This window comes from Capricornis sumatraensis, chromosome 20, assembly GCF_032405125.1.
Source record: "Capricornis sumatraensis isolate serow.1 chromosome 20, serow.2, whole genome shotgun sequence".
Lineage (NCBI taxonomy): Eukaryota > Metazoa > Chordata > Mammalia > Artiodactyla > Bovidae > Capricornis > Capricornis sumatraensis.
The window spans coordinates 68,137,452-68,278,200 of NC_091088.1; the positions used below are offsets into that span (position 1 = coordinate 68,137,452).

The window sequence follows — 140,749 nt, forward strand, 5'->3', positions numbered from 1 at the left end:
GTAAGTTCATTTTCTTAGATGTCACAAATAAGCAATATCATGTGAAATTTGTGTTTCTCTGACTCTTCTTCATCTGAAATTATTTCGTGACTGTGAGTGGAAACTTTGCACACACAACACTCTCTGTCTCTCTCTCTTCCTCCCTTTCCAATCCAAGGACCACACATGTACACAAAGATAACGTGTGTAAAGGTGACTGTGGTGTTTTTTGGGAGGGGGATTTGTTCTGCCTGAAAAAGTGGACCACACTGCTTCCTAGATACTCTGCTGCTGCTGCTGCTAAGTGGCTTCAGTTGTGTCCGACTCTGTGCGACCCCATAGACGGCAGCCCAGCAGGCTCTCCCATCCCTGGGATTCTCAGATGAACACAAAATATGTCAAGTAGAAACTTCCAATCTCCAGAATGCCTGAGTGAGGGGCATGTTCACAACAATCAACTCCAAACTGGGACAAAATGGCCCAGCTATTTCTGGACGCCAAGGGCAGGCATACACCCAGTTCAGCTGTTTTTCATAGACAGGAAAAAACCTCAGTAAGGGCAGTGATTCCACACCATTGTGCTGGGGGTGGGGGTCGTTAACACTAGTGATGCTCCCTAAGTAATAAATCTGGTCTTCTCTTGATCATTATGTATGTAATGGAGTAACAGTACAGTCACCCTTCTTAAACTTTCCTTTTATTTACTTAATATCATGTTTCAGAATTGATCTGTATTCTTTGTCATTTCAGTTTGTGCATTTTTACTGCCATATAATGTTTCATTGCAGATATTTAAACCACAAATTTTTAAAAATTAAAAAAAATTATTGAAGCATAGTTCATTTCTGCCATACAGCTAATTGATTCAGCTCGACATATTCTTTTCCATTATGATTTATGGCAAGATACTGAATAGGATTCCCTGTGCCATACTGTAGGACCTCATTCTTTATCCATTCTATGTGTAAATAGATTTCATCTGCTCATCCCAAGCTCCCAGTCCTTCCCTCCTTGGCAACCACAAGCTTGTTCTCTATGTTTGTGAGTCTGTTCCTTTTTCATTGATATGTTCCTTTTAGATTCCACGTACGGGTGATATCACAGGAAAATTGTCTTTCTCTTTCTGTCTGCTTCCATTAATATGCTAATCTCCTGGTCCATCCATGCTGCTGCTAATGGCATGATGTCATTCTTTAAATGTCTGAGTGATGTTCCATTCTCTGTGTGTAGAAGCATATACATCTTCTTTATCTATTCATCTATCATTGGACAATTAGGCTGTGCCCATGTCTTGGAGAAGGCAATGGCACCCCACTCCAGTACTCTTGCCTGGAAAATCCATGGATGGAGGAGCCTGGTAGGCTGCAGTCCATGGGGTTGCTGAGGGTTGGACATGACTGAGCGACTTCCCTTTCACTTTTCACTTTCATGCATTGGAGAAAGAAATGGCAACCCACTCCAGTGTTCTTGCCTGGAGAATCCCAGTGACAGGGGAGCCTGGTGGGCTGCCATCTATGGGGTCACACAGAGTCGGACACGACTGAAGTGACTTTGCAGCAGCAGCAGCAGCAGCGTGTCTTGGCTATTATAGGTTTTGCTACTATGAACATAGGGGTGCATGAATCTTCTCAAGGTATAGTTTTTTTCCAGATGTATGCTCAGGACTGGAATTGTTGGATTGTATGGAAACTCTGTTTTTACTTTTTTTGAGGAACTGTTGTACTGTTTTCCAAAGTGACTGCACCAGTTTACACTCCACCAACAGTGTAAGAGGGATTCCCTCTTCTCCACACCCTCTCCAGCATCTGTTATTCATCAAGTCTAATGACGGCCATTCTGATCAGTATGAGGTGGTACCTCCTTGCAGTGTTGACTTGCTTTCTCTTCTCGTTAGCAATGCTGAGCATCTTTTCATATGCCTGTTCACCATCTGCGTATCTTCTTTTAAGCCACAGATATCAATTGTGAGAGTGACATCTATGGATTTTGTCTAAAATGAATGACACCTTGGCAAATGTCTCATTAATGTGCTCTGAGTCCAACCATACACTGTTTGTCAAGGGACAGAGTGATGAAATCTTCACGAAAGGAATAGTGACTTTATCTGGAAAGCCAGCAGATGAATGAGACCATGAACTTGTGCCCCACAGAATCATCTTACCTGAGTTAGATTGGCTTTTGGGGGAGTGAGAGGATGGTCAAACAGTGTTTACTGAATGTATAATAACCCTAGCCCATGGGGAAGAAAATTCCAAGAAGAGAGAACAATACAGATTAAACACACACATGTGAACTAACACTTACACATACACACACACACTAAAAGAGGAGGAGGAGGTGTGGCTGGTTGTTGAGTGTTTTAATTAACTAGTTAATGTCTGTGCTGGCTCTTCGTCGCTGTGCACAGGCTTTCTCTAGGTGTGGGAAGGCGGCTGCTCTTTGCTGTCGAGCAGGGTCTCTCATCGCTGGGGATTCTCTTGTTGTGGAGCACCCACTCTAGGCACATGGGCTTGTGGCCCACTGGCTTAACTACCCTGAAGCATGTGGAATCTTCTCGGTCCCAGGATCAGGCCTGTGTCCCCCACATGGGGAAGCAGATTCCCAACCAGTGGACCACCAGGGAAGCCCTGTTGCAAGCTTTTTTCCCCCTTAATTTATTTACTTTTAATTTTAGAACAATTACAATACTGTGATGGCTTCTGCCATACATCAGCATGGATCAGCCATAGCTCTACTTATGTCCCCTCCACTGTGGAATCTTTTAATCCTGGAATCCTTTGTTCTTGAAGCTGTCCATACAGGTCTGGTCATAATGTCCCTTTAAGCCTGTGACAACACAAAATGTTCTGTTTGTTCTGCCACTTTTTATCTCTATACGAATGGGAAAGTACTAGACCTTTCAAGTTCACAGCCTTGAGAATAGTTTAGGCCCTCAGTCGTGTCTGACTCTTTGTGATCCCATGGGCTGTGACCCACTAGACTCCTCTGTCCATGGGGGTTCTCCAGGCAAGAATGCTGGAGTGGGTTGCCATTTCCTTCTCCAGGAGATCTTCCCAACTGAGGGATTGACTCAGGTCTCCTGCATTGCAGGCAGATTATCATCTGAGTCACCAGGAATGCCCACCAGTAACATAATGCGGTTCAATATTTCCTCCCACAATTAACATTCCCATTGTTTTCCATTTACTTTTAACTTGGACATGGTGGGATTTTGACATCATGCTTTCACTCTCAGTGTAGCATAACACTGATGTGGAATATATCTTAAATTTAAAAATATAAGTATGCCATCTTTCTAAATTCCATATATATGTGTTAGTATACTGTATTGGTGTTTTTCTTTCTGGCTTACTTTACTCTGTATAATCGGCTCCAGTTTCATCCATCTCATCAGAACTGATTCAAATGTATTCTTTTTAACGGCTGAGTAATACTCCATTCAAGACAGCAAAAAAGACACAGATGTGTATAACGGACTTTTGGACTTAGAGGGAGAGGGAGAGGGTGGGATGATTTGGGAGAATGGCACTGTAACATGTATACTATCATGTAAGAATCGAATCGCCAGTCTATGTCTGATGCAGGATACAGCATGCTTGGGGCTGGTGCATGGTGATGACCCAGAGAGACGTTATGGGGAGGGAGGTGGGAGGGGGGTTCATGTTTGGGAACACATGTACACCCGTGGTGGATTCATGTCAATGTATGGCAAAACCAATGCAGTATTGTAAAGTAAAATAAAGTAAAAAAATAAATAAATAAATAAAAATGTAAGTATGAATACAATGCTAGACTTCTCATTAAGAAAAAAAAGATATGCAACAAGCAACAAAGATTTAATGTTTAGCTTTGGGAATGACAGTCAATATCTTGTAATAACCTGAAATGAAGAATAATCTGAAAAATAATGTATGGATGTTTGTATTACTGAAAATCACCTTGCTGTCCATCTGAAACACTGTAAGTCAACTACACTTCAATAAAATATTTATATGATGAGATTAAAAACTGGAACCAGTAAAATAAATACATTTTAAAAGAAAATGAAGTCACTCAGTCATGTCTGACTCTTTGCAACCTTATGGACTGTAGGCTGGCGAGCTCCAATATCCGTGGGATTTTCCAGGCAAGAATACTGGACTGCATTGCCATTTCCTTCTCCAAATGGTGCAGGCCAGCTGCAGCATACTCCCTGATGGTCTGTGTACTCACTCTCACATTCCAACTCTGTATATGGTGTATTCACATGGGCACCCTGAGCTGCCCTAAAGAGTCTCAGCCCAGATGGTGAGTTTGTGGAAGGTTCCTGGAAGGAAGTCAGAGGCTGAGTCCCAGGACTTCCCCACCTCTCACTCCCCAGCTCAGCTCAGGAGCCCTTGCAGGATTCACCAGCATCACTCCAGAATCCCAGTGTCCCGACCTTGCCCCCCACCAAGTTCCTGCGACTCAAGTGAGATATGGGTCCTAGGAGACCCGGGAGAACACACCTGTAGTGTTCGGGGGCCTCTGGCCCAGACTCAGCCATGCAAGTGAGAGATTTGCCACTGAAAGCTTGGGCTGATTCTCTCCCCATCAGGATCCCTGGCCCCTCAAGCTGTCTGAGCCCTGTGGTTCCCATGAACTGGGGGCAGGTTGGGCGTCCCTTGCCCTCCTGCGATTCCCTCCCTGCCCTGCACATCTGGCCGAGGTGGAGAAGCTCAGAGAGGATGGAAGGCATGTCTTCAGCTCTGAGTGCACAGCAGCCCCCGCCCACACCCTGTGCAGATGAGGAGACCACAGGGTCCTAGAGGACAAACAGGATGTGGTCCCTGGGGGGCTGCGCTGCTCCTCGGGGTTCCCACAGCTGTGGACTTACAGCAGGGGGTGGCCCCTCCATGCACCAGGTGCCGATGTCTCCAGGCAGGGCTCAAGAGGCATCTCAGCCCAGACCTGAGGCCTCAGCTCTTTCTCTTTCTGTGCAGTCTGGTCGCAAACTCTAGAGGGTGGGACCCACGTTCTCATCCTGAATCAGCCCTGGACAGTCTGGCTCCAACTAAGACTCAGAACTTTATTTCCCCAGTCCCCTCCAGAAATGGAATTTACTTCTCATGTTTGGTCTGTACATAAATTATTGCAGAGCACCTACTGTGTACTAGGCATTGGTGCCACACAGCAGAAATACACCCATAACCCAGGTGAACTCATCTTCTGTAGTCGGTTGAAGAATTCAGATTCTGCAGAATGCGGGCATCAAATGCTAACTTTCAAATATGTTTTTAAAAGAAGATATATGATTTCCTTGGTGTGTAAGCCCAGCAGTGTGATTGCTGGGTCATCAGGCAGTTCAATTTCTAGTTTTTAAAGGAATCACCACACTGTTCTCCGTAGTATCTGTACTAGTTTGCATTCCACTTGACAGTGTAAGAGGGTTCCCTTTTCTCCACACCCTCTCCAGGATTTATTCCTTGTAGACTTTTGGATCACAGCCATTCTGACTGGTTTGAAATGGTATCTCATTGTGATATTGATTTGCATTTCTCTGATAATGAGTGATGTTGAGCATTTTTGCATGTATTTGTTAGCCATCTGTATGTCTTCTTTGGGGAAATGTCTATTTAGTTCTTTGGCCCATTTTTTGATTGGGTGGTTTATTTTTCTGGAATTGAGCTGCATAAGTTGCTTGTATATAGTATAGTCGGTTGATTAGGAATTATATTGGTGAAGGGTTTTTTCATTTATTGGGCCAGTGTTTGCTGCTAAATCCCCTGCCCTTACACATGTTAATGAATATATAACTAGCATACAGGAGAAATAAGTATTAACTTTTTGATTAATCATGTTAACCTTAGGCTAAGTAAATTCCTTTCTTAGTTGTAACCCACTACACCCTCACCCTATAGGAATGCAACTGTATCTGGTACCTTCGGAGGGTGGTGCCTGGTTTAAGAAAAATCACCCCTGGAAAATAAGTGTTTTGGTTATCAGAAAGAAAGGATCATAAAATGTCAGCAGGCCTCATGGCCAGAAGATGATGTAAAACCCCTAAGACCTTTTTGTATACATTTATATGAAGCACCTGATTTTGATAAAGGTCAAGACTGCTGACCCCCGCATGACCCTAAAATTTCCATTTGTCTCTACGTGTAAAAAAAGGTGTATAGGCAAACCTGAAAATAAAGAATTCGGATCAGTTTCTGGAAAGAATGATTCCCCTGTGTCTTTCTTTCTTTCCCCTTTTGGCTGAATTACCATCTGGAGCATGGATACTCGATTGGTATACCACGTACACCAAGTTATTCAGCCTCTTTTTCTCCACTAATTTTCTTACTACATTATTTCTTTCTAATCTCCCTCTATATCTTTAATTAAGCAATGAATTCCTAGGACGCTGACTCCGTCTCCGCTTCGAATTACCCTGGATCCACCAGGGCTGGACGCCAGCACCTATGCACTGTAGGCTGGCAGGCTTCAATGTCCATGGGATTTTCCAGGCAAGAATACTGGAATGCATCACCATTTCCTTCTCCAAACAGTGCAGGCCAACTGCAGCATACTCCCTGATGGTCTGTGTACTCACTCTCACATTCCAACTCTGCATACAGTGTATTCACATGGGCACCCTGAGCTGCCCAAAAGAGTCTCAGCCCAGATGGTGAGTTTGTGGAAGGTCCTGGGAAGGAAGTCAGAGGCTGAGTCCCAGGACTTCCCCACCCCTCACTCCCCAGCTCAGCTCAGGAGCCCTTCCAGGTTTCACCAGCATCATTCTAGAATCCCAGTCTCCCGACCTTGCCCCACACCAAGTTCCTGGGACTCAAGTGAGATATGGGTCCCCGGAGACCTGGGAGAACACACCTGCATGGTTCAGGGTCCCTTGGTCCAGACTCAGCCCTGGAAGTGAGAGATTTGCCACCAAAAGCTTGGGCTGATTCTCTTCCCATCAGGATCCCTGACTACTCCACGTGCCCGAGCCCTGTGGTTCGCATGAACTGGGGTCAGGGTGGGTGTCCTGTGTCCTCCTGTGATCCTCTCCCTGCCTGGCACATCTGGCCAAGGAGAAGCTCAGAGTGGATGGAAGGCATGTCTGCAGCTCTGAGAGCCCAGCCGCCCCTGCCCCCACCCTGTACAGATGAGGAGAGCACGGGGCCCTAAGGACAAGCAGCATGTGGTCCCTGGGGGGCTGCCACCAACCCTCGGGGTTCCCACGGCCGTGGACTCGCAGCAGGGGGTGGCCCCTCCGTGGACCCAGTGACGATGTCACCAGGCAGGTCTCAGGAGGCATCTCAGCCCAGACCTGAGGTCTCAGCTCTTTCTCTTTCTGCCCAGTCTGACCACCCACTCCAGAGGGTGGGACACAGGTTCTCATCCTGATCAGCCCTGGACAGTCTGGCTCCAACTAGGACTCATAAGTTTATTTTCCCAGTCCCTCCAGAAACGGAATTTACTTCTCATCTTTGGTCAGTTCATAAAGTATTGCAGAGCACCTACTCTGTACCAGGCATTGGTGCCACACAGCAGAAATACACCCATGGCCAGGATAAATCCATCTTCTGTAGTTGGTTGAAGAATTCAGATTCTGCAGAATGTGGGCATCAAATGCTAACATTCAAATACTTTTTTAAAAGAAGATATATGAGGATAACTGGGGTTCATGTTTACACTCTGAACATTCAGAAAAATAAAGATTATGACATTTGCTCCCTGCACCTAGAGGCCAAAAAAGAAAAAAGATAATTAGGGGAAAAATGGAAACAGTGACAGTAGTGACACAGGAGCCCCAGAATGTCTTCACTTTAAGCAATCCTGACATTTTTGGTAAAAGAGTTCTTGGGTGGCTTAGTTCTAAGCAAGGAGAGACATCACACACAGAGAGCTCAATGAGCAACTAAAGCTCTGTGGAGCTTGATTTTCACCCCACGTGCCAGCTCAGTTCACACCGGGGTCTTCACGGTGTTATCCTTTTCAGCCTTCCACTTGGTTGAGCCAAGCCACATTGTGCCAACAGTTGATAATTCAAAAGGCACAAGATTCTCAAATCCTTGGCTTTGGTGAAAAGAAGCAAAAAAGACAAAACATGCAAATATCGCTGGATTAACACAACACATGCAAAGCCTCCCTGGGGCACGTGTTCCCCTGCACCCCTCAGTGATCTGGAGCGGAATGTCCAGTAGAATTCTCTGTGATGACGGGACTTTTTAACATCTGCTCTGTCCAGCACCATGGCACGTGGCCACATGCTGCTACTGAGCACTTGAAATGTGGTGGGTGTGACTGAAGAACTGAATGCTTTACTCCATATACGTGTAGAGTCATTGTCTGTACCGTGTGGCTGGGTGAGTACTTTATCGGCCAGTGCGGATCCAGACTAGGGGGATCTTTTCCTGTTTCTAGCCCTGGAACCCCAGCACCCTCGGCACACGGTTGGGAATAGGCTGAGGGGCTTCCCCGATGGTTCAGTGGTAAAGAATCCGCCTGCCAATGCAAGAAACATGAGAGACGTAGGTTCAATCCCTGGATCAAGAAGACCCCCTCGGGAAGGGAATTGCAACCCACTCCAGAATTCTTGCCTTAGAATCCCATGCACAGAGGAGCCTAGCGAGCTACACACCATCCATGGGGTCACAGAGTCAAACATGACTAAATCGCTTTAGCACACAGACACTCAGCCTCATGTGGCAAGTGGCACAACACTGGATATCTCAAACAGACTATACTTCATCTTTCTTTGGCCAACTTGCATTGCTTTGATAACTGTTTCATGGAAAGCATTTTGTTTTAAATATAGCAGTGTGCACATGTCAATCTTAAACTTCCAATCTATGTCTCCCCTCCATCCTTCCCCTCTGTAAGTCTAAGTTTGTTTTCCAAGTCTACAAGTCTGTTTCTGTGTTGTAAACAAGTTCAGTTCTGTAAACTATTTTTTAATTGGCTTTATTTCATTTCAAACTGAATTATTTGAAGACTCAACTTGCAAATTTTTATGCTTTACTGGAATTTTCAAAAAAGTAGGATGACCATGTTAACATACCCTGTATGTGCAATTGATTAGAATAACTTCTCCCAAAAGGTTACACAGTTAAAATAGAGTATTATAATAGCCAGGGGATTACTAAGAGGTCATGGGATTTTTGAAGACGATCCTATAATTCTTGGACTCTACTCTTAACTTCAGAGCAGCTGAGCTGCTTTGGAGGAGGAGAAGGAGTGCCCATGGATGAACCCCTTTAAAAAGAGATGTAGCTCCTCAATTTATAACACTCTGTGTGCTCAAAGGATGGGGCCAGGTCAGGGTCAGCATGGACTTGGTTTACATAGAATTCCTCATAGAGACTGGGTTCGGTGGAGATTTGCACAGGGCTCAGGGGAGTGGGAGTGAAAAGTCTCTCAGAGAGGGTCCCATGGTTCAAGTGAGCGAATATGACGTCCTCTGCTGATGGGTCCTGAGAGAAAGGAGATGTGAATGATGGAATGAGATGTGATTTTCCAAGGCTGGGGCATTGGGCACTGGAGGGACTAGGTCTATGGCAAGGGTTTGGGCTGGGAGGACTCACCTCACCTTTCGCTGTTCTGTCTTCCTTGGGCTCTCCTTCCATGATGGCAGCATCTGTGAATTGAAGAGAGTCAAGGCTCTTGGGGTGGGGTCGATTCCTCTAGAACTCCATATTTTGGCCAGTACATCAAAGCCAAAAAAAGCACAGGTGTGTCCCAGGTTGCTCAGTCTGTCTACTACACTAAGTTAAAAAAGAAAAACCATCCATCCCATATGCACGCCCAGCCACTGACAGACTCTCTCAGGAGCCTGTGCAAATCCAGGGATCCCATCCTACGTCTTCTATTATGATTATCCTCTGATGCATATTGGCAGATTCCCAAGATCATAAAGAGGAGAAGAACAGATTTCTGTGGTTAAAGGGAAAAACGGGGCTTAGAATATCCCTGGTGGCCCAGGGATTAAGAGTCCACCTTCCAGTGCAGAGTGTGGGTTTTATCCCTCCTGGGAGAACTGAGATCCCACATACTTTGAAGCAACTAAGCCTTATGTGCTACAACTCCTGGGCCTGTGAGCTCTGGATCCTTGAATTGCACCCCAGCACTGCAATGAGGATCCCTCATGCTGCAGCTGAGACCTGATGCAGCTAAGAATAAAAAAACACATATTTTCATAAAAAGAACATGGTTCCATGGTTCTCTGGAAGATATTCCCTCAGGGATTACAATGGAAAACAGTTTTTAACCTACAGGAAGTGAAAACGCCATTCTCTGCTATGAGCCCACCTCCCCCTGGGTCAGATGACACTCTGCTTTCCTCCTTCAGAATTACGATTTGGGTAGCACACCAGTGAGAGTTTGGCTCTTCATACTTACTTTATGGGGAACCAGTGACAGACAAGAACACAAAGAAGATGTTGGTATAGACGAAGGTACGGAGAGCCTCAGGAGAAGGTGCAGCTGGCTGGAGTGGCCTTGAGGAAGCCATGCTTCTGCCAACAAGCCAACGGAAGGTCTGGTTATCCGTTGCATACAGCCTGCCCCTACACACAGGAGTTATTGTATCATTGTATCAAAGTGTGTCAGCAGTTCTCAACCTGATCAGTATGGTCTCCACTTCCCAAGAGGCACCAAAGCATCCAGGAGAGAGGCTAGCAGTGGATGGAGTAAAGAGGCCATGCAAGACCAGCAGCGGTCTGAAACCAGGTCCCCTGGGCTCCCATGCAGTTTTCCTCTGCTGCCCGAATGACAAGGCATGGTGCTTTTTCATGAATGGGGACTGCTTTAATCCTCCATATATTTCCCCCTCCATCCACATAGACCTGGAATGGAATCCTCAAGAATACATGACACTTCTATTTCTGAACTGTGGGATGTTTCATTCATAAAACACTAGCAGAGGAATAGTGCATACTGAAGGTGCTCCCTAAAATCCTCCCCTTGTCCCCTCATTGTTCCCCAAAGATGCTGCTATAAGGAGGGTAAGCAGCTCCTTTAGCATGGGGTCAAGTCACTCTGTCTCACTTTGTTCAATGTAGAAATTTCCAGTCGCAGAGAATGAGAAACTCTATGTCCCATCCAGTTTTAATACAAACCATGATCTCAAATGCTGACATGACAGGGACGTTGAGGAGCCCAAAGTCACAGAGCTGGGAGGTGGTAGAACCGAACCCTCTGTCTTCTCAAATTTGCTTAGATAGGAGACCGTCTTGCTTACCTTCTGTGGTGTGGGTATCCATGTTTGACGGCCAAGTACTTGTAGTGGATCCTAGGGGAGAAAAGCCAGAATGGGTGAACAGTAACCTTCCTCACCCCACCATAGGAGGACTCTTGTTTCTGGAAGGTTGACCTCCTGCCTGTCCTTGAGTCTGTCATCCCTCAGAGCACCGATGGGGCAGGGGCGGGCTTCTGGTCCCTCCTGGGGAATGCATTGAGTAGACCCTCCATCCTAGAGAAGAGATGGTGGAAGGAGGCAGGAAAGATATGTCTGGCGATGAAAGACAGCTGTAATCAAGAGACATTCTGTCTGCTCCAGGAATGAGTATCTATGCTCCTTAATTGGAAAATCACTTGTATGTCAGGGGTCCTTCTGGGAAAACATTAAGAGCAAGGGGCTGATGCAATCTCAGATCCTCCTGAATGGGCCCAGATTCTCCTCCTCCTGGGTCTACCCTGACCCTTTTCTTTATTTGCCTTGATTACACAACTCTGATGTGGAGCATCCATACAGGAGGTGGAGGAGGGTTGAGATGCCATCTACCATCTGTTTTCCTCTCTGGTTCTCATTGCCTCCGATTCTCTGGAAGCCCTAAAGTCCCCTGATGTCAGCACAGAGCCCATGAGAAGGAGCTCAGTGATACAGAAAGATATTATGGAAAAAGCCAAATGACCTTTTTGGCCTCTGCAATGTGATTTAGTGTATTGTAAAGCATGGGACTCTTCATGGGGTTCTGGAGGGAGGAATACTGCAGTGAGTTGCCATTTCCTACCCCAGGGGACCACATTTGGTCAGATCTCTTCACTATGACCCGTCAGGCTTGGGTGGCCCTGCATGACATGGCTCATAGTTTCATTGAGTTACACAAGCCCCTTCACCACGACAAAGTTGAAGTCCATGAAGGGGGGAATGTGAAGGACAGAGGAGTCTGTCGTGCTGCAGTCCATGAGATTGCAAAGAATTAGACACAGCTTAGCCACTGAAAAGGAACAATAAAGCATGGGCCAGGAAGAGGTTCCTCACCTGTGACAGACAGGAACAGTGGGTCACTGGAGTCTGACCACAAGTAGGGAGAGCGACTGAAGGAGCCATGGCACCTGCAGACCCCACTGTGGGCTGGGGTCCCAGGACCCAGAGGGAACTCTGCCTGGAGAGCTCCGTGGGGGCCCCTCCCTCCAGTGAGCGGGCCCCCAAATCCCCCCTCCCTCCCCCCGAGCAGATGGAACTGGTCAAAGGCGCTCTCAGAGCTGCAGACCAAGGTCACGTTCTCCCCTGACCTCACCACGGGCCCACCCTGGGCTGAGAGAGAGGGTTTCTTGGACACACCTGGAAGGAGAGGCAGTTTCGTGAGACAGGCTCTTCCCGAATCCCATGTCCTTCACCCCTGAACTGAGAATTCACACCCGCGATTCTTCTCAACTCTCTCTCTCTCTTTCTCGCTCTCACTCTCTTATTCTCCCCTGTCTCTCTCCTACTTTCTCTCTCTGGGTCTCTGAAACTGCCTCCCTCCTAACTCTTTTCCTTCTTGTATTTTTTTAAACTCTCGCTAGTTCTCCTTGGATTGGTTGATTTGATCTGTCTTCTTTCATTCGGAGCCTCTCATTCTCTACCTCGTCTCTATCTTTCAGCATTATTCATCTGTTCTATTATCTGTCTATATCTCCATCCACCGTTCCATCTACCCATCTTATCATCCATCTATATGTCCACTGTTGGGAGCCAGAGTGAGGAACTCAGCCCATGGCAAAGGTCATGAGGAAGGAAGCTTGGCATACGCAAAGGCGTGATCAAGCCTCAGGAAACCTGTTCCCGAGCATCTACCCCCAAATCAGAGTACTTTACGGGGAGCTCTCCCCCATAACCATTTCTCTCAGAGAAGGAGTTAACTTGCAGCTCCAGTTAATAAAAATTCCTGGGCGTGACAAGAGTGTTTCAACTTACGATCTCTGGAGGTTCTCTGGCCTGCCTGATCAGGCTCGTCCGGCCGCGTGTGATTGTTTACAGCCTCCCAACTGTGAGAGGCATGAGATGTTTTAAAACTTTCTAAATACAGACTCTTTTGAGAAGTTAGAAGATCATTAGTATAGTATTAGTGGGTCGATCAGGATTATATTGGTGAAGGGTTTTTTCATTTATCCTGCCAATAATTACTGCTGATTCCCTGCCCTGGGTGTGACAAGGATGTCTCAGGTCAAACCTCTCTGCTGACAGACTAGCTTGTGTGACAGCCTCTCAGCCATAAACAGCACAGAGAGTTTGGAGTATTAGCATAGGGCTTTTTTCATTGATGAGTCAATGATTGCCATCAGGCCTCCATATTCAGAGGCACCTGGGAATATATTAATCAATGTATTTGGAATATAGAAAAGGAAATATAGTAGTTTTTGATGTTAGCAATACTAGACTTTTTGAGTTAATGAATCTTCTCTTTTATTATAGACCGCTGTACTTTGTTATAAATCACTATAAATCACTGTGTCCTTGCTATGCAAAAATGTAACTTTATCACTATCTTAAAACAAAATAGATCTTAAGGGGAACATTGGTGAAGGGTTTACATTTGTTGAGCCAATATTTGCTGCTAAAAGTTCATATTCCTGCCCTTATAATGAATATAACTAGCATATAGGAAAAATAAGTATTAACCTTTAAGATTAATCATGTTAAACATCAGGTTAAGTAAATTCCTTTCTTGATTGTAACTCTATAGGAATGCAACTTTATTTGGAGGGTGGCGCCTGATTTAAGAAAAAATCACCCCTGGAAAAATAAGTTTTCTGGTTAACTGACCAGTATCAGAAAGGGCCATAAAATGTCAGCAGACCTTCTGGCTAAAAGATGATGAAACTCATAAGACCTTTGTATAATTTTATATGAAGCACCTGATTGTGACAAGGATCAGGTCTGCTGACCCCCGCATGACTCTGTATTCATCCCTATGTATAACAAAAAGGTATATAAACAAACCTGAAAAATAAAGAAATCGGATCAGTTTCTGGAAAGACTGATACCCCCATGTTGTTTCTTTCTCACTCCCCGCTTTCCTGGCTGAATTCCCATCTGAAATGTGGGTACTCACCAAGCCTGCTAATTCTGCCCCGGGCTTCTGAGATCGGACCGGGGAGGCCTCAGTGCCTCCTCTCCTTCGGGAGAATGGAAAGACGCCTGTGGCCTACGTACGTGGTGATTGGTATTCCATGTAAACCAGTTATTCAGTCTCTTTTCTCCACTAATTCTCCTGCTACACTATCTGTTTCTAATCTCGCTCTATATCTGCAATTACATAAGTTTTTTCCAGGACGCCGACTCCGTCCCCACCTTCGAATCACCCTGGATCCACTGGGGCTGGACCCCGGCAATCCACCCATCGTTCCACCATCTATCTACCTTTCTATGTACGTAGCTATCTATCTACCTATTTTATCATCCAGGTATATGTTCATCCATCACTTTATCTGCCTATCTCTCATCTATTTCCACTTCCACGACTTCCTCTCTTCTCGGTCTCCCTGGCTCTCTTCTGTAATCCCTATTATCTTCCCACACATCACCATCTTTCTCAATTTTTGCACCCATCCCCCTTCCCAGGTCTCTGATTTTTAGGGCTTCTCTGTCCACTCCCTTCTTTCTCATTAATTCTCTATCCCTTTTTCTTTCCATTTACCTTTATTTTTTAGATGTTTCTCCCCCCACCCCCGTCCCTCTGGCTTATTTTCTGTGTTCACACAGCAACAGTGTTTCTGCCTCTGCTTTCCGTTGACTCTGTTTTCTCTCTGATTCCATCTCTCTGTGGGCTCTGACCTCCATAATCTTACAACGTTTGGTGTGAACTTGCACGTGGGCCTGAGCATACAGCATGAGAACCCATGAAACGCACAACATACAGGAGCTGGGGTTTGGCTCCATTACCGGGGACCTTGGGTCCTGGGGCACAGTGTGGCTCACCCACCTGGAACGAAGCCACATCTGAGTGAACACAGTATCTGTGCATCACCCGGGCCATGAGGACTAGGGCTCCTGGGGAAACAGCTTGAGACAGACCAACCTGGTCATGAAGTCCTGGGCAGATACATGGTGTATCCTTGGGTTCTTTGAGTAGAGAAGAGAGTGTAGGGTTGAAATGGAAACCAGGCTCCTAAACTGCTTCTGGTCTCTGAACAAAGTCAGGGAGGAAGGGCACCCTCTCTGCTCCTTGCCCCTCTGTCTGTGTCTCTCACTTCACTCTTTATCTCCATCCCTGAGTTCCTCTGTCTCTGCCCCTGCCTCTGTCTCTTCTGTTATAACAGGTGGTCTGTGTTTGTTTCTCCTCTTTCTTTGTCTGTTGGATGCAACACTCACCAAGTCGATTTATCTCCATGAAAAGCACCTTTCTCTCGTCTCCCACACCACCACCTGGGGCTTCCACATCCTGGTACATCCAGTCTGTATGCCAGCTCTTGACATTCTCACCTGTGATCACCGTGTTCAGAAGGTCACTAAGGGGCTGACCACTCAGAGTGGGAGAGACCGAAAGCACAGAGACACCTGCAGGAAAACCTCCTCATCTCAAGGTCACCTGCTTACCAACCTTAGTTCCACATGCAGTTTCATTTCCCTTGGAATGGGACGGAGCAATCGTAGATTTGGGGTTTTAGGATGCGAGCCATCATGGGGTGACATCTCTGCCCACTGTGGGACCCAATTTCCTCCATTAAATAGCATTTTATCTAGAATGCCTGGAGCACTTCCTGTCGTTCTGACTGGATCCTGACTCACACTCCCACCGGAAATCTCTGGGGTCTGGGAGACTGGGACAATGAGTGGCCTCTGGACAAGACCACAGTCTCCAGGGGTCGCTGGGTGCTGACCATACAGAGGAGAGGTGACTGTAGTGACCATGACGCCTGGTGGTCCCTGCGTGTGCTTCAGTCATGGGCCCATGAGGAAGTCCTTCCAGAACATTACGGCCTGGAGCTCAGGGACATCGGCTCTGTCACCCTTGTGCAGCCTGAACCTGCCAAATCCGAGAGGGGAGTGACCGGAGAGTCACATGCTGTCCTTGAGGAATCCCAGGGCTTGGCCAGGATGACAGGGAGGGCTTGAATTGATCACCTGGGGAAAATGAATGCATGCTTTACAGTAGAAAATGGGGAACCCCTTCCCCTCGCGGGGCTCAGATGACCCACCCCTTTCCCACATCTCTAAGGCTCCTTTTCAAACCAGGGGAACCCATGCTGCATGGAGATTCCCACACCGCAGAGGCATAGCACACCCTACACGAAAAACATCTGCTGAGAATTTTGAGGGTGTGTCTGTGCTCAGCTGTGTCTGACTCTTGTGACCCCGTGGACTAGCCTGCCAGGCTCCTCTGCCCATGGGGATTGTCCAGGCAAGAATACTGAAGTGGGTTGCCATTTCCTTCTCCAGGGGATCTTCCAACCCCAGGATTGACCCGCATCTTCTGCAGCCCCTGCATTGCAGGCAGGTTCTTCACCACTGAGCTACCGGGGAGGCCTGAGAATTTTGAGCAAGTGTCAACTAACAGATTCTTCCTGGATGTTGATGATGTAAAATTTGTTTTATAAAACAAGATGGAGTAGACACCCAATGGAAGCACAACCTGTGTGAGTGAAATGATGTCAGCTCACATGAGAAACACAGGACATGATGGAGTCTGTGGTAGAAACTTAAGGAATCTCAGGGGGCAGGGCATAGGTTCTCCCCTTCTTCTGAATGGAGGCCAGCAGCAGCTGTTCTCTCCAATGCCTATCCATGGAGTTGCTGGAGAGCTGGAGCCATCACCTTGTCCTCCAAGGGTCTGTTGTCCCTGGCCCTGCTGTCTTCCCTCAGTCTACAGATAACACCAGTCCCTCCCAGTCACCCCAGCTCTGAGCATCACAGTCTCCTGTAGGTGCCCATAGGGCCTGGCTGAGCAGAGGGAAGAGTGTCTGGGGGAGGGTCTCTGGACCAGAATTGGGGGCTAGATTTCCCTGAAAGTGTTAGTCAACCAGTCGTGTCTGACTCTTTGTGAGCCCATGGGCTATAGCCCTCCAGACTCCTGTATCCATGGAATTGTCCAAGCAAGAATACTGGAGTGCCTTGCCACTTCCTTCTCCTTGAGGAAGATCCTTTGATCTTCCCAACCCAGGGATCAAACCCAGGCCTCCCTCACTGCAGGCAGACTCTCTACCATCAAAGCCCCCCTGGGCTCCCATTTTCTCCTTCCAAAAGACTCACCCTTATGTGGTTATGACTTCCCATGGTTGACCGTCACCCTACCTTCTGTGCCATCTCCCCTCTCATTACAGGACAGTCTTACTTGAGGTGGATGGCAACCACGGTTTGGGGGAAAGACTCACCCTCTTGTGCCCAGATGCTCTGGATGAAGAAGAACCCTGTAAAGAAAGACTCATGATGGACGATCCATCTCCCATCAGACCTGGCCTTCTACTCCCCTGGCCTGTTCTATGGGCCTCATTGGCAAGGACAGTGCTCAGCCTTGATGAACCCAACTATTAAGATCCACTTCACCCTAGTGGAGGCAGGGCTCTCTGTTAAGGTGGACCCAGCCCTCCAGGTCAATATTTGCACCAGGCTTTGTTCCGTTCCAGGACTCAAGACATGCCAGGCTGACGATGGTGGACAGCATGGTGCTGCTTCTGCTGAGCAGGAGGCAGCAGCTCAGCAGACCTGAAGAGTACACAGGATGTTGTGATGACGCCCAAACTAACATCGTGTGCAAGCTGACCACAGGACGGAAAGGTGACTCACACAGGCTCTTCTTACCTTAAAAAAAGGCAGAGTGTGGGGGCCCAGGCTGAGGGAGGAATTGCGCTTCATGGAAAATTTTAAGGCCAGTTCTGTCTCTTCAGAGTGTTTAACAAACTTCAACCACAACCTCTGATCCAACCTACCTTGGGCTACGTTTTCAAGTTTACCAAAAATATGCTGCAATATCTAATCTGCTATGACTTTGAGGCACTGAATTGTTTTCTGTTTTCATTCTTGATATAATTTTAATATAATTTATTTCATTCCTATATTAAAAGATTTTCAAGAATTATGTTTATCTTTAATGTTCAACCATCTCTGTGACATCCGAAGTAAAATTGTCTTTATGGAAAATGCTAATTTCATGATTTTTTTAATTTCTATGTATGCATGGCCAAGTTCCTTGAAAATGAAACAATTTTTAATAATTTATGTATAGTTGGCTTACAATATTATATTAGATACATGTGTATTACATAGTGATTCAGTATTTTCAGAGATTACACACAATACAAAATTTATAAAATATTGACTATATTCCCTGTGCTGGACATTATAACCCTGTGAGTTATTTATTATATAAATGGTTGTTGGTGTTTCTTAATCCACTCTGCATACTTTGCTGCCCCTCAACCCCAACCCTCTCCCCTCTCACCTCTCCCCTCTCCCCTCTCCCCTCTCCCCTCTGGTAACCATTAATTGTTCTTTGAATCTGTGAGTCTGATTCTCTTTTGTTATATTTGTTCATCTATTTTTATTTTCTTAATACTTATTATTGTTTATCTGGATGCATCAGATCTGAGATGTGGAACGTGGTATCTTTTTAGTTGAAGCTTGTGGGATCTAGTTCCCTGACCAGGGATTGAACCTGGAGCCCCTGCATTGTGAACCCAGAGTCTTAGTCACTGGACCATCAAGGAAATCACTATTTTGATTTTTAGATTCCACATATAAGTGAAAACTTACAGCATTTCTCTTTCCCTGTCCGACTTATTTCACTAAGCATAATGCCCTCCAAGTCAATCCATGTTCTCAAAAGTCAGGACTTTGTTCTTTTTAGAAAGCTGAGGGGGCTTCCCTGGTGGCTCAGTGGTGCAGAATCCGCCTGACATTGCAAGAGACATGAGAGACCTGGATTCAGTGGGCTGAGAAGATCCCCTGGAGAAGAGAATGGAAACGGATTCCAGGATTCTTGCCTGGAGAATCCCATGCACACAGGAGCCTGGGCGGCTACAGTCCATGGGTCGCAAGAGTCGGAGATGACTGAGTTGACTTAGCATGCATGTATTCAGCCTCATATGGTTAGTGGCACCACACTGGCTATCTCAGAGAATATTTCATCTTTTTATTTTGCCAACGAGCGTTATTATTTTTTCATGGAAAGCATTTTATTTTAAATATAGCACTGTTCACACGTCAATCCCAAACTCCCCTCTATCTGTCCCACCACTCTTCCCCTCTGGTAACTCTAAGTTTGTTCTCTAAGTCTACAAGTCTGTTTCGGCCTGTAAATAAGTTTACCCCTGTAAAATGTTAATGAAGAGGGGTTTTCTTTTATTGGTTTTGTTTTATTTTAAACTGAATAACTTGAAAAATCAACTGGCAAATTTCTTATTCTTTATTAGAATTGTAGAAAAAGTAGGGTGATCATGATAAGCTACCTAGTATGAGCGATTGATTATAGCATCTCCCCAAGCAGTGAAATAGTTACAATAGAGTTGGAATAGCCAGGAGATTATTAAGAGGGGGTGGGATTTTTGAAGAAGATACTATAATTCTTGGACTCCACTCCTCACCTCAGAGCTGATGGGCTGCTTTGGAGGAGAAGGAGTGTCCACGAGGAACCCCTTTAACAAGAGATCTAGGTCCTTGATTTGTAACACTCTGTGTGCTCAAAGGATGGGCACAGGTCAGGGCTGAGCATGGTCTTGATTTATGTTGAATTCCTCATAGATAATGGGCTCGGCAGAGGGATACATGGGCCTCAGGGGAGCGGGAGTGGACCTTCTCTTGGAGAGGGTCCCGAGGTCCAAGTGAGTGTATACCACGTCTTCTGCTGCAGAGTCCTGAGAGGATAGAGGTGAGAATGATGGACTGAGAAGTGATCTTCGAAGGCTGGGCCACTGGGCATTGGAGGGGCTCCGACTATGGCAAAGGTTTGGGCTGGGAGGACTCACCTCGCCGTTCACTGTTCTGTCTTCCATGGGCTCTCCATCCATGATGGCAACATCTGTGAATGGAAGAGAGTCAAGGCTCTTCAGGGTGGATGCAGCTATTGCAAACCTCCGTAACTTTGATAGTTACATCAAAGTTAGAAAAAGGTAGGGGTGTGCCCCAGGTTGCTGAGCCTGTCTTTACCCGTAAATGAAACAAAACAAAACATTCCATATACAAGCCCAGCCATTCATGGACTGTCTCAGGAACCTGTGCAAACCCACGGACCCATCCTACGTCTTCTGTTGTGGACCACGCTCTTCTACATATCAGCAGAGTCCCAAGAGCATGTAGGGGAGAAAAACGGATGGCTGTAGTTGAAGGGAAGAACAGGGCTTGGAATGTCCCTGGTGGCCCAGGGATGAGGAGTCAACCTTCCCATTCAGGGAGCGTGGGTTCTATCCCTGGTGGGAGAACTGAGATCCCACATGCCTTGAAGAAACTATCCTTAATGCTGCAACTGTTGAGCCCACGAGCTCTGCAGCCTTGAACTGCACCCCAGCTCCACAATGAAGATTTCCCATGCTCCAGCCAAGACTAGATGCAGCCAAGAATAAATCAATACATATTTTCATTAAAAGAATGGGGTTCATTGGGTCTGGCAGATGTTCCATCAGGGATTACAACAATGGAAATCAGTTTTTAACCCACAGGAAGTGAAAATGCCATTCTTTGCTATGAACCCACCTCTCCCTGGGTCACATGATGATGAGCTCGCCTCTTCAGACTTACGATTTGGGGTAGAACACCAGTGACAGACAAGAGCAGCGAGGAAGATGCTGGTAGAAGTGAAGGCTATCACAAGCCCAAGGACAACGTACCACGTGCTGGAGTGTTCTTGAGTAAGCCGGGTTTCTGCCAACAAGCAAATAGAAGGTCTGGGTATTCGTTGCACACGCTGTGCCCCTACGCACTGGATTTATTGTATTCTTGCGTCAAAATGTCAGTATCTATCAACCTGATCAGTTATGGTCTCCACAACCCAGGAGGTACCAAAGCATCCAGGAGAGATGCTAGCAGTGGATGAAGTAAAGAGGCTGTGCAAGACCAGCAGACGTCTGAACCAAGGTCCCCCGGGCACGGATGCAGTTTTTCTCTCCTGCCCCGTATGACAGGCATGGTGTTTCTGGTTGAATGTGACCCTTTAATGCACAGTACGTTTCCCCCTCCATCCACATAGACCTGGAATGGAATCCTCAAGAAGACATGACACTTATTTCTGACCTCTGGAATGCTTAGTTCACAAAACACTAACAGAGGAATACCATATATTGAAGGTGATCCCTAAAAATCTCCTCTTGCCCCGCCATGCTTCCCCAAAGATCTTGGTGCATGAAGGGTGAGCATCTCCCTTAAGCATGGGGTTAGGTCACTCTGACCCACTTTGCTCAATTTAGAAATTCCCAGTCACAGAGCATGAGAAGCTCAATGCCCACCCTGGTTCTAGGCAGTCGACGGTCTCAAATGCTGACATGACAGGGACATTGAGGAGCCCAGGGTCACAGAGCTGGGAGGTGGCAGAGCCAACACTCACACAGGAGCCCTCTGTCTTCTCAGAAATCTTCTGAGATAGGAGACCGTCTTGCTTACCTTCTGTGGTGTGGGGTTCCATGGTTGATGGGCAAGTACTCGTAGTGGATCCTAAGGGAAAAAAGTCAGAAGGGGTGAACAAGAACCTTCCTCATACTCACTGAATGAGGACTGTGTCATCCCTCAGAGCACTGATGGGGGGAGGGGAGGGCTTCTGGTCGCTCCCCGTGAAAGCACTGAGTAGACCCTCCATCCTGGAGAAGGGATGGTGGAAGGAGGCGAGAAGGATATGCCTGGTGGTGAAAGACAGCTGTAAGCTAGAGACATCCTCTCTGCTCTGGGAATGAGTGTCTGTGCTCCTTAATTGGGAATCCCCTGTATGTCAGAGCTGCTTCTGGGAGAACATGAAGAGCAAGGGGCCAAGGCAATCTCTGATCTTCTGAAATCAGCCCAGCCTCTCCTCCTCCTGGCTCTACTCTGACCCTATTCTTTATTTGCCTGGATAGACAGGACTCTGCTGTGGAGTATCCATACAGGAGGTGGAAGAGGGCTGAGATGCCATCTACCATCTCTCTTCTCTGGTTCTCTGGTTCTGGTCTCATTGCCTCCATTTCTCCAGGAACGCTATGGTTCCCCTGACACCAACACAGAGACCTTGAGTAGAGCTCATGATACAGTAAGATGTTATGCAAAAACCCAAATGGACTATCTGCCCAGTGCAATCTCATCTACTATAATGTGACATGGGACTCTTCATCAGTTCTCAATGCAAGAGTGCTGGAGTGGGTTGCCATTTCTTCCTCCAGGAGACCACCTTTAGTCAGGAATCTTCACTATGACCCGTCAGGCTTGGGTGGCCCTACACGACTGGCTCATAGCTTTACTGAGGTATGACGGTCCCTTCACCACTACAAGGCTGTGATCCATGAGGAGGAGATAGTGAAGGACAGAGGAGTCTGTTGCGCTGCAGTCCATGGGGTTGCAAAGAGCTGGAAACAGCATAGCAACTGAACAGGAACAACAAAGCACGGGCCAGGAAGAGGTTCCTCACCTGTGACAGACAGCAACAGTGGGTCGCTGGAGTCTGACCAAGAGTAGGGAGAGCGAGAGAAGGAGCCGTAGCACCTGTAGACCCCGCTGTGGGCTGGGGTCCCAGGACCCAGAGGGAACTCTGCCTGGAGTGCTCCGCTGGGGCCCCGCCCTCCAGCCTGTGAGCGCCCAAGGTTCCCGCGCTCGCTGAGCAGATGGAACTGGTCAAAGGCACTCTCGGAGCTGCAGACCAAGGTCATGTTCTCCCCTGACCTCACCACGGGGCCTCCCTGGGCTGAGAGAGAGGGTTTCCTGGACCGACCTGCAAGGAAGAGACCTTGATCTCAGAGCACAGGGTAACTCGAGTCCTAAATAGAGGACTAAAGCCGGAAGTGTGCAACAAGAGAGGCACTGCAGTGAGAAGGCCGCCCGCCGCCAGGAGAGAAAGACTCACAGCAAGGGATACGTGGCACAGGGAAAACTTCAGAAATAACTGTAAAACTGGAGTGTCACTTAAAATCCTTTGACACAAATTAATAATTTTTAAGATGGATTGTCATTTAATGTCCATTTTAAAAGAAAGAGTATATGTATATATATGAATAACTGAACCTCTCTGTTGTACAACAGGAATTAACAACATCTGAAATCAACTGGACTTCAACAAACATAAATAAAAAATAAATTTAAAAAATTAAACATGTGTGGTTCTCTTGGAATAAATGGAACTTACTAACTACTGCTGGGACTATCAGAAAACATGGCATTGACCCAGGAGAAGAGATTATGGAGTGGAAATTGCCAGAATCTCATTTGATCTTTGACCATCTCATTCTTGAGAGCATGTTCAGGGCTGCCATGCCCACCCCCAGGGCCTGGAAGGGACTCCTCAGTGTGAGGCTTGGAGGGACCACTCCCCCCTCTTTGTGCAGAAGGACTTGTTAAACCAAGGACCTGAGCAAATTCAGGGTGTCGACCTCCATCTTGATCAACCAGGGGCTGGACTGCAGGGCGTCTGGTACCACATGTGCTGCTGACAGAGGAAGGGAGCTCTGACATGAAGGCAGGAACCCAACCCCTTAAGCAACCATCATTGGTTTCCTGAGCGGGGAATTACCCATGTCCCTGCTATGGTACATTTTTCTCCGTGGGTCGTGCTTTCACGTTCTCGCTCCTTCTCTCTGTCACCGGCTGTGTTTTCCCCTTAGCACACAGCAGGGACTCTGTTCTCTTCTCCCTTCCACGTTCACAACTCCTCTCTCTGCTTTGTTCCCTCTCTTGAGTTTGTGAGTCTCTGCACACCTGTCATTCTCTCCCGGTATTGATGCTGGACTAGACACCAGACCTGTGACACAGAGAGCAGAAGGGACTGGTCTGGCCACACTCACCTGTGATGATGATGTCCACGGGGTCGCTGGGGGCTGACCACTCATAGGGGGAGTGTCTGAGAGAGCCATAGCATCTATAGGTGCCCACACTCGCCAAAGTCATGGGGCCAATGATGAAGTCAGCTGGGGCATCCCCACGGGTGAACGTCTCTCCACATCTCTGGAACTGCCCTGTGCTGCTTGTTTTGTGCAGGATAAATTTGTCAAGCAGCATCGATGAGTGACAGCGGAGGGTCACATTCTCTCCCTCACGCACGAGGGGCCCTGGGTGGGCTGAGATGCAAGGTTTTGGGAACACACCTAGGAGCAAAGAGCTTGTGAGCTTCAGTGAATCACCCTACGTCAGCAATTCCCCTGACATCTGAAGGTGTGAAAAACCTCCTCATGAAGCAGCAAAGCCAACTGCCCTTCGTGTCTGTCCTGTTGCATTTTTTAGGGCTTGTCCTCGGGCTCTGGCTCATGCTCTTTTGTTTCTCTTTGCTCAAGACCTCCAGCATCCTCTGTGTTTATTCTAAGCTCTTTAGCTGTTGGATCTGCTCTCAGCTTCATGCATGCATACTCAGTCCCTTCATTGTGTCTCACTCTGTGGGGCCCCATGGACTGTAGCCCACCATGCTCCTCTGTCCATGGGATTCTCCAGTTGAGAATACTGGAATGGGTTGCAGTGCTCTTAACTTCATCCCATCCCTACTATGCGTGGTGGGGTGCTGGGGTGGGTCTGCTTCTTGGTAGAATACATACCAGGCATAATACATACCCTGTCTCCCTTCACACTCATCTCCTAGAATGTGGGTAATGATTGGCAGGATATTGGGAAGCAGATGGAGAGAAAAGTGAATACTTCCCCATCTGTGATCCCCACTTCATGCCTCTGGAGACATTCCTGGGCTGATTTGGTCTTAACTGGGACCCCAGCTCCTATATACAGGATTACAGCTCCCTACTGGCTGGCAGGAGAGAAACACCCACAGTAATGGATACCCAGCACAGGGAAAAATTCAAAAATAACTTTAAATATGGGGTGTCATTTAAAATCCAATTAAAAATAATTTTTTAAATGCAGTGTCATTTAACATCATTTTTTTAAATCTGTCTCCACAAATGAGATTTTAAAGAAAAATTTTTAATATAAATTCATTTATTTTAATTGGAGGTTAATTACTTTACAATATTGTATTGGTTTTGCCATACATCAACATGAATCCACCATGGGTGTACACGTGTTCCCCATCCTGATCCCCCTTCCCACATTCCTCCCTATACCATCCCTCTGGACATCCCAGTGCACCAGCCCCGAGCATCCTGTATCATGCAGCAAACCTTGACTGGGGATTTGTTTCACATATGATATTATACATGTTTCAATGCCATTCTCTCAAATCATCTCACCCTCACCCTCTCCCACAGAGTTCAAAAGACTGTTCTATACATCTGGGTCTCTTTTGCTGTCTCACATACAGGGTTATCATTACCATCTTTCTAAATTCCTTATATATGCATTAGTATACTCTATTGGTGTTTTTCTTTCTGGCTTACTTCACTCTGTATAATAGGTTCCAGATTCATCCACCTCGTTAGAACTGATTCAACCGTATTCTTTTTAATGTCTGAGTAATACTCCATTGTGTATATGTACCACAGCTTTCTTATACATTCATCTGCTGATGGACATCTAGGTTGCTTCCATGTTCTGGCTATTATAAACAGTGCTACGATGAACATTGGGGTACACGTGTCTCTTTCAATTTTGGTTTCCTCGGTGTGTATGCCCAGCAGTGGGATTGCTGGGTTATAAGGCAGTTCTATTTCTAGTTTTTAAAGGAATCTCAACACTGTTCTCCCTAAAGTCAAGAGCAAGACAAGGGTGCCCACTTTTAGCACTACTATTCAACATAGTTTTGGAATTTTTGGCCACAGCAATCAGAACAGAAAGAGAAATAAAAGAATCCACATTGGGAAAGAAGGAAAAATCTCACTGTTTGCAGATGACACGATCCTCTACATAGAAAACCCTAAAAACTCCACCAGAAAATTACTAGAGCCAATCAAGGAATATAGTAAAGTTGCAGGATATAAAATCAACACACAGAAATCCCTTGCATTCCTACTAATAATGAGATAATAGAGAAATTAAGGAAACAATTCCATTCACCATTGCAATGAAAAGAATAAAATACGTAGGAATATATCTACCTAAAGAAACAAAAGACCTATGTATAGAAAACTATAAAACACTGGTGAAAAAAATCAAAGAGGACAGAAATAGATGGAGAAATATACCGTGCTCATGGATCTGAAGAATCAATATAGTGAAAATGAGTACACTACCCAAAGCAATCTATAGATTCAATGCAATTCCTATCAAGCTATCAAGGGTATTTTTCACAGAGCTAGAAGAAATAGTTTCACAATTTGTATGGAAATACAAAAAACCTCCAATAGCCAAAGCAATCTTGAGAAAGGAGAATGGAACTGGAGGAATCAACCTGCCTGACTTCAGGCTCTACTACAAAGCCACAGTCATCAAGACAGTATGGTACTGGCACAAAGACAGAAATATAGATCAATGGAACAAAATACAAAGCCTGGAGATAAATCCACACATTTATGCACACCTTATCTTTGACAAAGGAGGCAAGAATATACAATGGAGAAAAGACAATCTCTTTAACAAGTGGTGCTGGGAAAACTGGTCAACCACTTGTAAAAGAATGAAACTAGAACATTTTCTAACACCATTCACAAAAATAAACTCAAAATGGATTAAAGATCTAAAGGTAAGATCAGAAACTATAAAACTCTTAGAGGAGAACATAGGCACAACACTTTCTGACATAAATCACAGCAGGATTCCCTATGACCCACCTCCCAGAATATTGAAAATAAAAGCAAAAATAAACAAATGGGACCTAGTTAAAATTAAAAGTTTCTGCACAACAAAGGAAACTGTAAGCAAAGTGAAAAGACAGCCTTCAGAATGGGAGAAAATAATAGCAAATGAAGCAACTGACAAAGAACTAATCTCAAAAATAGACAAGCAACTCCTGCAGGTCAATTCCAGAAAAATAAACGACTTGATCAAAAAAATGGGCCAAAGAACTAAACAGGCTTTTCTCAGAGAAGACATACAGATGGCTCCAACCACATGAAAAGATGCTCAACATTGCTTATTCTCAGAGAAGTGCAAATCAAAACCCCAATGAGGAACCATTTCATGCAGTCAGAATGGCTGCTATCCAAAAGTCTACAGGCAATAAGTGCTGGAGAGGGTGAGGAGAAAAGGGAACCCTGTTACACTGTTGGTGGGAATGCACACTAGTAATAGCCTTTAAAAAAAAAAAAAACCCAATACAATAATCTAAAGTAATTAGCCAAAATAAATACATTCAAATTTTAAAAAGGAATATATCTATTTGAAAAGCTGAACCATTCTGTTGTACAACAGGAATCAACAGCATCTTAAGTCAACCAAACTTCAACAAAAATCAATGAGAAGAAATAGATTTAAAAAATCAACCAGATTGGGTTGCTCTTGAAAAACGTAACATACTAACTACTGCTGGGACCAAGAGAAAACATGGTATTGACCAAGAAGCAGGCATTATGGAGTGGAAATTGCCAGAATCTCACAGGATCTTTGACCACCTCATTCTTGAGGGAGTGTTCAGTGCTTCCCTGTCCGACCCCAGGGGCTGGACGTGACTCCTTAGTGGGAGGGTTGGAGGGACCACTCCCCCCTCTTTGTGCAGAAGGATGCGTTAAACCACAAGGCTGAGCAACTTCAGGGTGTCAACCTCCATCTCGATCACCCAGGGGCCAGACTGCAGGAGGGCTGGTACCACAGTGTGCTGCTGACAGAGGAAGGGAGCTCTGACATGAAAGCGGGAAACCAACCCCTTAACCAGCCATCAGTGGCTGCCTGAGCAGGGAACTGCCCGCGTCCCTGCTCTGGTACATTTTTCTCCATTGGTCGTTCTTTCACGTTCTCGCTCTTTCCCTCTGTCACCGGCTGTGTCTTCCCCTTAGCACATGGCAAGGACTCTGTTCTCTTTTCCCTTCTGCTTTCACACCTCCTCTCTCTCTGGTTTCTTCCCTCCCCGACTTTGTGAGTGTCTCTGCACACCTGTCATTCTCTCCCGGTACTGATGCTGGACTGGACACCAGACCTTCTGTGACAGAGAGCAGAAGGCACTTGTCTGGCCACACTCACCTGAGATGATGATGTCCACGGGGTCGCTGGGGGCTGACCACTGATAGGGGGAGTGGCTGAGAGAGCCGTAGCATCTGTAGGTGCCCGCACTCGCCAAAGTCATAGGGCCAATGGAGAAGTCAGCTGTGGCATGCCCACCAGGGAGCATCTGTCCCCGTCTCTGGAAATTCCCTGTGCTATTTTCTTGGTGCAGGATAAACTTGTCAAACCACCGCAGTGACTGACAGCAGAGGGTCACATTCTCTCCCACACGCATGAGGGGGCCTGGGTGGGCTGAGATGGAGGGTTTTGTGAACACACCTAGGAGCAAAGAGCTTGTGAGCTTCAGTGAGTCTCCCCACCTCGGCATTTCCCCTGACGTCTGAAGGTGGGAAAAATGTCCCCATGAACCATCAAAGCCAATTACCCTTCCTGTCTGTTCTGTTGCATTTTCTTTAGGCTTGTTATCGGGCTCTGGCTCATGCTCTTCTGTTTCTCTTTGGTCAAGACCTCCAGCCTCCTCTGTGTTTATTCTAGGCTCTCTAGCTGTTGGATCTGCTCTCAGCTTCATGCATGCATACTCAGACACTTCAGTTCTGTCCAACTCTGCAACCCCATGAACCATAGCCTGCCAGGCTCCTCTGCCCATAGGATTCTCCAGGCAAGAATACTGGAGTGGGTTGCCATGCTCTCAGCTTCATCCTGTCACTAATATGTGTGGTGGGGAGCTGGGTGGTTCTGACGATGCATTCCCTGGCTCCGTTCACTCTCATCTAGAATGTGGGTGATGACTGGCAGGAGATTGGAAAGGAGGTGGAGAAAAAAGGGAATATTTCCCCATCTATGACCCCCACCTCATGCCTCTGGAGACATTCTGGGGTCTTCTCCCTGGGGCCCCAGCTCCTTCATATGGGATTACAGCTCCCTACTGCGTGGCAGGTGCTGGATCACGGTCGTTCCCCATCCTCCCTGCTGACAGGCAGCGGCAGCATCCTGTCTAACTAATGCCTAGCGAGGCTCATCCTTCCTTTGCCAGAGCACCCCATCTATTCAACATCCTGAGTTTAAACTCTCAGAGTGGGTTCTCTTTCCTGGTTCATTCCTGGCTGGATATCCTGAGTAAATCTTTGACCACGTAAGGAACTTGGACCTAGGATGGGATTGCCTGCATAGACGGCTGTCCCGGGCTGGGCTGGACCCCTCCTACCTGTGACCACAATCTGCAGGGGGTCACTGTGTCTGGATAAACCTAGGAGAGACCTGGAGAATCCGGAACATGTGTAGGACCCGGCATGTTCTCTGGTCACTGGGCCAAGGCTGAAGGTGTTGAAATGATTTCCGTGGAGCTCGCGAAAACTGGTCCCATCTGTTTTGAACAGTCTGAATCTCTTACGTGGAGAATGGAAATGACACTGAAGAGTCACAGTCTGTCCTAAGGGAACCATGGGGCTTGGCCAGGCTGACAAAGAGGGCTTGCCATGTTCACCTAGGAGAGAAGGAGTCACAGGTTTTGAGAGGAAAATAGGAATGGTCCCCTCTCCCCACTGGTCTTGTTGGAGTGCTTCCCCTTCAATTCTTCCAAGGCACCAACCCTAAAGTGTATCACCCTGATACTCAAGGACACCTGGGGCTTGGGGACAGACAGACACAGTCAACCCAGGACAAACATGACGGAGATTCTAAGAATATGATTCTCAGCAGTGATTCTTATCAGGAGAAGAACAACTCCTTGGGTTGACAAAATGTTGAAAACTCTCTCAAAACACAAAACACTGGGGATTCCTGGGTGGTCAGGTGGTTAGGACTCAGCACCTTCTCTGCCAAGGGCCCGGGTTGAATCCCTAATCATGGAACTGGGATCCTGCATGCTGCACAATGCAGGCAAAAGAAACCCCACAAAAAAACTGATTCATAGAAAAGAAGTGAGAGGGCTTTCCTGTTGGCTTTGTTGTAGCTCCAATGGTAAAGAAACTTCCTGCAATGCAGAAGAGCAGGGTTCAGTCCCCAGGTAGGGAAGATCCCCTGGAGAAGGAAATGGCAACCCCATCCAGTACTCTTGCCTGGAGAATCCCATGGACAGAGGAGCCTGGTGAGCTACAGTTCGTGGGGTCACAAGGAGTCAGACATGAGTGAGTGACTAAAAGTAACAGAGATAACAAGTGAAAAAGCCACTTGACTGAAAAGAAGGAAATAAAGCTTGAAGCTGGCTCCTTTGTTAGCTAACCAACAACAAATGTGAGACAAGGTCCAGGTGGCCCTGCCTGAGGAGCAGACCCTTCCCTGGGCTCAGGTCCAGCGGGCTTCCTGCAGATCCTGTTGTTAAGGGCCAGCTGGAGATGCCATGAGCCAGCTTGTAGGGGAGGGTCTGTGGGCTGCAGCCCCCTCCTCCCCTCTCATGATAGAAATGGCACTCACTGGGCCTAGCTCCCAGCTCCCAGACTTCACACTGTGCCTTCAGGTCCAGAGTCCAGAGCTGGGCTAACCTCTGGGGAGAGTGAAGATGAGTATCAAGGCCAATAGGAGGACCTGGGATCCACAGGGCCTGCGGCTCTCACTGTACTGACACGGGTCTCACCCCAGCCCCCAATGTCATCTGCATCAGCCACAGCTGCTCTGCTCAACAGAGAAATAAGGGATAGGTAGGACTCACCCACAGCTGCCCAGGTCCTCAGACTCACACAGAATCCTAGAAGGAAAAACACGTCAGAGATGGCTTGTCCCGATGGACCCCACACTCGTTGCACCCTCATGCAGGGAACCTGATCAATGGTGTGAAGACCTCCTAATTTCCACCATAACTCTCTCCAACGGTGTCTTTCTGGACTCACCAAGACTCAGGAGACTGAGGAGTGTGGGGCACATGGCTCTGCTTCTGTGAGACAGGAGGCAGAACTGAGCAAAGCTGACAGAGCCACAGGATGCGGAAGCGGTCAGTGTTGTTGGTACAGTCAGCCTGGTTCATGTCACATGGGAAGATGGCCAGCCTCTTCTCAAAGCCAGGGATGGAAGTCTGACCTGAGCCGCATCACGGAGCATGCCTCATGACCTGATCGTCACTTTTTGTTTCCCTAAACACTGTAAACCTAAGAGGATTCGAACAGATCTTGCTGCCTTTATGAAGTACTAACTGTGATTCAGTGCATAGCATGCAGGATGCTTTTCCCACGCTCATGATAAATCTCATTAACCTTAACTCTTCACAGAAGACAAACCACATGTTCCCACCTTGTATGTCAGGCTCAGTGCAGGTTGCCAATTAAAGATTCTTTAATAGAGACTTTGATTCTGCTTTCTCATGAGAGGACCAGACATGCGTATTATGGCTCTTTGAAAATATGAAAAAATTCTGCATTGTAATATATGTGTTTAAGGAACTAAATGTGTTATCTTCAGGTGTACAGCAAAGTGACTCAGTTATACATATACATGCATCTGCTGCTTTTCAAATTCTTTTCCCACTTAGGTAGTTACAGAATATTAGGTAGAATTCTCTGTTTTATACAGTAGGTCCTTGTGGTCATGCATTTTTAATATAGCCTTGTGTATATATCAGTACCAAACTTACAATATAACCTCCCCCTGACATATTCCTTTGGTAATCGTAAGTTCATTCTCTGTGAGTCTGTTTTGTAAATAAGCTCATTTTCTTCGATGTCACAAATAAGCAATATCATGTGATATTTGTCTTTCTCTGACTCTTCTTCATCTGAAATTATTTCATGACTATGAGTGGAAACTTTGCAGACACAACACTCTCTGTCTCTCTCTCTTCCTCCGTTTCCAATCCAAGGACCACACATGTACACAAAGATAATGTGTGCAAAGGTGACTGTGGTGTTTTCTGGGAGGGGGATTTGTTCTGCCTGAAAAGGTGGACCACACTGCTTCCTAGATACTCTGCTGCTGCTGCTGCTAAGCGGCTTCAGTTGTGTCCGTCTCTGTGCGACCCCATAGACGGCAGCCCAGCAGGCTCCCCCATCCCTGGGATTCTCAGATTAACACAAAATATGTCAAGTAGAGACTTCCAAGCTCCAGAATGCTTGAGTGAGGGGCGTGTCCGCAACAATCAACTCCAAACTGGGAAAAAATGGCCCAGCTGTTTCAGGAGGTCAAGGGCAGACACATACCCAGTTCAGTTGTTGTTCATAGACAGGAACGAACCTCAGTAAGGGCTGTAATTCCACATCATTGTGCTGGGGTGGGGGTCATTAACATTAGTGATGCTCCCGAAGTAATAAATCAGGTCTCCTCTTGATCATTATGTATGCAATGGAGTAACAGTACAGTCACCCATCTTAAAATGTCCTTTTATTCACTTAATATCATGTTCCAGAATTGATCTGTATTCTTTGTCGTTAAAGTTTGTGCACTTTTACTGCCATATAATGTTTCATTGCAGATATTTAAACCACAAATTTTAAAAAATTAAAAACATTATTGAAGTATAGTTCATTTCTGCCGTACAGCAAACTGATTCCACTCGACATGTATATTGTTTTCCATTATGATTTATGGCAAGATACTGAATAGAATTCCCTGTGCCATACTGTAGGACCTCATTCTTTATCCATTCTATGTATAAGTAGATTTCACCTGCTCATCGCAAGCCTCCAGACATACCTCCTTGGCAAACACAAGTTTGTTCTGTATGTTTGTGAGTCTCTTCCTGTTTCATTGATATGTTGCTTTTAGATTCCACATACGTGTGATATCACATGAAAATTGTCTTTCCCTTTCTGTCTCCTTCCATTAATATGTTAATCTCCAGGTCCATCCATGCTGCTGCAAACGGCATGATTTCATTCTTTAAATGTCTGAGTGGTGTTCATTCTCTGTGTGTATAAGGATATACATCTTCTGTATCCATTCATCTCTCGATGGACAATTAGGCTTTCCCATGTCTTGGCTATTGTAAGGTTTGCTGCTATGAACATAGGGGTCATCAATCTTTTCAAGGTGAATTATTTTTCCAGGTATATGCTCAGGACTGGAATGGTTAGATCATATGGAAACTCTGTTTTTACTTATTTTGAGGAACTGCCGTACTGTTTTCCACCGTGGCTGCACCAGTTTACGCTCCCCCAACAGTGCAAGAGGGTTTCCCTCTTCTCCATACCCTCTCCAGCATGTTATTTATCAACTGTCTAATGATGGCCATTCGGATCGGTCTGAGGTGGTACCTCCTTGCAGTGTTGATTTGCCTTTCCTACTAATTAGCAATGCTGAGCATCTTTTCGTATCCCTGTTGGTCATCTGCGTATCTTTTAAACCACAGATATCAACTGTGAGAGTGACGTCTATGGATTCTGTCTAAAATGAATGACACCTCTGCTAATGTCTCACGAATGTGCTCTGAGTCCAACCTCACATTTCCTGTCAAGGGACAGAATGATGAGGTCTTCAGGAAAGGAATAGTGACTTTATTTGGAAAGCCAGCAGACCAACGAGATTGTGAACTTTTGCCCCAAAGAATTGAAAGAGACACATGTACCCCAATGTTCATCGCAGCACTGTTTATAATAGCCAGGACATGGAAACAACCTAGATGTCCATCAGCAGATGAATGGATAAGAAAGCTGTGGTACATATACACAATGGAGTATTACTCAGCCATTAAAAAGAATACATTTGAATCAGTTCTGTTGAGATGGATGAAACTGGAGCCGATTATACAGAGTGAAGTAAGCCAGAAAGAAAAACACCAATACAGTATACTAACACATATATATGGAATTTAGAAAGATGGCAATGACGACCCTGTATGCAAGACAGGAAAAAAGACACAGCTGTGTATAACGGACTCTTGGACTCAGAGGGAGAGGGAGAGGGTGGGATGATTTTGGAGAATGGCATTCTATCATGTATACTATCATGTAAGAATTGAATTGCCAGTCTATGTCTGACGCAGGATACAGCATGCTTGGGGTTGGTGCATGGGGATGACTCACTGAGATGTTATGGGGAGGGAGGTGGGAGGGGGGTTCATGTTTGGGAACACATGTAAAAATTAAAGATTTTAAAATTAAAAAAAAAAAAAAAAAGAATCATCTTACTTGAGTTAGATGGGCATTTGGGGAGTGAGAGGGATAGTCAAACAGTGTTTACTGAATGTAAAATAACCCTAGCCCATGGGGAAGAAAATGCCAAGGAGAAGAGAGAACAATACAGATTAAATACCCATGTGTGAACTCACACTTTCACACTTACACCCACACACTAAACGAGGAGGAGGTGTGGCTGGTTGTTGCAGTGTTTTTTTTTTTTTTAATTTTAAAATCTTTAATTCTTACATGTGTTCCCAAACATGAACCCCGTTCCCGCCTCCCTCCCCATAACATCTCTGTGGGTCATCCCCATGCACCAGCCCCAAGCATGCTGTATCCTGCGTCAGACAAGGAGGTGTGGCTGGTTGTTGCAGTGTTTTAATTAACTAGTTAATGTCTGTGCTGGCTCTTCGTCGCTGTGCACAGGCTTTCTCTAGGTGTGGGAAGGCGGCTGCTCTTTGCTGTGGTGCAGGGTCTCTCATCGCCGTGGCTTCTCTTGTTGTGGAGCACCCGCTCTAGGCACATGGGCTTGTGGCCCATGGGCCTAACTGCCCCGAGGCATGTGGAATCTTCCCATTTCCGGGATCAGGCCTGTGTCCCCCACATAGGCAGGCAGATTCCTAATGACTGGACCAACAGGGAAGTCCTGTGGCAATCTTTTTTCCCCTTAATTTACTTATTTTTAATTTTAGGACAATTACAATACTGTGATGCCTTCTGCAATACATCAACATGGATCAGCCATAGCTATACTTATGTCCCCTCCACTGTGGAATGTTTTAATCCTGGAATCCTTTGTTCTTCAAGCTGTCCATGCAGGTCAGGTCATAATGTCCCTTTAAGCCCCTGACAAGACAAAAGGTTCTGTCTGTTCTGCCACTTTTTATCTCTATACGAATGGGAAAGTGTTATACCTTTCAAGTTCAGAGCCTGGAGAATAGTTTAGTCCCTCAGTCATGTCTGACTCTTTGTGATCCCATGGGCTGCAACCCCCCAGGCTCCTCTGTCCCTGGGGGTTCTCCAGGCAAGAATGCTGGGGTGGGTTGCCATTTCCTTCTCCAGGAGATCTTCCCAACTGAGGGATTGACTCAGGCTCCTGCGTTGCAGGCAGAGTCTTTATCCTCTGAGTCACCAGGAATGCCCACCAGTAACAATGCGATTCAATATCTCCTCCCACAATTAACATTGCCATTGTTTTCCATTTACTTTAATGTGGACATGGTGGGATTTTGGCATCATGCTTTCACTCTCAGTGCAGCATAACACTGACGTGGAATATACCATAAATTTAAAAATAGAGGTATGAATACAAAGCTAGATTTCTAATTTTAAAAAACAATATGCAACAAGCAGCAAAGATTTACTGTATAGCATGGGGAACTATAGTCAATATCTTGTAATAACCTAAAATGGAAAATAATCGGAAAATAATGTATGCATATTTGTGTAATTCAAGATCACCTTGCTGTGCAACTGAAACATTGTAAGTCAACTTCACTTCAATAAAATATGTATGTGATGAGATTAAAAATAGAATATGTAAAACAAATAACTTTTAAAATAAGATGAAAAAAATTGAAGTCACTCAGTCGTCTCTGACTCTTTTCAACCCTATGCACTGTAGGCTGGCAGGTTCCAATGTCTGCGGGATTTTACAGGCAAGAATACTGGAATGCATTGCCATTTCCTTCTCCAAATAGTGCAGGCCAGCTGCAGCATACTCCCTGATGGTCTGTGTACTCACTCTCACATTCCAACTCTGCACAAGGTGTATACACATGGGCACCCTGAGCTGCCCCAGAGTCTCAGCCCAGATGGTGAGTTTGTGGAAGGTTCCTGGAAGGAAGTCAGAGGCTGAGTCCCAGGACTTCCCCATCCCTCAATCCCCAGCTCAGCTCAGGAACCCTTCCAGGTTTCACCAGCATCACTCTAGAATCCCAGTGTCCTGACCTTGCCCCCCACAAAGCTCCTGGGATTCAAGTGAGATATGGGTCCCAGGAGACCCGGGAGAACACACCTGCATGGCTCAGGGTCCCTTGGCCCAGACTCAACCCTGGAAATGAGAGATTTGCCACCAAAAGCTTGGGCTGATTCTCTCCCCATCAGGATCCCTGGTCCCTACTGCTGATGAAACCCTGTGGTTCCCATGAACTGGGGGCAGGGTGGGTGTCCCGTGCCCTCCTGCCGTCCCCTCCCTGCCCTGCACATCTGGCCGAGGAGGAGAAGCTCAGAGAGGATGGAAGGCATGTCTGCAGCTCTGAGCGCCCAGCCGCCCCCGACCCCGCCTTGTACAGATGAGGAGACCACGGGGCCCTAGAGGGCAAACAGGATGTGGTCCCTGGGGGGCTTCCACCACCCCTCGGGGTTCCCACGGCCGTGGACTCGCACAGGGGGCAGCGCCTCCATGGAGCCAGAGCCGATGTCTCCAGGCAGGGCTCAGGAGGCATCTCAGCCCAGACCTGACGCCTCAGCTCTTTCTCTTTCTGCCCTATCTGACCGCCTACTCTAGAAGTTGAGACCCAGGTTCTCATCCTGAATCAGCCCTGGACAGTCTGACTCCAACTAGGACTCATAAGTTTATTTTCCCAGTCCCTTCCAGAAATGGAATTTACTTCTTGTCTTTGGTCAGTTCATAAAATTTTTTTTTTGGAAATTTTATTTATTTAAAAAAAGTTTTTTATTTTAATTTTTAATTTATTTTTTAAATGTAAATTTATTTAATTTAGTTGAAGGTTAATTACTTTACAATATTGTATTGGATGTTTTCTTTTTTTCCATTTGCTCAGATTTTACTTGATTTTTTCCCACACTGTTTCATCTTCTAGACATAGATATGTACACATTGTGTTAGAGGTATAATTAGGTATTTCATTTTTTGGTGCTATTGTAAATGGTATTTTTAAAAATTTCAGTTCTAAATACCTGGAACCAACATAATATTTTTCTTTCAACTTTACAATATTGTATTGGTTTTGCCATATATCATCATGATTCCGCCATGGGTGTACGCGTGTTCCCCATCCTGAATCCCCCTCCCACCTCCCTCCCCATACCATCCCTCTGGTTTTCCAAGTGCACCAGCCCCAAGGATCCTGTATCATGCATCAAACCTGAACTGGTGATTCATTTCTTATATGATATTATACATGTTTCAATGCCATTCTCCCAAGTCATCCTACCCTTGCCCTCTCCCACAGAGTTCAAAGGACTGTTCTATACATCTCGGTCTCTCTTCCTGTCTCGCATACAGGGTTATCATTATCATCTTTCTAAATTCCACATATATGCGTTAGTATACTGTATTGGTGTTTTTCTTTCTGGCTTACTTCACTCTGTATAATAGGCTCCAGTTTCATCCACCTCATTAGAACTGATTCAAATGTATTCTTTTTAATGGCTGAGTAATACTCCATTGTGTATATGTACCACTGCTTTCTTATCCATTCATCTGCTGATGGACATCTAGGTTGCTTCCATGTCCTGGCTATTATAAACAGTGCTGTGATGAACACTGGGGTACACTTGTCTCTTTCAATTTTGGTTTCCTTGGTGTGCATGCCCAGCAGTGGGATTGCTAGGTCATAAGGCAGTTCTATTGCCAGTTTTTTAAGGAATCTCCACACTGTTCTGCATAGTGGCTGTACGAGAATGCATTCCCACCAACAGTGTAAGAGAGTTCCATTTTCTCCACAACTCTCCAGCATTTATTGCTTGTAGACTTTTGGATAGCAGCCATTCTGATATGCAATTTACTTCTCATCTTTGGTCAGTTCATAAATTATTGCAGAGCACCTACTGTGTACCAGGCATTGGTGCCACACAGCAGAAATACACTCATGAACCAGTAAACCCATCTTCTATCACTGGGTGAAGAATTCAGATTCTGTAGAATGCGGGCATCAAATGCTAACATTCTAATATTTTTTAAAAAGAAGATATGTGAGAATAACTGGGGTTCATGTCTACACTGTGAACATTCAGAAAAATGAAGGTTATGAAATCTGCTCCCTGTACCTAAAGGACAAAAAAAAAAAAAAAAGGATAATTGGGGGAAAATGGAAACAAGGACAGTAGCAACACGGGAGCCCCAGAATGTCTTCACTTTAAGCAATCCTGACATTTCTTGGTAAAAGAGTTCTTGGGCGGTTTAGTTCTAAGCCAGGAGAGACATCACACATAAGGAGCTCAATGAGCAACTAAAGCCAAGTGGAGCTTGATCTTCACCCCACTTGCCAGCTCGGTTCACACCAAGGTCCTCACGGTGTTATCCTCTTCAGGCCTCTGCTTGGTTGAGCCAAGCCACATTGTGCCACCAGCTGATAACTTAAAAGGCACAAGATTCTCAAATCCTTGGCTTCGGTGAAAAGAGGCAAAAAAGACAAAACATGCAAATATTGATGGATGAGCACAACACATGCAAAGCCTCCCTGGGGCAAGTGATCTCTCTGCAGGCCTCAGATCTGGAGTGGACTGTACAGTAGAATTCTCTGTGGTGACAGGACATTTTAAACATCTGCTCTGTCCAGCACCATGGCACCTGGCCACATGATGCTACTGAGCATGGAAATGTGGTGGGTGTGACTTAAGAACTGAATGCTTCACTTCATATACGTGTAGAGTCATTGTCTGTACCACGTGGCTGGGTGAGTACTTTATCGGCCAGTGTAGATCCAGACTAGGAGGATCTTGTCCTGTTTCTACTCCTGGAACCCCAGCTCCCTCAGGGCACAGGGCTGGGAAAAGGCTGAGGGGCTTCCCGATGGCTCAGTGGTAAAGAATCCGCCTGCCAATGCAAGAGATATGAGAGATGAAGGTTCGATCCCTGGGTCAAGAAGATCCCCTGGGGAAGGGAATGGCAACCACTCCAGGATTCTTGCCTGGAGAATCCCATTCACAGAGGAGCCTAGTGAGCTACACAGCATCCATGGGGTCACAAAGAGTCAAACATGACTGAATCGCCATAGCATGCAGACACGCAGCCTCATGTGGCAAGTGGCACCACACTGGATATCTCAAAGAGAATATACTTCATCTTTCTTTGGCCAACATGCATTGCATTTATTATTGTTTCATGGAAAGCATTTTGTTTTAAATATAGCAGTGTGCACATGTCAGTCTTAAATTTCCAATCCATCTCTCCCCGCATCCTTCCCCTCTGTAACTCTAAGTTTGTTCTCTAAGTCTACAAGTTGGTTTCTGTCCTGTAAACAAGTTAATTCTAGTAAACTATTACTGAACAGAGGTTTTTTTTTTTTTTCCCATTGGCTTTATTGTATTTTAAACTGAATAGTTTGAAGACTCAACTTGCAAATTTTTATGCTTTTCTGGAATTTTCAAAAAAGCTAGATGATAATGGTAACCTACCCTGTATGTGCAATTGATTAGAATAACTTCTCCCTAAAGGTTAGATAGTTAAAATAGAGTGTTAGAATAGCCAGGGGATTACTAAGAGGTGGTGGGATTTTTGAAGACGATCCTGTAATTCTTGGACTCCACTCTTAACCTCAGAGCTGCTGGGCTGCTTTGGAGGAGAAGGAGTGCCCACAGAGGAACCCCTTTAGAAAGAGATGTAGCTCTTCAATTTATAACACTCTGTATGCTGAAAGGATGGGACCAGGTCAGGGTCAGCATGGACTTGGTTTACATCGAATTCCTCATAGATACTGGGCTTGGTGGAGAGGTGCATGGGGCTCAGGGGAGTGGGAGTGAACCGTCCCTCAGAGAGGGTCCTGTGGTTCAAGTGGACGAATATCACATCCTTCGCTGATCGGTCCTGAGAGGAAGGAGATGTGAATCATGGAATGAGATGTGATCCTTGAAGGCTGGAGCACGGGGCATTGGAGGGGCTCGGGCTATGGCAAGGGTTTGGGCTGGGAGGATCCATCTTGCCGTTCACTGTTCTGTCTTCCTTGGGCTCTCCTTCCATGATGGCAACATCTGCGAATGGAAGAGACTCAAGGCTCTTGGGGTGGGGGCGATTCTTCTAGACTTCCATATCTTTGGTCGGGACATCAAAGCCAAAAAAGCAGGGATATGCCCCAGGTTGCTGAGTATGCCTACTCCACTAAGTTTAAAAAAAAAAAAAACCATCCCATAAATAAATCCAGCCACTGACGGACTCTCTCAGGAATCTGTGCAAGCCCACTGAGCCAATCCTACATCTTCCCTTATGGACCATCCTCTAATGTGTATCAGCAGATTCCCAAGATCACAAAGGGGAGAAGAACAGATGGCTGCGGTTGAAAGGAAGAACAGGGCTCGGAATGTCCCTGGTGGCCCAGGGATTAAGAGTCCACCTTCCAGTTCAGGGAGCGTTGGTTCTATCTTTGGTGGGAGAACTGAGATCCCACATGCCTTGAAGCAACTATCCTCAATGCTGCAACTGCTGAGCCTGCCAGCTCTGGAGCATTGAACTGCACCCCAGCACTGCAATGAGGATCCCCCATACTGCAGCTGAGACCTGAGGCAGCTGGTACAGGGAGGGAGGAGGGAAGGGGGTTCAGGATGGGAAACACGTGTATACCTGTGGCAGATTCATGTTGATGTAGAGCAAAAGGAATACACTATTGTAAACTAAAAAATAAATACATAAATAAATTAACACATATTTTCATAAAAAGAACACGGTTCCATTGTCCTCTGGAAGATATTCCCTCAGGGATTACAACAATGGAAATCAGTTTTTAACCTACAGGAAGTGAAAAAGCCATTCTCTGCTATAAGCCCACCTCCCCGTGGGTCAGATGACGCTGCGCTTCCCTCCTTCAGACTTACAATTGTGGGTAGAACACCAGCGACAGTCTGGCTCTTCATACTTACTTTGTGGGGAACCAGTGACAGACAAGAACAGCGAGGAAGATGCTGGTACAGACGAAGGCTACGGAGAGCCTCAGGAGAAGGTGCAGCTGGCTGGGGTGGCCTTGAGGGAGCCGTGCCTCTGCCAACAAGCCAACGGAAGAAGGTCTGGTTATCCGTTGCATACACCCTGCCCCTACACACAGGAGTTATTGTATCCTTGTGTCAAAGTGTGTCAGCAGCTCTCAACCTGATCAGTATGGTCTCCACTTCCCAGGAGGCACCAAAGCATCCAGGAGAGATGCTAGCAGTGGATGGAGTAAGGAGGCCATGCAAGACCAGCAGCGATCTGAAATCAGGTTCCCCAGGCTCCCATGCCGTTTTTCTCTGCTGCCCGTATAATAAGGCATGGTGCTTTTGCATGAATGGGGACTTCTTTATCCTCCATATATTTCCCCCTCCATCCACATAGACCTGGAATGGAATCCTCAAGAAGACACAACACTTCTATTTCTGAACTGTGGGATATTTAGTTCATAAAACACTAGCAGAGGAATAGTACATACTGAAGGTGTCCCTAAAATCCTCCCTTTGTCCCCCCATCCTTCCTCCAAGATGCTGTGGAGGGAGGGTAAGCAGCTCCCTCATGCATGGGGTCAAGTCACTCTGTCTCGCTTTGTTCAATGTAGAAATTCCCAGTCCCAGAGAATCAGAAACTCAGTGCCCTCTCTGGTTCTGATACAGACCATGATCTCAAATGCTGACATGACAGGGACTTTGAGAATTCCAAAGTCACAGAGCTGGGAGGTGGTAGAAACGACACTCACACAGGAACCCTCTGTCTTCTCAGAAATGTGCTGAGACAGGAGACCGTCTTGCTTACCTTCTGTGGTGTGTGCATCCATTGGTGATGGGCAAGTACTTGTAGTGGATCCTAGGGGAGAAAAGGCAGAAGGGGTGAACAGGAACCTTCCTCGCCCCAACAAGGGAGGACTCTTGTTATGGAAGGCTCACTTCCTGCCTGCCCTTGACTGTCTCATCCCTCAGAGCACTGATGGGGCAGGGGAGAGCTTCTGGTCCCTCACCGTGAATGCGTTGAGTAGACCCTCCATCCAGGAGAAGAGATGGTGGAAGGAGGTGGGAAGGATATGCCTGGTGATGAAAGACAGCTGTAAGCAAGAGATATCCTCTCTGCTTCAGGAATGAGTACCAATGCTCCTTAATTGGAAAATCACCTGTATGTCAGAGGTGCTACTGGGAAAACATTAAGAGCAAGGGGCTGATGCAATCTCGGATCCTCCCGAATGAGCCCAGCCTCTCCTCCTCCTGGGTCTACTCTGACCTTTTTCTTTATTTGCCTGGATAGACAGGACTCTGGTGTGGAGCATCCATACAGGAGGTGGAAGAGGGTTGAGATGCCATCTACCAAATCCCTTCCTCTCTCGTTCTCATTGCCTCCGTTTCTCCAGAAGCCCTAAGGTTCCCTGATGCCGTCACGGAGACCTTGAGAAGGAGCTTAGTGATACAGTAGGATATTATGGGAAAAGCCAAATGGCCTTCTTGACCACCGCAGTGTGATTTAGTGTATTGTAAACATGGGACTCTTCATGGGTTCTCCAGGCAAGAATACGGGAATGGGTTGCCATTTTCTCCTCCAGGGGACCAGGTTTTGTCAGGACTCTTCACTATGACCCGTCAGGCTTGGGTGGCCCTGCACGACTGGCTCATAGCTTCCCTGAGGTACGAAGGCCCCTTCACCACTACAGGGCTGTAATCCATGAGGAGGAGATCGTGAAGGACAGAGGAGTCTGTCGTGCTGCAGCCCACAGGGTGGCAAAGAGTTGGACACAGCATAGTGACTGAAGAGGAACAAGAAAGCATGGGCCAGGAAGAGGTTCCTCACCTGTGACAGACAGGAGCAGGGGGTCGCTGGAGTCTGACCATGAGTAGGGAGAGCGAGTGAAGGAGCGTAGCACCTGTAGACCCCGCTGTGGGCTGGGGTCCCAGGACCCAGAGGGAACTCTGCCTGGAGTGCTCCGCGGGGGCCTGGTTCCCCAGCGAGGAGGCGCCCAAGGTCCTTCCCCTCCCTTAGTAGATGGAACTGGTCAAAGGCGCTCTCGAAGCTGCAGATCAAGGTCATGTTCTCCCCTGACCTCACCACGGGGCCCGCCTGGGCTGAGAGAGAGGGTTTCCTGGACTGACCTGCAAGGAGGAGAACTTGATCTCAGAGCACAGGGTAACTCGAGTCCTAAATGGAGGACTAAAGCCCGGAGTGTGCAACAAGAGAGGCACTGCAGTGAGAAGGCCGCCCGCCGCCAGGAGAGAAAGCCCCACAGTAAGGATACCCGGCACAGGGGAAACTTCAGAAATAACTGTAAAAATGGGGTGTCATTTAAAATCCTCTTGAACAAATTAATAATTTTTAAAATGGTTTGTCATTTAATGTCCTTTTTTAAAGAAAGAGTATATGTATATATATGTGTATATATATATATATATATATATATATATATACATATGAATAACTGAATCACTCTGTTGTACAACAGGAATTAGCAACATCTTAAATCAAGTAGACTTCAACAAACATAAATAAAAAATAAATTAAAAAAATCAAACATGTGCAGTTTCTTGAAATAAATGGAACTTACTCGCTACTGCTGGGACAATCAGAAAACATGGCATTGAGCCAGAAGAAGAGATTATGGAGTGGAAATTGCCAGAATCTCATTCGATCTTTGACTGTCTCATTCTTGAGGGCATGTTCAGGACTGCCCTGCCCACCCCCAGGGGCTGGAAGGGACTCTTTAGTGGGAGGGTTGGAGGGACCACTCCCCCCTCTTTGTGCAGAAGGACGTGTTAAACCACAAGGCTGAGCAACTTCAGGGTGTCGACCTCCATCTCAATCACCCAGGGGCCGGACTGCAGGGCGTCTGGTACCACAGTGTGCTGCTGACAGAGGAAGGGAGCTCTGACATGAAACCAGGTAACCAACCCCGTAACCACCATGGTTGGCTGCCTGAGCGGGGAACTGCCCGCGTCCCTGCTCTGGTGTATTTTTCACCGTTGGTCGTTCTTTCACTTTCTCACTCCTTCACTCTGTCACCGGCTGTGTCTTCCCCTTAGCACACGGCAGGGACTCTGTTCTCATTGCCCTTCCACTTTCACACCTCCTCTCTCTGGTTTGTTCCCTGTCCTGAGTTTGTGAGTGTCTCTGCACGCCAGTCATTCACTTCCGGTACTGATGCTGGACTGGACACCAGACCTTCTGTGACACAGAGAGCAGAAGGGACTGGTCTGGTCACACTCACCTGTGATGATGATGTCCACGGGGTCGCTGGGTGTTGACCCTCATAGGGGGAGTGGCTGAGAGAGCCGTAGCATCTATAGGTGCCTGCACTTGGCAAAGTCATCGGGCCAATGACAAAGTCAGCTGTGGCATGCCCACCAGTGAGCGTCTCTCCACGTCTCTGGAACTGCCCTGTGCTGCTTGTTTTGTGCAGGATAAATTTGTCAAGCAGCAGTGGTGAGTGACAGCGGAGGGTCACATTCTCTCCCGCATGCATGAGGGGGCCTGGGTGTGCTGAGATGGAGGGTTTTGTGAACACACCTAGGAGTAAAGAGGGTGTGAATTTCAGTGAGTCACCCCACCTCGGCACTTCCCCTGACGTTTGAAGGTGTGAAAAAGGTTCCCGTGAACCAGCAAAGCCAATTACCCTTCCTGTCTGTTCTGTTGCATTTTCTTTAGCCTTGTTCTCGGGCTCTGGCTCATGCTTTTCTGTTTCTCTTTGCTCAAGACCTCCAGCCTCCTCTGTGTTTATTCTAAGCTCTTCAGCTGTTGGATCTGCTCTCAGCTTCATGCATGCATACTCAGTCCCTTCAGTCCTGTCCAACTCTGCAACCCCATGAACCATAGCCTGCCAGGCTCCTCTGTCCATAGGATATTCTAGGCAAGAATACTGGAGTGGGTTGCCCTGCTCTCAGCTTCATGCTGTCCCTAATATGTGTGGTGGGGAGCTGCGTGGTTCTAACGATGAATTCCCTGGCTCCGTTCACTCTCATCTAGAATGTGGGTGATGACTGGCAGGGGATTGGAAAGGAGGTGGAGAAAAAAGGGAATATTTCTCCATCTGTTACCCCGACCTCATGACTCTGGAGACATTCCTGGGACTCCTCCCTGGGGCTCCAGCTCCTTCATATGGGATTACAGCTCCCTACTGGGTGGCAGGTGCTGGATCACGGTCGTTCCCCATCCTCCCTGCTGACAGGCAGCGGCAGCATCCTGTCTAACTAATGTCTAGGGAGGCTCCTCCTTCCTTTGCCAGGGCATCCCATCTACTCAACACCCTGAGTTTAAACTCTCAGAGTGGGTTCTCTTTCCTGGATCATTCCTGGCTGAAAATCCTGAGTAAATCTTGGACCACGTAAGGAACTTGGACCTAGGATGGGATTGCCTGCCTAGACGGCTGTCCTGGGCTGGGCTGGACCCCTCCTACCTGTGACCACAATCTGCAGGGGGTCACTGTGTCTGGACAACACAGGGAGAGACCTGGAGAATCTGGAACATGTGTAGGACCCGGAATGTTCTCTGGTCACTGGGCCAAGGGTCAAGGTGTTGAAATGATTTCCATGGAGCTCGGGCACACTGGCCCCATCTATTTTGAACAGTCTGAATCTCTTCAGTGGAGAACGGAAGTGACACTGAAGAGTCACAGTCTGTCCTAAGGGAACCATGGGGCGTGGCTGGGTTGACAAAGAGAGCTTGTCATATTCACCTAGGAGAGAAGGAGTAACAGGTTTTGAGAGGAAACTACGAATGGTCCCCTCTTCCCACTGGTCTTGTTGGAGCACTTCCCATTCAATGCTTCCAAGGCACCAACCCTAAAGTGTATCACCCTGATACTCAAGGACACCTGGGGCTTGGGGACAGACAGAGACACAATCAACCCAGGACAGACATCACGGAGATTCTAAGAATATGATTCTCAGCAGTGATTCTGATCAGGAGAAGAACAACTCCTTGGGTTGACAAAATGTTGAAAACTCTCTCAAAACACAAAACACTGTGGATTCCTGAGTGGTGTGGTGGTTAGGACTCAGCACTTTCTCTGCCAAGGGCCCGGGTTGAATCCCTAATCATGGAACTGAGATCCTACATGCTGTACAATGCAGGCAAAAGAAACCCCACCAAAAAACTGATGCATGGAAAAGAAGTGAGAGGGCTTCCCTGTTGGATTTGTTGTAGCTCAGACAGTAAAGAAACTTCCTGCAATGCAGAAGAGCAGGGTTCAGTCCCCAGGTAGGGAAGATCCCCTGGAGAAGGAAATGGCAACCCCGTCCAGTATTTTTGCCTGGAAAATCCCATGAACAGACAAGCCTGGTGAGTTACGGTTCGTGGGGTCACAAAGACTCTGAGATGACTGAGCGACTAACAGTAACACAGGTAACAAGTGAAAAAGCCACTTGACTGAAAAGAAGGAAATGAAGCTTGAACCTGGCTCCTTTGTTAGCTAACCTGCATCACATGTGTGACAACGTCCAGGTGGCCCAGCCTGATGAGCAGACCCTTCCCTGGGCTCAGGTCCAGCGGGCTTCCTGCAGATCCTGTTGTTAAGGCCCAGCTGGAGATGCCATGAGCCAGCTTGTAGGGGAGGGTCTGTGGGCTCCTCCCTCTTGCTCCCCTCTCATGATAGAAATGGCACTCTGTGGGCCTAGCTCCCAGCTCCCAGACTTCACACTGTGCCTTCAGGTCCAGAGTCCAGAGCTGGGCTAACCTCTGGGGAGAGTGAAGATGAGTATCAAGGCCAATAGGAGGACCTGGAATCCACAGGGCACGCGGCTCTCACTGTACTGACACGGGTCTCACCCCAACCCCCAGTGTCATCTGCATCAGCCCCAGTTGCTCTGCTCAACAGAGAAAGAAGGTATGGGGAGGACTCACCCATGGCTGTCCAGATCCTCAGACTCCCACCGAATCCTAGAAGGAAATCCACGTCACAGATGGCTTGTCCTGATGAACCCCACACTTTGCACCCTCATGCAGTGAACCTGGTCAGGGGTGCAAGAACCCCCTGATTTCCACCATAACCCTCTCCAACGGTGTCTTTCTGGACTCACCAAGACTCAGGAGGCTGAGGAGTGTGGGGCTCATGGCTCTGCTTCTGTGAGACAGGAGGCAGAACTGAGCAAAGCTGACTGAGTCACAGGATGCGGAAGGCGGGCGGTATTGTTGGTACAGTCAGCCTGGTTCATGTCACATGGGAAGATGGCCAGCCTCTTCTCACGCCAGGGATGGAAGTCTGACCTGAGCCACATTACGGAGCATGCCTCATGGCCCGATCGTCACTTTTTGTTTCCCTAAACACTGTACACCTAAGAGGATTCGAACAGATCTTGCTGCCTTTACGAAGTACTAACTGTGCTTCAGCGTATACCATGCAGGATGCTTTTCCCAACTCATGATAAATCTCATTAACCTTAACTCTTCACAGAAGAGAAACCACATTTTCCCACCTGGTGTGTCAGGCTCAGTGCAGGTTGCCAATTAAAGACTCATTAATAGAGACTTTTATCCTGCATTCTTATGAGAGGACCAGACATGCATATTATGGGTCTTTGAAAATATGAAGAAATTCTTCATTGTAATATATGTGATTAAAAAACTAACTGTGTTAGTTTCAGGTGTACAGCAAAGTGACTCAGTTATACATATACATGCATCTATTGCCTTTCAAAATCTTTTCCCACTTAGGTAGTTGCAGAATATTAAGTAGAACTCTCTGTTTTATTCAGTAGGTCCTTGTGGTCATGCATTTTTAATATAGCTGTGTGTATATGTCAGTATCAAACTTACTATATAACCTCTCTCTGACATATCCCCCCTGGTAACCGTAAGTTCATTCTCTGTGAGTCTGTTTTGCAAATAAGTTCATTTTTTCAGCTGTCACAAGTAAGCGATATCATGTGATATTTGTCTTTCTCTGACTCTTCTTCATCTGAAATTTTTTCCTGACTGTGAGTGGAGACTTTGCACACACAACACTCTCTGTCTCTCTCTCTTCCTCCCTTTCCAACCCAAGGACCACACATGAACACAAATATAATGTGGTAAAGATGACTGTGGTGTTCTTTGGGGAGGGGGATTTGTTCTGCCTGTAAAGGTGGACCGCCTTGCTTCCTAGATACTCAGATGAACTCAAAATATGTCAAGTAGAGAGTTCCAAGCTCCAGAATGCTTGAGTGACGGGCGTGTCCACAACAATCAACTCCAAACTGGGACACAATGGCTGAGCTCTTTCTGGACTCAAGGGCAGATATACACCCAATTCAGCTGTTGTTCATAGACAAGAAAGAACCTCAGTAAGGGCAGCAATTCCACACCGTTGTGCTGGAGGTGGGGGTCATTAACATTAGCCATGCTCCATAAGTAATAAATCAGGTCTCCTGTTCATCATTATGTATGGAATGGAGTAACATTACAGTCACCCTTCTTAAAATGTCCTTTTATTTACTTAATATCATGTTTCAGAATTGATCTGTGTTCTTGGTCATTTCAGTTTGTGCATTTTTACTGCCATATAATGTTTCATTGCAGATATTTAAACCACACATTTTTAAAAATTAAAAAAAATGTATTGAAGTATAGTTCATTTCTGCCGTACAGCATATTGATTCACCGTGACAATATATTCTTTTCCTTTATGATTTATGGCAAGATACAGAATAGAATTTCCTGTGCCATACTGTAGAACCTCATTCTTTATCCATTCTATGTATAAATAGATTGCATCTGCTAATCCCAGGCCCCCAGTCCTTCCCTTTTTGGCAACCACAAGCCTGGTCTCTATGTCTGTGAGTCTGTTCCTGTTTCATTGACATGTTCCCCTCAGATTCCACATATGGGTGATACCACATGAAAGTTGTCTTTCTCTTTCTGTCTCCTTCCATTAATATGTTAATCTCCAGGTCCATCCATGCTGCAGCCAATGGCATGATTTCATTCTTTAAACGTCTGAGAGGTGTTCCATTCTCTGTGTGTATAAGCACATGCATCTTCTGTATCCATTCATCTCTCGATGGACAATTAGGCTGTTCCCATGACTTGGCTACTGTAAGTTTTGCTGCTATGAACAAGGGGTGCATGAACCTTTTCAAGGTATAGTTTGTTACCAGATATATGCTAGGATTGGAATTGTTGGATTATATGGAAACTCTGTTTTTACTGTTTTTTGAGGAAGTTCCATACTGTTTCCCACAGTGGCTGCACCAGCTTGTGTGCTCCCAACAGTGTAAGAGGGACTCCCTCTTCTCCGCAACCTCTCCAGCACCTATTATTAATCAACTGTCTAATGATGGCCATTCTGATCGGTATGAGGTGGTACCTCCTTTCAGTGTTGATTTGCCTTTTCTACTAATTTGCAATGCTGAGCATCTTTTCATATGCCTGTTCACCATCTGCATATCTTCTTTTAAACCACAGATATCAACTGTGAGAGTGACGTCTATGGATTCTGTCTAAAATGAACGACACCTCTGCTAAAGTCTCATGAATGTGCTCTGAGTCAAACCTCACATTGTTTGTCAAGGGACAGAATGCTGAGGTCTTCAGGAAAAGAATAGTGACTTTATTTGGAAAGCTAGCAGACCAATGATTTCATGAATTTGTGCCCCAAAGAATCATCTTACCTCAGTTAGATGGGCTTTTTGGGGAGTGAGAGGGATGGTCAAACAGTGTTTACTGAATGTAAACTAACCCTAGCCTATGGGGAAGAAAATTCCAAGGAGAAGAGGGAACAATACAGATTAAATACCCACGTGTGAACTCACACTTTCACACTTACACACACACACACTAAAAGAGGAGGAGGTGTGGCTGGTTGTTGAGTGTTTTAATTAACTAGTTAATGTCTGTGCTGGCTCTTTGTCGCTGTGCACAGGCTTTCTCTGGCTGTGGGAAGGCGGCTGCTCTTTGCTGTGGAGCAGGGTCTCTCATCGCCGTGGCTTCTCTTGTTGTGGAGCACCCGCTCTAGGCACATGGGCTTGTGGCCCACGGGCTTAACTGCCCCGAGGCATGTGGAATCTTCCCATTCCCGGGATCAGGCCCATGTCCCCCAAATAGGCAGGCAGAATACCAACCAGTGGCCCACCATGGAAGTCCTGTTGCAAGCTTTTTTCCCCTTAATTTATTTATTTTTAATTTTAGGACAATTACAATACTGTGATGGCTTCTGCCATACATCAGCATGGATCAGCCATAGCTATACTTATGTCCCCTCCACTGTGGAAATCTTTTAATGCTAGAATCCTTTGTTCTTGAAGCTGTCCATGCAGGTCTGCTCATGATGTCCCTTTAAGCCCCTGACAAGACAAAAGGTTCTGTCTGTTCTGCCACTTTTTATCTCTATACGAATGGGAAAGTGTTATACCTTTCAAGTTCAGAGCCTTGAGTATAATTTAAGCCCTCAGTCGTGTCTGACTCTTTGTGATCCCATGGGCTGTGACTCGCCAAGATCCTCTGTCCTTAGGGGTTGTCCGGCAAGAATGCTGGGGTGGGTTGCCATTTCCATCTCCAGGAGATCTTCCCAACTGAGGGATTGACTCAGGTCTCCTGCATTGCAGGCAAATTCTTTACCCTCTGAGTCACCAGGAAGGCCCACCAGTAACATAATGTGATTCAATATTTCCTCCCTCAATTAACATTGCCATTGTTTTCCATTTACTTTAACGTGGACATGGTGGGATTTTGGCATCAAGCTTTCACTATAAGTGTACCCTAACACTGACGTGGAATATACCATAAATTTAAAAATAGAAGTATGAATACAATGCTAGATTTCTAATTTATAAAAAGATATGCTGCTGCTGCTGCTAAGTCACTTCAGTCATGTCTGACTCTGTGAGACCCCATAGACGGCAGCCCACCAGGCTCCCCTGTTCCTGGGATTCTCCAGGCAAAAAGATATGCAACAAGCACAAAGATTTTCTGTATAGCACGAGGAACTATAGTCAATATCTTGTAATAACCTAAAATGGAAAATAATCTGAAAAATAATGTATGCGTATTTGTGTAATTGAAAATCACCTGGCTGTGCACATGAAACACTGTAAGTCAACTACACTTGAATAAAATATGTATATGATGAGATTAAAATTAGAACCAGTAAAATAAACAAATTTTTTTAAAAAATGAAAGAAAATGAAGTCACTCAGTCGTGTCCAACCCTTTGTAACCCTACGGACTGTAGGCTGGCAGGCTCCATTGTTCATGGGATTTTCCAGGCAAGAATACTAGAATGCATTGCTATTTCCTTCTCCAAATAGCGCAGGCCAACTGGAGCATACTTCCTGATGGTCTGTGATCACTCTCACATTCCAACTCTGCATAAGGTGTATTCACATGAGCACCCTGAGCTGCGCAAAAGAGTCTCAGCCAAATGCTGAGTTTCTGGAAGGTCCCTGAAAGGAACTCAGAGGCTGAGTCCTAAGACTTCCCCACTCCTCACTCCCCAGCTCAGCTCAGGAGCCCTTCCAGGTTTCACCAGCATCACTCTAGAATCCCAGTGTCCTGACCTTGCCCCCCAACCAAGTTCCTGAGACTCAAGTGAGATTGGGCCCCAGGAGACCTCGGAGAACACACCTGCATGGTTCAGGGTCCCTTGGCCCACACTCAGCCCTTGGAAGTGAGAGATATGTCACCGAAAGCTTGGGCTGATTCTCTCCCCATCAGGATTCCTGGCCCCTCCAGCTGCCTGAGCCCTGTGGTTCCCATGAACTGGGGGCAGGGTGGGCATTCCATGCCCTCCTGCAGTCCTCTCCCTGCCCTGCTCATCTGGCTGAAGAGGAGAAGCTCAGAGAGGATAGAAAGCATGTCTGCAGCTCTGAGCGCCCAGCCACCCCCGCCCCCGCCCTGTACAGATGAGGAGACCACGGGGCCCTAGAGCACAAACAGGATGTGGTCCCTGGGGGGCTGCTCCCAACCCTCGGGCTTCCCATGGCCGTGGACTCGCAGAGGCGGGCCGCCCTTCCATGGAACAGATGCCGATGTCTCAGGGCAGGGCTCAGGAAGCATCTCGGCCCAGACCTCAGGTCTCAGCTCTTTCTCTTTCTGCCCAGTCTGACCGCCTTCTCTAGAGGGTGGGACTGTCCTGAGTCAGCCTGGACAGTCTGGCTCCAACCAGGACTCAGAACTTTATTTTCCCAGTCCCCTCCAGAAATGGAATTTACTTCTCATCTTCAGTCAGTACATAAATTATTGCAGAGCACCTACTGTGTACCAGGCATTTGTGCCACAAAGGAGAAATACACCCATGACCCAGGTAAACCCATCTTTTGTAGTTGGGTGAAGAATTCAGATTCTGCAGAATGAGGCATCAAATGCTAACATTCAAATATTTTTTTAAAAGAAGATATATGAGGATAACTGGGGTTCATGTCTACAGTGTGAACATTCAGAAAAATGAAGATTATGACATCTGCTCCCTGCACCTAGAGGCAAAAAAAAAAAGAAAAGGATAATTAGGAGAAAAATGGAAACGTGACAGTAGCAACACAGGAGCCCCAGAATGTCTTCACTTTAAGCAATCCTGACATTTCTTGGTAAAAGAGTGCTTGGGTGGTTTAGGTCTAAGTCAGGAGAGACATCACACCCAGAGAGCTCAATGAGCAACTAAGGCTCCGTGGAGCTTGATCTTCACCCCATTTGCCAGCTCAGTTCACACCGGGGTCCTCATGGTGTTATCCTGTTCAGCCCTCCACTTGGTTGAGCCAAGCCACATTGTGCCACCAGTTGATAACTTAAAGGGCACAAGATTCTGAAATCCTTGTCTTTGGTGAAAAGAAGCAAAAAACACAAAACATGCAAATAACGATGGATTAACACACTTGCAAAGCCTCAGTGGGGCAAGTGTTCCCCTGCAGCCCTCAGTGATCTGGAGTGGAATGTCCAGTAGAATTCTCTGTGGTGATGGGACATTTTAAACATCTGCTCTGTCCAGCACCATGGCACCTGGCCACATGACGCTACTGAGCACTTGAAATGTGGTGGGTGTGACTGAAGAACTGAATGCTTCACTTCATATACGTGTAGAGTCATTGTCTGTACCTCGTGGCTGGGTGAGTACTTTGTCGGCCAGTGCGGATCCAGACTGAGGGGGATCTTGTTGTCCTGTTTCTAACCCTGAAACCCCAGCACCATCAGGGCACAGGGCTGGGAAAAACCTGAGGGGCCTTCACTGATGGCTCAGTGGTAAAGAATCCACCTGCCATTCAAGAGATATGAAAGATGAAGGTTCGATCCCTGGATCAAGAAGATCCCCTCTAGAAGGGAATGGCAACCCACTCCTGAATTCTTGCCTGGAGAATCCCATGCACAGAGGAGCCTATCAAGCTACACAGCATCCATGGGGTCACAACAGTCGAACATGACTGAATCACCTTAGCACGCACACACGCAGCCTCATGTGGCAAGTGGCACCACACTGGATATCTCCAACAGAATATACTTCATCTTTCTTTGGCCAACATGCATTGCTTTTATTATTGTTTCATGGAAAGCATTTTGTTTTAAATATAGCAGTGTGCACATGTCAGTCTTAAACTTCCAATCTATCTCTCCCTGCATTTTTCCCCTCTGTAACTCTAAGTTTGTTTTCCAAGTCTACAAGTCTGTTTCTGTCTTGCAAACAAGTTCATCCTTGTAAACTATTACTGAACAGAGGTTTCTTTAAATTGGCTTTCTTTTATTTTAAACTGAATAATTTAAAGACTCATATTGCAAATTTTTATGCTTTACTGGAATTTTCAAAAAAGCTAGATGATCATGGTAACCTACCCTGTATGTGAAATTGATTAGAATACCTTCTCCCAAAATGTTACATAGTTAAAATAGAGTGTTAGAATAGCCAGGGGATTACTAAGAGGTGGTGGGATTTTTGAAGACGATCCTATATTTCTTGGACTCCACTCTTAACTTCAGAGCTGCTGGGCTGCTTTGGAGGAGGAGAATGAGTGCCCACAGAGGAACCCCTTTAAACATAAATGTAGCTCTTCAATTTATAACTCTGTGTGCTCAAAGGATGGGGCCAGGTCAGGGCTCAGCATGGTCTTGGTTTACATCGAATTCCTCATAGATACTGGTCTCAGCAAAGAGGTGCAAGGGGCTCAGGGGAGTGGGAGTGAACAGTCTCTCAGAGAGGGTCCTGTGGTTCAAGTGAGCGAATATCACGTCCTCTGCTGATGGGTCCTGAGAGGAAGGAGAGGTGAATGATGGAATGAGATGTGATCTTTGAAGGCTGGGGCATTGGGCATTGGAGGGATTCGGGCTATGGCAAGGGTTTGGGCTGGGAGGACTCACCTCACCTTTCGCTGTTCTGTCTTCCTTGGGCTCTCCTTCTGTGATGGCAACATCTGCGAATGGAAGAGAGTCAAGGCTCTTCGTGTGGGGCGATTCTTCTAGACCTCCATATTTTGGTCGGGACATCAAAGCCAAAAAAAGCACGAGTGTGTCCCAGGTTGCTGAGTCTGTCTACTCCACTAAGTTAAAGAAAAAAAAAAAAAATCCCATATGCATGCCCAGCCACTGACGGTCTCTCTCAGGAGCCTGTGCAAACCCAGGGATCCCGTCCTACGTCTTCTATTATGGATTATCCTCTGATGCATATCAGCAGATTCCCAAGATCATAAAGAGGAGAACAGATCGCTGTGGTTGAAGGGAAGAACAGGGCTTAGAATGTCCCTGGTGGCCCAGGGATTAAGAGTCCACCTTCCAGTGCAGAGTGTGTGGGTTCTATTCCTGGTGGGAGAACTGAGATCCCATATATTCTGAAGCAACTAAGCCTTATGTGCTGCAACTGCTGAGCCTGTGAGCTCTGGAGCCTTGAATTGCACCCCAGCACCGCAATGAGGATCCCCCATGCTGCAGCTGAGAGCTCATGCAGCTAAGAATAAATTAACACATATTTTCATAAAAAGAGCAGGGTTCCATGGTTCTCTGGAAGTTCTTTCCTCAGGGATTACAACAATGGAAATCAGTTTTTAACCTACATGAAGTGAAAACGCCATTCTCTGCTATGAGCCCACCTCCCCCTGGGTCAGATGACGCTGGGCTTTCCTCCTCAGATTTAAACGATTGTAGGTAGAACCCAGCAACAGTTTGGCTCTTCATACTTACTTTTTGGGTTACCAGTTATAGACAAGAACAGCGAGGAAGATGCTGGTACAGATGAAGGCTACGGAGAGCCTCAGGAGAAGGTGCAGCTGGCTGGAGTGGCCTTGAGGAAGCGGTGCTTCTGCCAACAAGCCAACGGAAGAAGGTCTGATTATCCGTTGCATACACCCTGCCCCTACACACAGGAGTTATTGTATCCTTGTGTCAAAGTGTGTCAGCAGCTCTCAACATGATCAGTATGGTCTCCACTTCCCAGGAGGCACCAAAGCATCCAGGAGAGATGCTAGCAGGGGATGGAGTAAAGAGGCCATGCAAGACCAGCAGCAGTCTGAAACCAGGTCCCCCAGGCACCGATGCAGTTTTTCTCTGCTGCCCGTATGTCAAGGCATGGTGCTTTTGCATGAATGGGGACTGCTTTAATCCTCCAAGTATTTTCTGCTCCATCCACATATGCCTGGAATGGATTCCTCAAGAAGACACAACACTTCTATTTCTGAACTGTGGAATGTTTAATTCATAAAACGCGAGCAGAGGAATGGCACATACTGAATGTACTCCCTACAATTCTCTGCTTGTCCCGCCATCCTTTCCCCAAGATGCTGGTGGAGGGAGGGTAAGCAGCTCCCTCAAGCATGGGGTCAAGTCACTCTGTCTCGCTTTGTTCAATGTAGAAATTCCCAGTCCCAGAGTATCAGAAACTCAGTGCCCGCTCTGGTTCTAATACAGACCATGATCTCAAATATTGAAAAGACAGGGACATTGAGGAGCCCAAAGTCACAGAGCTGGGATGTGGTAGAACCAACGCTCACACCGGAGCCCTCAGTCTTCTCAGAAATTGGCTGAGACAGGAGACTGTCTTGCTTACCTTCTGTGGCGTGTGGATCCATGGTTGATGGGCAAGTACTTGTAGGGGAACCTAGGGGAGAAAAGCCAGAAAGGGTGAACAGTAACCTTCCTTACCCCACCAAAGGAGGACTCGTGTTTCTGGAACATTGCCCTCCTGCCTGTCCTTGAGTCTGTCATCCCTCAGAGCACTGATGGGGCAGGGGCGGGCTTCTGGTCCCTCCTGGGGAATGCATTGAGTAGCCCCTCCATCCTGGAGAAGAGATGGTGGAAGGAGGTAGGAAAGATATGCCTGGCGATGAAAGACAGCTGTAATCAAGAGACATTCTGTCTGCTCCAGGAATGAGTATCTATGCTCCTTAATTGGAAAATCACCTGTATGTCAGGGGTCCTTCTGGGAAAACATTAAGAGCAAGGGGCCGATGCAATCTCGGATCCTCCCAAATGGGCCCAGATTCTCCTCCTCCTGGGTCTGCCCTGACCCTTTTCTTTATTTGCCTTGATTACAGGACTCTGCTGTGGAGCATCCATACAGGAGGTGGAAGAGGGTTGAGATGCCATCTACCATCTGTCTTCGTCTCAGGTTCCCATTGCCTCCGTTTCTCCAGAAGCCCTAAGGTCTGCTGATACCAGCATGGAGCACTTAAGATAGAGCCCATGATACAGTAAGATATTATGGGAAAAGCCAAACGGCCTTTTCAGCCAGGGCAATGTGATTTAGAGTATTGTAAAGCATGGGACTCTTCATGGGGTTCTGGAGGCAGGAATACTGCAGTGAGTTGCCATTTCCTCCCCCAGGGGACCACATTTGGTCAGATCTCTTCACTATGACCCGTCAGGCTTGGGTGGCCCTGCATGACATGGCTCATAGTTTCATTGAGTTACACAAGCCCCTTCACCACGACAAAGTTGCGATCCATGAAGGGGGGAATGTGAAGGACAGAGGAGTCTGTCGTGCTGCCGTCCACGGGGTCGCAAAGACTTAAACACAGCTTAGCGACTGAACAGGAACAAGAAAGCATGGGCCAGGAAGCGGTTCCTCACCTGTGACAGACAGGAACAATGGGTCGCTGGAGTCTGACCACGAGTAGGGAGAGCGAGTGAAGGAGCCGAGGCACCTGTAGACCCCGCTGTGGGCTGGGGTCCCAGGACCCCGAGGGAACTCAGCTTGGAGCGCTCCGTGGGGGCCCCACCCTCCAGCGAGCGGGAGCCCAAGGTTCCCCCCATCCCTGAGCAGATGGAACTGGTCAAAGGTGCTCTCGGACCTGCAGACCAAGGTCACATTCTCCCCTGACCTCAGCATGGGGCCCCCCTGGGCTGAGAGAGTGGGTTTCCTGGACAGACCTGGAAGGAGGAGAGGCAGTTCCATGAGACAGGCTCTTCCCGAATCCCATGTCCTTCACTCCTGAACTGAGATTCACACCCACGGTTCCTCTCAACTCTCTCTCTCTCTCGCTCTCACTCTCCTATTCTCCCCTGTCTCTCTCCTACTTTCTCTCTCTAGGTCTCTGAAATTGCCTCCCTCCTAATTTTGTTCCTTTTTGTATTTTTTTTAACTCTCTCTGCTTCTGCTTGGATTGGTTGATCTGTCTTCTTTCATTCGGAGCCTCTCATTCTCTACCTCGTCTCTATCTTTCGGCACTATTCATCTGTCCTATTATCTGTCTATATCTCCATCCACCATTCCATCTACCCATCTTATCATCTGTCTATATATCCATCCATCGTTCCACCATCTATCTGCCTTTCTATGTGTGTAGCTCTCTTCCTGTTTTATCATCCATGTATATGTTCATCCATCACTTTCCCTGCTGATCTATCATCTATTTCCACTTCCATGACTTCCTCTGCTTCTCGGTCTCCCTGGCTCTCTTTTGTAATCCCTATTATCTGCCCCTGCATCACCATTTTTCTCGATCTTTGCACCCATCCACCCTCCCATGTCTCTTATTTTTAGGGCTTCTCTGTCCACTCCCTTCTTTCTCATTAATTCTCTATCCCTTTTTCTTTCTATTTACCTTTATTTTTTAGATGTTTCTCCCCCCGCCCCAGTCCCTCTGGCTTATTTTCTGTGTTCACACAGCAACTGTGTTTCTGCCTCTGCTTTCCGTTGACTCCGTTTTCTCTCTGATTCCATCTCTCTGTGGGCTTTGCCCTCCATAATCTTACAACGTTTGGTGTGAACTTGCACGTGGGCCTGAGCATACAGCATGAGAACCCATGAAATGCACAACATACAGGAGCTGGCGTTTGGCTCCGTCACCAGGGACCTTGGGGTCCTGGGCCACAGAGTGGCTCACCCACCTGGAACGAAGCCACATCTGAGTGAACACAGTATCTGTGCATCACCCGGGCCATGAGGACTAGGGCTCCTGGGGAAAGCCTGAGAAAGACCAACCTGGTCATGAAGTCCTGGGTAGATACATGGTGTATCCTTGGGTTCTTTGAGTAGAGAAGAGAGGGTAGAGTTGAAATTGAAACCAGGCTCCTAAACTGTTTCTGGTCTCTCAACAAAGTCAGGGAGGAAGTGCACCTCTCTGCTCCTTGCCCCTCTGTCTGGGTCTCTCACTTCACTCTTTATCTCCATCTCTGAGTTCCTCTGTCTCTGCCCCTGCCTCTGTCTCTTCTGTTATAACAGGTGGTCTGTACTTGTTTCTCCTCTTTCTTTGTCTGTCGGATGCAACTCTCACCAAGTCGGTTTCTCTCCATGAAAAGCACCTTTCTCTCGTCTCCCACACCACCACCTGGGGCTTCCACATCCTGGTACATTCAGTCTGTATGCCAGCTCTTGACATTCTCACCTGTGATCACCATGTCCAGAGGGTCACTGAGGGGCTGACCGCTCAGAGTGGGAGAGATCGAAAGCACAGAAACATCTGTAGGAAAACCTCCTCTCTCAAGGTCACCTGCTTACCAACCTCAGTTCCACATGCGGTTTCATTTCCCTTGGAATGGGACATAGCAATCGTAGATTTGGGGTTTTAGGATGCGGGCATCATGGGGTGCCATCATTCTCCCCACTGCAGGACCCAAATTCCTCCATTAAATAAAGTTTTATCTAGAATGCCTGGAGCACTTCCTGTCGTTCTGACTGGACCCTGACTCACACTCCCACCAGAAATCTCTGGGGTCTGGGAGACTGGGACAATGGGTGGCCTCTGGACAAGAGCTCTCTGACCTATGACCACAGTCTCCAGGGGTCGCTGGGTGCTGACCGCACAGAGGGGAGGTGACCATAGTGACCATGACGCCTGGGGGGTCCCCGCATGTGCTTCAGTCACGGGCCATGAGGAAGACCTTCCAAACATGACGCCTGGGGGTCCACGTGTGTGCTTCAGTCACGGGCCCACGAGGAAGTCCTTCCAGAGCATCACGGCCTGGAGCTCAGGGATATCGGTTCTGTCACCTTGTGCTGCCTGAACCTTCAAATCCGAGAGGGGAGTGACCAGAGAGTCACATGCTGTCCTTGAGGATCCCAGGGCTTGGCCAGGCTGACAGGGAGGGCTTGTGGTGGTCACCTGGGGGAGAAGAATGCATGGTTTACAGTAGAAAATGGGGAACCCCTTCCCCTCGCTGGGCTCAGACAACCCACCCCTTTCCCACATCTCTAAGGCTCCTTTTCAAACCAGGGGAACCCATGCTGCATGGAGATTCCCACACCATAGAGGCATAGCACACCCTACATGAAAAACACCTGCTGAGAATTTTGAGCATGTGCCTGTGCTCAGCCATGTCTGACTCCTGTGACCCCATGGACTGTAGCCCGCCAGGCTCCTCTGTCCATGGGGATTGTCCAGCCAAGAATACTGAAGTGGGTTGCCATTTCCTTCTCCAGGGGATCTTCCAACCCCAGGACTGAACCCCCATCTTCTGCAGCCCCTGCATTGCAGGCAGGTTCTTCACCACTGAGCTACCAGGGAAGCCTGAGAATGTTGAGCAAGTGTCAACTAACAGATTCTTCCTGGATGTTGATGATGTAAAATTTGTTTTATAAAACAAGATGGAGTAGACACCCAATGGAAGCACAACCTGTGTGAGTGAAGTGATGTCAGCTCACATGAGAAACACAGGACATGATGGAGTCTGTGGTAGAACCTTCTGGATTCCCCGGGGGCAGGGCATAGGTTCTCCCTTTCTTCTGAATGGAGGCCAGCAGCAGCAGTTCTCTGTAATGCCCATCCATGGAACTGCTGAAGAGCTGGAGCCATCAACTTGTCCTCCAAGGGTCTGTTGTCCCTGGCCCTGCTGCCTTCCCTCAGTCTACAGATAACACCAGTCCCTCCCAGTCACCCCAGCTCTGAGCATCACAGTCTCCTGTAGGTGCCCATAGGGCCTGGCTCAGCAGAGGGAAGAGTGTCTGGGGGAGGGTCTCTGGACCAGAATTGGGGGCTAGATTTCCCTGAAAGTGTTAGTCAACCAGTCATGTCAGACTCTTTGTGACCCCCTGGGCTATAGCCCACCAGACTCTTGTATCCATGGAATTGTCCAGGCAAGAATACTGGAGTGGCTTGCCATTTCCTTCTGCAGGGGATCTTTCCAACCCAGGGATCAAACCCAGGTCTCCCACACTGCAGGCAGACTCTCTACCATCAAAGCCACCCTGGGCTCCCATTTTCACCTTCCAAAAGACTCACCCTTATATGGTAATGACTTCCCATGCTTGACTGTCACCCTACCATCTGTGCCATCTCCCCTCTTATTACAGGAGAGTCTTACTTGAGGTGGATGGCAACCATGGTCTGGGGGAAAGACTCACCCTCTTGCGCCCAGATGCTCTGGATCAAGAAAAACCCTGTAAAGAAAGACTCGTGATGGACAATCCATCTCATGTCAGACCTGGTCTTCTACTCCCCCGGCCTGTTCTATGGGCCTTGTTGGCAAGGTGCTCAGCCTTGATGAACCCAACCATTAAGATCCACTTCACCCCTGTGGAGGCAGGGCTCTCTGTTAAGGTGGACCCAGCCCTCCAGGTCAGTATTTGCACCAGGCTTTGTTCCATTCCAGGACTCAACACATGCCAGGCTGACGATGGTGGACAGCATGGCGCTGCTTCTCCTGAGCAGGAGGCAGCAGCTCAGCAGACCTGAAGAGCACACAGGACGTTATGATGGCGCCCAAACTAACATCGTGTGCAAGCTGACCACAGGACGGAAAGGTGACTCACACAGGCTCTTCTTACCTTAAAAAAGGCAGAGTGCGGGGGCCCAGGCTGAGGGAGGAATTGGGCTTCCTGGAAAATTTTAAGGCCAGTTCTGTCTCTTCAGAGTGTTTAACAACTTGAACCACAACCTCTGACCCAACCCACCTTTGGCTACATTTTCAAGTTAACCAAAAATGTATGCTGCAATATCTAATCTGCTATGACTTTGAGGCACTGAATTATTTTCTGTTTTATTCTTGATATGATTTTCATAGATTTTCTTATTTCATTCCAAGCATTATATTTTATCGAAAAAATTTCCAAGCATTGCATTTTATCTTTAATGTTCAACCATCTCTGTGACATCTGCAGTAAAACTGTCTTTATGGAAAATGCCAATTTCATGATTTTTTTTAATTTATGGATTTTCCTATATTGAATTTTCTTTTCTATGTATGCACGGCCAAGTTCCTTGAACAGGAAGCAATTTTTAATAATTTATGTATAGTTGGCCTGGGATTTCCTTGAAAGGATTGATGCTAAAGCTGAAACTTCAGTACTTCGGCCACCTCATGCGAAGAGTTGACTCATTGGAAAAGACTTTGATGCTGGGAGGGATTGGGCGCAGGAGAAGAAGGGCATGACAGAGGATCAGATGGCTGAATGGCATCACTGACTTGATGGATGCGTGTCTGAGTGACCTCCGGGAGTTGCTGATGGACAGGGAGGCCTGGCATGCTGCGATTCATGGGGTCTCAAAGAGTTGAACACGACTGAGTGACTGAACTGAACTGAACTGAACTGATAGTTGGCTTACAATATTATATTAGTTAGAGGTGTATTACATAGTGATTCAGTATTTTCAGAGATTACACACAATACAAAATTTATAAAATGTTAACTATATTCCCTGTGCTGGACATTACAATCCTGTGAGTTATTTATTTTATAAATGGTTGTTGGTGTTTCCTAATCCACTCTACATACTTTGCTGCCCCTCACACCCACCCCTCTCCTCTCTCCCCTCTCCCCTCTGGTAACCACTAGTTTCTTCTTTGAATCTGTGAGTCTGACTCTCTTTTGTTATATTTGTTCATCTATTTTTATTTTTTTAATGCTTATTATTGTTTATCTGGATGCATCAGATCTGAGTTGTGGAATGTGGTATCTTTTTAGTTGTAGCTTGTGGGATCTAGTTCTCTGACCAGGGATTGAACCTGGACCCCCTGCATTGCGAACCCAGAGTCTTAGTCACTGGACCATCAAGGAAATCACTATTTTGATTTTTAGATTCCACATATAAGTGAAAACATACAGCATTTCTCTTTCCCTGTCTGACTTATTTCACTAAGCATAATGCCCTCCAAGTCAATCCATGTTCCCAAAAGTCAGGACTTTATTGTTTTTTGAAAGCTGAGGGGGCTTCCCTGGTGGCTCAGTGGTGCAGAATCCACCTGCCATTGCAAGAGACATGAGAGACCTGGGTTCGATGGGCCGAGAAGATCCCCTGGAGAAGAAAATGGAAACCAACTCCAGGATTCTTGCCTGGAGAATCCCATGCACACAGGAGTCTGGGCGGCTACAGTCCATGGGTCTCAAGAGTCGGAGATGACTGAGTTGATTTAGCATGCATGTATTCAGCCTCATATGGTTAGTGGCACCACACTGGCTATCTCAAACGGAGTATACTTCATCTTTTTATTTTGACAACTAGCATTATTATTTTTTCATGGAAAGCATTTTATTTTAAACATAGCAGTGTTCACACATCAATCCCAAACTCCCCTCTATCTGTCCCACCACTCCTCCCCTCTGGTAACTCTAAGTTTGTTCTCTAAGTCTACAAGTCTGTTTCGGCCTGCAAATCAGTTTACCCTTGTAAAATGTTACTGAAGAAGGGTTTTCTTTTATTGGTTTTGTTTTAATTTAAACTGAATAATTTGAAGAATCAACTGGCAAGTTTTTTATGCTTTATTAGAATTTTAGGAAAAAGTAGGGTGATCATGAGAAGCTACCTAGTATGAGCGATTGATTCTAGCATCTCCCCAAACAGTGACATAGTTACAATAGAGTCCTGGAATAGCCAGGAGATTATTAAAAGGCAGTGGGATTTTTGAAGATGATACTATAATTCTTGGACTCCACTCCTCACCTCAGGGCTGCTGGGCTGCTTTGGAGAAGAAGGAGTGTCCACGAGGAACCCCTTTAACAAGAGATCTAGGTCCTTGATTTGTAACACTCTGTGTGCTCAAAGGATGGGGACAGGTCAGGGCTCAGCATGGTCTTGGTTTATGTTGAATTCCTCATAGATGATGGGCTCGTCAGAGGGGTGCATGGGCCTCAGGGAAGCCGGACTGGACCGTCTCTTGGAGAGGGTCCCGAGGTCCAAGTGAGCATATATCACGTCTTCTGCTGCAGAGTCCTGAGAGGAGAGAGGTGAGAATCATGGACTGAGACATGATCTTCGAAGACTGGGCCACTGGGCATTGGAGGGGCTCAGACTATGGCAAAGGTTTGGGCTGGGAGGACTCACTTTGCCGTTCACTGTTCTGTCTTCCATGGGCTCTCCTTCCATGATGGCAGCATCTGTGAATGGAAGAGAGTCAAGGCTCTTCAGGGTGGATACAGTTATTGCAGAGCTCCATAACTTTGATAGTTACATCAAAGTTAGAAAAAGGCAGGTGTGTGCCCCAGGTTGCTGAGCCTGTCTTTTCCACTAAATGAAACAAAACAAAACATTCCATATACAAGTACAGCCATTCATGGACTGTCTCAGGAACCTGTGCAAACCCACGGACCCATCCTACGTCTTCTGTTGAGGACCAAGCTCTTCTACATATCAGCAGTGTCCCAGGATCATGTAGAACAGGAAAATGGATGGCTGCAGTTGAAGGGAAGAACAGGGCTTGGAATGTCCCTAGTGGCCCAGGGATTAAGAGTCAACCTTCCAGTTCAGGGAGCGTCGGTTCTATCCCTGGTGGGAGAACTGAGATCCCACATGCCTTGAAGAAACTATCCTCAATGCTGCAACTATTGAGCCCACGAGCTCTGCAGCCTTGAACTGCACCCCAGCTCCACAATGGGGATTCCCCATGCTGCAGCCAAGACTAGATGAGGCCAAGAATAAATCAATACATATTTTCATAAAAAGAATAGGGTTCCATAGGTCTCTGGAAGATGTTTGATCAGGGATTACAACAACGGAAATCAGTTTTTAACCAACAGGAAGTGAAAATGCCATTGTTTGATATGAGCCCACCTCCCCGTGGGTCAGATGATGCTGAGCTCGCCTCTTCAGACTTACGATTTGGGGTGGAACACCAGCGACAGACAAGAGCAGAGAGGATGGTGCTGGTAGAGGTGAAGGCTATCACAAGCCCAAGGACAATGTACCATGTGCTGGAGTGTTCTTGAGGAAGCTGTGTTTCTGCCAACAAGCAAAAGGAAGGTCTGGGTATTCGCTGCACTCGCTGTGCCCCTACACACTGGATTTATTGTGTCCTTGCATCAAACTGTCAATATCTATCAACCTGATCGGTTATGGTCTCCACGTCCCAGGAGAAGCCAAAGCATCCAGGAGAGAGGCTAGCAGTGGATGAAGTAAAGAGGCCATGCGAGACCAGCAGACGTCTGAACCAAGGTCCCCCGGGCACGGATGCAGCTTTTCTCTGCTGCCCCGTATGACAAGGCATGGTGGTTTTGGTTGAATGTGACCCTTTAATCCACAATACATTTCCCCCTCCATCCACATAGACCAGGAATGGAATCCTCAAGAATATATGACACTTGTTTCTGACCTGTGGAATGCTTAGTTCACAAAACACTAACAGAGGAATAACACTGATTGAAGGTGCTCCCTAAAATTTTCCACCTGCCCCGCCATCCTTCCCCAAAGATCCTGGGGGAGGGAGGGTGAGCATCTCCCTTAGTATGGGGTTAGGTCACTCTGACCCACTTTGTTCAATTTAGAAATTCCCGGTCACAGACCATGAGAAGCTCAATGCCCCCTCTGGTTCTAGACAGACCACGGTCTCAAATGCTGACATGACAGGGACATTGAGGAGCCCAAGGTCAGAGAGCTGGGAGGTGGCAGAGCCAACACTCACACAGGAGCCCTCTGTCTTCTCAGAAATTTGCTGAGATAGGAGACTGTCTTGCTTACCTTCTGAGGTGTGTGGATCCATGGTTGACGGGCAAGTACTTGTAGTGGATCCTAGGGGAGAAAAGCCAGAAGGGGTGGACAGTAACCTTCCTCATACCCACTGAATGAGGACTATTCTTTCTGGAAGGTTGACCTCCTGCCTGTCCTCAACTCTGTCATCCCTCTGAGCACTGATGGGGAGGGGAGAGCTTCTGGTCCCTCCCCATGAAAGCACTGAGTAGACCCTCCAACCTGCAGAAGGGATGGTGGAAGGAGGTGGGGAGGATATGCCTGGTGGTGAAAGACAGCTGTAAGCTAGAGACATCCTCTCTGCTCTGGGAATGAGTGTCTGTGCTCCTTAACTGGGAAATCACCTGTATGTCAGAGCTGCTTCTGGGAAAACACTAACAGCATGGAGCCAAGGCAATTTCTGATCTTCCGAACTCAGCCCAGCCTCTCCTCCCCCTGGATCTACCCTGACCCTTTTCTGTATTTGCCTGGATAGACAGGACTCTGGTGTGGAGCATCCATACAGGAGGTGGAAGAGGGCTGAGATGCCATCTACCATCTCTCTTTCTCTCTCGTTCTCATTGCATCCATCTCTCCAGAAATGCTATGGTTCCCCTGACACCAACAGGGAGCCCTTGAGATAGAGCTCATGATACAGTAAGATGTTATGCAAAAACCCAAATGGACGATTTGCCCAGGGCAATCTCATTTACTATAATGTAAAGCATGGGAATCTTCATGGGTTATCCAGGCAAGAATGCTGGAGTAGGTTGCCATTTCCTCCTCCAGGGGACCACGTTTTGTCAGGACTCTTAACTATGACCTGTCAGGCTTGGGAGGCCCTGCACGACTGGCTTATAGCATCTCTGAGGTACGAAGGCCCCTTCACCACTACAAGGCTGTGATCCACGAGGAGGAGATAGTGAAGGACAGAGGAGTCTGTCGTTCTGCAGTCCACAGGGTGGCAGAGAGTTAGACACAACATAGCGACTGAACAGGAACAAGAAAGCATGGGCCAGGAAGAGGTTCCTCACCTGTGACAGACAGCAACAGGGGGTCGCTGGAGTCTGACCACGAGTAGGGAGAGCGAGTGAAGGAGCCATAGCACCTGTAGACCCCGCTGTGGGCTGGGGTCCCAGGACCCAGAGGAAACTCTGCCTGGAGTTCTCCGTGGGGGCTCTGCCCTCCAGTGAACGGGTGCCCAAGGTCCTCCCCCTCCCTGAGCAGATGGAACTGGTCAAAGGCGCTCTCAGAGCTGCAGACCAAGGTCACGTTCTCTCCTGACCTCACCACAGGGCCCCCCTGGGCTGAGAGAGAGGGTTTCCTGGACCGACCTGCAAGGAAGAGACCTTGATCTCAGAGCACAAAGTAACTCTAGTCCTAAGTATAGGACTAAAGCCGGAAGTGTGCAACAAGAGAGGCACTGCAATGAGAAGGCCGCCCACCACCAGGAGAGAAAGCCCCACAGGAAGGGATACCCAGCACAGGGAAAACTTCAGAAATAACTTTAAATATGGGGTGTCATTTAAAATCCTCTTGAACAAATTAATAATTTTTAAAATGGATTGTCATTTAATGTCCTTTTTTAAAGAAAGGACATTATATATATAATGAATAACTGAATCACTCTGTTTTACAACAGGAATTAGCAACATCTTAAATCAAGTAGACTTCAACAAACATAAATAAAAATAAACTTAAAAAATCAAATATGTGTGGTTCTCTTGAAATAAATGGAACTTACTAACTACTGCTGGGACTATCAGAAAACATGGCATTGACCCAGAAGAAGAGATTATGGAGTGGAAATTGCCAGAATCTCTTTTGATCTTTGACTGTCTCATTCTTGAGGGCATGTTCAGGGCTGCCATGCCCACCCCCAGGGTCTGGAAGGGACTCCTCAGTGGGAGGGTTGGAGGGACAACTGCCCCCACTTTATGCAGAAGGACGCATTAAACCAAGAGGCTGAGCAACGTCAGGGTGTCGACCTCCATCTTGATCACCCAGGGGCTGGACTGCAGGCTGTCTGGTACCACATGTGCTGCTGACTGAGGAAAGGAGCTCTGACGTGAAAGTGGGAAACCAACCCCTTAACCAGCCATCGGTGGCTGCCTGAGCGGGAACTGCCTGCATCCCTGCTCTGGTACATTTTTCTCCATGGGTCAATCTTTCATGTTCTTGCTCCTTCCCTCTGTCACCAGCTGTGTCTTCCCCTTAGCATACGGCAGGGACTCTGTTCTCTTTTCCCTTCCGTGTTCACACCTCCTCTCTCTCTGGTTTGCTCCCTCTCCCGAGTTTGTGAGTGTATCTGCGTGCCTGTCATTCTCTCCCAGTACTGATGCTGGACTGGACACCAGGCCTTCTGTGACACAGAGAGCAGAAGGGAGTGGTCTGTCCACACTCACCTGTGATCACAATGTCCACAGGGTCGCTGGGGGCTAACCACTCATAGGGGGAGTGTCTGAGAGAGCCGTAGCATCTGTACGTGCCCGCACTTGCCAAAGTCATGGGGCCAATGAAAAAGTCAGCTGGGGTGTGCCCACTGGTGAGCATCTCTCCACGTCTCTGGAAATGCCCTGTGCTGCTTTTTTTCTGCAGGATGAATTTGTCAAGCAGCATCGATGAGTGACAGCGGAGGGTCACATTCTCTCCCGCACGCGCAAAGGGGCCTGGGTGGGCTGAGATGGAGGGTTTTGTGGACACACCTAGGAGCAAAGAGGGTGTGAGCTTCAGTGAGTCACCCCACCTTGGCACCCCCCCCCCCGACATCTGAAGGTGTGAAAAACCTCCCCATGAAGCAGCAAAGACCCTTCCTGTGTGTTCTTTCACATTTTCTTTAGCCTTGTTCTCGGGCTCTGGCTCATGCTTTTCTGTTTCTCTTTGCTCAAGACCTCCAGCCTCCTCTGTGTTTATTCTAAGGTCTTTAGCTGTCGGATCTGCTCTCAGCTTCATGCATACATACTCAGTCCCTTCAGTTGTGTCTCACTCTGTGGGGCCCCATGGACTGTAGCCCACCATGCTCCTCTGTCCATGGAATTCTCCAGTTGAGAATACTGGAGTGGGTTGCAGTGCTCTTAACTTCATCCCATCCCTATTATGCATGGTGGGGGCTGGGGTGGGTCTGCTTCTCTGGTAGAATACATACCAGGTGGCTCCCTTCACACTCGTCTCCTAGAATGTGGGTGATGATTGGCAGGAGATTGGGAAGGAGGTAGAGAAAAAAGTGAACATTTCCCCACCTCTGACCCCCACTTCACGCCTCTGGAGACATTCCTGGGCTGATTTGGTCTTAACTGGGACCCCAGCTCCTTCATATGGGATTAGAGCTCCCTACTGGGTGACAGGTGCTGGAATAGGATCCCCCCTCATCCTCCCAGGTGGCAGGCAGTGGCAGCATCCTGTCTAACTAATGCCTAGGGAGGCTCCTCCTTCCTGAACCAGGGGAACGCATCCCTCTATTTAACACCCTGAGTTTAAACTCTCAGACTTCTCTCTTTCCTTGCTTCAGTTCTGGCTGGGAGTCCTGAGGATGTCTTGGCTGCACGGGCACGTGGACCTAGGGTAGGATTGCCTGCAGGCACGGATGTCCCAGGCTGGGCTGCACCCCTCCTACCTGTGACCACAATCGGCAGGGGGTCACTGACATTGGACTGCACAGAGCGAGACAAGTTGGCTCCAGAACATGTGTAGGACCCGGCATGTTCTCTGGTCACCGGGCCAAGGGTGAAGGTGTTGAACGGTTGTTCCTGGAGCTTGCGCAAACGGGCCCCATCTCTTTTGAACAGTCTGAATATCACAAATGGAGGACCGGAGTGACACTGAACAGTCACAGCCTGCCCTAAGGGAACCACAGGGCTTGGCCAGGCTGACAAAGAGGGCTTCTCATATTCACCTAGGAGAGAAGGAGACACAGGCTTTGAGAGAAAAATAGGAATGATCCCCTCTCCCCACTGCCCTTGTGGGCACTTCCCCTTCAATTCTTCCAACTCTCCTCCCCTAAAGTGCATCAGCCTGATGCTCAGGGACACCTGGGGCTTGGGGACAGACAGAGACACAGTCAACGCAGGAAGGACATCATGAGGTTCTAAGAATACGATTCCTGGAAATAATTCTTCACTCCTTGGGTTGACAAAATGTTCAGAAACTTTCTCTCAAAACACAAATCATTGGGGATTTCCTGGTGGTCCAGTTGTTAGGACTCAGCACTTTCTCTGCCAAGGGCCTGAGTTGAATCCCTGATCAGGGAACTAAGATCCTGCAAGCTTCACAATGCAGGCAAAAGAAAACATCACCAAAAAAACTGATGCCTGGACAAGAAGGGAAAGGACTTCCCTGTTGCATTTGTTGTAGCTCAAATGGTAAAGAATCTTCCTGCAATGCAGGAGAGCAGGGTTCAGGCTCTGAGTTGGCAAGATCCCCTGGTCAAGGAAATGGCAACCCACTCCTGCATTCCTGCCTGGAGAATCCCATGGATAGAGGAGCCTGGTGACCTATGGTCCTGGGGTCGCGGAGAGTCGGACTCGACAGAGTGACTACCACTAACACAAATAAGCAGTGAAAACCCACTTGCCTGCAAAGAAGGAAGTAAACCTTGAACCTGCTCCTTTGTTAGCTAACCTACATCAAATCTGTGACAAGGTACAGGAGGCCCTGCCTGATGTCCAGACCCTTCCCTGGGGTCAGGTCTAGTGGGCACTCCTGCAGATCCTGTCAAAGGCTGGATGGAGAGGCCATGAGCCACCTTGTCCAAGAGGGGTCTGTGGAGTGCAGGCTCTTGCTCCCCTCTCATGATTGAAATGGCACTCAATGGGCCTAGCTCCCAGCTGCCAGACTTCGCACTGTGCCTTCAGGTCCAGAGTCCAGAGCTGGGCTAACCTCTGGGGAGAGTGAAGATGAGTATCAATGCCAATAGGAGGACCTGGGATCCACAGGGCACACGGCTCTCACTGTACTGACAGGGGGCTCACCCCAGCCCCCAGTGTCCTCTGCATCAGCCCCAACTGCTCTGCTCAACAGAGAAATAAGGGATGGGGAGGACTCACCCACAGCTGCCCGGATCCTCAGACTCACACAGAATCCTAGGAGGAAAACCCCGTCAGAGATGGCTTGTTCTGAGGGACCCCACGCTCCTTGCACCCTCATCCAGGGAAGCTGGGCAGTGGTGCGAGGACCCCCTGACTTCCACCATAACCCTTTCTGACTGTCTTTTCAGACTCACCGAGACTCAGGAGGCTGAGGAGTGTGGGGCACATGGCTCTGCTTCTGTGAGACAGGAGGCAGAACTGAGCAAAGCTGACAGAGTCACAGGATGCGGAAGACAGTCAGTTTTGTTGGTACAGTCAGCCTGGTTCACGTCACATGGGAAGATGGCCAGCCTCTCCTCACGCCAGGGATGGAAGTCTGACCTGAGCCGCCTCACTGAGCCTGCCTCATGACCCGAGCATCAATTTTTGTTTCTCTAAATGCTATCAACGTAAGAGGATTCGAACAGATCTTGCTGCCTTTAAGAAGTAGTAACTGTGATTCAGTGTATAGCATGCAAGATGCTTTTCCCAAGCTCATGATAAATCTCATTCACCTTAACTCTTCACAGAAGACAAACCACATGTTCCCACCTCGTATGTCAGGCTCAGTGCAGGTTGCCAATTAAAGACTCATTAATAGAGACTTTGATTCTGCATTCTTATGAGAGGACCAGACATGTGTATTATGGCTCTTTGAAAATATGAAAAAATTCTGCACTGTAATATATGTGATTAAGAAATTAACTGTGTTAGTTTCAGGTGTACAGCAAAGTGATTCAGTAATACATATACATGCATCTCTTGCTTTTCAAATTCTTTTCCCACTTAGGTAGTTGCAGAATATTAAGTAGAATTCTCTGTTTCATACAGTAGGTCCTTGTTGGTCATGCATTAAAATATAGCCGTGTGTATACGTCAATCCCAAACTTACAATATAACCTCCCCCTGACAGTATCCCTCTTGGTAACCGTAAGTTCATTCTCTGTGAGTCTGTTTTGTAAATAAGTTCATTTTCTTAGATGTCACAAGTAAGCGATATTATGTGATATTTGTCTTTCTTTGACTCTTCTTCATCTGAAATTATTTCGTGACTGTGAGTGGAAACTTTGCACACACAACACTCTCTCTGTCTCTCTCTCTTCCTCCCTTCCCAATCCAAGGACCACACATGTACACAAAGATAACGTGTGTAAAGGTGACTGTGGTGTTTTTTGGGAGGGGGATTTGTTCTGCCTAAACAAGTAGACCACCTTGCTTCCTAGATACTCAGATACTCAAAATATGTCAAGTAGAGACTTCTAAGCTCCAGAATGCTTGAATGAGGGGCATGTCCACAACAATCAACTCCAAACTGGGACACAATGGCCTAGCTGTTTCAGGAGGCCGAGGGCAGACATACACCCTGTTCAGCTGTTGTTCATAGACAGGAAAGAACCTCAGTAAGGGCAGTGATTCCACACCATTGTGCTGGGGTGGGGGTTGTTAACATTAATGATGCTCCCTAAGCAATAAATCAGGTCTCCTCTTGATCATTATGTATGTAATGGAGTAACAGTACAGTCACCCTTCTAAAAATGTCCTTTTATTTCCTTAATATCATGTTTGGAATTGATCTGTATTCTTGTCATTTCAGTTTGTGCATTTTTACTGCCATGTAATGTTTCATTGCAGATATTTAAACCACACATTTTTTAAAATATAACTTTATTTAATTGGAGGTTAATTACTTTACAATGTTGTATTGGTTTTGCCATACATCAACATGAATCCGCCACAGGTATACACGTGTTCCCCATCCTGAACACCCATCCCTCCTCCCTCCCTGTACCATCCCCCTGGGTCGTCCCAGTGCACCAGCCCCAAGCATCCAGTATCATGCATGGAAGCATCGAACCTCGACTGGTGATTCGTTTCATATATGATGTTTCAGTGGCATTTTCCCAAATCATCCCACCCTCGCCCTCTCCCACAGAGTGCAAAAACTATTCTACACATCTCTTTTGCTGTCTCGCATACAGATTTTTAAAAATTAAAAAAATATATTGAAGTATAGTTCATTTCTGCCGTTCAGCAAATTGATTCAGCGTGACATGTATATTCTTTTCCATTATGACTTATGCCAAGATACTGAATAAATTTCCCTGTGCCATACTGTAGGACCTCATTCTTTATCCATTCTATGTATAAATAGATTTTGTCTGCTAATCCCAAGCTCCCAGTCCTTCCCTCCTTGGCAACCACAAGCCTGTTCTCTATGTCTATGAGTCTGTTCCTGTTTCATTGATATGTTCCTTTTAGATTCCACATACGGGTGATATCACATGAAAATTGTCTTTCTCTTTCTGTCTCCTTCCATTAATATGTTAATCTCCAGGTTCATCCATGCTGCTGCACATGGCATGATTTCATTCTTTAAATGTCTGAGTGGTGTTCCATTCTCTGTGTGTATAAGCATATACATCTTCTTTATCCATTCATCTCTCAGTGGGCAATTAGGCTGTTCCCATGTCTTGGCTATTGTAAGTTTTGCTGCTGTAAACAAGGGGTGCATGAATCTTTTCAAGGTATAGTTTTTTTCCAGATGTATGCTCAGGACTGGAATTGTTGGATCTTATGGAAACTCTGTTTTTACTTTTTTTGAGGAACTGTCGTACTGTTTTCCACAGTGGCTGCACCAGCTTACACTCCCCCAATAGTGTAAGAGGGTTTCCCTCTTCTCCACACCCTCTCCAGCATCTGTTATTCATCAAGTGTCTAATGATGCCCATTCTGATCTGTATGAGGTGGTATGTCCTTGCAGTGTTGATTTGCCTTTCTCTACTAATTAGCAATGCTGAGCATCTTTTCATATGCCTGTTCGCCATCTGGGTATCTTCTTTTAAGCCACAGATATCAATTGTGAGAATGACGTCTATGGATTTTGTCTAAAATGAATGGCACCTCGGCTAAAGTCTCATGAATGTGCTCTGATTCCAACCTCACGTTGCTTGTCAAGGGACAGAGTGATGAGGCCTTCAGGAAAGGAATAGTGACTTTATTTGGAAAGCCAGCAGACCAATGAGACGGCAAACTTGTGCCCCAAAAAATCATCTTACCTGAGTTAGAGGGGCTTTTTGGGGAGCGAGAGGGATGGTCCAACAGTGTTTAGAGTGTAAAATAACCCTACCCCATGGGGAAGAAAATTCCAAGAAGAGAGAAAAATACAGATTAAACACCCACGTGTGAACTCACACACACACACACACACACACACACACACTAAAAGAGGAGGAGGTGTGGCTGGTTGTTGCAGTGTTTTAAGTAACTAATTAATGTCTGTACTGGCTCTTCGTCGCTGTGCACAGGCTTTCTCTAGCTGTGGGAAGGGGGCTGCTCTTTGCTGTGGTTCAGGGTCTCTCATCGCTGTGGCTTCTCTTTTTTGGAGCACCCGCTCTAGGCACATGGGCTTGTGGCCCACGGGCTTAACTGCCCCGAGGCATGTGGAATCTTCCCGGTCCCAGGATAGGGCCTGTGTCCCCCAAATAGGCAGGCAGATTCCCAACCAGTGGACCACCAGGGAAGCCCTTTTGCAAGCTTTTTCCCCTTAATTTATTCATTTTTAATTAAAGGACAATTACAATACTGAGATGGCTTCTGCCACACATCAGCACGGATCAGCCATCGCTGTAATTACGTCCCCTCCACTGTCGAATCTTTTAATATGGAATCCTTTGTTCTTCGAGCTGTCCATGCAGGTTTGGTCATAATGTCCCTTTAAGCCCCTGACAAGACAAAAGGTTGTGTCTGTTCTGCCACTTTTTATCTCTCTACAAATGGGAACGTACTATACCTTCCAAGTTCAGAGCCTTGGATATAGTTTACTCCCTCAGTCATGTCTGACTCTTTGTGATCCCATGGGTTGTGACCCGCCAGGCTCCTCTGTCCATGGGGGTTCTCCAGGCAAGAATGCTGGGGTGGGTTGCCATTTCCTTCTCCAGGAGATCTTCCCAACCGAGGGATCGACTCAGGTCTCCTGCATTGCAGGAAGATTCTTTATCATCTGAGTCACCAGGAAAGCCCACCAGTAACATAATGCGATTCAATATTTCCTCCCACAATTAACATTGCCATTGTTTTCCATTTACTTTTAACCTGGACATAGTGGGATTTTGGCATCATGCTTTCACTCTCAGTGTAGCATAACACTGACGTGGAATATACCATAAATTAAAAAGAGAAGTATGAATACAATGCTAGATTTCTCATTAAAGAAAAAAAGGTATGCAACAAGCAACAAAGATTTACTGTATAGCATGGGGAATGATAGTCAATATCTTGTAATAACCTAAAATGGAAAATAATCTGAAAAATAATGTATGCATATTTGTATAACTGAAAATCACCTTGCTGTGCAACTGAAACATTATAAGTCAACTACACTTCAATAAAATATGTATATGATGAAATTAAAAATGGAACCAGTAAAATAAATAAATTTTAGAAGAAAATGAAAGAAAATGAAGTCACTCAGTCATGTCTGACTCTTGGCAACCCTATGGACTGTAGGCTGGCAGGTTCCAATGTCTGCGGGATTTTAAAGGAAAGAATACTGGAATGCAATGCCATTTCCTTCTCTAAATAGTGCAAGCCAGCTGCAGCATACTCCCTGATGGCCTGTGTGCTCACTCTCACATTCCAACTCTGCATGCGGTGTATTCACATGGGCACCCTGAGCTGCCCAAAAGAGTCTCAGCCCGGATGGTGAGTTTGTGGAAGGTCCCTGGAAGGAAGTCAGAGGCTGAGTCCCAGGACCTCCCCACCCCTCACTCCCCAGCTCAGCTCAGGAACCCTTCCAGGTTTCACCAGCATCATTCTAGAATCCCAGTGTCCCAACCTTGCCCCCACCAAGTTCCTGGGACTCAAGTGAAATATGGGTCCCAGGACACCTGGGAGAACCCACCTGCAGGGTTCGGGGGCCTGTGGCCCAGACTCAGCCCTGCAAGTGAGAGATTTGCCACTGAAAGCTTGGGCTGATTCTCTCCCCATCAGGATCCCTGGCCCCTCCAGCTGCCTGATCCCTGAAGTTCCCATGAACTGGGGGCAGGGTGGGAGTCCTGTGTCCTCCTGCGGTCCCCTCCCTGCCCTGCACATCTGGCCAAGGAGGAGAAGCTCAGAGAGGATGGACGGCATGTTTGTAGCTCTGAGCGCCCAGCCGCCCCCGCCCCCACCCTGTACAGACGAGGAGACCACGGGGCCCTAGAGGACAAACAGGATGTGGTCCCTGGGGGGCTGCGCTGCCCCTTGGGGTTCCCGAGGCTGTGGACTCGCAGCAGGGGGCGGCCCCTCCGTGGATCCGGCTCCGATGTCTCCAGGCAGGGCTCAGGAAGCATCTCAGCCCAGACCTGAGGGCTCAGCTCTTTCTCTTTCTGCCTGGTGTGACTGCCTGCTCTAGATGGTGGGACCCAGGTTCTCGCCCTTAGTCAGCCCCTGACAGTCTGACTCCAACTAGGACTCAAAACTTTATTTTCCCAGTCCCCTCCAGAAATGGAATTACTTCTCATCTTTGGTCAGTTCATAGATTATTGCAGACCACCTACTGTGTACCAGGCATTGGTGCCACACAGCAGAAATACATCCATGACCCAGGTAAACCCATCCTCTGTACGTGCTTGAAGAACTCAGATTGTGCAGAATGCGGGCATCAAATGCTAATATTCAATCATTTTCTTAAAAGAAATATGAGAATAACTGGGGTTCATGTCTACACTGTCAACATTCAAAACAATGAAGATCATGGGGTCTCAGCCCAGCACTTCATGCAAAAAAAAAAAATAGTGAAAAAGTGGAAACTGGCATAATTTCCTTTCCTGATTTCCAAAATCACTGCCGACAGTGGCTGCAGCCATTAAATTAAAAGCCACCTGATCCTTGGAAGAAAAGTTATGACAAACCTAGACAGCATATTAGAAAGCAGAAACATCATTTGCCGACAAAGGTCTGTATAATCAAAGCTATGGTTTTTCCAGTAAGCATGTACAGATGGGAGGAAAGAAAAAGTCAAAGTGAAAGTTACTCAGTCATGTCTGACTCTTTGTGACCCCATGGTCTATACACTCCATGGAATTCTCGAGGCCAGAATACTGGAGTGGGCAGCCTATCCCTTCTCCAGGGGTCTTCCCTACCCAGGAATCAAACTGGGGTCTCCTGAATTGCAGGAGGATTCTTTATCAACTGAATGATCAGGGAAGAACTACAGATGTGAGATTTGGTCGTAAAGAAGGCTGAGTGCTGAAGAACTGATGCTTTCAGACTGTGGTGCTGGAGAAGATTCTTGAGAGTTCCTTGGACTGTAAGGAGATCAAACCAATCAATCTTAATATTCACTGGAAGGACTGATGCTGAAGCTGAAGCTCCAATAATTTGACCACATGATGCAAAGAGCCAACACATTGGAAAAGACCCTGATGCTGGGAAAGATTGAAGGCAGAGGAGAAGAGGGTGACAGGATGAGATGGTTGGATGGCATCAATGACTCAATGGACATGAGTCTGAGCAAATTCTGGGAGATGGTAAAGGACAGAGAAGCCTGGTTAACAGTCCAGGGGGTCGAGACATGATTTAGTGACTGAACAACAACAACAACGTGTACACTGTAATTGAGGGAATAGCTGTTTGAAGAGGCAGAGAGCCATGCAGTAGGAGCGAGTACATTCTAGAGAGACAAGGACATTCCTTAGAACCTTGGGGACACAGGGACTTTCTGAGGGGGAGCAGGGGGACTTGGTGGTTGTCATGTCAGCTGCTATCTGCTCTGCAAGGCTGTTCAATTTTATTTTTAAGAGAAATGGAATATATAAGCAAAAGACTATGATAAAAATTTATGAAGGTCATATTATATTAGCTGCTATAGAGAAAAGGGAAGTGAGAGAAAATTGCTTGGTCGTGTCCAACTCTTTGCAACCCAATGGACTATACAGTCCATGGAATTCTCCAGGGCAGAATACTGCAGTGGGTACCCTTTCTCTTCTCCAAGGGATCTTCCCAACCCAGGGACTGAACCCAGGTCTCCCACACTGCAGGCAGATTCTTTACCAGCTGAGCCACAAGGAGAGTATAAATTTAAAAATATTTTTTTAAAGAAATAATGCTTGATCTTCAATATCTCAATATGGGTGTGTCAACCAGCATTCTAAATGAGCTATGTGGATTTTTCATATTAAAATTACCCCTTTGATAAGGCAAAAACCGATTAACAAGTGATAGAAATGATACAGTCTACTTTTGTGTCTACTTCTGATTGGGAGTAGAAAAGGAACTTGAGTCTGAATGTTCTCAAAAGAGCTGATATGAGAGAGCACACAAATGTTAAATGGCCCATTTTCTTAGTGTGTGTGTGTGTCTATGTGTGTGTGTTTGTGTGTCTGTGTGTGTGTTTGTGTGTGTTGTAACTGTACCATTATCATTTGGAGGGAAGAAGAGGTGAGAGCTGAGGTTGGGGGTTTGCCTCTGGAGGACCATGAACAGGATTGAATTCAGAGAGAAGAGTTTGGAGTTGGCCCTGAAGATGGTGGGCACCATGGAAGGATTCGGGGCAGAAAGCAGATTCTGAAATGGAAGTTAGAAAGATGAAATGTGGAGGGTGAACTGGAGATGAAGTGTGTCTCTGCACCTCAGAACCCAGGGAGGTTATGGCTGGGACCCGGGTGTGGCTGTGGGCTGGACTATGGGGGTGGAGAGGACGGCAGGGGTCAGTGGGACCCTGGAGGCTGAATTCTTTTACTGTGTGATTGAATACAAGATGTTAAGAGTCGAGGAGTTGAGTATGACCTTCACTCCCCACCTTGGTTGGGTGGAGGCACCAGTGATGCCCTCAGAGACCTGGCGAACCGAGGGGTGGAGGAGTGAGGAGGGCTGGGGAGTTTTGCAAAGTACACTCTGCTCCCACAAGAAAGCACAACTCTTCCTCTTGGGCCCAGAGGGCAGGCTTTACTTCTCCCAGTGACAGGCCAGTGTCTGTAAAAAGCAGATTGTGTCTCTGTCCCCTTGAGGGGAAGCATGTGAGTCATTTCTGTCTCTTCAAGGCATCCTGTGATGCTGCACGTTGCTCTCCTCTTCAACCAACGGAGACTCAGGGTCAGACAAGAATGGTCCTCGTCAGAGCTCCTGATCAAGGACAGATGCATATATTAATACATATGGTATACTTCCACGAAGTGAAATAAGAGAGGAAGTAGCCTGCTAATGTCATCAACCGCCTCAGGAAGTGGTATTGCCACCACTGAAATCTATTGATCGATCGATCTATCTATCTATGTATCATCATGGAGAATGGAATGCAAACCACTCCAATATTCTTGCCTGGAGAATCCCATGGATAGAAGATCCTGGCAGACTACGGTCCAAAGGGTCACAAAGAGTCAGACACGACTAAGGACATGTATCATCTATCTATCCAGTTTCAATGAGTTATAATTGACTTGACTTACATATATTATGAAATGATTACACTTTCAGATATATTTATTGCACAGCAGTGTGGTATATGCTCACTCACAGTAGCAACAAGAAATGAAGCCCCAGCACGTCTTCATTTCTAGCGATCCTGACATTTCTCTTAGTAAAACAGTTCTTGGGCGGTTTAGTTCTAAGCCGGGAGGAAGATCACACACAGAGAGGTCAATGAGCCACTAAGGCTCCGTGGAGCTTGATCTGCACCCCACTTGCCAGCTCAGTTCACACCGGGGGCCTCATGGTGTTATCCTATTCAGCCCTCCGCTTGGTTGAGCCAAACCACACTGTGCCACTAGTTATTAATTTAAAAGATTCTCAAGTGCTTTTTTCAGTGAAAACAAGGAAAAATAAACAATAAGCCCAAATATCTATGGATTAACTTAGCACATGCAAAGCCTCCCTGGGGCACGTGTTCTCTCTGCAGCCCTCAGTGATCTGGAGTGGACTGTCCAGTAGAATTCTCTGTGGTGAGGGGACTTTTTAAACATCGGCTCTGTCCAGCACCATGGCACCTGGCCACATGATGCTACTGAGCACTTGAGACGTGGTGGGTGATTCGCTTCATACATGATATTATACATGTTTCAATGCCATTCTCCCAAATCATCCCATCCTCCTGGTCTGATGCATGATACTGGATGCTTGGGGCTGTGCACTGGGACGACCCAGAGGGATGGTATGGGGAGGGGGGTAGAGAGAGGGGTTCAGGATGGGGACCACGTGTATACCTGTGGCAGATTCATGTTGATGTATGGCAAAACCAATACAACATTGTAAAGTAATTAGCCTCCAATTAAAATAAATAAATTTTAAAAATAAAAAGAAATGTGGTGGATGTGACTGAAGAACTGAATGCTTTACTTCATATACGTGTAGAGTCATTGTCTGTACTGTGTGGCTGGGTAACTACTTTATCGGCCAGCGCAGATCCAGACAGGGCGATCTTGTTGTCCTGTTTCTACCCCTGGAACCAAAGCACGCTCAGTGTACCTGGCTGGGAAAGAGCATTAAGAAGCATGCACTAGCTCTTTAAGATGCCAGCCAGGAAGTGACGCATATCACTCTACCGGAAGCCTATTGGCCAGAACAGACACGCGGCCCCGCCCACCTGTAGAACCTGCCTGGGGACTATGGTCAGGAAGAGGAAGAGAGCTGGAAAAAATGGCAGGCACTAGAAAAATGTACCATAATCCTTTTATTTTAATTTTACCTCTTCATGGGGGAGAAAGTTCCATGATCCTAATTTGGCTTAGCTAAGAGAAGGGAATGGCAACCCACTCCAGTTTCGTCGCCTGCAGAATCCCATTGACAGAGGAGCCTGGCGGGCTACAGTCCATGGGGTCGCAAAGAGTCGGACAAGACTGAGCAACTAAGCAAGACAAGTCGTGCTTTCAAGAAAAGTAGAATTCAGCAAGAGGCGCACTGGACAGGGAATTCTTTCTAACAGCGACACCCTATGGCCGACTGTGAGAACTGCATCTTACCCGATCCCCTGGGATCACCAGGAATCAATGCGGGACCCCAGTGTGTACTCACGGAATCGCTTCCCATCTCTAAGATTTAGCATAGTCAGGTGAATCACCATCTTGGGCTTGGTGACACGATACTTGTCAAAGAAGATAGTTCCCTGTGCTATACAGTAGGACCTTGTCGTTTATCCATCCTGTATATATAATAGCTTGCATCTGCTAACCCCAAACTCCTAGTCCATCCCTCCCCCAACCCCCACCTTGGGAACCATAAGGCTGTAGAGAACTGCTTTTTATGGCTGTCTGACCGTCCTCATTTCTTTCCATCCAGGGAAAAGACTTCCTCCTCCTCTCCTTTCAGCCAGTCCCCTAGCAACTCCACTTCGTGGTACCTCGTGACAGGCAGCTTCTCCCATCTTTTTTTTTTTTTTTTTTAAGCTTCAAGGACATTTATTGTTAAGGAGTCTTGTGGTTCAGTCAGCTCAACAGTGTAATCAAGGTCTTAGAATTTTCCTGTTTTTTCATTCTCTCCTTTCTTTAGCTTGTGGAATCTGCTTGATTTTTTGCCTCATGGTGGCAATATGGCCATTGCAGTTCCAGACATCACATCTTTGTTCAAAACAAGAAATAGAGAAAAGCCACCCTGTCTGTACACCCACCTTTAGTGTCTGTTTTCATGCCGTTTTGTAAAATCAAGGTAAGATACACAAAACATAAAATTTACCATTTGAACCATCTTAAAGTGTACAGTTGATTCAGTGATATTTTGTATATTTCCAATGTTATGCAATGTAGAGTTTCCCAGATGACGCTAGTGGTAAAGAACCTGCCTGCTGATGCTGGAGACATAAGAGGTGTAGGTTCAATTCCTGGGTCAGGAAGATCCCCTGGAGGAGGGCATGGCAACCCACTCCAGTATTCTTGCCTGGAGAATTCCATGGACAGAGGAACCTGGTGGGCTACAGTCCATGGGGTCGCAAAGAGTTGAACACGACTGAAGTGACTTAGCACAGCAACACAGTGTTACACAACTACCACCACTGTCTAGTTCTAGAACATTTCATCACTTCCTAAAGAAACTGGGGACCTGTTAAGCAGTCAGCCCCAATTGTCCCTTCCCCGCCCCCCGCCCCCCAGCCCTGGGCAGCCATAAATCCATGTTGTGTCTCTACAGACTTGGCTATTCTGCATATTTCATAGAAATGGAATCATACACTGTGTGCTCTCTTGTGTCTGGTTTCCTTCACTTGGCATGTTTGTTTTCAAGGTTCGTCGTGTTGTAGCATGAATCAGTGCTTAACTCCTTTTTAGGGTGGAATAATATTCCGTTGTAGAAATGTACCACATTTTGTTTATTCTTTCTTCAGTTGGTGGACACCTGAGATGTTTCCATCTTTTGGCTATTATGACTAATGCTGCTATAAACATTCATTTACTTTTTTAAAAAAAATTATTTATTTTAATTGGAGGATAATTACTTTACAATATGGTGGTGGTTTTTACCATGCATCAATATGAATTGGCCATAGGCATATATGTGTCCCCTCCCTCCTGAACCCTCCTCCCACCTCCCTCCCCTCCCTATCCCTCCAGGTTGTCACAGAGCACCAGCTTTGGGTGCCCTGTGTCATACAATAAACTCACACTAACTATTTTACATAGTGAAATGAAAGTCTCACTCATGTATGACTCTTTGTGACCCCACGGACTATACAGTTCATGGAACTCTCCAGGCCAGAATACTAGAGTGGTTAGCCTGTCCCTTTTCCAGGGGATCTTCCCAACCCAGGGATTGAACCAGGTATCCCGCATTGCCGGCAGATTCTTTAACAGCTGAGCCACAAGGGAAGCCCAAGAATACTAGAGCGGTGTAGCCTGTCCCTTCTTCGGGGGATCTTCCCAACCCAGGAACCAAACCAGCATCACCTGTGTTGTAGGCGGATTCTTTACCAACTGAGCTATCAGGGAAACCTGTCTATTTTACATATGGTAATGTATTTTTTATCTCATTTATTTTGGCTGCATTGGGTCTTCCTTGCCATACACAGGCTGTCTCTGGCTGATGCGTGCATGGGCTTCGTGCTGTGCAGCATGTGAGATCTTAGTTCCCTGATCAGGCATTGAGCCTGAGGCCAGTGCATTGGAAAGCAGATTCTTAGCCGCTGGATGGCCAGGGAAGGGCCAGTGCTTCTCCCTCTTGGTTTCCTTTCTCTGCTCCTGCCTCCTAGGTATGCGTCTATATTTCCCAACACGTTCTGTTAGAGAAGCAGGAGCCGCTGCTGTTATAGCCTGGTAGCCGCCGGGGCTGTCCACACTCTCATGTCTGTCCACCCTTGCCACATCTGTGACCTGTTATGTGTCTCCCTTCCCTCCCTCCAATCTGATCTAATTCTCTCTCTGCTCAGCTGTGGCTTTGCTGGCTTAAGAGGATTGGAGAATTTGCTAAATGGGACCAGGGCAGGGTCAGAGAACCAGCTGTGGGGAGACCCTGGAGCCAAGATGGTCCCAGAAGACAGCCGAGAAACTGGAGACAAAGGAGCATATAATTGGCGCAAGGATACCAGACCGTCAACCCTAAACGCAGACTCTGTAGACACTAAACCCATGCATGAATGGATCTTTGATTTATGACAAGTTAACCAGTCTCTCCATACACTGACAGCAGTAGATTCATGAGGATAAGTGAGAAAGGAATCCCTGCCTCACACCACACACACACAATCAATCCCAGAAGTCTTAAGACCCAAAGTGCCCACAGTGCACGAGACCCAGGTTCAATCCCTGGGTCAGGAAGATCCCCTGGAGAAGGGAAGGGCTACCCATTCAAGTATTCTTGCCTAGGAAATCCCATTTCCAGAGACATTTCCTCTCTCTTGGCTCCCCAAAACAGAGCCTGGCGGGGTACAGTCCATGGGGTCGCAAAGCACTGGACCTGACTGAGCAACTAACACTTTCAATAAGACCTAAACATGGGAGATGATACTGGTAAGATTTTAGAGAATACAATATGTTTATGACCAATATCTTTCTTATGATAATGAAAGCTTTCTTAAACAAGAAAGATAAAAGAAAAAGCATGACCTGTAGAAGGGAATAGTTAAAACAGAGTCCTCCCCAGTCCCCTGCTGCCCAAACCTTGAGGCGGATTGGAAGTAGCAGACCAAGGGCGCAGAACTGATACCCCCAACAGTTTTCAGCCTGTGGTAAGGCAAGTTGACACTGAGTGTCAGGTTTTCTGAATTTTTATGTCAACTTGAGAATGTGGCTTCTGGAGGTTATTTAAGTCTTTATTAATAAATACATTTTGTTTTACAGCATATCAGTGTGTCACTGATGGAGACAAAAAAATAAAAATAAAAACGAAAACACTGGTTAACCACAACAGATAAGGAGAGGCACTGAAATAGACAGGAAAGTCAGGAAATTCTACTTCCAAAAAACACCAGTGGGGAAAGAAATGTTTGCAACACTTTAATTACCAAAAGGGATAAAATGATACATTCAAACAAATTAAGAAAAATTAACAAAAAATTTCAAAAAATAAAAATAAAGGGCACTCTGCAAGTATTCCTAACGCCTAATAAACAGGAGTAGGGCTCAGCTCCTCTCTCATCGGGGAATCAACATGAAAAATCACAGAGAAGTCGCCAGACAGCAGATGGGCAAACATTACAAAGGCTCACATCCTGAATGTCCCTGGAGATCAGCAGGAGCGCTGCGCGATCGAGGCTGGTCAAGTGTCCCCTGGGAAGTTTCCGCGGGTGGCACCCACCAAAGCCGAGCGCACACTGGGAGCAGCAATTCCATGGCTGGCTTAGGAACCAGCTGAACTGCCCGTGTGCGCCCTAAATAAAGTGGTGGGGACACTCAGAGCAGCGCGACCCCCGAGGGCCGCTTCTCGGTGAACACAGATGACCCCCTCTGCAGGCTGGATACACGGAGGTGCAGTCTCTCCCAACAGTGACCAGCCGTTACTTGATGACTGGCCAAGCCGCCAGGGTTTCTGCGCGCCAGCGCAAGCCAAGGTCTGCTGGACTTTGCGGAGACAGATGACTCTATAAACTCAGACACTGCCGGGGGCTAGAGTCGTTCGCATCCGCAGAGTCATCTCCCTTTTGGTACTCCGAGAACAAGATGGAGGGAGGTTCGTGAGAGGGTTCTTGGAGAGGGAAAAGGTCTGCGAAATCAAAGATGACAACAGAGTCTGGCCAGGAGTCCGAGGCGGCGCAGGGATCCTGAACCCAGTCTGGAGTCGGGGCTGAAGTTGGACCTGCGGTCGAGGCTGGAGCTGCCGTAGGGAAGCCGTTCTGGGCGCCCTGCACCGGGGCGCAGCTGGCCTGGCCTTGGCTGGGGACGCCTCCGGGCGCTGGTGTGCTGAGCATGCCGGCGGGGCTGGGCGGAGAGGGGCTGTGGAACCCCGGGCCCTCTGGGGGCGCAGAGCCTGCAGCCGCGGCGGCAGGGATGGAGGCAGTCCCGGGAGCGAGGGCGTCGGGGACTCCGCCGTCGGTGGAAGCGCTGCGGGAACCCTGGCCAGGCCCCTGGGTCAATCGCTTCAGCCGAGCCTTTTTGGCCCGGCGGTTCTTGAACCACACCTGGGAAGACAGAGGGGCCGGGGAGGGGACGTCAAAGGAGAGGCCGTGCGCATCTACGGCCGCAGGGGGTGGGTGCGAGGCTGCCCGCCCCAAGGGACTCTCAAGAGTCTTTTCCAACACCGTAGTTCAAAAGCATCAATTCGTTGGGGCCCAGCTTTCTTTATAGTCCAACGTGTTGCAGGGGGGAGCCGGCCTCGGTCCCCCCAGGCCCAATTAGAGGCTCCTGGGGTTTTCACGAGGCCTCAGAGGAGACCTGAAGAGGGCGGGAGTGGCCGGCCTTGGTCACTCAGGAGCTCGAGCGCCAGAAGGGGGATCTGCCAGAGGGGCTCCCGGGGTTCCCAGAGGCCCTGACATCCAGACCCCAGCAGAGCCCTTGCTTCCTGAGTGACCCAGGACCACGCTCGGGCCCCTTGGACCTTGGAGGGGCGGAAAGCTGGCCCCCGGATGCGGCGCGTGGTAACTGCCAAGGTGGGAGCTGGCCCTGGCACGGCTGTGGGGACGGGGAGTGGGATCTGACCTGCACTTGGAACTCCTCCAGGTTGAGCCTGGCCGCCAGGTCCTCGCGGGCCCGGTAGCTCGGGTACTGGTTGTTTACAAAGTGTTCCTCGAGCTCGCATAACTGTTCTTTGTTGAACACCGTGCGCTGCCGCCGCTGCCTCTTTGCGGGTCCTGAGCCATTGAGGGAGAAGGGTCAGACGAAGCCCACCTCCAGATGGTCCCCAGCCCGCCTCCCCCCGCCTGGCTCAGGTCCTGGTGAGCAGATGGGGGGTTCATGCTTGCCAGCAGAGGCCGGTGCAGGGTTAAGCGTCTGGCATCTGGCCTGGCCGCCCCTGGTGCCAGCCTGGCTCTTCTCCCACCCCAGCCCCGACACATCTCTGGGCCTCAGTGTCCACATCCTTGCGATGGGCCTGATCTCAGCCCCAGGGCCTCCAGCCTGGGAAGGCAGGCAGGACGGGCTCTCCTGGGCGGCAGTTTCCCCCAGTATCCAAGGGCTGAAGCGACCCTGATGTTTGCAGGGGGCCGCGATGGGCCGGCTCTCTGTTCATCTCATCCAGATAACGTAATTCCACCCCCGAGACTCTGCAGTGTCCTCCCCACTGCAGGAAGCCCTCTCCGACAGCTGGGCCTTCCTCTGAGTCCCCAGGAGGCCTCCAGCCTCACCACCCCCAGCCTCTGGCCCAGGCCTTTCGCCCTGGCCCGTACTCACCCATGGTAGACTGAGGTTCTTAGTTCCTCGCTGCTGCTCTGCTCTCTGCCTTTGGGGCTCTGCAGGAAGATCTGAGGCCAGGGCCCTACACCCCAGCTTTATATACTGTGCCCACTTTGACACACCCTACAGGACCCACCCTCCTTTGCCCCACCCCCTCGCAGGAGATGCAATTATCTATTAATCCTTTCATTGCTGAGCAATCACTGCTCACTGAGTCCTGTCCTGGGGGCTGCCAGGAAACCTCTGGGGTCCTGCTCCCTTTCCCTTGTAAGTGAATGAAGTGGGTTTCCATGTCTGACTCAGGAGCTTAGGTCCATGGAGTCCAGCCCCTCCTGGACTCCACAGAGTGCATAGACCTGGGTTTCCTGGGAATTCCTGGACACTCTCTCTCCCGGTCAGAGGAAAGCACAACTTAGGATGCCCATTCCCAGGGACTTAGACTATCAGCGGTGGGATGAAGTTAAATAGGTGATCAATACAACATGAACCACAGCAAAGAGATCTTATTTGATTTATGTCACTGTGAACTGTCACTCGGGGTTGCATTCCACTATAAGTGGGCATTTACCTGGCTTCTTTTTTGCCAACATTCTGCCATAACTGGACATCTTTTCTGCTTCTTGGGCATCTGGAAACACACTGGTCACCAGGACAGTTGATGGCGGTACTGTCAACAGGGGAGAATCCAATAATTTCCTTGGTGTATAAGATGTGACCAGAGGCCATCTTCTGATGATTTCTTAAAGGAAATTGAGTGTAGTTTGTTGATTAGATTGGCAAAGATTGAGAAGAGGGTCCTTGCCTGGGATTGGTAGGGGAAGGTGTGGGTATCTGGCTTTCTCATACTTTGCTAGTGTGGGTTGGTGTTTGGGGTGGAGTTGATGATGTCTTGGTGATATGTTGCTGTTTAGTCTCTAAGTTGTGTTCAACTCTTTGTGACCCCATGGACTATAGCCCACCAAGGCTCCTCTGTTTATGGAATTTCCCAGGCAAGAATACTGGAGTGGCCTGCCATTTCCTTCTCCAGGGAATCTTTCCAACCCAAGGATTGAACCAGGTCTCCTGCACTGGCATGAAGATTCTTTACCACCGAGCCAGCAGGAAAGCCCAATATCTGCCAATACCCTCAGCCAGAGGTTATCAGGAAGATGCTGGGGGTGCCTCTGTTCTGTCCAGACAGCTGAGTGGGTGCTCTCATTCTCTTTTGGCCAGACCCTTATGGGGTCAGGGGTTAGAGGAGAGCATGGCTAACAAAGCTTACAGTCCAGAGTGCTGGAAATACATGGGGGATCAAATTCAAAATTAAACATATAGACATCTTCAGACTTCCCAGATGGTGCAGCAGTAAAGAACCTGCCTACCAGTGCAGGAGATGCAAGAGACGTGGGTTCAATCCCTGGGTGGGGAAGATCCCCTGGAGGAGAGCATGGCAACCCACTCCAGGATTCTTGCCTGGAAAATTCGATGGACAGAGGAACCTGGCAGGATACAGCCCCACAGAGTCACAGAGAGTTAGACACGACTGAGATACTGAACGTAGATGTCATTATTATAGGTCTTACTCATTGTTTTGGTGGCTACTTTGGGTTGGATGTAGGGAAGTTTTGTAGTCCACCAGCTAGCTCTTTCTCATCTAACATATTTTAATCCACATAAATATGCCAGTGGAGAGCAGGGAAGCGAGGTCCTTGCCCTCAAAGGTTCTGCGATGCAGCATTTATCCAGCCAAGAAAAGCATGAATAGATGGAGAAACTCACTGATAGTCCCTAATGAAATGATATAATTTGTTTATAATATTTATTAACTTGGCTATGCTGGGTCTTAGTTGCAGCGTGCAAGATGGTCTTTGCTCATGTGGGATCTTTGGTTGCAATGCACAGACTCTCTCTAGTTGCGTTGCACAGGCTTCAGTAGTTGTGGCACTCAGACTTAGTCACCCTGAGGCGTGTGGGCTCTTACTTCCCTGACCAGGGATCGAACCCACGTCCCCTGCATTGCAAGGCAGATTCTTGACCACCGGATCATCAGGAAAATGCCAGAAGTATATAATTTAAAGTTGGAAAAGTTGATGGCTGCATTACTCACAAGAGCCAAAAGTAGAAGCTGAATGGAAATGACCACCCATGGACGAAGGGATAAGCAAAACATCATACACTCATACAATGGAATACTGTTTAATCATAAGAAAGAATGAAGTACTGACCGAGACTACAACATGTGAGAACATTACACTAAGTGAAAGAAGCCAGACCCCACAGGTCACGAACTGTATGATTCCATTCGTAGGTGGTGGTTTAGTCATTAAGTCGTGTCTGGCTTTTGTGACCCCATGGACTTTTGAGCCTTCCTGGCTTCTCTGTCCATGGGATTCTCCAGGCAAGAATACTGGAGTGGGTTGCCATTTCCTTCTCCAGGTGATCTTCCCAACCCAAGGATAGAACCCTTGTCTCCTGCATTCCAGAACAGAAAAACCCAGGGAGAAGATAGACTGGCCGTTTTCAGGAATTGGGGATGCTGGGGGGCAATTGGGATTCCCCAGTGGTGGGTATGGGGTTTCTGTTTAAGGTGATGAAAAGTTCTAAAATGAATTGTGGTGAGGGATACACAGCTCTGTGAGTGAAGTGAAAACCATGAAATTGTATACTTTTAAAAGTTTTATTTAGTTAGTGTTGACTGTGCTGGGTCATCGATGTTATGCACAGGCTTTCTCTAGTTACAGCCAGCGCAGGCTGCTCTTCCTCGCAATGTCCTTTCTCACTGTGCTGGCTTCCCCTGTTGCAGAGAACAGGCTCCCGAGCATGGGCTTCAGTAGTTTCGGCTCCCGGGCTCTAAAGTGTGGGCTCAGTAGCTGTGGTGCACGAGCCTAGTTGTCCTGAGCGAGGCGTTTGAAATCTTCCCGGACCAGGGATAGAACCCGTGTCCCCTCCATTGGCAGGCAAGTTTTTAACCAATGGGCCACCAAGGAAGTCCCTGAATTATATACTTTAAAGCAGTGGTCCCCAACCTTTTTGGCACCAGGGACTGGTTTTGTGGAAGACAGTTCTTCCCCAGACTAGGGATGGAGGGATGGTTTGCAGATGATTCAAGTCAGTTACATTTATTGTGCACTTTATTTCTATTATTATTACATCAGCTCCACATCAGATCATCAGGCATTAGATCCTGGAGGTTGGGGATACCCTCTTTAAAGGGGTGAATTTTGTGTTATGTGAATACATGTCGATAAAAATATACAAATGAATGTAATGCTAATTTCATTGCCCACTGGATTGATCAAGACAGCTGGACACAGGAGGAGGAATTTGGCTTTCTCTTCCTGCTGATGGGATGTACACTGGTAAACAATTTTTGGAGGTGTTGAAGACAGAATTGGTGACATTTGATAAAGATCAAATGAGCGCAGTACCCACTGACTCAGCAGTTTTTATCCTAAGAGATTTCTTCTGGGAGAATTCTTCACTACTGTGAACAAGCGTGAATATATTTGCTTGAACTATCAATCAGCCAAGTTGATTGGATTAATTCATGTCCGTGAATAAGACAATGATTAAACATTCTTAACAACTTCAGAAATGCTAATTAACAGTTCAATGGAAGGAGGGATAGAACTTTGAATAACAATTGATGATTTTCAGCGTAGTTTTTGTTCTGTTTACCTGATGTGTCTTCTTTCTGCTGGAATAGATGTGTCTGGAACACATCTTGTTAGACTTTTTTTTTTGCTCCCAAATCTAGTCTAGAAAACTTGAGTTTTATGACTAATGATACATTGCATGATTGACTAAAGGTGCAGTTTCTGACATGGTTCAGTTCAGTTGCTCAGTAGAGTCCAACTCTTTGCAACCCCATGGCCTGCAGCACACCAGCCGTCCCTGTCCATTGCCAACTCCTGGAGATTACTCAAACTCATGTCCATCGAGTCAGTGACACCATTCAACCATCTCATCCTCTATTATCCCCTTCTCCTCCTTCCTTCAATCTTTCCCAGCATCAGAGTCTTTTCCAATGAGTTAATTCTTCGCATCAGGTGGCCAAAGTATTGGAGTTTCAGCTTCAACATCAGTCCTTCCAATGAATATTCAGGACTGATCTCCTTTAGGATGAGCTGGTTGGATCTCCTCGCAATCCAAGGGACTCTCAAGAGTCTTCAACACCACACTTCAAAAGCATCAATTTTTTGGTGCCCAGCTTTCTTTATAGTCCAACTCTCACATCCATACATGACTACTGGAAAAACCGTAGCCTTGACTAGACGGACGTTTCTTGACAAAGCAATATCTCTGCTTTTCAATATGCTGTCTAGGTTGGTCATAACTTTCCTTCCAAGGAGTAAGCATCTTTTAATTTCATGGCTGCAATCACCATCTGCAGTGATTTTGGAGCCCCCAAAATAGAGTCTGACACTGTTTACCCTGTTTCCCCACCTATTTGCCATGAAGTGATGGGACCAGATGCCATGATCTTAGTTTTCTGAATGTTGAGCTTTAAGCCAACTTTTTCACTCTCCTCTTTCATCCATCAAGAGGCTCTTTAGTTCTTCTTCACTTTCTGCCATAAGGGTAGTGTTATCTGCATATCTGAGGTTATTGATATTTCTCCCAGCAATCTTGATTCCAGCTTTTATTTCCTCCAGCCCAGCATTTCTAATGATGTACTCTGCATAGAAGTGAAATAAGCAGGATGACAATATGCAGCCTTGACGTACTCCTTTTCCTATTTGGAACCAAGCTGTTGTTCTATGTCCAGTTCTAACTGTTGCTTCTTGACTTGCATGCAGGTTTCTCAAGAGGCAGGTCAGGTGGTCTGATATTCCCATCTCTTCCAGAATTTTCCACAGTTGATTGTGATCCACACAGTCAAAGGCTTTGGCATTGCCAATAAAGCAGAAATAGATGGTTTTATGGAACTCTCTTGCTTTTCCAATGATCCATTGGATGCTGGCAATTTGATCTCTGGTTCCTCTGCCTTTTCTAAATCCAGCTTGAACATCTGGAATTTCACGGTTCATGTATTGCTGAAGCCTGGCTTGGAGAATTTTGAGCATTACTTTACTAGCATGAGATGAGTGCAATTGTGTGGTAGTTTGAGCATTCTTTGGCATTGCCTTTCTTTGAGATTGGAATGAAAATTGACCTTTTCCAGTCCTGTGGCCACTGCTGAGTTTTCTAAATTTGCTGGCATATTGAATGCAGCACTTTCACAGCATCATCTTTTAGAATTAGAAATAGCTCAACTGGAATTCCATCACCACTAGCTTTGTTCGTACTGATGCTTCCTAAGGCCCATTTGATTTCACATTCCAGGATGTCTGGCTCTAGGTGAGTGATCACACCATCGTGATTATCTGTGTCGTGAAGGTCTTTTTTGTACAGTTCTTCTGTGTATCCTTGACACCTCTTCTTAATATCTTCTGCTTTTGTTAGGTCCCTACCATTTCTGTCCTTTATCGAGCCCATCTTTGCATGAAATGTTTCCTTGGTATCTCTAATTCTCTTGAAGATACCTCTAGTCTTTCCCATTCTGTTGTTTTCATCTATTTCTTTGCATTGATCACTGAGGAAGGCTTTCTTATCTCTCCTTGCTATTCTTTGGAACTCTGCATTCAGATGCGTATATCTTTCCTTTTCTCCTTTGCTTCTTGCTTCTCTTCTTTTCACAGCTATTTGTAAGGCCTCCTCAGACAGCCATTTTGCTCTTTTGTGTTTCTTTTTCTTGGGGATGGTCTTGATTCCTGACTTCTGTACAATGTCACGAACCTCCATCCGTGACATTACATGGAAGTAATGTCAAAAAATGAACAAAGTCAGACACATTGTTCATTTCTGAGGATGTATACATTCAACAGGCAAAAGCTCTATAGCATGCATCTATAATACTTTAAAATTTACAGCAAAACATGGAGCAAAAGTGAATTACCCAGGAACTATGCAGATGCTGGGCTTCCCTGGTAAAGAATCCACCTGCCAGTGTGGAGACACAGAAGATGTGGGTTCCATCCCTGGGTTGGGGAAGATCCCCTGGAGGAGGAAGTGGCAACCCACTCCAGTATTCTTGCCTGGGAAGTCCCCTGGACAGAGGAGCCTGGTGTGCTTCAGTCCACAGGGCTGCAAAATGTCAGACATGACGGAGCAACTGAGCACACAGGCATGGGGAGTGCTAAATGTTCATCTTCTCTCTTTCTTATTGCTTAGTTATTATTATTTTTTTAATTTGAAAGCAGGAAAACAAGAAAAACGTCTGGTTCTGGATCCTGTTGGATCATGTGGGTGCCCTGTCCTCTGTTCTTCTGACCTGATTCATCCCAGGGCCAGGTGGAAATCCAGAGGGCAGAGCCCACCCAGGGACAACTGGGGAAGGATGTAGGGAAAGAGCAAGAGGTCCTGAGAGTTCCTCCTTTGGCTTCCTAGGCTGCTGTCCAATTCCTAGATTCAGATGGATAGAGAGGTTGCCAGTGGCCCAGAATCTGCTTGGGCAAAAGAGAAGGAGCTGGGAAGAGAGTTGGTAGAACTATGTGCTAAGAGGAAAAATTTAGTTCATTTGTTTTGATTCAATCAGAATGCAAACAATGGCTGCCTCTCCATCCATCTGTTCCTTGACTCCTGCAGCCCTCTCCCTGGCAAGCCCAGATTCTGGTCCTCCCAGAATGGCTGTTCTGACTCTGCCTCCAGCCTCAAGGATGTTCATGGACAGGGAGACTCCCTGCTCTCTCCTCAATGAGAGGCATCACTCCACATAAGGGATGAAAAGGAGAAAGCTAGGTTTTGAAGACAACACTGGGGCGACGGAGGTAAGATAGGAACAGAGAATTGGATCTGCTTTCTGGAACGTCTGGCCTGTCTTTCCATCATTGGGCTTCCACTTTGTGCCTCCAGACACTGCTCTCTACCTCCATTTTCATTCTTGAAATACAGTCCATTCCCCATTTTTTTTTTTGCAGATTCCATTTTTGCCAATTTGCCATACTCGTGCCCATTGATTCAGTGATACCATCCAACTCTCTCATCCTCAGTCACACCCTTCTCCTCTTGCCCTCAATCTTTCCCAGCATCAGGGTGTTTTTCAATGAGTCGGCTCTTCACATCATGTGATCAAAGCATTGGAGCTTCAGCATCAGTCCTTCCAATCAATATTCAGGGTTGATTTCCTTTAAGATTGACTGGTTTGATCTTGTCCAAGGGACTCTCAAGAGTCTTCTCCAGCACCACAGTTCAAAAGCATCAATTCTTTAGTGCTCAGCTTTCTTTATGTCCAACTGTCACACCAATACATGACTACTGGAAAAACCACAGCTGTGACACCATGGACCTTTGTCACCAAAGTGATGTCTCTGTCTTCTAATACACTCTATGTTTGTCATAGTTTTTCTTCCAAGGAGCAGACATCTTTTAATTTCATGGCTGCAGTCACCACCTGCAGTGATTTTGGAGCCCAAGAAAATAAAATCTGTCACTGAGGCTCTTTAGCTCCTCTTTGCTTTCTGCCATTAGGGTGGTGCCATCTGCATATCTGGGGTTATTGATATTTCTCCCAGCAATCGTGATTCCAGCTTATGCTTCATCCAGCACAGCATTTCACATAATATACTCTGCATAGAAGTTAAATAAGCAGGGTGACAATAAACAGCCTTGATGTACTCCTTTCCCAATCAGGAACCAATCCATTGTTTCATGTCTGGTTGTAACTGTTGCTTCTTGACCTGCATACAGGTTTCTGAGGAGGCAGGTAAGGTAGTCAGGTATTGCCCTCTCTTTAAGAATTTTCCACAGTTTGTTGTGAGCCACACAGTCAAAGGCTTTAGCTTAGCCAGTGAAGGAGATTCCCTTGGTGCCACTGACTCTCAGGCTCCTGGAAATCAGCACCATGGACAGAGGCTAGGAGGCCACCTTCACTGTGCCCTGCACACTGTGGGGCTGATTCCCTTGGCGCCCTGGACTCTCAGGCTCCTGGGAATCAGCACCACGGACAGAGGCGAGGAGGCCGCCTCCTCTTCTCTCCCTGCCCAGCTGGGTGGCTTCCCCTTAACACAGTTCTTCTCACTCTGAGCAGCCAGTAAGGACCTGTGAGCTCAGTTATACTTGGGACCTGAAGCCCCCCTCCCTTCATCCCCACTCCAACCTAGACCCTGTGGGAAGCAACCTATAAAGGTTTAGTGGGGAAGGCAAACAGCAGGTCGCCCAGGGCCAGGAAAACTCCATCTCCTCTAGGCTAGGGGGACTCGGTTACTCAGCGGACGTGGAGCTTGCGCAAGTGGGTGGGGTCTGCAGGCCCCAACTGCTCCCTGGAACAAGGACAGAAGGAAGGTGTGGGGGTGTGTCTGGGTCTTCATGCTGCTTTTAGCTCCATGTCTTCCCTCAAAGCCCAGAGCTTTCCACTCTCCAGCCCCCTCTCTGCACACCTAGCACCGCCTGGACCCTGGGGAGGGGTACGTGGAGTAGATGGAGAGGGACCCCCTCGTATTATCCATCCCTCCATGAGGTGGGGTCACCTGTGGCTGACGTCCCCGTGCCTCCCTTCTTTGCAAGCATCCCAGAGCTCCCCGGGGGCAGGGCTGAGCTGTGGGTCTGACTCCTCAGTGGGTATGGGCAGGGGTCTCCTCACCTGAGACCGGGAGCTCCAGGGGGTCGCTGGGGAGCGACAGCAGGTGGGGGGCCGTGCTGTGTGAGCTGTAGCACCTGTAGGTCCCACTGTGGGCCGAGGTCACAGCACGCAGGGTGAAGTTGGCCTGAACGGGTGGAGCCGGGTCCTGCAGACAAAGGTGCTGGGGAGCAGCGAGCGACCCCTCCTTGGACAGATGGAAGGTGTCTGACTGGACCTCAGAGCGGCACTGCAGGGTCACATTCTCTCCCTGGGGCACTGAGGCCCCCGGGCGGGCGGAGAGGGAGGGTTTCCTGTGCATTCCTGGGGGAGAGCATGGGGGTGATGAGTAGAGAGCCCCTCCTCACACCCCGGACCCTGAGCAGGGGGCCTCCCTGTGAGCCCTCCCAGCTCCTCTCAGCCCGCCTGTGTGGGTCTCCTTAATCTCCATGCCTCTCACTCCTGTTTTCACGTTCCCCACCTAGACCCCTGCCCTACCTGGGCCTCTGCTCCAGGACCCTCTCCCCGGACCCATCACCACCAGGGCCGACCCTGGTCCAGCGCCCTGAGCAGACAGTCGGGACCTGGGCCAGGACAGGGGCGCCTCACCCACGATCAGGATGTCCAGGGGGGCGCTGGGGGCCGACCACGTGTAGGAGAGGTTGTGTCCACTGTAGCATCTGTACCGGCCCCCGTGGGTGCTGGAGAAGGAAATGGCAACCCACTCCAATATTCTTGCCTGGACATTTCCATGGACAGCAGAGCCTGGTCAACTACAGTCCATGGGGTCACAAAGAGTCCAATATAGCTGAGTGACTAACACTTTCACTTAACACTTTCCGTGGGTGCTGTTCACATGGCCCAGGGGGAAGTCGGGGCTCTTCTGCCCTTCTAGATGGAGGGGAGGGCTAAGCCCCTCATCCTTGGTCAGAGCGAATCTGCCAAAGCCGGCCTCTGAGCGACGCCAGATTGTCTCCGGGGAGCATAAGCGAGCCGGGCTTGGGGGAGAGGGAGGGCACCCTGTACACTCCTGGGGAGAGGGGCTGTGTCAAAGGGGGACCTCCAGCCCACTGACCCTGGGTGTGGGTTGGGAGAGGAGGGGCCCACCTGAGCCCACACTCTGCTCCTCTGCCCAAGAGGAGGCCCCCACACTGGGAGGAACCTGGCCCACCCTCTTACCTGTCACTACCAGGGGCAGGGGGTCGCTCCACTCTGACCAGCTGTTCCTACTCTGATGGGCACACTGACACTGCCTGGTAGTGCTCGAGCTCCTGGACTGATGGAGAAGCTGGCCTTGTTACTGGAGTGCTGTGGGGGCCGAGTAACCAGGGGGCTGGTTGGGTGGAAGCAGGAGGTCTGGTGGGGACTCACCTGGTTGTACCTGGCCCCACTGCTCCCAACACAGCCCTGGAAGAGAGTTTCCTGCTAGCACCCATCCTCCACCACACACTGTAGGTGCTCCAGGTCTGGTGTGGGCCCGTGTGCTGCGGTCAGCTCTGGGGCTGGGTGCATCCCCCTTCCCCTGGAACGTCTGTCCCCTTTAAGACTTCTGTGTCCTGGGGTCTCGCAGGACCCAGGCTTGAGGACAGTAAGGGTCTGTGTTGCGGCACTGCCTCTCATGGTCCCCACTCTTCCAGTTGAATTCAGTTTCGGTTGCTCAGTCGTGTCCGACTCTTTGCGACCCCATGGACTGCAGCACGCCAGCTCTCCCTGTCCATCACCAACTCCCGGAGTCCACCCAAACTCATGCCCATTGAGTTGGTGATGCCGTCCAACCATCGCATCCTCTGACATCCCCTTCTCCTGCCTTCAGTCTTTCCCAGCATCAGGGTCTTATCCAATGAGTCAGCTCTTTGCATCAGGTGACCAAAGTACTGAAGTTTCAGCTTCAGCATCTTTTCTTCCAATGAACACCCAGGACTGATCTCCTTTAGGATGGACTGGTTGGATCACCTTGCAGTCCAAGGGACTCTCAACAGTCTCCTCAAACATCACAGTTCAAAAGCATTAATTCTTTGGCGCTCAGCTTTCTTTTTGGTCCAACTCTCACATCCATACATGACCACTGGAAAAACCATAGCCTTGACTAGACGAACGTTTGTTGGCAATGTAATATCTCTGCTTTTTAATATGCTGTCTAGGTTGGTCATAACTTTCCTTCCAAAGAGTAAGCGTCTTTTAATGTCATGGCTGCAATCACCATCTGCAGTGATTTTGGAGCCCCCCAAAATAAACGCAGCCACTGTTTCCCCTGTTTCCTCATCTATTTGCCATGAAGTGATAGGACCGGATGCCATGATCTTAGTTTTCTGAATGTTGACCTTTAAGCCAACTTCTTCACTCTCTTTCACTTCCATCAAGAGGCTCTTTAGTTCTTCTTCCCTTTCTGCCATAAGGGTGGTGTCGTCTGCATATCTGAGGTTATTGATATTTCTCCCAGTAGTCTTGATTCCAGCTTGTACTTCATCCAACCAGCGTTTCTCATTATGTACACGGCACAAAAGTTAAATAAGCAGGGTGACAATATACAGCCTTGACATACTCCTTTTCCCATTTGGAACCAGTCTGTTGTTCCATGTCCAGTTCTAACTGTTGCTTCCTGACCTGCATATAGGTTTCTCAAGAGGCAGGTCAGGTGGTCTGGTATTCCCATCTCTCTCAGAATTTTCCACAGTTGATTGTGATCCACACAATCAAAGGCTTTGGCATTGCCAATAAAGCAGAAATAGATGTTTTTCTAGAACTCTTTTGCTTTTTCCATGATCCAGCAGATGCTGGCAATTTGATCTCTGGTTCCTCTGCCTTTTCTAAATCCGGCTTGAACTTCTGGAAGTTCATGGTTCATGTATTGCTGAAGCCTGGCTTGGAGAATTTTGAGCATTACTTTACTAGCATGTGAGATGAGTGCAATTGTGTGGTAGTTTGAGCATTCTTTGGCATTGCCTTTCTTTGAGATTGGAACGAAAACTGACCTTTTCCAGTCCTGTGGCCACTGCTGAGTTTTCCAAATTTGCTGGCATATTGAGTGCAGCACTTTCACAGCATCATCTTTCAGGATTAGAAATAGCTCAACTGGAATTCCATGACCTCCATTAGCTTTGTTCTTAGTGTTGCTTCCTAAGGCCCACTTGACTTCACATTCCAGCATGTCTGGCTCTAGGTGAGTGATCACACCTTTGTGATTATCTCAGTTGTGAAGATCTCTCTTATACAGTTCTTCTGTATATTCTTGACACCTCTTCTTAATATCTTCTGCTTCTGTTAGGTCCATACCATTTCTGTCCCTTATTGAACACATCTTTGCATGAAATATTCCCTTGGTAGCTAATTTTCTTTTTTTCTTTTTTTTTAGCTCTAATTTTCTTAAAGGGATCTCTAGTCCTCCCCATTCTATTGTTTTCCTCTATTTCTTTGCACTGATCACTGAGGAAGGCTTTCTTATTTCAACTTGCTCTTCTTTGGAACTCTGCATTCCAATGGGTATGTCTTTCCTTTTCTCCTTGCTTTTCACCTCTCTTCTTTTCACAGCTACTTGTAAGGCCTCCTCAGATAGCCATTTTGCTTTTTTGCATTTCTTTTTCTTGGGGATGGTCTTGATCCCTGTCTCCTGTACAATGTCATGAACCTCTGTCCATAGTTGTTCAGGCACTCTATCAGATCTAATCCCTTGAATCTATTTGTCACTTGCACTGTATAATTGTAAGGGATTTGCTTCTCTGGTGGCTCAGAGGTTAAAGTGTCTGCCTGCAATGCAGGAGACCCGGGTTCGATCCCTGGGTTGGGAAGATCCTCTGGAGAAGGAAATGTCAGCCCACTCCAGTACTCTTGCCTGGAGAATCCCATGGATGGAGGAGCCTGGTAGGCTACAGTCCACGGGGTCTCGAAGAGTTGGACACGACTGAGCGACTTCACTTTCACTTTCACTTGATTTAGGTCGTACCTGAGTGGTCTAGTGGTTTTCCCTACTTTCTTCTATTTGAGTCTGAATTTGGCAATAAGGAGTTCATGATCTGAGCCACAGTCAGCTCTTAGTCTTGTTTTGCTCACTGTATAGAGCTTCTCCATCTTTGGCTGCAAAGAATATAATCAATCTGATTTTGGTGTTGACCATCTGGTGAGGTCCATGTGCAGAGTCTTCTCTTGTGTTTTTGGGAGAGGGTGTTTGCTAAGACCAGTGTGTTCTCTCTGCAAAACTCTATTTGCTTTTGCCCTGCTTCATTCTGTACTCCAAGGCCAAATTTGCCTGTAAGTCCAGGTGTTTCTTGACTTCCTACTTTTGCATTCCAGTCCCCTATAATGAAAAGGACATCTTTTGGAGGATGTTAGTTTTAAAAGGCCTTGTAGGTCTTCATAGAACTGTTCGACTTTAGCTTCGTCAGCGTTACCGGTCCGGGCATAGACTTGGATTACTGTGATATTGAATGGTTTGCCCCAGTCTTTAGATGCCTTAAAAAGCCCACAGACCTGGAAGGACAGACAGACACATGGGGTGTGACAAGGTCCAGCCTCTGTGTTACACGTTGCAAGTTCCTCATCGGTGGCCTCACAGGAAGAAAAACAGCCCCAGCCCCACCCAGGGCCTGACTCCACCCTCCCTGCAGGATGGGGCCCAGCAGACAGCAGGCTCTGGAACTTTCCAGACCATATGTGAGTCTCAGCAGACCCCACACACTCTGCCTACACCTCATGCCAAATCCAAACCAAGACAGTGACAGGAGGCTGAGGTGCAGGGCAGGGCCTAGGAGCAGCCCTAATTTGGTTCTAATTCTTTCATTTTCTTTCTTTCTTTCTTTTTGCTGTAAAAAACTTTATTGTTTCCACTTGGTCCAAAGCTTGGGAGAGGGCTCCAGGGTGGTCTACAAGCTGCCTCATGGCTGCAGAGAAGCTTCAGGCAGAAGTTGTGACACCAGAGGGTCTCCTCAAAGACCACTGGGACGAGATGCGAAATGTCCAGTTTTCCCAACACCACTTACTGAAAATACTGTGTCCTTGCCTCCTTTGTTGAAGATTTTTTTGACCACAGGTGTGTGGGTTTATTTCTAGACTCACTGTTTTGTCCCAGCGACATGTCTGTTTTTGTGCCAATACCATGCTGTTTTGATTACTGTAGCTTTGTAGTATTGTCTCAAGTCCAGGAGGGTTATGCATCCTGCTTTTTCCTCAGCATTGCTTTGGCAATTTTGAGTCTTTTGTTGTCCCATATAAGTTTTAGCATTATTTGTTCTAGTTCTGTTTTTAAAAATGCCATGGGTAACTGGATAGAGATTGCATTATATCTATAGATTACTTGGGGTTATAAGGCTGTTTTAACTACATTAATTCTTCCAATTCAAGAGTAAGGGATATCTTTCCATTTCTTTGAATCATCTTCAATTTCCTTTATTAATGTTTTATAGTTCTCAATGTCGTCTTTCACCTCCTTTGTCAGATTTATTCTTACATATTTTATTATTTTTATGCAATTTTTAAAGGGGTTGATTTTTTACTTTCTCTTTCTGATATTTCATTGTTAATGTAAAGAAACGCAACAGATTTCTGTATGTTAGTCTTGTATCCTAATACCTCTTTGAATTCATTTATCAGTTCTAGTATTTTTGTTTGGAGTCTTCAGGGTTTTCATGATATATAGAGTATCATGTCCTCTGCATATAATGATATATAAGTCCCAGCCATAGCAATTAATAAGAAAAAGAAATAAAAGATATCCAAATTGGGAAGAGACTTCCAATGCTATGTTGAATAAAAGTGGTGGTCATCTCTGACTCGTTCCAGGATTTAGTGGGAATATTTTCGGGTTTTCACCGTTGAGTATTACATTGGTTGTGGGTTTGTCATAAATAATTTCTCCCTCTATACCTGCTTTGGAAAGAGTTTTTATCATAGATGGATGTTGAATTTTATCAACTTTTTCTGCATCTGTTGAGACGATCATGTGGTTTTTCTCTTTTGTTGTGGTGGTATATCACATTGATTTGTGTATGTTAAATCATTCTTGTGACCCTGCAATGAATCCAACTTGATCACAGTGTATGATCCTTTTAATGTGTTGTTGGATTCAGCTTGCTAATATTTTGTTGAGGATTTTTGCATCTCTATTCATCAATGACAGAGTGAAGTGAAAGTCACTCAGTCATGTCTGACTCTTTGCAGTCCCATGGACTATACAGTCTATATAATTCTCCAGGCCAGAATACTGCAATGGGTAGCCTTGGCCTGCAATTTTTCTTTTTTGGTCTTAGCTTTTTCTGGTTTTGGTTTCAAGGTGACAGTGGCTTCACAGCATAACTTTGGGGGTGTGTTCTCCTCTTCAACTTCTGAAAGAGTTTAAGAAGTATCAGTATAAATTCTTCTTTGTTTGGTGGAATTCCTCTATGAAGCTATCCAGTTCTGGACGTTTGTTTGCAAGGAGTTTTTATTTTTAATATGATAGATTCTATTTCACTTCTAGTGACCAGCCTTTTCATATTACCCATGTCTGCTTGATTGAGTTTTGGCAGGCTGTATGTCTCTAGAGACTTGTCCATGTCTTCCAGGTTGTCCAGTTGGTTTTTCTTAATATTCTCTTATAAATTTTTGTATTTCTGTGGTATCAATTGTTATTTCTCTTCTCTCATTTCTTACTTTGTTTATTTGGGTCCCTTGTCACCTTTTGAATTTGATGTGATGGAATACGCTACTATAGTTTTGTTTCACTTATTCACCATCATGCTTGAAAATTGAACTGTGTTACTGTAGCAGTTTAACTTTGTGGATTTTTCTGTCATATAAAATTTTGTCTTATATATACATATATATGTATATAATCATTCATTTTTGGTGGGACTGATTTCTATAATTTTTTCTAGTGTGAGCAACCCATCTATCCGTCCATATGCTCCTGCTCATACACTCGTGGTTATGCAGACATTTTCCTCTAGGTTATATAACTGTGGACCAGAGCTGAGTCTCTTCCTTTCAACTAATTGTTATTGACTCTCCACACTGACTGGAGTAATTAGTACACCTCCTAGTGATGTGCCAGGATTCAGCATACTCAGCATTTTCTCCTACAATTGTTTTCTCTTCCCTCGTTTTATCTTTCCTTCTCTTATAGATGAACTATGATATTTTGGCATCTGGTTTCATGGAAACTGGGGCAAAACCTAAAGTGGAAATGATCTAACCATGGTGTTTAATATAAAGGACATATCTGTACACGTGGGGGTCATCAGTGAGGGCTGGCTGGATCAGATTCACTTCTTTGGGACAGTCAGTCTGCTTCTTACTTCCCAGCCTGCCTTCAGCACATTCACCTGAGCACCTTCAGGTTGGCCACGAAGAGAGTGTTTACACTGAAGAAACAGACAAAAACCACACATCTGGGCTTTTTACAGAATGGATCTATTGTTAACACCATTTACCAGCACAACACCTTCACCTCAAACAATAAGGTGTTCGTTCACACTGACGGTGTCTGGAGAAGCGACACTGGGTGCCATCTGACGAGGAAAAAGGGGCTTGAGGGGTCCAGAGGGGGATTCAGGGAAGAGTTTAGGATCTATCTGTTCCAAATGGGGCCCCACTTCCACCCATTTATTCAGTTACTTAAACGATGTTCTGTTTCTGAGAAGGGATGGAGGTCATTGCACACACCAGAGATGGCAGGCATGAACAATGAGGCTCACGTCCTTCATGAGACTGGACAGAGCCTGCAGGCGTGAAGCATGAGGACCTGCCCCTGCCATGTGAGATGCGCCTCGGGCCACGGGTGAGAAGAGCTGGGAGTCGGGACGTTCTCCCTAGGAGGGAGTGGGCCCCCATGAACAGAGGCTGAGTCCCCCGGGGATGCCCGGGCCTCCTCCTGCCCCGAAGAGTGTCTCTCCCCTGGGGTCTCCGCATATAGTGCACCCAGCACGTGCTGCAGAGGCTCTTCCCGAAGCTCCCAGGCCAGAAGCTCATGTCCCGGGCTCCAGTGCTCCGGGCAGTGTGGGGTCCCGTTGCTCAGCTCTGGGCTGCGTCTCGGGCTCCTCCAGGGTCATGCCGAGCCTGGCAGAGCAGGACCCCGAGGAGCAGCAGGACGGAGGCTGCGAGGCCCATTCGAGTGAGATTCTGCACCGTGTAGTCTGGGGTGAGGGCACATGGGTCAGCCCGGCCCATCACCCGGAACCGGGGTGTGCACCCAGGGTACCCGCCTCCCGGGAGAGGACATGGCCCCGAGCCCAGCCCTGTAACAGACTTGGTCTTACTCACCGCTCTTGGAGTCTGACCTGTTTTGTGGTGGGCTGATACTGTCAGCTGCTCCTGAGAAGCATAAAGTGAGGGCTGTGTGTGAAGAGTTGGGGAGACCCTTCTCTTGGTTCTGTCTTTCCCTGTGGAGCCCCCATCCCCATGCGCCCTCATTTTGACTGTCTCAGGCATTTCTGAGGACAGGACTCAGCTCAGACAGGACAGCGTCTGGCCCCTTGCCTGAGGCCACAAGGCCTAGGGGTCCCTAGGGTGTGACAGCTCTGGCCACCATGGACCCACCACCCGGTCCCTCACTGACTGCTCTGGGGGCTTCCCTCCTGGGAGAAAGGAGCTGATCCTCAGAGCTCCTGGGGGTCAGGACAGGGGCGGCCCTCCCCCAGCTGGGCCCCAGCATCCCCCTCTGCGTGACCCCCACCCTGCATCCACGTCTCATTCCCGGGAGCCCCACGGTCCCCCGGGACACCAGCTGAGCCAGGGCCTGTCCGCTCGCTCCCTTGCGGGCTGCGGGCTCTGCCAGCCCCTCTCCTGTGCTGCTCTCTGGGCGAGGGGCCGCGAGGACTGGAGACCAGAGGAGGATGGGGACCAGGGGCTCTGGCCTTGAGTCCTGGGGTCGGCCCCGAGGCCTGTGTAGCTCTGCCCCATCACCAGGAGCGGGTCTGGATGCCCGGGATGAGGGTGAGGACGGGCAGGGAAGGGGGCCTCTGGCTCTTTCCGGCCTGTTCAGAGTTGATGCCCGCCTTCTGTGACCCCCCACCCCACTCAGCCCAGAGCTCCCCTGGGGCAGGGCCCTGGCCTGACCTGGAGGACGCGGAGGACCAGGGCTGGGCCTCACCTGAGACCAGGAGCTCCAGGGGGTCGCTGGGGAGCGAGAGCAGGTGGGGGGCGGTGCTGTGTGAGCTGTAGCACCTGTAGGTCCCACTGTGGGCCGAGGTCACAGCACGCAGGGTGAAGTTGGCCTGCGCGGGTGGAGCCGGGCCCTGCAGACGACGGTGCTGGGGAGCAGCGAGCGACCCCTCCTTGGACAGATGGAAGGTGTCTGACTGGACCTCAGAGCGGCACTGCAGGGTCACGTTCTCTCCCCGGGGCACTGAGGCCCCCGGGCGGGCGGAGAGGGAGGGTTTCCTGTGCATTCCTGGGGGGAGTACAGGGATGATGAGTAGAGAGCCCCTCCCCACACCCCGGACCCTGAGCAGGGGGCCTCCCTGTGAGCCCTCCCAGCTCCTCTCGGCCCGTCTGTGTGGGTCTCCTTAATCTCCATGCCTCTCACTCCTGTTTTCACGTTGCCCCCCAGACCCCTACCCCACCTGGGCCTCTGCTCCAGGACCCTCTCCCCGGACCCATCACCACCAGGGCCGACCCTGGTCCAGCGCCCTGAGCAGACAGTCGGGACGTGGGCCAGGACAGGGGCGCCTCACCCGCGATCAGGATGTCCAGGGGGGCGCTGGGGGCCGACCACGCGTAGGAGAGGTTGTGTCCACTGTAGCATCTGTACCGGCCCCCGTGGGCACGGCTCACGCGGCCCAGGGGGAAGTCGGGGCTCTGCTGCCCTTCTAGACGGAGGGGAGGGCTGAGCCCCTCGTCCTTGGTCAGAGCGAAGCTGCCAGAGCCGGCCTCTGAGCGACACTGGAGGGTCAGGTTGTCTCCGGAGAGCACGAGCGAGCCGGGCTGGGCGGAGAGGGAGGGGGCCCTGGACAGGCCTGCAGACGGGGCACAGAGGCACACGGCTGCACGCCCGCCCTGCTCCCGGGGCTGCAGAGAGAGCTCGTCCTGCTCCCTCCCGAGGCTCCCGCCCTGCCCAGGAGCCCAGTGTCCCTGCCCCCGCCTCCCCCAGGGCTCCTGGTCACAGGCTTAGGTCAGGGGTCTGTCTAGGAAATAGAGGGGCTTGGGGCCTCACCTGTGACCTGGAGATGCAGAGGGTCACTGGGGTGCGACCACAGATAGGGCTGGGAGTTGGGAGCATCATAGCATCTGTAGGTCCCCCCGTGGGAGGCGGTCACGGGGCCCACAAAGAACACAGCCTGTTCCCGCCCCTGGTTCTCATAGTTCCTCAGTGTTCTGTATCGGAGCAGCTCAGCGACTCCCTCCTTCAGCAGGTGCAGCGTGCCCCCTTCATACTGTGAACTGCACGTGAGGGACACGCTGCCTCCTGCAGCCACCACAGGGCTGGGCTGGGCAGACAGGAAGGGCGCCTTGTACACTCCTGGGGGCGAGGGGCTGTGTTAAAGGGAGACCTCCAGCCCAGTGACCCCGGGTGTGAGTTGGGAGGGCAGGGGCCCCCTGAGCACACACTCTGCTCCTCTGCCCATGAGGAGGCTCCCACGGTGGGAGGGACCCAGAGGGACCTGCCCCACCCTCTTACCTGTCACCACCAGGGGCAGGGGGTCACTCAGCACTGACCAGCTGTGCCTGGTGTGATAGGCACACTGATACTGCCCAGCCTCACTTGAGCTCAAGGATGCAAAGTGGAACCTGGCTTTGTTCCTGGAGCCCTGTGGGGCGTTAACGTCCCGGTATACAGAGCCCCTCTCTTTATACAGACGGTAGACATCCGCCAGCGGAGACCCCTGACACCAGATGGTCACCGGGCTCCCCTGGGCGACCATGGTGCCTGGGTCAGCCCGGATGGAGGGTTTGGGGAGAACCTCTGGAAAGGAATCAGACCCGAAGAGTCAGGGCGCCTTCTCCCCCAGGTTCCCCAGCTGTCACCCAGGCCCCTCCCAGGTAGGCCACCAGCAGCCCCGGCCCACTGTGCTCCCCAGTGACCAGGGGTGGTGGGTGGAAGCAGGAGGTCTGGGGGCTCACCTGGTTGTCCCTGGTCCCACGGGCTCCAGCACAGCCCTGGAAGAGAGTTCCCTGTGAGCACCCAGCCCCACCACACGTCCTGGACACTCCAGGTCTGCTCTGCGCCCTGAGGGCTGGGGTCAGATCCGGGCTGAGGACAGTCCCCTCTCCCCCAAGAAAGTGTGTCCCCACTGAGCCTCCTGTGTCCTGGGGCCTCTCAGGGACCAGATGTGGGAGGAGAGGGGTTCCCACCCCCACCCTTCCCTGAAGCTCACCGAGGCAGAGAAGGGCGGTGAAGGTCAGAGTCGTGGCGCTGCCTCTCATGGTCCCCAGCAGAGCAGGTGACTTACAGAGACCTCAGAGCCCGCACGACGGACAGACGCACTGGGCGTGGAGGTCCAGGCTCGGTGGCGCACATCTCAGGTTCCTTCCAGAAAGAGGAAGAGCCCCACCCTGCTCACTCTGCTCACCCAGCCCAGTGGAGCCCAGCAGACAGCAGGCTCAGGAGCCTTCCAGACCATGTGGGAGTCTCACCAGACCCCACCCCAAAACCCAGAGAGTAACATGGTCCCTGGACAGGATGCTGAGATGCAGGGCAGGGCCTAGCTCAACACTGGTTCCATTTTGTGTTTTTGGAAAAGGCTTTATTGTTTCCATTTGGTCCAAGGCTTGGAAGATGGTTCCATAGTGGTGAACAAGCTGCCTCTTGGTTGCAGAGAGAAGCTTCCTGGCAGATGCCCTGACCCCAAAGGACCTTCTCAAAGGCCGCTGGTCTCCAGAGACTCCTAGCGGTGCTTTGGAGGCTGAACCTTTGCAAGAGAAAGCCGTCCAGCCCTGTGGGGGACCAGCCGGCTTGTGGGGCTGGTCAGGTGGGCTCCCACCATCATGATGAGTTTCACCCGCTTGTCCAGGACGTGGCTGCAAGAATTCACGGAGGTGGAGTCAGTTGGTGAAGGACCCGGGGCCTGTGGATCCATGAAGGCTGGGCTTGGGTTCTTCTCCACGAGCAGGGCGGCCCCATGGTGTCCGAGGTCTGACCCCCTTGTCCTGCCTTGGACGGAGGTCCTGGAAGAGCGTGCAGTCACAGTGCAGGATCTGCAGGTTCCATGGAGCTCGGTGCTCCCTCGCCTTGGTCCCCCATTTCTCCCTTGATTCGCAGGGAGATGGCCCACCCTCCAGAGCCGCATGGTCCTAGTGGTCGGAGAAGCCCAGAGAGAGGTTGGGGCAGGAGGCGGAGGCTGCACGTGGACCAGGTGTCCGGGGCGCCTCCGCCTGTGGGAACAATTCTCAGGACTATGGGAGCTCACGGGTAGCAGAGACAAGGAGCCGAGCTCTGCAAATGGCGTTGGCTGGGTCCCGGGGGCCAAGGACAGCTGGTTGGTTCCAAGCCACTGGAAAAAAGGTTGGAGGGTAGTCGGAGGCTGGAGGAAGGGGCATCCCTGCGCCTGTTCTGTCCAAGCACTGTGGAAGGAGAGACACATCCATGGTGCTGCCCAGCGCACTGCCTTGGTTCCAATTCTGATTCTGCTTTTCATGGAAACGGTGTGACCTTGAGTCACTTCCCTTTTCTGAGACTGAAAATGCAAAGTTCCTCCCTCCTTCCCTCCCTTCCTGTGTTCCTTCCTTCCACCCTCCAGGCTGTCAGCCAGTGTTTACTGAGCAGTTACTATATCCAGACATGAGATTCTTTGGTGAAAGTGACCAGTTCCTTCCCTGGACTCAGCGAGTTCTGATGATGATAACCAACAGTGTGCACATTTAGACAGTGAATACGGTGGCTCTGGTTTCGGTTGGTTGTAGAGAAGGGGAACCACAGGCAGCGAGACCCAGTAACTGGTGGAGGTCCAGGAAGCTAGTGATGGCAAGTGGGGGCTTCCTGGAGAAGGAGAGACCCAGACTGCTAGCAGGAGCACAGGAGTGGCGAGGGGCCGGGAAGGAGGAGTGGGTTTCCCTAAGAAGTGGAGCCATCCAGATGCTGCGCCCTGGTCACACAGGGCCTCATGCTCCCTGCAAGTGTGCCAGGATTATAACCCCTGAGGCAGCAGGCTCATTTTCAGGGAAGGGAGGTGTGAACACACAGCTGTTACTGAGACATTGAAGGGACTGGAGTCTGGGAGGATGGTGATGGTGACAGATGGTGATACAGCGCCAGTACCAAGTCCACTGGCAGGGGATGAGTGGGTCGGTCTCTAAGAGGCTTATGGGGTTTTCTCACGCAAGCCATCCACAAACCCTACAACAAAACATATGCACAGTTAAATGGGATGAGTCAGGAAGACTTGCTTGTCATTATATGGCTTAGAAGAAGTCTTGTTGGAAATCAGCTGGTCATGTGTATGGGTTTATATGTCGGCATTCCAAGCATCCATGTGTCTCTTCTCAAGCCAGCACCACTGTGTTTTGGTTCCTGGAACTTTGTAGCAAGTGTTGAAATCAGAAAGGGTGCGGTTTCCAACTTTGTTCTTATTTTTCAAGATTGCTTGGCTACTGTGGGTCTTTCTCAATGACCTTGACCTCAGGAGAAATGACTTTCTTTTTTCTGCAGAAATACCCTTTGGGATTCAGATAGGGATTGAATTAATTCTGCAGGATGCCTTGAGAGTATTGTCCTCTTTACAACATTAATCTTCCACCCTACTATCCTGGAGGGTCTTCCCATCAATCCAGCTCTTTTCAGATGTTCCTCATCAGATGAAAAAACCTACAGTGTGTAATTATTGCACCTCCTTCAATAAAGTCATTCCTGTGTATATTTCTCTTTCAGAGGCTGTTAATTTTCACCTAAATGAGTATGTTGAAATCGGCAGCCTCACTTCCTGGGGATGCGGCTTTTGGGAAATGGGGTCTTTGCGGCATCATCACGTTGAGATCATACTGCAGGGGGGGTGTCCTCATGTGATTTTAGGTGCTCCAATCCAATGAATTGAAGAGGCATGCGGAGAGGCCTGCCAGAGTCAACAGAGAGACACCAGGAGCTGCAGCCGCGTAGAGTGGAGGAGAATGAGGAGAGGTTCTGCCCCAAACCAGGGGATGCCTTGGCCAACAGACCCTGGAAAGAGGCAAGTCAGTACTGTCCCCTAGGACCGCCAAGGGACACCCTCATGGTGGGCTTCTCCTGAACTGTGACCGAATCCTCCCAGATTGTGGCAGTGTCCTCCCGGCCCTCAGACACTAGTGCAAGGTGGAAGAATACTGTGCTGACAAGACAGGGCTCTGAGGTCAGCAGACTGGGCTCCTTCCTGGACCTGCCCCACTCTGCACCTCTGAGCCTGCTGCCTGTTCTCGGAACCTCAGCAGCAGAAAGCCTCAAGTGAACACGTGGGTGATGGTAGTCATGTCTTCCTGAAGCTTACGAGGGGGACCAGATTGTCCCCCGCCTTGAACACTCCACACAACTGCAGGTCACTTTGGCGTCTGGAGGAGATCACACATTGCCGTGGGGTATTTCCCTGGGGATCCTGGGAGACTCAGCAACACGACCCGGTCCTGGTCCCTACAGCACTTCTAGGGGACATGGTTTGATGGGATCTGTGGTCGTGGTGGGGGACACGGGCCCCTGTCCAGCCTGAGGACAGAAGCAGAGAGCGGGGGAATGGGCTCGGGGGCCCTGCCCTGTTCGCACTACCTCCAGTGACACTTTCTGTTGGGGCGCTGGCAGTGCCAGTGCTTCAGGGACCGGGGCGGCTGTCCTGTTCAGGGGGCTCGGGTGCCTGGTGCTGCTGGAGCTCAGAGCGCCCCTCCTTCCCAGGCCTGAGTCGTCACCTACTCTGCTGCACCACATGTCCTCCGAGGCCCCGTCTCCCCCCAGGCAGCGGCTCATCGTCTGGCTGGACTCAGTGATGCCAGTTGGGCAGCTGAGGCCATGGTGTGTGGAAACACGCTGAGAGTGTGTGGAGTGTTTGCCGTGACTGGTGGACGGCCACTTTGCTGTGAATCGGCCCCTATGCAGGGGTTGGCCTTCCCCAGCCTGCTTCAGCCCCGCCTCACTCAGGGGTGAGAAGCTAGGGAGGGTGATGGAGGAAAGGGATGCTCCCCAGTAAGGAGCCGCAGACAGGAGTCAGGACCCGTGGGTCAGGAGGGGCAGGACCCCGTTCCAGCAGCCCCTGAGCTTCCCTCTGACAGCGCCCCCGCCCCTCCCCAGTGTGTGAGGACCAGCAGGTCACGTGGGAGCTTTCCGTCCTCTAGTCCTAAGATTTGGCAAAGTTCTGCCTCCCCAAGTAACACGTTTTGTCTCTTTTTGCCCGTGTGAAGTTGCTTCAGTTGTGTCTGACTCTGCAACCCTATGGCCCATAATGGGCCAGGCCCCACTGTCCATGGGATTTCCCAGACAAGAGTACTGGAGTGGTTGCCACGCCCTCATCCGTCACCCTGACTCTTATGCAATGGAGATCCTCGTGCACACACTTACAGCTTTTCTTCACTCACTGACTAACATGCCTGAAAGCTGCTCTGTATTACTGCGGCAGTTCAACTTTTCTCTCACAGAGAAGTCCGTTGCAGGGCTTCCCTGGCAGAAGGTGGTTAAGAATCCACCTTCCAATGCAGGCAACATGGATTCCATCCCTGGTCAGGGAACTAAGATCCCACGTGCCGAGGGGCAATTTAAACCCGTGTGCTGTGACTACTGAAGCTCGCGCTCCCTGGAGCCTGCCCACCACAACTAGGGTCTCCAGTGGAGGATGCCACATGAGGCAACAAGATCTCACATGCTGCAACTGGAACCTGACACAGCCAAATAGATCAATAAAATATTTTAAAAATTAAATTTTAAAGTCCATCCCATGTATACACCAAAGCATTCCTGTTTGAGAGGTTGTTTTCTGTTATCTGTCTGATATGAGCGGCCCTCTGTCCTTGCTCTCCTGCGTGTGTACAGGTAGTTATGCACAATTTCCCCCTCAGTTACATAACTCTGGGTGGGGGCTGTGTGTCTCTCCATTTTAGCTGACGGTTGTTATTTCCTCCTGCCCCCTTGGAGGTGATTTGCACTCCAAGCTGTAAGGTATTGGAGCCAAAGTCCTCTGTTTTCTCCCCCAATTGGTACTTGCACTGTTTTCTCTTTCCCTCTCGTCTGAATGGACTAAGGTTTTGGCATCTGAATTCGAGGAAAGTGGGGCTTGAAACTGACATGGAAATGATCTAACCGTGCTGTGTAATGCAAAAGACACATCTGTGCGTGTGGGGCCATCGGTGGGGGCTGGCCGGATCAGACTCCCTCCTGTGGGAAAGCCAGCCTGCTCCTTCCTTCCCACCCGGCCTTCAGCGCATTCACCCCGGCTCCTTGAGGTTGGCCATGGAGAGCGTTTGCACCAAAGGAGACACACAGTTCACACACCTGGGCTCTTTATAAAATGTTGTATTCCTTAGCTGTTTACCAGCACGGCACCTGGCTGTCACTTCAAATGTCAGGGTGTCCCCTCACAGCAATGGTGTCTGCAGAAACGACACCGGGTATCATCTGCCGAGGAGAGCAGGGCATGAGGGGTACAGAGGGGGGCTCAGGGAAGAGCTCTGGATCCATCTGTTCCCAGTGGGGCCCCACTTCCACACATTTATTCGGTTATTTAAACGACATTCTGTTTCTGAGAAGGGATGGAGGTCATTGCTCACACCAGAGACGGTGGGCATTAAAAAAGAGGCTCACGTCCTTCATGAGAGTGGACAGAGCCTGCAGGCGTGCAGGGTGAGGACCTGCCCCTGCCACGTGGGATGTGCCTGGGGCAGCGGGTGAGCAGAGACAGGAGTCGGGGCGTCCTCCCTGGGAGGGACGGGCCCCCGGTGAGCAGAGGCCGAGCCCCCAGGCCCCCTCCTCCCACCCCGCGGAGCATCTCTCCCCCCGGGGTCAGAGGCTCTTCCCGAAGCTCCAGGGCTAGAAGCTTGCATCCCGGGCTGCAGTGCTCCAGGCGGTGCCGGGTCCCCGTGCTCAGCTCCGGGCCGCGTCTCTGGCTCCTCTGCGATCATGCCGAGCCTGGCAGAGCAGGACCCCGAGGAGCAGCAGGACGGAGGCCGCGAGGCCCATGCGGGTGAGATTCTGCACTGTGTAGTCTGGGATGAGGGTGCACAGGTCAGCCTGGCCCCGTCACCCGGAACCAAGGAGTGAGCCCAGGGCACCCGCCTCCCAGGAGAGGATGTGGCCCCAAGCCCAGCCCCTGATGGTGTACTCGTTCACACTCGCGGGTCTGACTGCAGTGATGGGGGAGGGTGTCAGCGGGGCCTGAGGGTCCTGAAGGGAGGCTGTGGGTGGGCCGTGTCCTCCTCGGGAGCCTCCCGGGGCCTCTGTATCTTACTGTCTCAGATGTTCCTGCTCAGGACCCTTAGCTGCCGGAGCTCAGACAGCACAGGGTGGACCCGCCCCTGAGTGGTGGTCTGAGGGGTCCCGGGGTGGGGCCTGCCCCTGAGCAGTGGTCTGAGGGGTCCTGGGGTGGGACCCAACCATGGCTCCTACAGACCCACCACTGCCCCCCACAGGCGCTCGCTCAGCCCTCTGCGTCTGCCGGCTTGACTCTGCCTGGGGGAGGGGGCGATCCCTGGAGCCTCCAGGGGCAGGATCGGGTGGGAGGGCCTGCTCCTCCCCAGACTAACCCCCCCCCCATCCAGCAGCCTCAGGCCCCTGTAGCCTGTGGTTCCCGCGCCATCTCTGCCCGACTCCCCCAGCCCTTGATCTGAGGGGCCTTGTCCTCCCAGAGAATCTCAAAGCGCCTTGGGGTGGGCTGTCTCCCCTGAGTACAGAGCCCCAAGACTCCCCAGATTCGGATCTGGGTCTGTGGCTGAGAGAATGGGGCCTTGGGAATGAGCCCAGGAAGGGGTGCGCCAGGCTGACCCAGGGTTCCCACCTCACTCCCCTCTGCCCTGCCCCTCTGGCCTCTCCAAGACCCTCCCACTGCCCACCTGCTTCTCAGGGACCCCAGTGCAGGAGGAAGGGCGGGGGGCAGGCTCCGAAGCCCCTCCCTCAGAGGGCCCCTCCCTCAGTGCCCCCTCCTCCACGACCGCCCTGCCCTCCCAGGGCACAGAGCCCCGAGCTGCTGAGTCAGAAGCACAGACGGGGCCTCACCTGAGACCACGAGCGCCAGGGGCTCACTGGGCTGGGACAGCAGGTAGGGGTCTGTGCTGAGTGAGCGGTAGCACCTGTAGGTGCCCCCATAGGCTGAGGTCACAGGGCTCAAGGAGAACTCGGCCTGGTACCGCCCGTCTTGGTCCTGGGAGCGCAGACGCAGGGGGCGATGGGCGGCCCCCTCCTTGGACAGAAGGAAAGTGTCCGTCCTGTCTCCTGACTGACACAGCAGGGTCATGGTCTCCCCCGGGGCCACTGAGGGGCCGGGCTGCACCGAGAGGGAGGGGCTGTCTCTGAGCCGTCCTGCAGAGGGGAAGGGGGTGTGGGCGCCGGGCAGGTTCTGAGTGAGACTCCGCGGGCCTCTCTGGCCCCTCAGCACTGTCTCTATTTCTCGGAGTCTCTCCCCTCTCCCCCCTCGTCTCTCTGTCCCTCCCTGGGCCCCTCCCCCTGGTCCCAGCACCACCCCTGGGGCTCCCCGGTGGGGCCTGTGCAGAGTCTGGTCCCCGACCGACCCGCTGGCCCCTCACCTGCCACCAGCAGCTCCAGGGGCTCGCTGGGGGCCGACCACTCGGAGGAGAGGCCGTGTCCACCGAAGCATCTGTACCGGCCCCCGTGGACGGTGCCCACGGGGCCCAGGGGGAAGTCGGCCTGAGAGAGCCCTGCCTGGGGCCTCCAGGCAGGGCGCTGGGGGAGGTCCTGTCCCCCCTCCTTGGACAGAGCGAATCTGGCATAGCCGACGTCAGAGCAACACTGTCTGTCCACGATGGGGTCCTGCGGGGTCGGGAGGGAGGGCTTCCCAGAGAGCCCTGGGGAGAGACATGCCCTGGGTTGTAGGGATGGCTTCCCCTGTGGACGCCCCTCTCCCGGCCCGGCCCCAGGCCCTGCCGTCTCTCACTCTGTGTGTCTGCCCTGTGAGCCCCACGCTCCTCTCCCCACCCTCTCACAGCAGCTCCCCTGGGAGCAGAGACCCCAGTACATTGTCTTGTCTGCTCAAATGTGTGGGGTCAGGATGGGACTTCCTCACCTGGGACCAGGAGCTCCAGGGGGTTGCTGGGGGCTGACCACACCCGGGGGGTGTCCCTGTTAAAGCCGTAGCATCTGAACGTCCACCCGTGTCTGCGGGTCACGGGGCCCACGGGGAACAGGGCCTGCGTCTGCCCATCAGGGTGTTCGCTGTCCATCCACAGTCCAAGAGGCCTCGTCTTCTCCTTCCTTGGTCAGAAGGAATCTGTTAAATCCATGATAGGAGGCACACTGGAGGGTCATGTTCCCTCCCGAGGTCACCACAGGGCTCGGCAGGGCTGAGAGGCTGGGTTTGCCAGAGGGTCCTAGGAGAGAAGGGGGCAGCTGTTTCCGTGGGGCTCCCGCCCTCCCCAGGGCTGGGCTGGAAGAGGGACACCCCCTGAGAGCAGACCCCCTCCCGAGGGCAGAGCCCGAGGCCCCGAGTGTCCCTCACCTGTCACCACCAGCTCCAGGGGGTCACTGCGCTCTGACCAGCCAGTGGGGGTTTTGTAGTAGCAGCGATAGCTCCCTGTGTGGTCCTGTCCCATGTAGTAAATGGAGAACTTGGCCTTGTCTCCGGGCTCCAGGGGTTTCTGTCTGTGCCAGGGAACCAGGCTTCCCTCTTTATCCAGATGGAACTCCAGGGCCCCCGGGGTCCCCTGACACCAGATGGTCACGGGGCTCCCCCAGGGGACCAGAGAGCCTGGCTCAGCCCAGATGGTGGGTTTGGGGAGGGTCCCTGGAAAGAAACCAGAGACGGGCTTACCAGGCGACCCCCCCACACACAGGCCTCGGCTCTCAGCCCAGACCTCCCAGACCCCCTCTCCGTGAGCCCCGAGCTGCCCTCCCCCTGCCCGAGGCCTGGGGGTGACCCTTGTCCCCACAAGAGGAAGGAGCTGGGCCCTGGGACAGACTCACCGGCCTGCACCTGGGTCCTCAGGCCCACACTCAGCCCTGGAAGAGAGCGCCCTGTGAGAGGTGTGCCCTCAGCCCTGAGCAGCGCCTCTCCTCCCCGGGAGCCTCCTGCGCCCTGGGGTCCCCTGACGGAGCAGGCTGGCTGGTGGGGGGGCATCCCTCCAGACCAGGGCTCCCCCCGCCCCTCCCATCTCACCGAGGCAGAGCAGGGCGGGGAGCGTGGGGGCCATGGCGTCTCCTCCCTGCGGTCCAGGCTGTGAGGATGGAGGAGACCTGGGTGTCCTCCGGACAGACAGACCACAGGGCGTGTCCTCTCCGGGGCTGGAGCTTCCCGTCACAAGGTCATCAGGTCAGCAGCCCCGCAGGAAGGGGACCAACCCTCCCCGGAGCCAAGCCCTGGTCTCTGTGTGCTGAGGCTGGAACAGGCAGTGGACTCGACAGACATTCCAGAGCACTTCTGGGGCCTCCCGTGACTCTAGGCTGCCCTAAGTCTTCTTCATCTGATGGCCTTTCTCCCCCCAAGCCTCTGCACCTATTTCTCAGTGTTGGCCATGTGCCTGGCTTAGAGACACATCTCTGGGCACGACAGATTCAGACGCTGAGCTTGCAGAGTTCTGGCTGGCAAACAAACAGCGACAGCCACCGAAATCCCCTCGGATACTCAGTGTGTTTGCTGCCTCTGGCTGCAAAGCAGCTGCTGGAAGTCACCGCGCTAAACCGGCACAGTAATTACCTTCTGTTCTGGAGATCAGAAGTCCAAACTGGAAACCCCGGCATTAAAACTGCGGTGTCGTCAGGCTGCGTTCCTCCCTATCTCTCGGGGGAAATCTCTCCCCTCACCTTCTCAAGCTTCTACAAACCCTTCCCATCTTCAAAGCCGGCAGTCACAGCTCTCCAGCTTCCACTTTCAAGTCACGTGCGCTCTTGCTGTGTCTTCCCTGCCTCCTTGTTTCACTCATAAAGACCTTGGTGGTGACCCCTGTTCCCCAGATAATCCAGGACTGTCTCCCCACCTCCACCACTGAGAAGGCGTGTTAGGGGATCTGAAAGGGAAATTCAAGGCTCATCCTCAAATAACTAAATGATGATAATGGACATATGACTCACTCTCCTTCCGCATGGAGTGGGGCTGAGCAGGGTGACGGGTACTGAAATCACAGCGACTCTCCTGCCCACCCCGGACTGAGCAGAGGACAGCAGAGCCTGGGAGACCACGCTGACCGCAAGGATGCCATGGGCAGGTGCCCGTCACCCCCAGCATGCGTTTCAATGCTGAAATGTTCACCAGAAGCAGAGCAGCTCTTCCCCTACATGTCAGTCTCCAAGGCCATCCCACAGAAGATGTAAGAATCCTTTTTGTTCAGCGAACAATTTCCGCCCGTCATAAACCCAGACGTGTGCTCCAGGCATGGTCCAAATGTGCCATCAGGAGATGAGAGCCCGGTGCCAGTCTTAGGGCTGGACGGTCAGAAGATCAGCAGCTCCTGCCCAAGGTCTGAGCCCCTCCTGGTCTTGAACAGCTCGTGTTCATCTCGAGTCTCCGGCTCAGGGCCGCCTGTCTGGACTCAGTGAAGTTTCCATCAGTCTCCCAACCAGAGACCCGGAGCTCCTCCCCTCACAGGGGTGATGAGAGCGGTGCCTGGCCTCTGGGGAAGGGGGAGCCACCAAGAAAGGAGGTGCACACAGCACCGGAGCCAGACTGCTCTGGTCAGATGCGGGCTGTGCACGGGGGCAGAGTGCCAGCCAAGCCCGCTGTCCTTGCTTCTGCTTATCAGTGATTGCGGGCAAACTCGGCATGCCCTGGGCTTCCCCAGAGTGAAGCTGTGGTTTGCCCTTTGTGATCAGTCACTGCGGTACAGGGAGATATTGATGCTCTGAGAGTGTGAACATACCACGTTCCCCGTTAAACATTCACTTAATAATTTTAGCAGCTACTGAGAAGGCAATGGCACCCCACTCCAGTACTCTTGCCTGGAAAATCCCATGGACAGAGGAGCCTGGTGGGCTGCAGTCCATGGAGTCACTAAGAGTCGGGCACGACTGAGCGACTTCACTTTCACTTCTCACTTTCATGCATTGGAGAAGGAAATGGCAACCCACTCCAGTGTTCTTGCCTGGAGAATCTCAGGGACGGCGGAGCCTGGTGGGCTGCCGTCCATGGGGTCGCACAGAGTCGGACACGACTGAAGCGACTTGGCAGCAGCAGCAGACCTGGAGCTGTAGCCACACGTTGTCTTCTCCCAGAAGCGTCCGTTTGCATGTAAACCACACTGTGTGTAATACCCCACTGCTTTGAATGCCTGCGGAATACGGCTGGTTCTTTCCTTTCTTTTCCGAGAGTAAGGAGATGCACCTAGGCTTTCTTACTGCCTCATGACTCAGAGACTCTGTGGTGTATGTGCTATTTTTAAAAAATTTTAATGTGAATCGTTTTTAAAGTCTTTGTTGAATTTGTTGCAACATTATTTCTTTTTCTGTCTTGGCTTTTTGCCTGTTGGGCATATGGGATCTTAACTCCTCAACAAAGGATGGAACCTGGGGCACGGGAAGTTGAAGTCTAACCACTCAGCCAGCAGAGGAGTCCCTGTGTGGTGTGCTCTAACTTCTGGCTGAGCTCATCCCCTCTGCCTGCATACTGCTTCTCTCTGGGTGCTTCCTAGCTGTTATTTTTCTGTATAAAGGTTAGTATCAATTTGTCTAGTTTTTGAAAAACTGCTTGTTGGTGCATTTTGAGGACTGGGGCTCATTTATAAATTAGCTGAAGAAGAACTGCCATATTTGTCATGTCCAAGGATGCTGTCCACGGGTCTGATTTTTGTGCCACTCAGGAATGTTTGAAAGACAGACACTCACACGGGCTCCGTTCTGCACAGTTTGTATTACATTTATCCCTTGGAAGTTTCCTCTGCTGCTGTTTTTGTTGTTCCTACTCAGGGGAAGCTGGGATTTCTTTGTGGAGCTGAAAGTGGTTGGTTCATAGAAATTAATTCTATAGTGACTACAAGTGTGACTTTTTGATGGCTGAGTGACTCTCACCGTTGTGTCTCGAGGACTCTCCAGTCTGCTTCCCTCTGCTTCCCGAGCACCACGCACCATTCAGCCCCCCTCCCCCTTCCCTTCCCCCCTCCCCTCTCCCCACCCCCTCCTCCCCCCTCCCCTCCCAGCCCCCCTCCCCCTTCCCTTTCCCTCCCCCCGCCCCTGCCCCGTCTTCCCCTGGTGCCCCAGCTCCCCGGGGTCTTCACGTGCAGGTTCTCCCTGGTGTCCACGGTCTTGCAAGAACCGTCTCATCCCGCCTCTCCCCACTCTGTTTGCCCCTCAATGTCCCCATCAGAGAAGAACACGTAGAATTCATGTGAGGACAGGGCCTGCACTGCCAAAAATTCGGTGAAAACAAGCAAACAAAAACAGCTGGTGATGGGCCTGAGTCTTCTAATATTCCACCTTTTCTTTCGGTTGTTTGTTTTGGCAGGGAGGGGACAACTGGCCTGGTTTCCTGGCACCTAGAGGAGAGTGAAAATTCCGTGTAAATGCAAGAGTTGTAAAGATATGTCTAATTTGGGGAGCCTGTAACAGTACAAATAAGAATCTAAAAGTGTAAAACTGTCATGAAAACAACAGGAATGAGCTCTTTCTCTGTGGCCAGGATTCGGGATGTTTCCTTCAGGGCCAATGGAACCAGATGACGCCCTGACAGGCACCCCTTTGGTTACCGCCCGTCTTCCCGTTGGCCTTCCGGGGCAGGGGCCCGGGCCACTCCCAGCGCGTTAAGCCTCGGGGCTAGACTTTCAGCAGTTCCAACTGGTACGGCCTGAAGTGACCTAGAGTTGTGGTCTGATCTAGGTTAGTAACCATCGCTCTGCTCTGTTCTCCTCAAAGGGTGAGAAGACCGTCTGACCTCGGAACTGAAAGGCTGGCTGGGAGGGAAAAGAGGAAGCAGGGATTGAAAGAGGAATTGCCTTCTGGTCCAGAAGGCAAGGACGCAGAGGCTTTCGGAAAGGGTGAAGTCAAGTTCACAGACTGGATTCAATCCGTTGAACAGAGGTTTTCAAGCATGTGGTTTTAGCCTCTGGTTCAGATCCCTGTGGTGACCTGCTCTCTCACTTTCGATGTGGTTGATGGCTCTGTAGGTGTCAGAACCACTTTCAGCCCTGACCTTGAAGAATGTAGCCATCCCTGGGACAGTTCCAAGCAGTGGGGAACAGAAGCCCATGAGTACATTCCCGTTGTCACCACCTTTGGAGGGAAGGCCCTGCAGGGCGTTCTCTACACTCTCCGAGGTCCTGGTGGAGTCCCATGCCATCACCTCCTGCACAGACCTCAGGCTTCTCTACCAGGGATTCCTTTCCATCGCACTCTCCCTGCCCCACTCTGCCTTCTTGCTTCTCAGATAAACCACCTACACTTCCATCCTCATCTTAGGCCGTGACTCCAGGGTAACTCACAGTAATTCGGACACTGGAAAATGCCATGAGGTGTTTTGGGTTTGCTTTTTTCCAATGACATCATCTCTTTTCTGACTGCTCGAGATCACTCACCTTAACCGCTCCATGACTGCTTGGACTTGCCCATTTGTTCATCCATTCATCATTCAGGAATCTTATCCCTGTTCACTAAAGAAATATTTAAGCATGTCAACCCGTGGCCATCCCAGGAAATGAGGAGATACAATTGACCAAAACTCATGTATTCCCTGCCCTCAAGGAAGGTCTGGTGTCATAGAAAAACTTAATGAACAAAACAGTTACACAGATAAGTGTTTCCAGTGGGATCTGTCATAACCAGACTCAACCTGAGTCTGGATGAAGCCGGCATAGTATTAAGTCATCATAGATAGAAACATGATCAGTAGATAAATAGGTCGATTGATTGAGAAGTAGCTGGATGATACATAGACAGATACTTAGATATACAGATAGTTACATAGACACATAGGTAAATAGCTACATGGGTGAAATGAAGTCGCTCAGTCGTGTCCGACTCTTTGTGATCCCATGGACTACAGTCTGCCAGGCTCCTCTGTCCATGGGATTTTCCAGGCAAGAATACTGGAGTAGGTTGCCATTTCCTTCTCCAGGGGATCTTCCTGACCCAGGGATCGAACCCAGGTCTCCTGCATTGCAGGCAGACGCTTTATCCTCTGAGCCAAAGCTACAAATAGCTACATAGATACATCCATAAATCTGTAGGTAAATACACACACACATGGCTACATAGATAGATAGACGATTGCATAAGTAACCAGACCACCGTGTAGCCTATTGGTGGAGAAACCTCCCTGCACTGCTTCTGCTCCTAACAGGCTGACAGTACACAAAGCGCTCATTTCCTCGCTCAAACACTTAGATTTCCCAGCGCAAAAAGAGAAAGAAAACTCTCCTGTCGACGTCACGTTGTTCCATCAGGAGGCGCCCAGACAGGCTCTCGGTCCAGCCTCCCTCACGCCCTCCAGGGTAGGTGCACACCTCAACTGTGAAGCTTGGTCTCTGCCAGCCCCCACCCACCCCACCCCCCGTATCCTGTGACCCTGGGCTGGCTGCGCTCTCCACACTCACCCTGCCTCCCAGCTGGCTCAGATCACTTCTAAACGGAAAGCCTTCAGTCTACAGGTGTGGGTGCACTAAGGAAAAAATTCCGTTGGTCCAACGCGGGTGGGCGGGGCTTCTTGGACCTGCGAGTGTGCAGAGAACCTGACGACGGTGGCTGGATTCTTGCCTGCACCCCACGGGGCTCACAGGACGCGGGCCCTATGATGAGGCAGGAGTGGTCTGGGCGCCCCCCCACCCCGACTCCTACCTTCACTACACCCAGGGGAGGGGCCGGCCCTGGGAGGAGGAGACTGGGGTGGGGGGTCCAACATGGAGGGAGGGAGAGACCTGGGGTTTCTCAGAGTCACAGCCCCGGAGAGCGGCTGGTTGAGCCCAGGGCACCAAAGCCAGGCTCACAGAGATGGGTGTTCAGGAACGGACCTCCTCAGGATGCTGGGGTCAGCAAGGTGAGGTCTGATAGAGATGAAAGGCAGCGGTGTCCTGTCAGAGGGGTCTGTCTGTCCAAGCGCTCAGACCTGTGGCTGGTCCCAAGCCTTGCTACATTCAAGCCCGCGAGGCCCTCAACCCCAGTGGTTGCTTCTGTTCAAGGAGAAGACAGCCAGGCTGTTGGTGTCTGAAATCCTTCCCAGCATCAAGGTCCTCATGCCTTAGGAGTCTTGACCCAAGCCCCTACATCTGCCCAGACTGCCCCCCTCGTGCCCCCAGCCCAGCTGACCAGCTCCTTCAAGAAACAGGAAGTGCAGAGCCCCGAGCTCTGCGCCAAAAGGGAACCCAGGAAAGGGGCGGTGTGGCTGTCACCGAGGGCCCCCAGCGGGCTGCAGGAAGCCAGGCTCTGTGGTCAGTCACTCTCCTCTGAAAAGCACTTCCCTTTCTGCATGAAAACAGCCATCCTCCTCATTTCCTCCCACAAATCAGGATGAGATCAGCCACACACCCTGTGTTGAAACTCACCCATGTGCACACACTCAGACAAGGCAACCCTGCCCACCGTTTACTGCTGACCAGACCTGTCACTCATTTTTAAACCATGTCACCCCAGGTAGGAAAGTCAGTGGAGGGGGGGAGGGGCATTATTGGCAGAGGGCAGGGCCCAGTGGAACCTGCCACAAACCTATGAGTGTTGTCATGGAAGGAGCATGCATGCAAGGGTGCTGTGGATGGATTTTTAGGTGGCAACGCAGTAAACGTGGCCTCTCAATTATTCTTCTTGTTGGGAAAGAAAACAATGATACATATGTTCAAGAAAGTGCGGCGCATGCATGCTTAGTCGCTTCAGTCCAACTCTTCGCAGCCCCATGGACTGCAGCCCGCCAGGCTCCTCTGGTGAGAATCTCCAGGGATTCTCCTCCACGGGATTCTCCAGGCAAGAATGCTGGAGTGGGTGACCATTTCCTCCTCCAGGGGATCTTCCTGACCCAGGGACTGAACCTGCGTCTCTTACATCTCCTGCATCGGCAGGCAAGTTCTTACCACTAGCGCCACCTGGGAAGCCAAAAAAAAAAGGGATAAATAATAACAAGAGTTTGCGTTTGTCTAGCTCTTTCTCCACCCTCCGCCCCACCCCACCCCCCACCCCCCCATCCCCAACCCCCAGCCCCGCCGCCTTTTTTGGCTGAATGTTGTTACCTTTGCTCTGTGGTCTGGTTCGGATTCAGATTCAGGAAGCAACCCAACCTCACTGTCACCCACATTCTGCCCCCAGACCACCTGAGCAGGTTCTGTGCTCACCAGCTCTGAGAGTCCAGACAACATGGTTGCTTATTCAACAAACCCTGTTAGAACATGTGTTTTTGTTGCTAAGTCATGTGCGACTCTTTTCAACCCCATGGACTGTAGCCTGCCGGGCTCCTCTGTCCATGGGATTCTCCAGGTGAGAATCCTGGGGTGGGTTGCCATTCCCTTCTCCAGGGGATCCTCCAAACCCAGGGATCGAACCCATGTCTCCTGCATTGGCAGGCGGATTATTTACTATCTGAGCCACCAGGGAAGCCCTTCTATTATTCAAACTGGGTGTCTTTTCATGAAGTCATTCGGGTTTTGAGTAATTTGATTCTAAACTAGCCATTGATCACTAACACTACCTTTTAATTGACGTTGACTTGCAATGTCATGTCAGTTTCAGCTGTTACAAAGTGAAGTGAACACCTGAACAGTGACTCGGACATGTATTTTTTCAGGTTCTCCTCCGTCATACATTACCTCCAGATATTGAATATAGTTCCCTGTGCTCTGCGGTGGGTCCTTGTTGCCTCTCTCTTTTCTACAGTCTCATCTACTGATCCGTGGCTGCACTGGGTCTTCACTGCAGTGCCGGCTTTCTCTAGCCTTGGTGCGGGCTTTCTCTAGCCTTGGTGCGGGCTTTCTCTAGCCTTGGTGCGGGCTTTCTCTAGCCTTGGTGCGGGCTTTCTCTAGCCTTGGTGCGCGCTTTCTTTAGCCGTGGGGAGCGCTTTCTCTAGTCGTGGTGCGGGCTTTCTCTAGTCGTGGTGAGCACTTCCTCTAGCCGTGGTGAGTGCTTTCTCTAGCCGTGGCACACGCGTTCTCTAGTCGTGGTGCGGGCTTTCTCTAGTCGTGGTGCGGGCTTTCTCTAGTCGTGGTGAGCGCTTTCTCTAGCCGTGGCGAGAGCTTTCTCCAGTCGTGGTGAGCAGGGGGTCCTCTAGTCGTGATGAGTGCTTTCTCTAGCCGCGGTGAGCGCTTTCCCTAGCCGTGGCGCGGGCTTTCCCTAGCCGTGGCGAGCGCGTTCTCTAGTCGTGGTGAGCGCTTTCTCTAGTCGTGGTGCGGGCTTTCTCTAGTCGTGGTGCCGGCTTTCTCTAGCCATGGTGTGGGCTTTCTCTAGTCGTGGTGAGCGCTTTCTCTAGTCGTGGTGAGCGCTTTCTCTAGTCGTGGTTATCAGGGGGCCCTCTAGCCGTGGTGCGGGCTTTCTCTAGCCGCGGTGAGCGCTGTCTCTAGCCGCGGTGAGCAGGGCGCCCTCTAGTGGCGCGCGGGCTTAGTTGCCTTGCCGCACGTGGAATCCTCCCAGACCAGGGATGGAACCCAAGTCCCCTGCACTGGCAAGCGGATTCTTAACCCCTGGACCGCCAGGGAAGCCCCAGATATCTATTTTATAGAGTAGTGTGTGTCTGCTAATCCCAGTCTCCTATTTTACCCCTCCCCTAATCACTAGTTCTTTATCAGGAGGCTCCAGGTTTTGATAAGAGATTCTGTCAGCGAGCGCTCGGAACCATTAGAACAAAACACAAACCCCTCTGGAAAAGGAATTTTTATACTATTTTCTATGATTCGTTACTTTTTTATAATTCAGAGAAATCATTCATTTTGACTATTTTATTGTTTTATCATATTATGAATCAACATACCACCTTTCTGGAATCAGTAGTTTCCCACTGATGGGACTCTGCTCTGTAAAACCAAAATGCCGTTAGAGGCCTTAGGGGGATGGCATTCCTTAGGAAATTAAAATGTGGAGACGTTAGATAGTACTGCATATAAATGAATGTATCATCATTGGCATGTATTAGTTTTGGGTGATTGTGCATATGTGTGCAAGCCCATGTGCATGTGTGTGCATGTATTTGTGTGCCTGGGTGTGTACACATGTGTGCATGTGTGTGTAGATTATCGGCAGTGCAGCTCAGTAGAAGAAATGAAATGGCTTTTTTTAAATTAAATGTATTTGTTTTCAGTTGAAGGATAATTGCTTTACAGTACTGCATTGGTTTCTGCCAAACACCAACAAGAATCAGAGTAATGGCTTTTTTAGTATTTATATATCTGGTTGCGCCAAGTCTTAGCTGCAACACGAGGGATCTTTGGTCTTCTTTGGGACACTGGGGATTTTTGTCTTCTTGCAGCTTGCGGGACCTTTGACTGTCCCACGTGAACTCCTAGTCGCGCCATGTGGGGTCTAGTTCCCTGACCAGGGGTGGAACGCGGCCCGCTGCATCGGGAGGGCTGAGTCCTACCCGCCAAACCAGCAGGGAAGTCTCTGAAACGTCTTTACTTGTCAGGCACTGATCTGGTCCCCGGAGCAGCCCCCGCTTAATGGCCGCGCACACACACTCACACACGCCCTGCCAGAGTTTGATACTTAGCCCCTGCCAAGCAGTATAAACACACCCCGTGGCATTTATTCCACCTCAGTGTTTCCCTGTCCACGCTCCACCAGAACGGCACCCAGGGGAGAGGGAGCAGTCCTTCGCACTCCAAGGAAGACTCCAGGCCCCCGCTGGCGCTGGGTCCGAGCTGACCGGCCGTGCGGGCCTCGCTCACAGGCTGCTGGAGGCTGACGTCTGCGGGCGGCAGTCGAGGGGGTCCATCCTCGCTCGGCTCCCTGGGGGGCCTGGGCCTGACCCTTCAGGTCATCTAGGTGAGCTCTTCGTCCCCAGGAGCTCAGTGTCTCAGCATCTGTCCCTGCCCCCTCACACTCAGGCGACGTCTCTCCTCCCACCAGGACGGGGCCCACTGTGACCCCCGTCACTCACCCCCGTGAGCACACCGGAGCGGGCAGGGTCGGAGCCTGAGGTGGAGCCTCGCTGCCTGACCACGCAGCACTGCCCGGCTCGTCCTCCAGGTGGCGCCTGAGGGCCTCAGAGCAGGAGGGGCCGCCCTCCCCGCGGGAACGTCCCTGCACCGCAGGGCCCTGAGTCCATCCCCGGGCTCGGGAGGCCACGGGGTCAGGAAGACGAGCCTAGCCGTGACTTCCTGTTTCCTGTCCTCTCCCTGGGCCCGTCTTCTCTTCCCACCTGCTCCCCGGGTGGGAAAGGTTTTCCTTTTACCTTTGTCTTTACTTCCTCTAAACCTGTCTGCTCCCCGCTGTGGGCTGGACTCATAAAAATCCTTTTCAGTGGGGCAGACAGCACCATGTCAACCATCTATGAACCGGGCGGGGGCATAGAATATTCAGGAACGCCTCCCGGAATGCCAGCCCTCCACACTTCCCTCTGCTAAGCGCCCACCTGTCCGCGTGTCTGCCTGGGGTCAGGATCAGGCCATGTTTTAGGGGAAATGCACCATTCTAACTGTGATCATTAACTTATGTGTCAACCTGCCTGGGCTAAGGAACCTCCAGTGCTGGTAAAACGGTATTTCTGGGCGTGTCTGTGAAGGAGACTCTGGAAGAGATGAGCTGAGAGAAGGGGGTCCACCCTCACAATGTGGACGGCTCCACCCCATCCCCCGGGGGTGAAGCCAAGAAAGGGCAGGGGGTGAATTCCCTGCCTCTTCTTGTGCTGGGACGTCCGGCATCTCCGGCCCTCAGACTCAGAGACCCTGGTTCCTGCCTCCTCAGCCCCAGGCCGGGCCTGACACCACCGCCCTCCCGGTCTCGGGCTTCACACCCACACGGACGCTGTCACACACGCACACTGACGCTGTCCACACGCACACTGCCGCTGTCACACACCCACGCTGATACTGTCAGCCACTCTCCTGGGTTTGCAGCAGGTCCTGGGGCGGACTCTCCACCTCCTGAACCCCGAGAGTCTGTTGCCGCGATGGCCTCCTCTCAGAAATCCCCGTACAACCGTGTGATGACCTGAACGTCCCGGAGAGTCCTGAATAATACGGTAATAGCGGGAAAATAACAGACAGAGACGGAGAGGAACAGAGAGAGGCAGAGGGAGAATAAAACAGAGAAACCGAGCGGAAGAATGGAACCGGAGGAAACGAAGATGAAGACGACCGAGTTAGGACGCAGGTCTCGGCAGGAACTAGCCGCGAGTGTAAACAAGAAAGGAAAGATCAGGACTAATACTGAGTTGGGGGCTGGGCACCCTCCTCGAGCCAGGACAGTAACCTCCCGGCTGGTGAGACACAGCCCGCCCTGAGGTCAGGGCAGGACGTCAGGTGTCCTCGTGGGTCTGTGGCCCCGACACTCAGAGCTGGCCGACCTTGGGCAAGTCATCTGACGCTTCAGTCCCTGGTTCTTGCAGGAAAGGGGAGAGGAGGGTAGGACATTCTGTGGAGGGTTCCTGCCAGGGTTAAATGTGCCAATGTTTGTGCAGAACTGAAATAGCCATCGTAGGAGCTGGCTGAGGAGAAGGACAGGGCAACCCACTCCAGTGTTCTTGCCTGGAGAATCCCGTGGGCAGGGGAGCCTGGTGGGCTGCTGTCCATAGGGTCGCACAGAGTCAAACACGACTGAAGTGACTTAGCATACATGCGTACTTTGGAGAAGGAAATGGCAACCCACACCAGTGTTCTTGCCTGGAGAATCCCAGGGACGGGGGAGCCTGGTGGGCTGCCGTCTATGCGGTCGCACAGAGTTGGACACGACTGAAGCGACTTAGCAGCATCAGCAGGACCTGGCTGAATCTAGGATGAATTATTAAAATATGCTTAAGATGTATAAAGACATTTAAAAATACCAGGCCTGTAAGAGGCATGCAGGTTTCTTATGTTTCTGCTGCTGCTGCTGCTGAGTCGCTTCAGTCGTGTCCGACACTGTGCGACCCCATAGATGGCAGCCCACCAGGCTCCCCCGTCCTTGGGATTCTCCAGGCAAGAACCCTGGAGTGGGTTGCCATTTCCTTCTCCAATGCATGGAAGGGAGAAGTGAAAGTGAAGTCGCTCAGTCGTGTCCGACTCTTTGCAAACCCCATGGACGGCAGCCCGCCTGGCTCCTCCTCCCATGGGATTTTCCAGGCAAGAGTACTGGAATGGGTTGCCATTGCCTTCTCTGTCTTATGCTTCTATTAAGAACGAAAAACGAAAATATTGATAACTGGATGCTGCCGCCCTCTAGCGGGATTTTGGGATAAAGTTTCTGTTTTAATCCAAGTGGGAACGACAGTCTGACCCCCTTAAGCAGGGTGGTGACCACGCACACCGCTCAGTGGAATCGCTCTCCTGGCTGGTTCTGGGGTGGAGGGGGTGTCCCTGGCTAGCCTATACCCGGACCTGGGGTGACAAGGGCAAGTGGATAATGGCCCAGATTGTGGACCCCCATAAAGCAGGTGGTTAGGGGTGTGGACCCTGGATTGACTGGTTTGTGTTTGATATGTGCGCCAGGGGAAGAGGATTCTTGCTCAAATATTGGGGGAGGGGCACAATGAGAGAGGCAGGAGACCTGTACAGTTGGCTCAGGCTTATTATCAGCTCATCCGGGAAAAGAGATGTCCTGTGTCAACCTTAAAATTCAATGTGCAGTTTTCGGTAGTTGTTTTAACCATTAGTATGAGTTTATTTAGGAATGGCACAGGGATTGCAATTCAGGACGTTCGAACTATGGCAAACCACAGTCAAATTCAGAGAACAAATGAGAGGGATATTACTTAACAGAGAAAAAGGAGGAAGCTCGGTGGCTGCTTTGAATCAAAGCCCCTTGAAGAAAAGCACGCCTTCAAGGCAGTGATGGTTTCTCATTGGCTGGGATGTGGCTGTTTCTCATTGGCTGAGCTGTGGCCGCTTCTCATTGGCTGGGCTGTTGGCGGGTAAGGCGAAAAATCGTCCTTCCGCTGCTGTCTAGTAAGGTAACTTCCTGCCCAGAAATGTAAAGTAAGCTGCAACAGAGGGAAGAGGCAAGACAGTGCCCCTTTAGGGTTCCCAACTCCATTTGAAAGCTTTCCCTTTATTAATGTTCGCACCAGAATATGCCTGTATCACACACGTTAAAGCATCAACTTTACAGGAACCTGACACAGGACTACTACAAGAGGTACAGGGAGCGCCACGCTCAGTGTGTGCCGCCAAGGTCGCCCAGGGCATCCGCATCCACCGGCAGAATGACCAACAGAGGGGATCTTGTGAGGGAGGGTTTGGGCCCAGGCCTGGAAGCAGCTCCGTGCATCCTGCTCACTGTGAACGTCATCCCAGGACACACATAACTGCAAGGAGGCTGGGAGATCATCTCGCTGGGAGCCCAGGAAGGGAGGACACGGTGCTGTGGGCAGCCACAGTCCTGTCGCACAGGGGCCACCTGTCCCTATGGGCACCTGGGGGTCACACGGTGGGGGTGTTTCTAGTCTCCACCGCTTCCTACCCGACCTCCTCTTACACAGAGGTTCTAGGACACAGGAAATAGACTCTGAAGAATTCGTTATTTCACCAGCTAGTGGAAACAGAAGGAAACAGCCCTGCAAGGAGATGCGTAGGATTCAGAGTGAGGCATTCAAGCCCAGAGGAGTCCATGAACGGAGGTGGTGCTGTGGATGGACACCCACTCAGGGGGACAGGAACCAGCTGCTGTGTTACCTTAGGTGCAAAAGGGGTCTTTGCAGGTGTGGCTGAGTTAACGCTCTTGCAAAGGGGAGATGAGCTTGGATATCTAGGTGGACCCAGTGTAATCACCAGAGTTCTTATAAGAGAAGCAGGCGGGTCAGAGAGTGAGGAGATGAGACGTGACCACAGAAGCAGGAGTCCTAGTCAGAGGGAGGATCCGAAGGTGGAGGAAGGGGCCACGAGCCAAGGAGTGTGGATGGCCCCAGACGCTGCACAAGGTAAAGGGACGGAGCCTCCCATGGAGCCTCCAGAAGGAACACAGCCCTGCCCACCCCGGGTTTCAGCCCCGGGTAACTGATCTGACTTCTGGCTTCCTGAGCTGTAGGAAAATAAGCTGCGCTGTTTGGTGCTGCTATGTGAGTGGTAATTTGTTACAGCAGCAGGTGTACGCTTGTTGGGATGAATGGCCTCCAATCCCAAATCTGACGGGCATTAGCCCGGTGAGGGGTGACGGTCAGGTCAAGGACAGTGTCCTACAGCTGCTGGGCCCTCTCGTGTCTGGGGAATGCATGGCATCCAGTGGGGATGAACTGGGGTGGGATGGGAGACGGGGGCCTGCCGGTTCCTCGGGGTGGACCTAAAGCCCGAGGGGCCCTCCCTGTTCAGTCATGGCCTCACCAACTCCCTCGGCCAGGCCACCGTGCCCATGCGTGTGGGTGTCTGCATGCGTGTATGCGTGTGTACAGTGTGTGCATGTGTGTAAGTCTGTCTGTGTGTGCATGCCTTCATGGACCTGTGCGTGCGGGGGATGGGAGCTGTATGCAGGTGGGGCAGCTCTGCGCCTTTACCCAGACACAAGTCCCCTCAGACACACTCTTGGGTCAGAAAACACTGATTGTCTTGTTTTTGTCTTGTTTCTCTCACTGAGTTTTGGGGGACGGTGGAGCAGAGACTGGGACCTAGAACCTGTGTACCCAGCGCCACATGCGGGGCTGACGCTCTTGGACCTGTGAGAACACTGACTGATGAACAAGGTGGAGTGTGATCCAGCAAACTGGGTGTCAGCTATGAGCTGCATGCGTGCAGCCCAGATTCAAGATCACCACCCGCACTCTAGAAAGGTTTGCAGAGTCAGCTCAGAAGACAAAATGGTTCTCCAGGGGCAGTGGAAGATTCACAGGACACGTCAGGAATCCACTGGGCAACTGTAGGAACATAGCTGGGTCTCTGGAAACAGCCAAGCACCATAGTTGGGTCTCTTGAAACAGCCAAGTGCCAAAGCTGGGTCTCTAGAAACAGCCAAGAACTAGAGCTGGGTCTCTGGAAACAGCCAACAGACACCATAGCTGGGCCTCTTGAAACAAGTGCTACACCTTCTCCCCAAGGAGCTAGTTGGTTGTGGGAGGGATCACACAGTTAATGAATCTCCTAGAAGGTATGTGGGGGTCTCAGGACTTCAGCTCTTGACTGCAGGAGGATCGACTAGATGTCTTTCCAGAAAGGAATGATTCCACAGGGAAACCCAACGTCCGCTTCGGGCTTTTGCAAGTGTGACTTCCTGCATCTTTAGTGCAGAGGCCAGGTGGGCATGCAGTCAATGTCTGGCAATGGTTGCGTACGTGCTGGACTCGGCCATGGGCTCTGAGGACGGCGGGGACACAGCTCTGGCCGATCTCTGGGTGAGGAACTTGTGGTTCAGCCGGGCATAGGTCACCTCCTGGGGGCCTCCTGCAGCAGGGGTCTGAGGATAAAGACACAGGGTGAGTTTGGGTGGCAGAGTGAGGGCATGTCACCTCCACAGTGAGGACACAGAAGACATTGTGGCTTCTGTCCCTCTTTCTTGGGGTCCCTCCCTCTAGGGGAGTCTGACCACCATGAAAAGCCTGTGTGGTGAGGATGTGAGATCCTGCCTGCTGCCAGGGGACTGAGCATCATGGAAGTGGATCTTCCAGCCCCGGTCGAGCCTCTGATGAGTGCAGCCCTGCTCAGCATCTTGATGGCAACCTCAGAACAGATGGTGAGCCAGAACTACCCAGCCAATCAGATTCCAAGTTCCTGGCCCAAGAAACTGAGATGATTCTATTAAGCTGCTAAATCACAGGGGCTTTGGTTCAAAGCATTAGCTGATGAATGCAAACACTTACCAAGGCTCCCACCTCTCCAACCATGTCGGGAAATCTGTCAACGCTGGCCACATCTGAATGCGAGGAGGACCAGGGCTCAGTTCTCTGAGGTGGAACTTAAAAGACAAACATGCCTGACCTCACAGATTCATATTTCGTCTCCACCCCGCCTGGAACGTCCTGGAATGCTTCACTCCAACACCGCTTCCCTGAAGTGTGGCTGAAACCCTGCTTCCCCTCCCAGACCTGTCCCCCCCCCACCCGCTTGTCTTTACCTGCGGTCCCATCTCGGACATCCACAGCTGGGCTGAGCCTGGGGAGAAAGAACACGTGAGCCCTGAGGGCTGCCTGGGGACAGAGGACGGCAGGCTGGGAGGTCATCCCCAGGGTCCTCACCTCCCCTGGAGTCTCTGCTCCTCGTCTTTGCTTCTGGGAGGCCCTGAGGAGAGTCAGGTGTGAATTAAGAAGAGAAGGCTTCTTTCCAGCACCCCCAAACAGTCTGCCTGGTCACCCCACCCTGTCCCTGAGACCTACCTCGTCTTCTCCGGAGCTGACGATGGAGGAGAAGGACCAGGAGGGAGAGACAAAGGAGAAAGGCCACAGAGACCCCAATGAGAATATACACCTGCTCTGTCGACAGGCCTGAGGGAGCTGGGAGGGTGGAATCAGATTATCAGCAGTATGCCTTTATGGAGCACCTGCTGCATACTGCCCCCCACACACACATATCCTGGGTGCTTATGGTGTTCACACTCAGATATAAAGAAAGCTCTCACATGCACACCAGTCCTGTGGCTTGGGACTTGCTCTCCCCCGCTTTACAAAGCCAGGTCTGAGCGCTGAAGCCCTGGGTCCACAGCGCATTGGCAGAGCTGGAATAATACCGACACCAACGCCCGTTCTCTCCCTCTTTCCCCAGAGAGCACACTCCACGAGGAGGGAAGAAAATATCTCCTCCTACGAATAAGATCAATGCTTCTCCAGGCTCAGGCAGTGCTGCGGGGTCGGTGCATTTATTACTGGTTTTGTACACGAGCAACGAGGAACGTGGAAGGATTGGGTGATTTGATTTGCTCAGGGGCACAGAGCTGGGGAGGGCGGGACTGGATCCAGGCAGTCTCTGTGATGGGGTCTTCTGTGGACATGAGTCTCCACAGCATGAAATAGGAGTGAGGGAGCGAGATGGAAGGGGGCTGAGCTGGACTCCTACCCCCGGCAGGTTCAGGGCCTTCTGAGAGGGCAGCTCTGCTTTCTAGGCTGCTCAGGTGTAACCATCAGCTGTCCCTTCCCTTTGGCTCCCAGCCCACCCCCCCACCGCCGTCCCTCTCTCAGCGCGGAGCCGGGCCCGCCGTGGACCCTGACTGCAAGGGGGCGGTGCGGAGCGACAGCCAAACCCTCGAGTCTGGGGTCCAGTCTGGCTGCCCTGGGCTGGTTCCTCCCTTCCAACCCCTGTCCCTTTGGACAAGAACCTGTAAGCTCCTTTCTGCATAGGAAAAGGGGCGGAGGCTCTGAGAAGGTCCGGGAAGGGCCGCCCACAGTGGGCCGTCCTGGCATTACTGCCATCGGGCGCCCGGTGCAGGGTCATCTATCCAGGTGGGTGCTGTTCCCGGGACCCTTATGAGTGTCAGAGACACCCCGCTGCCCTGAGCCTGCCAGCCCCGTGCTGCGCTCTCACACTCCCTGAGCCAAGACCGGGAGAGGGCTGCGCCCTGATCCCAGCACAGACCGCCCCCCAGACACCCCTCCAGGCGGGGGTCAGCCGAGGAGCAGCACTGAGCGGTGGGGGAGCTGACGCTCCAGGGGGGCCTGTGATGGTGGGGGGACAGGAGAAGGACTGGTGCTGTGTAGGGGCTGCCCAGGGTCTGTCCCTCTCAGCCTGGCGCCTCTCCAAACTGAGCATCTGACCGCAGGCCACTCATGCCCTTCACTCAACCCAGGACACCACCAAGATACCTGAGAAAAGGGGGCTGGGGCCAGACAAGGTGGAACCGCCCTGCTCCATCATGCTGGGGTCACACCCTCAGCACCTCTCAGAGCTGTGCCCCACATCACTGCCCAGACTTTTCATGGTGACCTTCTCTGGGGGTGGGGGGTCAGAGTGTGCTGGACTGACCCTGACTCCAGGACACCCTGGGGGCTGACCACACACAGGACAGGCAGGGCCTCACCCCTAAAGTCCCCTGAAGCACCATCCAGCTCTGGTCAGGGGTCCCCTGGACCTTGTGACTTGCCTGGTGAGACCAGGCTCAGGGAGCTGAGCCAGGCGTGGAGGCAGGGGAGGCATGGGCAGAGGGGACAGAAGCAGAGGGCTCCGGGGGCGGGGGTGGGGGCCAGTGGGCGGAGGGCACAGCGGGGCCCAGGCACACCTGCAGGGAGGGCAGAGACGGCCTCCGCGGTCCCCTCCAGGCTCAGGGCCTCGCTGAGCGCCGACCAGGCGGACTCTGTTTGATAGATGCAGCGATAAGGCCCGACAGTGTCTTCACGCAGAGTGGTGATGTGGAATCTGGCCTCGGTCTCCTGTTCACCTCGGGACGTGACAGCCACATCCTCATAGTCCTTCCTATTACCCTTCTCCAGGCGGAAGCTCGTAACCCCGGCAGGGCCCCGGCACACGATGCTCACCGGCTGCCCCCAGGGCACCACGGAGCCCGGCTCAGCTGAGATGGAGGGTCTGGGCAGGGTCCCTAGGAGGGGAGAGCAGGGCCCCAGGGTCTGTCCTGAGGAGACCAGCACACGACACAGTTCTCTCATCTTAGTGGAGAATCACCACACAACACAACCCACTCATCTTAGTGGAGAATCACCACACAACACAACCCACTCATCTTAGTGGAGAATCACCACACCACACAATTCTCTCATCTTAGTGGAGATCACCACACCACACAACCCACTCGTCTTAGTGGAGATCACCACACCACACAATTCTCTCAGAGGAGATCACCACACAGGGCAATTCACTCTCTTGCTTCTTTTTCTTGTTGGAAACTTGCAACGTTGTACAGCCCTGGCCCCATCCAGTTTGGGACGCCCCCATCGCCCCCGCAGTGGACAGCCCCACCCCCTGCCCGTCCCAGGGGCAGCTGAATCCCCGCCACTGCGGTTAGCCTCCCCACTGATGTAAGGACCCTGAGGCTCGGTCACAGCTTGCTCAGGATGACACGGAGGTGACAGAGAAGCTGGGGCAGCTCCCTCCCTGCCCACAGCCGCTCCAGAGAGAGGGGCAGGGGGACCCAGCGGGGGATGCCCGGGTCCTTCCTGGGACGAGGAAAGCAGGGCTCTGAGTGGGGGAAGTGACCTGTGCTGGGTCTGAAGGGAAGGGCCGCTGCCTGTGCTGGGAGAGGTTGTGTGGTAGGTGTATGTGCAGGTGTGTGTGTGTGTGTGGGGTGTATATATGTGTGTGCATATGTGTGTGTGTGTGTGTGTGGGTGTATGTGTGTGTGTGCAGGTACATATGTGTGTGGGTGTGTGTAGGGAGTGTGTATGTGGGGGTGTGTGTATGGGTGTGTGTGTGTGTGCAGGTATATATGTGTGGGTGTTTGTGTGGGGGATGTATGTGGGGGGGGTGTGTATGGGTGTGTATGGGTGTGTGTGTGCAGGTACATATGTGTGGGGGTGTGTGGGGTGTGTGGGGATGTGTGTGGGGATGTGTATGGGTGTATGTGTGTGTGCAGGTATATGTGTGTGTGGGTGTGTGTGGGGTGTGTGTATGTGTGTGGGGATGTGTATGGGTGTGTGTGTGTGTGTGCATGCAGGTATATATGGGTGTGGGTGTGGGTGTGTGTACATGTGTGGGGGTGTGTATGGGTATGTATGTGTGTGTGTGTGCAGGTATATATGTGTGTGCATGTGTGTGGGGAGGGTGTACGTGTGTGTGTGCAGGTGTGTGGGGGGATGTGGGTGGGTGTATGTGCATGAGAGTGTGTATGTATGTGGGGGATTGGGATGTGGGTATGAATGTGTGGGGGCTGTGGGTGTGTGGGGGGGAATGTGTGCAGGTATGTGTGTATGCATGTGTGCAGGTGTGTGTGGGGGTGTATGTGTGTGTGTGTGTATGTGTGTGTGTGCAGGTATATATGTGTGTGCATGTGGGGGGAGGAGAGTGTATGTGTGCATGTGTGGGTGTGTGTGAGGGATGTGTGTGTGTGTGTGTGTATGAGTGTGTGTATATACATGGGAGGTTGGGGGTGTGGGTATGAATGTGGGGGGCTGTGGGTGTGTGTGTGGGGGTGTATGTGTGTGTGTGTGCAGGTATGAGTGTATGCATGTGTGCAGGTGTGGGGGTGTGTGTGTGGGTGTATGCAGGTATGTGTGTGCATGTGTGTGGGGTGTGTATGGGTGTGGGTGTGTGCAGGTGTGGGGGGTGTGCAGGGGTGTGTGTGTGTGCAAGTATGTGTGTATGCATGTGTGCAGGTGTGGGTGTGTGTGTGGGTGTGTGCAGGTATGTGTGTGCCTGTGTGTGGGGGTGTGTATGGGTGTGGGGGTGTGCAGGTATGTGTGTGCGTGTGTGTGGGTGTGGGGGGGTGTGTGTGCATGTGTGTGGGTGTGGGGGGTGTGTGTGTGCAGGTATGAGTGTATGCATGTGTGCAGGTGTGGGGGTGTGTGTGTGGGTGTATGCAGGTATGTGTGTGCATGTGGGGGGGTGTATAGGTGTGGGTGTGTGTGGGGGATGTGGGTGGGTGTGTGTGTATGAGTGTGTGTATATACGTGGGAGGTTGGGGGTGTGGGTATGAATGTGTGGGGCCTGTGGGTGTGTGGGGGGTGTATGTGTGTGTGTGTGTGCAGGGATGAGTGTATGCATGTGTGCAGGTGTGGGGTGTGTGTGTGGGTGTATGCAGGTATGTGTGTGCATGTGTGGGGGGTGTGTATGGGTGTGGGTGTGTGCAGGTGTGGGGGGTGTGCAGGGGTGTGTGTGTGTATGCAAGTATGTGTGTATGTATGTGTGCAGGTGTGGGGTGTGTGTGTGGGTGTGTGTAGGTATGTGTGTGCATGTGTGTGGGGGTGTGTATGGGTGTGGGTGTGTGCAGGTGTGGGGGGTGTGCAGGTATGTGTGTGCATGTGTGTGGGTGTGGGGGGTGTGTGTGTGCAGGTATGTGTGTGCATGTGGGGGGCATGGGTGTGTGTGTGTGCAGGGATGAGTGTATGCATGTGTGCATGTGGGGGGGTGTATAGGTGTGGGTGTGTGCAGGTGTGGGGGGTGTGCAGGGGTGTGTGTGTGGAGGACATGGGGCACAGATCTGGCCCCACAGACTCCAGGGGCTGAGGGTTCTTGTGTGCACTCCGCAGCACCCGGGCGAGCCCAGGGTCTGACGGGTGGGCGCCGACTGGGGGCCGGGAGAGCTGGAGCTGCAGCTCAGGGTTAGAGTCTGCGGGCGCAGCCCCTCGTGCAGCGGGGGTCAGTCTTTGGCCATCAGCGGGTGTGTGAGGCCCACCCACATTGTGGAGGACAGTCTGCTTTGCTCAGAACCCAATGATTTAAACGTTGATACCATCCCAAAACATCCTTGCAGACACACCCAGAATGTTTGACCACGTAAGTGACCATGGGCCAGCCGAGGAGACACAAAATTAAATACCACAAATTCCACCACCCCCACAGCATCAACTTGACACCTGCGTGCACGTCCTGAAACCACAGCTAACCTCCAGATAAAGACAACAGCGTGAGTGAGTGAGGAGCGCCCTCTGCTGGCCCCTGCCTCTGTGGGGACTTCACGGACTCTGAAGCCAACTTCCTGATTCAGGGCTGCAAGCCCTCCCGACCCCCCACCCCCACCCCCACCCCCACCCCCACCGCGCCCCTGCCTAGTTGAGACACGTGGGGTTTCCAGAAGCCTCAGTGACAAGGACACGGAAATACACTGGGATGGAGGAAACCCAGGGATGGTCTCTGCAGACTCACCCTGGACACAGCGACCCTCACCCGCCAGGGAATGCGGGACCAGACCTGCGCTCCAGCTCCTCCACAAACACACACATACACACACACACACACACACACACTCATGCACATACATATGCACACACATGTGCACACGTGCGCACACACACATGTACACATGTACACACACACACCCGTGTGCACACACACTCATGCACACACACACCCACATATACACATGCACAGACACACACACCCACACACCCCTGCACACACATGCACCCATGCACATACACATGTGCACACAAATATACAGACACACCTGCACACATACACACCTACACACATACACACACACTCATACACACACACATGCACCCACATTTACACAAACACACATACACACCACACACACACCTACATACACACCCGCCCAAATACACACACACATATACACATACACACCTGCCTACATACACGCACGCACACATGTGCACACATGTGCGCACACACACCCACACACACACCCCTGCACACACATGCACCCATGAACATACACATGTGTACACACATATACAGACACACACCCACATATACACCTGCACACACACACACACCTGCACACATACACACACACACATGCACCCACATATACACATACACAATACACATGTGCACACATATATACAGACACACCCACATATACACCTGCACACACACACCTGCCCACATACACACACACAGGCACCCACATATACACAAACACATATACACACCACACACACACACCTGTATACACACCTGCCTAAATACACACATACATATACACGCACCCACCTGCCTACATACACACACACACACACACCCTTCACTTCCCCGTTCTGCAGACTGCTCCCCTCACCTCACACTTTCACACCCAGGACAGGCAGCTGCCTTTGAGACTCAGCAACACAGACTGGGAGAGCTCCCCCTCCCTCACCCCTCACCCCCTCATTCTCTCCCTTTCCTTCCACCACATCTAGGTCCCCTCCATCCGTTTACTGAGGCCTCCATGTGCCTCTGGATCCACAAATACGGGAAACACCCCGGCGCCTGCCCCCTTGGGGCTGACAGTCCAGAGGGACGACACACGTTCACAGACAGTTGTGCAAACCCACGGGTATGGGCGGTGACGTGTGCTCTGGGGTGAGTATGGGAATCTCGGGGAGGGGGGCAGTGGGAGGCCGAGCTGCCCCCTGGGGGTCAGAGGGAGGGGGTTCCTGAGCTGAGAGCAGACGTGGAGGATGGTCCCTGGGCTGAGGGGCAGGGCACAGGAGACACGGTGGGGAGGGCCGGGCTGGGTGGTGAGATTCAGAAAGTGAAAGAAAACCCAGGGAGCGGCGGCTTCACGGGGGCACTGTGCAGGGGAGGCTGGAGGAGACAGCCGGGCTGGTCCTCTCCGGGGCGAGCGCTGTTCTCTGCACGGGGCTGCGGGGGGCAGTCTGGGCTCCTGGGGGTGCAAGCTGATGGGCTCAGCCCAGTCCTGAGAGTCAGGTCGTCCCCGCGGGGTCATCGAGGGCAGAGGGGGGACAGGGGAGACCCAGGCCAGGGTCCTGTACTGGGGCTGTTAGCAGCTTGGGGCATAAGCCAGGGCCCCCAGGCCCCCGGGTCCGCTCCGCTCTCATCGAGGTCCGTCTTGGGGAGATGGGGGTTTGGGGGAGACTCACCCTGCTGAGTGCGGGCCGTCTGGGCCAGACAGAGCGCTGGAAGAGAAGCTCTAGTAAGAAGACGCCCGCCTGGCGGTTTCCTCACGGGCTGCAGTCCCGGGGCCCTCGAGGAGCCGTGGGGTGGGTGGGTGTCTTCCCATCATTTCCCAAACTACCCCCCCCGAGCCCCCCAATATTACATCTGAGTGCAAGCCCTCTCCTCACTCTGAAGTAATCTCAGACAACCCTACCCTCTCCTCCAGGCCAGCCCAGCTCAGTCTGCACGCACCCCACCCCCAGCCGGTGTCCAGGACCGAACCTTCCCCATCACTTGGGTCTGGGCCAAAGCTGAGGGCACAGCCCCGGGGATGGAGGGGGAACCACATTGCCCCCCCAGGACTCTGGTGTCTCTTGGGCTGGAGTCAGGGCTGAGCAGAGCCCCTCTGCCCCTGGAATCCGGCCCGGCACCCCCAGACTCACCCAGGCTCAGGAGAGTGGAGGGTCCGGGCGCCATGGCCCAGCCCTGTCCCAGCGCGCCCTGAAGTCGGTACTGAGGGACGGAGCCTGCAGCCCGCGTGGGAGAAGGGATGTACCCCAGGCCTTTATGGGGCGGTTTCCAACCAACAGCCTCACACAAAGGGGAAGAGCGCCCTCCCCGCCCGTCACACACTTCCCGCTAAGGGGCCGCAGGGCCGGCTCCCAGCTGTTCCTCCCTCTGGGCTCCCACGAGGCTCAACTGCTCTCCGGGTGCACCCCGAGGGGGGAGCCCCATTCTCCACCCGTGAGCAGAACACCGACTTGACCATCAGTCCCGACTCTCTTCTTGGGCAAGGACTTGCATCACTTTATGCCAACGGTTCCTCGTATTGAAAATGGAAAACCCCGAAATCCTCCTCTGAGTGTTTAATATTGCGATGTATGTTACATTCCCTGGAGGTGTCAAGTGCATTAAAAATACCTTATCCCATAGGTTCTCTGCCCGTTTCCCGGGCGGCGCTGGAACCGGGGGAGGCGGGGCTGGCCGGGGAGCACACACAAAATCCCAGAGCTGAGTGATGGGGAGACAGACCTTGGGACCTGGGCCTGGGCTTGGGACCCGGTGGGGCCCCCAGCTGGGAGCTGAAATGAGAGCAGGGCTGGGGGGTGGGAGGGCGTGTGTGCACACGGAGGCTGCAGGACAGGAGCCCCGTCGTGGAATCCCTGTCCTCTGTCCCCGAGGCCAGGGAACAGCTGCTTCTCCCGGGAGGAGCTCTGCCAGACGGTGATGGCGGGCTACACAGCAGCCGGTGCTCAGTCCTCCTATTAACAGAAACCTAGTTCTATCCAAGGGGCTGTGTTCCAACCCTGGATGGGGAAGGGGAGTGGAGAGGATGCGGTATGGGGCTAAGGCAATCCAACAATCCCATTTGCAGTGACTGGACCATGGATGGTCAATGACACTTAATGTGGAATATATCAGGGTTTCTGGAATCACATTTCTCTCTTGTTAACAGAGGGTCTCATAAGACGTTTGGCTCCTTTAATCCTCTCCATGGGCAGCCATATGATGATGATGTGATATCTGGAGCTTCAACAGCCATCTTGCAACCATGAGGCAACAAGCTTGACTACAATAGCAGAGATACTGAACATACTGAGGTGAAAGAACACAAGATCTAAGGTTTGTAGAAACTCCTGGAATTGCTGAAAAAGCCCTGTGACTGCCTACCCCTGGAGTTCTTAATAAGTAAAGAATAACTGCTAGATTTTCTGTCAAATATCAGACTAAATCTATGGACCACACTGCATAAAATAATAACTGTTTTATTGATAGCTCAGTGGTAAAGAATCCACCTGCCAATGCAAGAGACATGGGTTCAATCCCTAGGCCGGGATGATCCCACATACTGCAGAGCAGCTAAGCCCGTGTGCCATTACTATTGAGCCTGTGCCCTAGAGTCTGTATTCCGGAACAAGAGAAGCCACCACAAAGAGTGCATGGCAACTAGAGAGTAGCCCCCTGTTGCCGCAACTAGAGAAAAACCCACACAGTATCAAAGACCTAGCACAGCCAAAAATGAATAAATGATTTAAAAAATAATAATAACTACCTTAAAAAATAAAACTGTTTTATAGCATATTTTAAAGGTTGTCTTAAGACATTTAAATGCCTCAAAGAAATGAAAACTCAGCAAAGGTCATATGGCCAAAAATGAAAAGATGAGATTCCCTGGAGCCAGGCTGAATGCTGAACATGGCTGTCACCTTGACAATGATGAATCAAGTTTTAGTTTCACAGCCTGATCGAGGGTAGCAGCTAAAGGCTAAAGTGTGAGGCTAGTAAAGTCAAGGCTAGAGTCAACTGGGGTCACCCTGGCTAACTAGGACGAACACCAACACAGCCCCATGTAACCACCCATCTGACCTCTGTGTGTGTGTGTGTGTCTCCCTCACTCATGCTCACTAGTGGCTTTTATCAGCTTTATTAACAGATACCTTGCAGACAGTTAACGGCAACCATTAAATATGGGTGTGTCCACTGTGGATCTATGGGCCTACAGTACAGAATGTGAGTCAACAGTGCCGAGGTGTCCGAGGGCATGCTCCCTGCTTCCAGGAGACTCTGCTGCAAAGCTCACCTCAAGTTTT

The 140,749-nt window shown here is 49.9% G+C and overlaps 6 protein-coding genes and 3 pseudogenes across 6 annotated transcripts; all 9 read right to left on the reverse strand.

Annotated features, from left to right (window-relative positions):
* Positions 1–10,316: 10,316 nt before the first annotated feature.
* LOC138096962 (putative killer cell immunoglobulin-like receptor like protein KIR3DP1) lies at positions 10,317–17,789 on the reverse strand (annotated as a pseudogene).
* A 2,032-nt stretch (positions 17,790–19,821) lies between these two features.
* LOC138096448 (putative killer cell immunoglobulin-like receptor like protein KIR3DP1) lies at positions 19,822–31,123 on the reverse strand. The gene is made up of 9 exons (XM_068992651.1): positions 31,090–31,123; positions 30,912–30,947; positions 29,469–29,747; positions 28,283–28,582; positions 22,707–23,006; positions 21,716–21,766; positions 20,858–20,980; positions 20,089–20,141; positions 19,822–19,977 (listed from the first exon to the last, which is right to left on the reverse strand). The coding sequence occupies exons 1-9, from the start codon at positions 31,121–31,123 to the stop codon at positions 19,822–19,824; spliced, it is 1,332 nt and encodes a 443-aa protein (XP_068848752.1).
* Positions 31,124–39,862: 8,739 nt separating this feature from the next.
* LOC138096964 (killer cell immunoglobulin-like receptor 3DL1) lies at positions 39,863–61,149 on the reverse strand (annotated as a pseudogene).
* Positions 61,150–63,513: 2,364 nt separating this feature from the next.
* On the reverse strand, positions 63,514–70,649 carry LOC138096169 (putative killer cell immunoglobulin-like receptor like protein KIR3DP1). Its single transcript, XM_068992250.1, has 9 exons — positions 70,616–70,649; positions 70,440–70,475; positions 69,011–69,289; positions 67,803–68,102; positions 66,432–66,731; positions 65,410–65,460; positions 64,552–64,674; positions 63,781–63,833; positions 63,514–63,669 (listed from the first exon to the last, which is right to left on the reverse strand). Exons 1-9 carry the CDS (start codon positions 70,647–70,649, stop codon positions 63,514–63,516), a joined length of 1,332 nt encoding a protein of 443 aa, XP_068848351.1.
* A 13,786-nt stretch (positions 70,650–84,435) lies between these two features.
* Positions 84,436–86,183, reverse strand: LOC138096965 (tetrapeptide repeat homeobox protein 2-like). Its single transcript, XM_068993187.1, has 3 exons — positions 86,180–86,183; positions 85,490–85,641; positions 84,436–84,972 (listed from the first exon to the last, which is right to left on the reverse strand). The coding sequence occupies exons 1-3, from the start codon at positions 86,181–86,183 to the stop codon at positions 84,436–84,438; spliced, it is 693 nt and encodes a 230-aa protein (XP_068849288.1).
* Positions 86,184–94,402: 8,219 nt separating this feature from the next.
* LOC138096966 (leukocyte immunoglobulin-like receptor subfamily A member 6) lies at positions 94,403–99,848 on the reverse strand (annotated as a pseudogene).
* Positions 99,849–102,242: 2,394 nt separating this feature from the next.
* LOC138096514 (leukocyte immunoglobulin-like receptor subfamily A member 6) lies at positions 102,243–106,110 on the reverse strand. The gene is made up of 8 exons (XM_068992748.1): positions 106,040–106,110; positions 105,786–105,821; positions 105,343–105,627; positions 104,878–105,183; positions 104,399–104,680; positions 103,816–104,115; positions 102,987–103,037; positions 102,243–102,859 (listed from the first exon to the last, which is right to left on the reverse strand). Exons 1-8 carry the CDS (start codon positions 106,086–106,088, stop codon positions 102,738–102,740), a joined length of 1,431 nt encoding a protein of 476 aa, XP_068848849.1. The 5' UTR covers positions 106,089–106,110; the 3' UTR covers positions 102,243–102,737.
* A 5,577-nt stretch (positions 106,111–111,687) lies between these two features.
* On the reverse strand, positions 111,688–114,962 carry LOC138096482 (leukocyte immunoglobulin-like receptor subfamily A member 6). Its single transcript, XM_068992702.1, has 7 exons — positions 114,929–114,962; positions 114,736–114,771; positions 114,272–114,556; positions 114,030–114,143; positions 113,343–113,618; positions 112,816–113,118; positions 111,688–111,809 (listed from the first exon to the last, which is right to left on the reverse strand). The coding sequence occupies exons 1-7, from the start codon at positions 114,960–114,962 to the stop codon at positions 111,688–111,690; spliced, it is 1,170 nt and encodes a 389-aa protein (XP_068848803.1).
* Positions 114,963–130,026: 15,064 nt separating this feature from the next.
* Positions 130,027–138,635, reverse strand: LAIR1 (leukocyte associated immunoglobulin like receptor 1). Its single transcript, XM_068993188.1, has 7 exons — positions 138,602–138,635; positions 132,922–133,239; positions 131,090–131,206; positions 130,952–130,994; positions 130,831–130,868; positions 130,577–130,671; positions 130,027–130,173 (listed from the first exon to the last, which is right to left on the reverse strand). The coding sequence occupies exons 1-7, from the start codon at positions 138,633–138,635 to the stop codon at positions 130,027–130,029; spliced, it is 792 nt and encodes a 263-aa protein (XP_068849289.1).
* Positions 138,636–140,749: the final 2,114 nt, after the last annotated feature.

What these genes read in the sequence shown, in the direction of transcription:
- LOC138096965 (XM_068993187.1), bottom strand. An exon ending in TGGAGGAGTTCCAAGTGCAG is followed by an intron (nt 84,973 to 85,489) that starts GTCAGATCCCAC and finishes CTGTCTTCCCAG; the next exon opens with GTGTGGTTCAAGAACCGCCG.
- LOC138096514 (XM_068992748.1), bottom strand. Translation starts at nt 106,088, where the DNA reads ATGAGAGGCAGCGCCACGACTCTGACCTTCACCGCCCTTCTCTGCCTC. An exon ending in GTGGGACCAGGGACAACCAG is followed by an intron (nt 105,628 to 105,785) that starts GTGAGCCCCCAG and finishes ATTCCTTTCCAG; the next exon opens with AGGTTCTCCCCAAACCCTCC. An exon ending in CCTGCCCCTGGTGGTGACAG is followed by an intron (nt 105,184 to 105,342) that starts GTAAGAGGGTGG and finishes CCTCGCCCCCAG; the next exon opens with GAGTGTACAAGGCGCCCTTC.
- LOC138096448 (XM_068992651.1), bottom strand. Translation starts at nt 31,123, where the DNA reads ATGTGCCCCACACTCCTCAGTCTCCTGAGTCTTG. An exon ending in CCTCAGTCTCCTGAGTCTTG is followed by an intron (nt 30,948 to 31,089) that starts GTGAGTCCAGAA and finishes TTTTCCTTCTAG; the next exon opens with GATTCTGTGTGAGTCTGAGG. An exon ending in CGTGGACATCATCATCTCAG is followed by an intron (nt 23,007 to 28,282) that starts GTGAGTGTGGCC and finishes TCTTCCTTGCAG; the next exon opens with GTCGGTCCAGGAAACCCTCT.
- LOC138096482 (XM_068992702.1), bottom strand. Translation starts at nt 114,962, where the DNA reads ATGGCCCCCACGCTCCCCGCCCTGCTCTGCCTCG. An exon ending in CCTGGAGCTGCTGGTGGCAG is followed by an intron (nt 113,119 to 113,342) that starts GTGAGGGGCCAG and finishes TCCCCTCTGCAG; the next exon opens with GACGGCTCAGAGACAGCCCC. An exon ending in CCTGGCGCTCGTGGTCTCAG is followed by an intron (nt 111,810 to 112,815) that starts GTGAGGCCCCGT and finishes CCCTCATCCCAG; the next exon opens with ACTACACAGTGCAGAATCTC.
- LAIR1 (XM_068993188.1), bottom strand. Translation starts at nt 138,635, where the DNA reads ATGGCGCCCGGACCCTCCACTCTCCTGAGCCTGG. An exon ending in CGTCTCTGCCCTCCCTGCAG is followed by an intron (nt 131,207 to 132,921) that starts GTGTGCCTGGGC and finishes CCACCCTCCCAG; the next exon opens with CTCCCTCAGGCCTGTCGACA. An exon ending in TGTCCGAGATGGGACCGCAG is followed by an intron (nt 130,672 to 130,830) that starts GTAAAGACAAGC and finishes TTGTCTTTTAAG; the next exon opens with TTCCACCTCAGAGAACTGAG.
- LOC138096169 (XM_068992250.1), bottom strand. Translation starts at nt 70,649, where the DNA reads ATGTGCCCCACACTCCTCAGCCTCCTGAGTCTCG. An exon ending in GAGGATCCGGGCAGCTGTGG is followed by an intron (nt 69,290 to 70,439) that starts GTGAGTCCTCCC and finishes CTTCTCTCCTAG; the next exon opens with GTGAATATGAGAAGCCCTCT. An exon ending in CTGGTGTTCCACCCCAAATC is followed by an intron (nt 63,834 to 64,551) that starts GTAAGTCTGAAG and finishes TTCCATTCACAG; the next exon opens with ATGCTGCCATCATGGAAGGA.